The sequence below is a fragment of the Engystomops pustulosus genome, chromosome 2 (assembly GCF_040894005.1).
Source record: "Engystomops pustulosus chromosome 2, aEngPut4.maternal, whole genome shotgun sequence".
Taxonomy (NCBI): domain Eukaryota; kingdom Metazoa; phylum Chordata; class Amphibia; order Anura; family Leptodactylidae; genus Engystomops; species Engystomops pustulosus.
This window is the reverse complement of record NC_092412.1, coordinates 179,010,283-179,154,461: the sequence shown is the minus strand read 5'-3', so window position 1 is coordinate 179,154,461 and position 144,179 is coordinate 179,010,283. Positions and strand designations below refer to the sequence as shown.

Here is a 144,179-nt window from a genome sequence, read left to right as displayed (position 1 = left end):
GGTATGTATTCCAGTCAAGTAGCAAAAGCTCTGTGAATTGCCCAGAGCCTGTCATGGCACACTTAAAGGGGTATTCCCACGGAGACAAGTTTCTTAAATATACTCAGGATAACAAAATAAAACATTCTATGATTAAATGTTAAAAACAACAATACAGCATTTCACATTTCTCTGATCCGTCTCATCTTTTTTTTTTCTAGGTGTCCAATACTAGTGAATGTTCAGAAGGTAAATGAAAGTGTAGATAAACCTGGACCCTGATAAACACTATCTCACAGCATTAGAGGGATCATAATGGGGCACATTTACTTACCCGGTCCCTGCGCGATCCCCAATCCGGACTGTCAGATGAGGATGAAGTCTGCCACGATTCATGAAGATCGTGTGCCCAATAACCTGCATGTGTCACTTCCCCGCTCAGGTCCACAAGAGTTCACCTTTTTCTTCCTGGTGCATGTAAGTGCTTGGCTTGCGACACAATTTTGAAGTTAAATCCCGCGGTTTATCCAAATCTGTTGGATCATCCATAGACCCGCCCCCCGATTTGTGTTGCATGAAAGCCGACGTGATTGCGCCAAAATCGGTTTGCGTGCGCCAAAAACGCCTATTAAATCCCTGTCCCAGCGCCGCAAAACGGAAATCGTCAGGATGTCCGACGAAAGTGTGGTCCGTGGGGCCCTTAGTAAATGAGCCCCAATGTGTGGTTTGAGAGTCCCCGCTCACACCGTGGTATATTACACTGACCATCACTGAGTGATAGAAGCTAAAACAGCAATAAAACTGAGTAAAATTGTAAAGTAAGGAGTTAAAAATGATCTTTATTGTGTAAACATCACTAGGGGATTAAAATTTGAGAATTTACTTTCGTGGGCAAACCCCTTTAATCTGATCCACTAGATATTAATAATGAAAATGTCTGCATAGTATTTCACTACCCAGAAAATAAGATCTAATCACTAAAGCCAGAACAGCCAGTTACAATCACTCTATGCAAATGGGTCTTTGACACCAGCAATGATGAAACTATAGACCACTCTGTAGTGAGGGTCCTGGAAGTCAGGAAGTCAGTGGTCAACAAGACTGTGAAACAATGGGAAACTGAAAGCCTCAGAGCCATGCAAAGTATGCCTTCAAATAGCACAGGGAGGTAGATGCAAATGAATCATGAACTGGGAGTTTACTTTAGAGTCCAGTAATGGTAATATTTGTAGTAGTCATTTTAATATGCAGGCCAATGAGGAACTACCATGAAAAAAAGAAATTGGATTGGGACACTGTCTATTGTGAAACACAAGAATGCATGCTCTATATAAAGTTGTATATTGGCTTTTCTCCCTCAAGTAAATCTATTAATACTGAATTATTTTTAGTTTTTTTTTGTTCTGCTATGTGATATTTTGGTTATGTAGATTCCTCCGTTTTGAAGGGTATTAATCCTGTCCATGTTGCAATCTGAGCTAGCGAAATCATGGCATCCAATAAAGGGGCAGATGTCGTCATTTGTCTGTCTGCGCCACACTTAGGCACTTTTATGACTAGTATGCCTAAGGAGCATAACTTTGAAGCACAAAAAAGGTCAAAGCTTATGCTTACATAGCAGAATTTTGGCAAAGCTTTCTGGCAGTGGAGGTGCAAAATATCACTTGACAGTACAACACCACATTTAGAAATTTCAAATAATATATCGATAATGGTGGTTTATGTCCCAACTATAATATTGACAACTATCTCAAACAGGACATTAAAACGTAAACTTTATTTGGACAACGTTAAAAAGCGTTTGTGGGGCTGCCTACAATTCAATTTATTAAAAAGGCCAAGTGTACAAGACGGACATACATAAATTGTAGTGTAGCCTCCAACACACTAGAGATTTGTGTGCAGGGACAATGGTGCTATGTTAACTGGTTGTATCCACACCTGTCGCACCTAAACTCTCAACCAATATGATGAGCAGTGTTGGAGGCCATTCATCCACAACAAAAGAATGGTACTAGACCCTCATGGTTAGGTACCAGTATCTGTTCACACACGAGGGTCTGCACCTAGTGTGACCATACGTCAAATAAGTGCCTGACGCGTTTCCCCGCTACATAAACTGAAGTAGCGGTTCATCAGAGGAGTGTTGCGATAATGACCCCCTGACTCTCAACTGTCTATGCTAGTCTGAAGCATTGATGTCAGCTTGCTAGCTAAGCTAGACTACAGAGGGGTCGGTCACGCTAGTATGGTGACATACGCCGGCATTTGTTTGGCCGCGCGTGCTGCCGGCGTCCCGGGCTATTTAAAGACTAAGCACCGCCCACAGGAAGGAGGAGGAGGGGGACGGACCTCCAGAGTGCTCGACGTCACCGGACACTCCCCCAAACACTCGGCGGAGTCCTCCACACGTCACCACTCGAGGACCCAATCAGGAGTCAGAGTATGACAGCGAAGGCACCAATCCGATACCAGGGAGCGTGACAGCCGATGCCCTCCTGAAAATAGTGTATCCTGCCTCCTCATGAATCGCTACATCGCGATAGAGTTACTTGAGGTACTTGATCGCGGTTCTCAGGGAACCTAAACACATAGTGTATCTGTAGGCTCAGATGGGGACATAGGTATAAACTGAAGGGTAATGTACAGAGGTAACAGGATCACAGAATTATATACATAATAGGAGGTACTGGGTGTACCACCGGAATCCAACATTAACCCCATATTTACAGTAGTTGGATTATAATGATGTTATAATAACACAACTGGGTTATTAAAATAACAGGTGAACATATCAGGAAGCCTTGTAACAGAAAAAATGGTGTCGCATCCAGATGCATAGGACACCATTTATCAATGGCTCCCAAAGCATTAGAGTATGGGGATAATCTATGGTTAAATGAAGCAGGCATAAGCAATGTGCTCATTTAACCCATCAGGTTGAACTGTTCCCAGATCAAAGATCCATCGCGATTCCCGTTGGGATAACTTTCTTTCAAAGTCCCCTCCTCTGGGTGAGGGTTCAACTATCTCAATGATCTGGAAACTTAGAACTTTATGATTCCCCTGATGGTGTTCCCATATATGTCTCGAGACAGATGTATCCCTTTTGTTCTTGACATCGTTGATGTGTTCCCTAAAACGTCTTCTCGCTTCACGAGTTGTTTGCCCAACATATTGGATCTGGCATATACACGTGAGTAAATAAATCACTCCTTTCGTTGTGCAGTTGGAAAAATGTTTCATATAATAGGTTCTCCCTGTTATAGTACTTTGGAATGTGTTGCCAGTGCAGATATATTGGCATGACTTGCATCCACTGCAACGGAATGTCCCTTTGGGTTTCTCTGGAAGCCAGGTGTTATGCCCTGTAAGGGGTTTTAAGTGGCTTTGGACCACACTATCCCCTCTATTCTGGCCCCTTCTATATGTAATAGAGGGAAACACATCAATCGTGTCAACAATATCCTTATCCATCCTCAGGATGTTCCAGTTGTTACGTAGAATTTTCTTTACTTCATCCTGGCATCCATCATATGTCCCTATGATCCTAGTTTTAGACTGTCCCGTATCGGTTCTCCTTTTGGGGACCAATAGGTCATGTCTCCTCTGATTTAGAGCGTGTTGGTGAGCCTCTCTCAGGACATCGGACGGATACCCCTTGTCTAGGAATCGTTTCTGGAGATCCCTTGAGGCTTCGAGATACTGATTCATAGCAGAACAGTTTCTTCGAACCCTCAAATATTGGCCTTTTGGGATTCCCCTCTTGAGGGGTGCCGGATGCCAGCTTTGCCACCTCAAGAGGCTATTCGAGGCAGTGGGCTTTCTAAACAATTGAGTTTCCAGATTCCCAGATTCTTTAAGGAGGATTTTTATGTCCAGGAATGTTATCTCTTTGGGATTTATTTTGTATGTGAAGAACAGGCCTAAATCATTAATGTTCAAATGGGCCACAAACTCCACAAAGAGATCCACCGGTCCATTCCATAGGATCAGGACATCATCAATGAACCTCAGCCATAGGATTATGGCCGAGGTCCATTTGTCCATTTCCTCCTGGAAAACGACTTCTCTCTCCCACCAGCCCAGGTAGAGGTTTGCAAAGGTGGGAGCACATGGGCTCCCCATTGCAACCCCCCTGAGCTGGTGGAAGAACTTCCCCTTGAAGAGGAAAAAGTTCCTCGTCAATACAAAATCAAGAAGTCTCATGACAAACTCGTTATGAGCCCTGCAATGTAGCCCTCTGGTCCTAAGAAAATCATGCACCGCATTACAACCCTTCTGATGGGGAATCGAGCTGTAGAGGGCCTCGACATCTAAACTGGCCAAGTATGATCCAGAAGGGAGTGTGAGGTCCTCAATTTTCCTTAGGACATCCATGGTGTCCCTTACATAGGAAGGAAGGGACACCACAAAAGGACGCAGAACTGTATCTAGGTACATGCTAGCATTCTGCTTAAGGCTGTTAATGCCTGAGACAATAGGTCTCCCTTTTAAGGGGGAGATCCCCTTATGTATCTTAGGGAGGGAGTAGAACGTGGCCGTGCTGGATTTCTGTGAACACATGAAGTCATACTCATTCTTTGATATGAGTCTTTCATTCAGTGCCTGATCCAACATGGACATGAGCTCATGTCTAAACACATCTGTCGGATTGGCTGACAGTTTTTTTATAACATTGTTGGTCACTAAGGATCTTCATGCACATGTCCACATATTGATCTCTATCCAGCACGACCACATTCCCCCCTTTATCTGATGGCTTAATCACGATTGCAGAGTCATTTTTAAGGTGAATGAGCGCCCCTTTCTCGTCCCTTGTAAGATTATATTTAGGGGGTGATGAGTTGGCCATGTTTTTAAGTTGGTGGGTAACCACTTCCAAAAACACGTCAATGGGTGAGCAGTCCCCTAGAGGTGCTGACTTTATTGATTTAGGTTTGTGTTCAGTAAAAGGGCCCTCACCCGGGGTTCTTTCGGATTCTTGCAACAGGGCTGTCAGATTATCAAAATCTGGCATATCAGCCTCATCCAATCCCAGTTCCTCGCATCTCTTTCTGTCATGAAGTTTGAAAAACTTTTTCCATTTCAAACGACGACAGAATAGGTTGATGTCTTTAACCCATTCGAATGCATCATATCTCGGGACTGGGACAAATGACAGTCCCTTCATCAGAACCCTTTCCTCAAATTGTGATAGTTCCCTTTTTGATAGATTTATAATATGCATATCCGTAGTTGGGGGGGTTCGGGGTCCCGGCTAGTGTCCTTACTTCTAGGTTTTCTGCTGGTCCTTTTTTCCTCGTAAGAGGTATTCCGTAATTTGCGGACCCTGGGACAAAAAACCTTCCCTCTCTGAGATTGCTCCAGGAGGATTTTTGTTCCCCCTAGTACCCCTTCCGCCTCTCGTTCCTCTACCCCTAGATGTTTTGGGACTTTTCGACTGTTGTTTCCTCTTTTCCTTTGGGTCCCGAGATTGTGAACCCTCAGAATCAGATAGGTCGTATTCAGAGGACGATTGACCCGTTTCTGTCCCTCCTTGGGCAGAGCCCAAAAATTCTAGGATCCTGCCTTCTTTAAAATCAAGGGTATCCCTGCGGAACTGAAAGTGCTTTCTCTCTTTGATATGCGCAATGAATCTTTCCACTGTTTGTTGTAGTATCGATTCCTTTTTATTAAAGTCAGGATGGCTCGAGAATCTCTTGATGTTTTCTATGCCTTCATTCAAGAGTTTGGTATTTTCCAATAGGAGAACCTTTTCCTCCTCTAACAATAACCCCATCAACCTCAGAGACGACTCAATAGATTCTTCCTCCCACTTTACCATAAAGGCAGGGGATCTAATCCTCGCTGCAGGAAATAGACCAATTCTCAACCCTCGAGGCACTATTTTGTGCTGTAGGTATATTTCCAAAGTTTGGGCCTCCCAAAATGATCGTATTTGGTTCTTATAGATCTTCGTAAGATTCCTAAAGGCCGATGTAATACTAATAGTTAAATTCTGTGCCGGTAGGTCCCCCTCAGAAAATACTTCTTTGACATCATCTAACCAACAGTCTGTGTTGACTTTGTTCGAGAGAAAACCTGCCACACCTCAGAGGGAAATTATTACACCTAGAAATTTCAAATAATATATCGATAATGGTGGTTTATGTCCCAACTATAATATTGACAACTATCTCAAACAGGACATTAAAACGTAAACTTTATTTGGACAACGTTAAAAAGCGTTTGTGGGGCTGCCTACAATTCAATTTATTAAAAAGGCCAAGTGTACAAGACGGACATACATAAATTGTAGTGTAGCCTCCAACACACTAGAGATTTGTGTGCAGGGACAATGGTGCTATGTTAACTGGTTGTATCCACACCTGTCGCACCTAAACTCTCAACCAATATGATGAGCAGTGTTGGAGGCCATTCATCCACAACAAAAGAATGGTACTAGACCCTCATGGTTAGGTACCAGTATCTGTTCACACACGAGGGTCTGCACCTAGTGTGACCATACGTCAAATACGTGCCTGACGCGTTTCCCCGCTACATAAACTGAAGTAGCGGTTCATCAGAGGAGTGTTGCGATAATGACCCCCTGACTCTCAACTGTCTATGCTAGTCTGAAGCATTGATGTCAGCTTGCTAGCTAAGCTAGACTACAGAGGGGTCGGTCACGCTAGTATGGTGACATACGCCGGCATTTGTTTGGCCGCGCGTGCTGCCGGCGTCCCGGGCTATTTAAAGACTAAGCACCGCCCACAGGAAGGAGGAGGAGGGGGACGGACCTCCAGAGTGCTCGACGTCACCGGACACTCCCCCAAACACTCGGCGGAGTCCTCCACACGTCACCACTCGACACCACATTTATCATCACGAATCACACACTAACAAAGTTGGTGCAGTGTTAGACTCCAAAGTCTTATTTCAGGTAGTATATGGTAAAGGACTGCATTTACAGGTGCCCAGGCTAGACTGTGCCCCCTTTTTTGGGCAAGTTGGAAAACTGCCTGAGATTGGTCTAAAACCTTAATAAATGCGGCACACGGCATTTTTGGTGCAAATTACTCCACAATTCTGGAGTAGACAGATTGATGAATCTCCCCCATTGTGATAAACCTGGTGCATCTCGTCTAACTCTGCACTTATCTTCCAACACCTTTGATAAATCTGTCTATGTGTGTTTTGGAAATTCTTCTAATATCCTATTCTACTAATTTTCACCCTTCCATTCAACAAAATATGCTATTAGGAACTGTTTGCTGCCATCATTCAAGTAGCCATAACGCAATCTCTGGCTCCACATAGTGGTATAATGGGTGTAATGCAAAATATTTTATCAATTAATAGTCAGTAGACTGACTCTACTGGTAAGCTAAACTAAATTCCTTTGTAACCATTAAAGGTCACATTTGCAGGTGGGTGGAGGCATAAAGGTCCAGAAAGGTAATATGCAAATATGTTTTCCTGGGTGAGAAATTGTGAATTAGATTACTCACCGGTAATTCTATTTCAGTTAGTCCACCATGACGGCCCAACCTGGAGGATGCCCCTTGACCTCTGCAGGGACAGGAAGAAGAGAGGTTAAATGCTCCCCCCCTTGCATCCTCCCGCCAGTGATTACAAAATAACCATGCTGAGGAAGATGCAAGCAGATTTATTTAGTATGTTTGCTCCACATACAAAAAGAAAATTTATCTGGAAATAATAATACACAAGAAAGGAAGAAATCCAGCTGGGAGGGAAAATATATAGGCCGTCATGGTGGACTAACGGAAATAGAATTACCGGTGAGTAATCTAATTCACAATTTCCGCTTCGTCCCCCATGACGGCCCAACCTGGAGACTTACAAAATTAGTAAGCTTTTAGGGAGGGATTACAGCCTGTAACACCTTTCGTCCAAATGATAAATCTTTTGACAAGTGCAAGTCCAGCCTATAATGCTTGGAGAATGTAGTGGATGAAGACCACGTTGCAGCTCTGCAAATCTGATCTAGTGACGCTCCTCTTCTTTCCGCCCAAGATGTGGACATAGCCCTGGTCGAGTGAGCCCGGATTCCTGCTGGTATCGGACTTTTCTGTAGGTCATAACATGAGGCAATTGCCAGTCTCAGCCATCTTGCAATAGTCGCCTTCGACGCCTTCCTCCCCTTATTTTTCCCCTGAAATTGGATGAAAAGGTTAGAGTCAATACGCCAGGCCTCGGTAATCTGAAGGTATTTTAGGACAGAACGTCTTACATCCAGAGAACTCCATTCGCGTTCTCTTGCCGAAGAAGGGTTCTCACAGAAGGAGGGTAGGATAATCTCCTGATTCCTATGGAAGTCAGAAACCACCTTGGGAACAAAATTTGGGTCCAACATCAAAACAATTCTATCATCTAGAATTTTCATGTAGGGTTCCCTAATCGATATAGCCTGAAGTTCACCTAACCTTCTAGCAGAAGTGATGGCTATCAGGAAAACCGTCTTAAGTGTCAGGTTTTTTATACTGGAGGAATCAATAGGTTCAAATGGTTCCTTCATTAAGGCATTCAAAACTAGAGTTAAGTCCCATGCTGATGATTTTTTAACAGTCTGAGGCTTTAACCTAGAGGCAGCTTTAATAAATCTTTTGACCCACCTGTGCTCGATGAGAGGCTGGTCGAAGAAAGCACTAAGCGCCGACACCTGGACCTTCAGGGTGCTGGTGGACAAACCCAACTCCAAACCCTTTTGAAGAAATTCGAGCACCTGCAAGATATTAAGGTTAGCTTGGGAAGGTGGACTGTCCTTACAGAAGGAACAGAACCTCTTCCATATCTTATGATAGATGGCAAAGGTAACTGGTTTTCTACTTGCCTTCAGGGTCTTGATGACTTCAGAAGAGAGTCCTTGAGAGCTTAGGAAGCTGGATTCAGGATCCAGGCAGACAGCTGTAATTTCCCTGGGTTTGGATGATGGATTGGACCCTGATGTAGTAGGTCCTCTGATAGTGGAAGGATGACTGGATCCTCTGGTGACATTTTTTTTAAGAGTGGATACCAGCTTTTCTTCGGCCAGTTTGGGCAGATGAAGATGGCTTTGGTATTTTCCTGGAATATTTTCCTCAGGACCCTGGCGATCAGGGGAATTGGGGGGAAGGCGTAGACTAGTGGAATGTCCCAGGAATGAGAGAAGGCGTCCAGCTGTTCCCTGTTCTCCCCTTTTTCCAGAGAAAAATAACGCGGGCATTTGGTATTCTCCCTTGTTGCGAACAAGTCCACTAGAGGATAACCCCACAAAGATGTTAGCTCCTGGAAGATCTCCTCTTTGAGGCTCCACTCGTTTGGTAGGATCCTTCTTCTGCTTAGAAAGTCTGCCCTTGAATTCTCTGTGCCCTTTAGATGAGTGGCAGATATTGACAGGGTGTGTTGTTCTGCCCACAAAAATATTTTCCGAGCTAGGGTACTCAGGAGAGGAGACCTGGTTCCCCCTTGTCTTTTTATGTAGGAGACCGTAGTTGTATTGTCCGATAGAATGAGGAGGTGTTGGTGGGCAAGAAGAGGAGTGTTCGCGCTGAGGGCTTCCCACACTGCTTGCAACTCCCGGAAATTTGAGGACCTTCTTGTAATCTCCTCTGTCCAGGTACCCTGGGAAAAATGCTGAGGCATAACTGCCCCCCAGCCCTTCTGGCTCACGTCTGTCTGGATTGGGATGTAAGGGCTGTTTGACCAAAAAATCCCCTTCCTCAGATTTCCGTCTTCCAACCACCATAGCAGGTCCTCCTTGACGGCAGGTGGGATTGGGATTTTCCTGTCCAGACCCTCCTGTCTTCTGTTCCAGGATCTTAAGATCCATCCCTGGAGTGTTCTGGAATGGGCCTGACACCAGGCTACCGAGGAGATGCAGGCTGTTAGAGAGCCCAGAATCTTCATAGCTTCTCTGATAGAGATCACTGACTTTCTGCTGAACCTTGTTATCAGATCCTTGATGTGGTCTCCCTTGTCCTGTGGAAGGAACGACATTTGGTAAACTGAGTTCAGGTTTACACCCAGGAATTTCCTCACAGTAGCTGGGGAAAGTTCTGACTTCTGATAGTTTACTATTAGAGATGAGCGAACACTAAAATGCTCGGGTACTCGTTATTCGAGACGAACTTTTCCCGATGCTCGAGTGCTCGTCTCGAATAACGAACCCCATTGAAGTCAATGGGAGACTCGAGCATTTTTCAAGGGGACCAAGGCTCTGCACAGGGAAGCTTGGCCAAACACCTGGGAACCTCAGAAAAGGATGGAAACACCACGGAAATGGACAGGAAACAGCAGGGGCAGCATGCATGGATGCCTCTGAGGCTGCATAATCGCACCATTATGCCAAAATTATGGGCAACAGCATGGCCATGACAGAGTGACAGAATGAAGCTAGATAGCATCTAAAACATCCAATAATTGACCCTGACACTATAGGGGACGGCATGCAGAGGCAGCGGCAGCAGGCTAGAGAGTGTCATGGCGACATACCCTAAATGGACTCAGGCTTCAAACCAATGGGTGGCAGAGAGGAACCAAAGGAGGTGAGCAAGAAGCGCTCAAATAATATCAGTACATGATAAAAGTTTGCCAGTATATTTTGTGGATTACACAGCAGGGTGGCGACAAAGTTAACATGGAAGCCATGAAAACAACCCAAAATTCTGCCTGACACAGCTCGTTTGATAAGGGGACCATGTATGGAGGCAGTGAACTAGTAGTAGATTAAAGGTGCTGCAGTTAAAACTATGTTAGTTGGATCTTGGCATGGAGCTGGCGCTCCGCTGCCAGGCGAGCTTTCGCCAATCCAAGCCCCTGTCTATAGGCTACTCCCCAAACAGCACTTCTAAGAACCTTTTGTATAAGATCAAGTGTAGTAGCGTTCTTATAAGTTTAGGATATGGCGGGTGAGGGGAATGTAAACAGATGCGCAAGAAGCGCTGAAATAATATCCCTAAATGGTAAAAGTTTGCAAGTATATTTTGGGGATTACACAGCAGGGTGGCGACAAAGTTAACAACTTTGATGTGGAATGCCCTGTAATAGCTCTTGGGCGGTGTGCCTTTTATCGCCTAGGCTCAGCAGTTTCAGCACCGCCTGCTGTCGCTTAGCGATGGCACTGCTGCTGTGCCTAGAGCTACCGACTGATGGCGCCATGCCCACGGATGGTAATTCGGAGGAGGAGGAGGTGGAGGAGGGGTGGGAGGAGGTATAGTAGGCCTTTGAGACCTGGACCGAGGTAGGCCCCGCAATTCTCTGCGTCGGCAGTATATAACCAGCCCCAGGGTCAGACTCGGTCCCAGCCTGCACCAAGTTAAGTGTAGTAGCGTTCTTATAAGTTTGGGATATGGCGGGTGAGGGGAATGTAAACAGATGCGCAAGAAGCGCATGATGCGCATGGAGCTGGCGTTCCGCTGCCAGGCGAGCTTTCGCCAATCCAAGCCCCTGTCTCTAGGCTACTCCCCAAACAGCACTTCTAAGAACCTTTTGTATAAGATCAAGTGTAGTAGCGTTCTTATAAGTTTAGGATATGCCGGGTGAGGGGAATGTAAACAGATGCGCAAGAAGCGCTGAAATAATATCCCTAAATGGTAAAAGTTTGCCAGTATATTTTGTGGATAACACAGCAGGGTGGCGACAAAGTTAACAACTTTGATGTGGAATCCATGAAAACAACCCAAATTTCTGCCTGACACACCTCGTTTGATAAAGGGACGATGTATGGAGGCAGCTATATGGACGACTTTTGGAGGTAGCAATGGAGACAACGTGTGGAGGCTGCTATGGAGACAATTTAATTTGGATAGTGCCTGTATGTGGCAGTCCCAAACATTTTTCAAACCAGAGGAGCAGGTAGGTGGCTCTCCAGTAAAATGGGATAGATTGAGTGCCTGTATGTGGCAGTCCCAAAAATGTTTCAAACCAGAGGAGCAGGTAGGTGGCCCTCCAGTAAAATGGAATAGATTGAGTGCCTGTATGTGGCAGTCCCAAAAATTGTTCAAACCAGAGGAGCAGGTAGGTGGCCCTGCAGTAAAATGGAATAGATTGAGTGCCTGTATGTGGCAGTCCCAAAAATTGTTCAAACCAGAGGAGCAGGTAGGTGGCCCTGCAGTAAAATGGAATAGATTGAGTGCCTGTATGTGGCAGTCCCAAAAATGTTTCAAACCAGAGGAGCAGGTAGGTGGCCCTCCAGTAAAATGGAATAGATTGAGTGCCTGTATGTGGCAGTCCCAAAAATTGTTCAAACCAGAGGAGCAGGTAGGTGGCCCTGCAGTAAAATGGAATAGATTGAGTGCCTGTATGTGGCAGTCCCAAAAATTTTTTAAAACAGAGGACCGGGTAGGTGGCCCTCCAGAAAAATGGAATAGATTGAGTGCCTGTATGTGGCACTCACAAAAATTGTTTCAAACAGAGGACCGGGTAGGTGGCCCTCCAGAAAAATTAAATGCATGAAGTACTATAGCAAGAGCCAGTGGGCCCTGTCAAAAAATAGCCATTTTCCTCTGCTTTACTGTACAAAGAGGAGGAGAAGGAGGAAAATGAGGAGGAGGAGGAGGAGTGGATCAATTATTCAGGTTGAGCTTCCTTCACCTGGTGGAGATTGGAAATTCTGAGAAATCCAGCCTTTATTCATTTTAATAAGCGTCAGCCTGTCAGCGCTGTCAGTCGACAGGCGTGTACGCTTATCGGTGATGATGCCACCAGCTGCACTGAAAACCCGCTCGGACAAGACGCTAGCGGCAGGGCAGGCAAGAACCTCCAAGGCGTACAGCGCCAGTTCGTGCCACATGTCCAGCTTTGAAACCCAGTAGTTGTAGGGAGCTGTGTGATCATTTAGGACGATGGTATGGTCAGCTACGTACTCCCTCACCATCTTTCTGTAAAGATCAGCCCTACTCTGCCGAGACTGGGGACAGGTGACAGTGTCTTGCTGGGGTGACATAAAGCTGGCAAAAGCCTTGTAAAGCGTACCCTTGCCAGTGCTGGACAAGCTGCCTGCTCGCCTACTCTCCCTCGCTACTTGTCCCGCAGAACTACGCACTCTGCCGCTAGCGCTGTCAGAAGGGAAATACTGTTTCAGCTTGTGCACCAGGGCCTGCTGGTATTCATGCATTCTCACACTCCTTTCCTCTCCAGGGATGAGAGTGGGAAGATTTTGCTTGTACCGTGGGTCCAGGAGAGTGAACACCCAGTAATCGGTGCTGGAATAAATTCTTTGAACGCGAGGGTCACGGGATAGGCAGCCTAGCATGAAATCTGCCATATGCGCCAGAGTACCAACGCGTAAGAATTCACTCCCCTCACTGGCCTGACTGTCCATTTCCTCCTCCTCCAACTCCTCCAACTCCTCTTCTTCTGCCCATACACGCTGAACAGTGAAGGACTGAACAATGGTCCCCTCTTGTGTCTCGCCAACATTCTCCTCCTCTTCCTCCTCATCCTCCTCCACCTCCACCTCCTCCGATATGCGCTGAGAAACAGACCTCAGGGTGCTTTGGCTATCAACAAGGGAATATTCTTCCCCCGTCTCTTGTGACGAGCGCAAAGCTTCCGACTTCATGCTGACCAGAGAGTTTTTCAACAGGCCAAGCAGCGGGATGGTGAGGCTGATGATGGCGGCATCGCCACTGACCATCTGTGTTGACTCCTCAAAGTTACTCAGCACCTGACAGATATCAGACATCCACGTCCACTCCTCATTGTAGACTTGAGGAAGCTGACTGACCTGACTACCAGTTCTGGTGGAAGTTGACATCTGGCAGTGTACAATCGCTCTGCGCTGCTGGTAAACTCTGGATAACATGGTCAGTGTTGAATTCCACCTCGTGGGCACGTCGCACAACAGTCGGTGAGCGGGCAGTTGGAGGCGGCGCTGCGCTGCCCTGAGAGTGGCAGCATCTGGGCTGGACTTCCTGAAATGCGCACAGATGCGGCGCACCTTCGTGAGCAAATCAGACAGATTGGGGTATGTCTTGAGGAAACGCTGCACTATCAGATTTAACACATGGGCCAGGCATGGCACATGTGTCAGTCTGCCGAGTTGCAGAGCCGCCACCAGGTTACGGCCGTTGTCACACACAACCATTCCCGGCTTGAGGTTCAGCGGTGCCAGCCACAGATCAGTCTGCGCCGTGATGCCCTGTAATAGCTCTTGGGCGGTGTGCCTTTTGTCGCCTAGGCTCAGCAGTTTGAGCACCGCCTGCTGTCGCTTAGCGACGGCACTGCTGCTGTGCCTAGAGCTACCGACTGATGGCGCCGTGCCCACGGATGGTAGTTCGGAGGAGGAGGTGGAGGAGGGGTGGGAGGAGGAGGAGGCATAGTAGGCCTGAAACACCTGGACCGAGGTAGGCCCCGCAATCCTCGGCGTCGGCAGTATATGAGCAGCCCCAGGGTCAGACTCGGTCCCAGCCTCCACCAAGTTAACCCAATGTGCCGTCAGCGATATATAGTGGCCCTGCCCGGCAGCACTCGTCCACGTGTCCGTGGTCAGGTGGACCTTGTCAGAAACGGCGTTGGTCAGGGCACGGATGATGTTGTCTGACACGTGCTGGTGCAGGGCTGGGACGGCACATCGGGAAAAGTAGTGGCGGCTGGGGACCGAATACCGAGGGGCGGCCGCCGCCATGAGGTTGCGAAAGGCCTCGGTCTCTACTAGCCTATAGGGCAGCATCTCCAGGCTAAGCAATCTGGAGATGTGCACATTAAGGGCTTGGGCGTGCGGGTGGGTTGCACTATATTTGCGTTTCCGCTCCAGCGTCTGGGGTATGGAGAGCTGAACGCTGGTGGATGCTGTGGAGGATCGTGGAGGCGACGATGGGGTTTTTGTGCCAGGGTCCTGGGCAGGGGGCTGACTAGCAGCTGACACAGGGGAAGGAGCAGTGGTGTGCACGGCCGGAGGTGAACGGGCTTGTTGCCACTGAGTGGGGTGCTTAGCATTCATATGCCTGCGCATACTGGTGGTAGTTAAGCTAGTAGTGGTGGAACCCCTGCTGAGCCTGGTTTGGCAAATGTTGCACACCACAGTCCGTCGGTCATCCGGTGTTTCCTTAAAGAACCTCCACACTTCTGAAGATCTAGCCCTCGCCGCAAGAGCCCTCACCACGGGAGCTTCACTAGTTGACAGTGGCGCTGATGCACCAGCTCTGGCCCTGCCTCTCCGTCTGGCCCCACCACTGCCTCTTCCAACCTGTTCAGGTCGAGGACTCTCCTCCGTCTCAGAAGCACTGTGTTCACCCGGCCTCTCAACCCAGCTTGGGTCTGTCACCTCATCATCCTCCGATCCCTCAGTCTGCTCCCCCCTCGGACTTCCTGCCCTGACAACAACTTCCCCACTGTCTGACAACCGTGTCTCCTCATCGTCGGACACCTCTTTACACACTTCCACTACGTCAAGAAGGTCATCATCACCCACAGACTGTGACTGGTGGAAAACCTGGGCATCGGAAAATTGCTCAGCAGCAACCGGACAAGTGGTTTGTGACTGTGGGAAGGGTCCAGAAAACAGTTCCTCAGAGTATGCCGGTTCAAATGCCAAATTTTCCTGGGAGGGGGCAGACTGGGGGGGAGGAGGCTGAGGTGCAGGAGCTGGAGGAGTGGCGATTTCGGTGACATGGGTGGACTGCGTGGAAGACTGACTGGTGGTGGACAAATTGCTCGAAGCATTGTCAGCAATCCACGACATCACCTGTTCGCACTGTTCTGGCCTCAACAGTGCTCTACCACGAGTCCCAGTAACTTCAGACATGAACCTAGGGAGTGTAGCTCTGCGGCGTTCCCCTGCTCCCTCATCAGCAGGTGGTGTCTCACCCCGCCCAGGACCACGGCCTCTGACCCCTGCAGTAGTTGGACGCCCACGTCCCCGCCCTCGTCCTCTACCCCTGGCCCTCGGGTTAAACATTTTTAAAATGAGAGTTATAACTATTTTTTTTTTTACTTTTTTTTGTTTTTTTTGTGTTTTTTTGTGTTTTTTTTTTTTTTTTGTGTTTTTTGTTTTTTTTTGAGTTTTTAAAACCAAACAATCCTATCCTATTGCTATGGCTATTTTCTAGCCAAGTATCAAAGGAAGCACACTACTATGCCAGATGAGATGACACTGAGTTATTGCCTAATAGAAATCCAACCCCTACTGAATTTTGCCACTTCGGCCTTTGCTATGGATATGTGCGCCACTAAGCGCAGAACACAGCGGTCGCAAGTCTCACTACAAATTGCTCAGAATTGGCAAGTACATGCACTGCAGAAACTACAGCCACCAGCAGATCAACCAGAAATCAAATATATAGAACGCTACTGTAGGCTTCAAGAAGCTGTTTGTATTCTCCTATGGCTATTTTCTAGCCAAGTATCAAAGGAAGCACACTACTATGCCAGATGAGATGACACTGAGTTATTGCCTAATAGAAATCCAACCCCTACTGAATTTTGCCACTTCGGCCTTTGCTATGGATATGTGCGCCACTAAGCGCAGAACACAGCGGTCGCAAGTCTCACTACAAATTGCTCAGAATTGGCAAGTACATGCACTGCAGAAACTACAGCCACCAGCAGATCAACCAGAAATCAAATATATAGAACGCTACTGTAGGCTTCAAGAAGCTGTTTGTATTCTCCTATGGCTATTTTCTAGCCAAGTATCAAAGGAAGCACACTACTATGCCAGATGAGATGACACTGAGTTATTGCCTAATAGAAATCCAACCCCTACTGAATTTTGCCACTTCGGCCTTTGCTATGGATATGTGCGCCACTAAGCGCAGAACACAGCGGTCGCAAGTCTCACTACAAATTGCTCAGAATTGGCAAGTACATGCACTGCAGAAACTACAGCCACCAGCAGATCAACCAGAAATCAAATATATAGAACGCTACTGTAGGCTTCAAGAAGCTGTTTGTATTCTCCTATGGCTATTTTCTAGCCAAGTATCAAAGGAAGCACACTACTATGCCAGATGAGATGACACTGAGTTATTGCCTAATAGAAATCCAACCCCTACTGAATTTTGCCACTTCGGCCTTTGCTATGGATATGTGCGCCACTAAGCGCAGAACACAGCGGTCGCAAGTCTCACTACAAATTGCTCAGAATTGGCAAGTACATGCACTGCAGAAACTACAGCCACCAGCAGATCAACCAGAAATCAAATATATAGAACGCTACTGTAGGCTTCAAGAAGCTGTTTGTATTCTCCTATGGCTATTTTCTAGCCAAGTATCAAAGGAAGCACACTACTATGCCAGATGAGATGACACTGAGTTATTGCCTAATAGAAATCCAACCCCTACTGAATTTTCCCACTTCGGTCTTTGCTATGGATATGTGTGCCACTAAGAGCTAAACACAACGGTAGCAAGTCCCCCTGCTAATTCCTCACAAAATGGTAAAAGATGCAAATTAAAATAAAAAAAGTAGAACGTTATTGTAGCCCTAAGAAGGGCTGTTGGGTTCTTTGAGAATCACTCCTGCCTAACAGTAAGCTAATAGAACACCCTAACGCTTTCCCTGACCAGCAGCAGCTCTCTCCCTAGCGGCATCCAGAGACAGAATGATCCGAGCAGCGCGGCCAGCGGCTAGTCTATCCCAGGGTCACCTGATCTGGCCAGCCAACCACTGCTATCGACGTGTAAGGGTACCACGTCATGCTGGGTGGAGTGCAGAGTCTCCTGGCTTGTGATTGGCTCTGTTTCTGGCCGCCAAAAAGCAAAACGGCGGGAGCTGCCATTTTCTCGAGCGGGCGAAGTATTCGTCCGAGTAACGAGCAGTTTCGAGTACCCTAATGCTCGACCGAGCATCAAGCTCGGACGAGCATGTTCGCTCATCTCTATTTACTATCCATCCCAGTCTTTTTAAGGTTTCTAAGGTGAGATCTCTGGAGAAGAGTAAGCTCTCCCTGTCTTGGCCAACAATAAGCAGGTCGTCTAGGTACGGGACGATCAGTACGTCCTGTAGTCTGAGAGACGCCACCACCTCTGCCATCACCTTTGTAAAGGTCCTTGGTGCAGATGATATTCCAAAGGGGAGTGCACAGAATTGAAAGTGTAGTGTAGCACCCTCTGGAGACAAGACAGAAAACCTCAAAAACCTTTGTGAGAAATGGTGTATAGGGATGTGATAATATGCATCCTTTAAGTCTATAGTGCACATTAATGCGTCTTGGTGAATAATGTGTGTGGCTGATCTTACCGACTCCATCCTGAATTTCCGGTAGACGATAAACTCGTTGAGACCTCTCAGGTTGATGATTAGTCGATTTGTGCCATTCGGTTTCTTTACCAAAAAAAGAGAAGAGTAAAAACCGGATTTCTCTTGATCTTGTGGAACAGGTATAATTACTCCAGAAGACAAAAGAGAAGTTACTTCTTGCCATATTAAACTGTGGGATGTAAGAGACATGGAAGGTGAAGGTGGCATATATTTCGTAGGGGGAAGCCTGAGGAATTCGATGTTGTAACCATGCAGTAATATATCTAAGACCCAGGGATTTGAAGTGACTTTTGTCCATTCTCCTCTGAATCTTAGCAACCTTCCCCCTACTATGGCATCATTGTTTCTTGTTTCTATTAGGGTCTGTTGGGGTGGAGAACAGAAACCCTCTCCCTTTACCTCCTTTCGGGTAGCTCCAGCGTCCCCTTTTCCATTTATCCTTGTAGGAATCCTTTTTGAAGTCTCGAAAGGGCTGCTTCTTGGGTATCGATCTCTCAGGAAACCCCTTTTTCTTACCTGATGCTCTCTCAAGTATAGCATCCAACTCTGGCCCAAACACAAATTCCCCTGAGAAGGGAAGACTGCACAACTTCGCCTTGGATCTGATGTCCCCATTCCACTGTTTCAGCCACAGTGCCCGTCGGGTAGAATTAGTGAGTGCTCCCTCCTTTGAAGCGAAACGAATTCCCTCGGCAGCAGAATCTGCTAGGAAGGCTGTTGCCGATTTCAGCAAAGGAAAGTTCTCCAAGATTGTTGATCTCGGAGTCCCCTCCTTGATGTGGGATTCCAATTCATTCAGCCAGTACAGCAAGTTCCTTGCCACTGAGGTGGAAGCCAAATTAGTCTTCAGACTGAGCATAGAGGTCTCCCAGGCCTTTCTTAAAAGGGAGTCAGACTTCCTATCCATTGGGTCCTTTAATTGGGCCGCGTCCTCGAAAGGAAGGTCAGTCTTCTTTACTATTTTGGTAACTTGCACATCCATTTTTGGACAAGTGTCCCACACCTTAGACTCCTCGGGTTCAAAAACAAGCCTCTTCTTAAAGTTTTTGGACACGATGACCCTTTTTTCTGGCTCATGCCACTCCTCAGAAACCAGCTCCTTTAACGTGTCGTTCAGGGGAAACACCCTCTGGCGTTTTGCCTTCAATCCCCCAAATAGTTCCTCCTCCTTAGATCTAGGGGGAAGAATCTCCTCGATTTCCAAGGTCTGTCTAATTGCTTTTAAGAGACCATCGAGTTCCTCAAACTGAAACAGATGACGTGAGTCTTCTGTTTTTTGTGAGTCCGTAGGATCATCGTCTTCTACGTATGAGCAAGAGGGAGCTTCAGAATCATCCCCCCCCTCAGATATAGAAGAGTCCAGTTCCACTCTAGGTTTTTTACTCGGTGGGGGCCTGGACGTAGCAGCGGCCACTGAAGAACTTATTTTCTCCTCGATAAACCCCTTTAATTCGCCTAAGAAGGATGTCTTTTCCTCTCTCATAAAATTGTCGATGCAAGACTTGCAAATCGGCTTTTTGTATGAGTCGGACATAGAGTGGGCACACATGTTACACTTCCTAAGTCGACTTTTCTCGGGTTTTTCAGACCTGCTCGTCTTATCCCCTTTATCCTCCTTGCCTTTCACTTTAGACCCTTGGTCTTTCTCCTGAAAGGGCAAGCGGAGGATAATAAATGACACGTTATTTTTACACACAGTAAAAACCCCAAACCTGCACAAAAAACCCACTTACAGAAACCGGAGGATGCAGGAAGGTAGGGTCTGCCTCATCAGCCATCATAAAGCCGGGGAAGCACACAGGAAATATTTTAGAAATACACAGCACAGGAAACCAGCACCGCAGCGTCACACACAGATCTTAGACCTGAGATCAGCGTGACTACCTGCTCCAGGTGACTTTAAATACCTTAATGGGGAGCCCATCCCCCTGTAGGGTTCGCCCGCGCCGTGCTCCCGTTCCCAGGGATGCATTGCGGTCCTGTGAGCCACTACTTCCGGTCGCGACCGGAAGTCGTCATCGGACCTCGGGGACGCCGGGAAATGTAGTTTCTTCGGCCGCCGCGCGCTCACACGCGGATCGCGGAGCGGCGGCCAGGACAAACGGACTGGAAGGGCGGCGAAAGGGAGGACACAAGGTCGACCGAACGCCCCAGCCCGCCGGGATTTAGCCAGCCAGGACTACCCGTAAGTTTACTTCGTCCCCCCCCCCCCCCTGGAGGAGAGAGGGCACCTCTCTTGTCCTGCCTCGGCAGGGACAGGAAGAACACTGGCGGGAGGATGCAAGGGGGGGAGCATTTAACCTCTCTTCTTCCTGTCCCTGCAGAGGTCAAGGGACATCCTCCAGGTTGGGCCGTCATGGGGGACGAAGCGGAAAAGAAAATTGTACCTCTAAGCTATCTTGTAAGGCAGTCCCTTAACAGTAAAATTTAAGAAAGCTGCCTTATAAGGTAGCTTGGAGGGAAAGTTTTTCTTATTATACCATGGAAAATATATTTGTATATATTCTTCCAAGAACCCCCAAAAGAGCATCCATAACGACCTGGCCCTTTTTTGTTTTTTCATTTCCATTTTTCACTCCCCAGCCCAGTGTTGGCGAACCTATGGCACAGGTGCCAGAGGTGGCACTCAGAGCCCTATCAGTGGGCACCCAGGCCATCACCAGAGATGACTCCAGGTATCTTCCTGCAGTCCCAGACACCCCAGGACTTGCTGTGCACAGAGCTATATTAAAGTGACAGGGCTACCTGGGACTACAGGAGGAGTGGGAAGGTGTGGGCAGATCTGGATTATCATTGTAGCTCCTGCTCTGACATTTCTTCCTGTTTATGGGATCCTGGAGGGAATCTACAATGATCATCCAAATTTCTTCTATTTTCTGCTTTATTGGTGTCCTCAGGGTGCTGATATGAATGAAAGCTGTGACAGAGAAGGGAGTATATATCACAAATTACATTTCTGTGTTGGCACTTTGCGATAAATAAGTGGGTCTTGGTTGTAGTTTGGGCACTCAGTCTCTAAAAGGTTCACCATCACTGTCCCAGCCTATAACATTTTTATTTTTACACGTAAAGAGCTCTGTGACACAGCTCTGTGTTTTCTGTGTAACAAATTGCACTTCATAGTGATGGTGTTGAATATTCGATGCCGTGTACAGGCAGTCCCCAGGTTACATACAAGATAGGGTCTGTAGGTTTGTTCTTAAGTTGAATTTGTATGTAAGTCGGAACTGTATATTTTATCATTGTGATCCCAGACAGAACTTTTTTGGTCTCTGTGACAATTGGATTTTAAAAATGTTGGGTTGTCATAAGAATCAATATTAACACTAAAGCTTCATTACAGACACATTTAGCTGATCATTGTAGCCTAGGACTAAAGTATAATAAATTACCAATATCCAGAGGTCCGTTTGTAACTAGGGGTCGTATATAAGTTCAGTGTTCTTAGGTAGGGGACCGCCTGTACTGGGAAGCAGGAAAAAATTTCCAAATGCAGTGAAAATGGCGAAAAAATGTTTTCTTGTGTGGCAGTATATGGGGATTTTCCACCTCATTCATTTAAATGTGAAAATCGCACATTGTAATGAATGGGTTTAAACGAGACAGCCTCGGGTCTTCGGAAGACCCAAGGCTGTTATGACACCCGATCGCCGCTCCCTGATCACATCACAGGGTGCATCTTTTTGAAGCCGCCAGCAGCTTTGTCGGTGGTGATCGATGGGATAGCAATATGCAGCCAAGACTTAACGGCTATGGACAGGGCTCAGCCCGTGAGCCCTCTTCATGTACCCACACCCGACGCGCGTTGTACTATTACTGAGCACGTTCGGAAGGGGTTAAGTCTCCACACGCCTTCAGTGTCAGACTTTAATGTAAGTCTGCCTATGCCATATGTATTTTAGTATTCTAAGCTTTGTGGGTGCCGGACCAAATTCCGTACTGATAAGAACCTTGCAGTTTGGATCCGCTCACCACTAGTCATACTCTGAAAGTGCATCACATTTGTAATGGCGATGACGAGAATCGGTAAATATTAGCCCAAGAAACAGCCCTGCAAATCTGACTCCGCCTACAGAGTGGACACTGGTTTAGTGAAACATGAGCCTGGTAACAAGAAGAAATAACAGCTGTATACAAGGTAATAGCCTTGCTCACAGCCTAAAAATTGATCCATACACATAAATTTGTCATCTGTAAATAGAGAGGAACACGTCAACAATGTCAAAACATATCTAACTCCCTTTCTCCTTCTGAAGAGGAATTTTGGCAAACATATTTTAAACGTATATCTAGAGGGTTAGGTTTTGCCCCAAGCAAACAAATGGATTTGTTTTTCACTCTTTGTGACGTGAATAGGTTTTTCCGTCTGCTCACTGTCAAAAATCACGTCACTATGACTACCCCCATCTGATTGCTTCTTATACCCTGTAAGGACAGAAAGTGGTTTCAAAAATATAACCGGCAAAGCCCATCACCAAAGAGTAAGGAATGGATATATGGGTGCCGTCATAGTGACTAGTTGAAATCAAATTACCAGTGACAGCCCCAGCTGGAGACATACCAGATTATTCTTTTTTTAGTGGGGAGGGGGAGAAGGGTCACTGCTTGGAGAATCTTCCTGCCACACACCAATTCTCCTTGGAAAGTGATGCCTGGTTGATAATGTCTTGCGGAAATCAGAGGAATTGGCCATGTAGCAGCTCAAAAACTGATCTAGAGATGTCCCTCTTCTTTCAGCCTATGATGCTGACATGGTTCTGGTGGAATGAGCTTTAACTATTTCTGGTAAGGAAGTAGTTAAGAGCTTGTAAACTATCATCTTAAAAGATATCTACCACCAGGATGAAAGACTGTATGCAAATGAGCCTGAGGGGCTCCAAGCACCCATTTGCATATAGTCCATCATTCCATCCCTTTTTTGAGGCTTTTTATGTTTTCCCTGAAAACAGTTTTTCTGTTTCTGAGTCAGGACGAGGGTGGAATAATCTCCTGATTTTCGTGAAAATCAGAGGCTACTTTCTATCATCCAACATTCTAAGAAAGGGATCTATACATGATAATGCATGCATTTTTTCTAGTTCTACGGGCGGTGGTAATTGCTAGTAAAAATGCGTTTTTTAGATTAAGAGTTCTTATGTCCATTTCTATGGAGGTTCTGTTAAAAATTCTGTACCTACCTGGGACCTCTCCTTGGAACTATGTGAGCATCATTTCAGGAATCTCTTCATCACTCCATTGATAATCTCCAAGTGAAAAGTCTAGAAAAAAGCTTAAAGCTGACACTAGAAATATAAAAATATTAGGTTTAAGGGCTAGGGAAAAAGCTGATTGCACGTTTAGGACATAGGTTATGTTAGGATACCCCTGAATGGGAAGACAGTCTTTTCACCAGGAGACAAAGTTCTTCCATATTTTCAAATATATTGTGTTAATGACTGATTTCCTACTTGCTTTGATGATTTTAATCACCTCTCTGGATAGGGCTAAGAAAGACCTATCAGGATGCAGGTTCTCTATTTTAGTTGCACTATTCCCAGATGAATCAGAGGTTCTCAAGTTAGGAGATCCGGATTCAGAGGAAGAGGGTCGTCTATCACTAGTTCTTTCAGGAGAACCAACTCCTCTTTGGCAAAAAGGAAGTGATGAGGATTAGTTGTACTATACAGTCTTAGCTTCTGCAAAACCATGGGAATTAGGGGAAATGGAGAGATCGCATACACTAGCCCAAGAGTAGCTAAAGTCTTCCAGGCCTGTTGGTGATCCCTTTGGGTCTAGCTAAATTAAACTGTCTTTTCTTTGTTCTGATAGTATGAAAATAGGTCTACTCTTGGTGTCCCCCATTTTTGAGTCATCATCTTAAAAATGTCAGAGTCCAGTCTTCTATTAGGAAGTCCGCTATCCAATTTTCTTTCCTTTTGAGGTGAATAGCTGAAAGGGAAAGAAGATTTTCTTCTGCCTACCTAAATATTTTCTGGAATAGGGATATTAGATCTCATTCCCCCTTCTCTGTGAAGACACTCTACTGTAATCACATTGTCTGAAAGTATTCTGATGTGACGATTTTTGGTGAGCTGTGAGAAAGGTTTCTAGTACAGCTTTTAATTCTCTGAAATTTAAGGATTATACTTGTGTGCGACTGTCTCAGACACCCTTAGAGAAAACTACCACTTGGGTAGTCATGATTTAAACCATATATACTCACTGCTCCCCCAATTACAGAACAAGTTTTCATTAGGCTTTAACAGCCGGAGAGCTGGAGAAAAACAATGTTTAGAGATATGATAATTAGTGCCGGGTGCTCCTTTGCAAGTAACATGGGCTGCCCAGCGCTTATTTATCACCTAATTATGCACGCCTCCTGCTTTCTATTCACAGACACTGCCTCCCACCCCTATGCCCGGGAGCTGGATGACGTCACTGAAGTCTTGCAAAAGTAAGCCCGCTACTCAAAAGGGCTGAACGACGTGCATGCGCAAGACTTCCCGAGGGTCGGGCGACGTCATCCTCTCTTGAGTAGAGGGGTGGGAGGGAGTGTCTGTAAATGGAAAGCACAAAGGCATGCATAATTGGGAGATAAAGAAGCGCTGGACAGTCCGTGTTACTAGCACAGGAGCATCCGGCTTATTAGCATCACATCTCATATCATATAATATCATTTTCCACATCGTTTTTTTACCTTCAAATCCAGATGAAAAGGTATGTCTTTGAACCTTACGGAAATTTTTGGGGCTTAGAATGTTCTTGTACGTTTCCAGGCCACATGAAGTTGAGAGACTTAGAAGGCTCATTGATGTTTGGATGCTGCATACACTTCTTCACTAGAGTTTTTATTTAAATGTTCTGTACTTTGTCTGGGGGAAAGTATTCTCAGAAATTTTGTTTCTATCTCTGGGGTTAGGTTAGATTTCTCTATCCCAAACTTTGGAGGAACACTAAAGTCCTGTGTTGTAGGTTCCGATTTTGTTTTGACCGCTAAGAGAATAATAATAAGGTAAAGTATTATAAAATAGGTGCTGGCTGTGGTCTGGGTAACGCTAGCATAGGCAGTGCACTTTTGTTATGACGGAGCAACTTCGTCTCTGTATAAATACAGATACTGTGGGTTATGGGAGGCACATAACTGGACCAGAGCACCAGTGGGTAAGTACAACTGCTTTCTTGTTTTTACAGCCTCCCCACTCCACTGGTAAAAAAAAATATATATATATATATATATATATACACACACACACTCACTGGCCACTTTATTAGGTACACCTGTCCAACTGCTCGTTAACACTTAATTTCTAATCGGCCAATCACATGGCGGCGACTCAGTGCATTTAGGCCTGTAGACATGGTCAAGACAATCTCCTGCAGTTCAAACCGAGCATCAGTATGGGGAAGAAAGGTGATTTGAGTGCCTTTGAACGTGGCATGGTTGTTGGTGCCAGAAGGGCTGGTCTGAGTATTTCAGAAACTGCTGATCTACTGGGATTTTCACACACAACCATCTCTAGGGTTTACAGAGAATGGTCCGAAAAAGAAAAAACATCCAGTGAGCGGCAGTTCTGTGGGCGGAAATGCCTTGTTGATGCCAGAGGTCAGAGGAGAATGGGCAGACTGGTTCGAGCTGATAGAAAGGCAACAGTGACTCAAATTGCCACCCGTTACAACCAAGGTAGGCAGAAGAGCATCTCTGAACGCACAGTACGTCGAACTTTGAGGCAGATGGGCTACAGCAGCAGAAGACCACACCGGGTGCCACTCCTTTCAACTAAGAACAGGAAACTGAGGCAACAATTTGCACAAGCTCATCGAAATTGGACAATAGAAGATTGGAAAAACGTTGCCTGGTCTGATGAGTCTCGATTTCTGCTGCGACATTCGGATAGTAGGGTCAGAATTTGGCGTCAACAACATGAAAGCATGGATCCATCCTGCCTTGTATCAACGGTTCAGGCTGGTGGTGGTGGTGTCATGGTGTGGGGAATATTTTCTTGGCACTCTTTGGGCCCCTTGGTACCAATTGAGCATCGTTGCAACGCCACAGCCTACCTGAGTATTGTTGCTGACCATGTCCATCCCTTTATGACCACAATGTACCCAACATCTGATGGCTACTTTCAGCAGGATAATGCGCCATGTCATAAAGCTGGAATCATCTCAGACTGGTTCCTTGAACATGACAATGAGTTCACTGTACTCAAATGGCCTCCACAGTCACCAGATCTCAATCCAATAGAGCATCTTTGGGATGTGGTGGAACGGGAGATTCACATCATGGATGTGCAGCCGACAAATCTGCTGCAAGTGTGTGATGCCATCATGTCAATGTGGACCAAAATCTCTGAGGAATGCTTCCAGCACCTTGTTGAATCTATGCCACGAAGAATTGAGAAGTGGCCGGTGAGTGTATATATATATATATACACATACACATACATATATAGAAATACAAGGGCGGTTTTTTTTTATTATTCAACATAGTCCCCTTTTAGAAAGATATACTTCTCCCAATGTTCCTGCCATTTTTTTAAACCCTCCAAAAAAAAAGGATTTGTCAAACTCTCCAAAATACACCTCTGTCGATGACTTCCTCATTTGAGCTAAAAAAATTTTCTTGCAAGCCATTTCTTCATGTTGGGGAACAAGAAAAAGTTGCAGGGAGCCAGATCGGGTGAATACGAGGGACGCGGCAGCAATTTATTTTGCAATTCACGCAGTTTGGCGGCGACAACAACTCCGGATGAATGTGCTGGTGCGATATCGTGGTGAAACAGCACCTTCTTTTTCACCCAATGTGGCCTTGTCTCCTTCAATTTTTTTGCCGTAGCGGTCCAATAACTCACTGTAGTATTGTCCAGTGGTCGTTTTTCTTCCTTTTTCTAAAAAATCGATGAGGATGACACCGCTTGCATCTCAAAAAATTGTCGCCATGACCTTTCCGGCCGATAGGCAAAAACTCCTTGGGATCTCGCTTAAATTGCTCCAAACACTGCTTCGAAGTTAACAGCCGCATCCGCTTGTTGTCCACTGTGAGCAATCGAGGCCCCCATCTGGCCGACATTTTTCAGGCTGTAGACTTTTTGAATGATTTCCTTGGTAACCACGTCTGCCGGGCGTCTTGGTCGCTCCTCATCAAAAACGAATGTTCGCCCACGTTTAAATGCGTTGAACCAATATATAAAACTGTGGACATAGATGGCGAAGTGTCCCCATAAACAGCATCCAATTGTGCTTTTATCTCCTCACATTTTTCCCGTCAGAGAAATTTGCTTTCATCTATTTCTATCTGGAGGACAAGTTAGCTTCCTCCAGCCAGAACACAACTCGAATATTTAGCAACACCAAAAAAAGTTAAGTTCCTCATTTTATCATCTCCTCAAATTTAGTGTTCTGCTGTTCCTGTAGAAATCACAGTTAAGCCCCCCACAGTAGGCAATAGTCCCAACGCCTGCCCCACAGTAGTCATATTGTTTGCCCTCACATTAGCCAACAGTCACATTGTCTGCCCTCACTGTAGCAAACAGTCACATTGTCTTCCCTAATAGCCATTAGTCTTAGTGTCCGTCCCCAGTTGCTGATTCACTATTAGTTACTGGAGGCAAGCGCTGTGACAGTCACAGTTCTTGCCCCCAGTAGCCAGTGCTGCCCCACTACAGTAACCAATTAAAAAAAAGAGCAAACATATGCTCACCTTCAGCCTTTCTGCGCCGCAGCAGCCTTTGACCCAGAGCAGGTGGATGCACATTACACTTTGCTGGAGTCACACACACTCTGAGATGGATTGCATTGGAGTCTGGAGCAGAGAGCTCTTGTGCTCCTATGCAACAGTAGTCTGTGGTGTAGGTGTGGGGTGGATGAATGTTTAACATAGAAGCCTCCAAAAGTTTTTTAAGAAAAGCATCCAATTTACATTCGAAAGGCTATGTGCTGTGTCCCCAAAGGGGAGGTTGGTTTTTTTCACCACTAAAGTGACTTGCACATCTACTATGGATACAGCATCCCATAGGGCAGTGGTGGCAAACCTGTGGCATTCAGAGCCCTCTTTATGGGCACCCTTGCCATCACCCCAGGATAGAGTTTGCCAGACAGAACTCAAGGCCTCTTGCAGTCCCAGGTAGCCCAGGAGGAAACTACAAAGATAATCCAAACTTCTTCTCCTTCTTTCTTCTACTGTATTGGTGTCCTAGGGGGCCTATACAATTTAAACCTGTGAAAGAGCAGGCAGTAAAGTTACTGCTTAAATTGTCGCATTGACACTTTGTGAAAAATATGTGAGTTTTTGTGGTAGTTTGGGCACTCAGTGCCTAAAAGGTTTGCAATCACTGCCATAGGGCTTGATCTTCAAAAAGTAACCAATTACGAAATTCCTTTGTACGAAAATCCTTTATTCAGAATCTTGCAATTCCTCAAGGATTAGTTCCATTATTGTGTCAACTACTAAAAAAAACATGTTTTTTTTCTTTCAAATCTGATTTTCAACTTCCAAACAATTCGCTCTGAATAAAAATAATCTCGACAATATCCTCAATGTTTAATGTACCCTTAAAGGGGTTATGCCACGAAACAATTGACTGCAAAAAGCTGTCAAAAAGGTTAAAATATTAAAAAAAAAAAATCGATTTGTAATGGTTACCTGGAATTAAAGATACATTTCTATTTGTTATTATGATGCTTGTTCAGCCTCTATTCTGCTCCACACAGAAGCAGATGTGGGAGGGGCCTGGCCAGGCACATGCACAGCACTGACAGTGGCAGTTATTGCACAACTCAGCACTACAGAGCGCTCAGCCTTCAGAGTCTCCTTCACCTGCTGTGCTCAAATAGTCCCTGCATTTACTGATCCAATAGAAGTCCAATAGAAATGTGTCACACGCCCTATGTTAAAAGTGCACCAAAAAAAGTCGGTGCAGACTGTCAAAGCAGTGCAGGGGGCACCAGATTCATGAAGAACGTGCGCTAGAAATCCTGAATCTGGCGCCCCCTGCACACTACACAGGACACTGCACATAGTACACATGTACTATGTATTCTCACAGCATCATGGTCGGTCAGGCTCACATGCATGGTGGAAGTCTAGATGGGTGAAGGGGAGGCAAACCCCACGTGTATCGTCACTCCAAAGTGACACTTACCCCTGAAGAAGTCACTTCGAAGTGAGGATACGCATGGAGTTTGCCGTCCCTGCATTTTTCTAGACCTCCGACATATTTACACTTTACTGTCCGCGTGACCTAACATGATGCTGTGAGAATACATTGTTTTGCTCTTCTTGTATGCATTGATTGTACAAAATTAGGTGCATTAACATGGACCTTTTCAGTGGTTTTTATGACTTTTACTAATAAACTTTTGTATTTTTGTATGTTACTTTGGGGCCGTTAATTGCATCTCTTTCTGTGTATTTTGTAAGGAATTGCAACTAAATCACTAGATAGATGGATGGCTGGATGGATAGACATGAGATAGATAGATATGGGATAGATATGAGATAGATATGAGATAGATATGCAACATCTCTCACCGGGGCCTAGCCTTTTCTTGGGGCCTGGAGTCAGCCGGGGCCCGCAGTACCTGAGTGGCTGGCGGTTGCGGCCTAGGCACGCTAATGTCACGGTGCTTGGTATGGGGAACTGGAGGGCTGTCCTACAGCCTGGCAGGTCTCCAGCAAGGTGGTGTTGGCAAGAAATGATGAGGGAGAGGCTGCTATAGCGGTTCTCCCTGGGGCAACCCTTTGGTGTCTAGAGTATGAGTCTCTGTGTGGTGGACAGGGTGCCTGTGATGGTGACAGCCATAGTAGCAGGGACCGGACGGAGGCAGACGTTGAACAAAAATAACTTACAGTTCTTTATTGGAACCGACAGAAACATTAGCAACGTGCCTTAGCAGGATGGTGGAATGCTGGCGATGTAGTTGGAGGGAGCCACAGGATGTAGATCACCAGCCTGGATGCAAAGGGCAGGCTGGAAGATAGCTGTGTCCTGGAAGGATGCTTCAGCTTTATCCTGGATTGCTTCAGGTATCACCCTTAAAAGGTAGGATGATACCCCTTTCCTCTCGCTAACTAGCTATTAGCTCCATGCTTCAGGCAGGGAGCTGAGCTCACCTGCTCTCGTCTGGTCTGGTCTGCTCTCCTCAGAGTCTGTACTGGATTAACTCCAGTCTGCTTCTGAGCTACTGCTCAGCTAACTGCCCTCTAGAACTTTCCTGACCAGGGGTTTTGTTACTCCCACTGGTCAGGTGGTGGCTGCTCCTCCAATTACATCTCAGCTCACAGAAACAGAGTGTAACACATGTGATTGGCTGACACATATGACATCACACAAAACACTTAACTCCTGCCTTACCAGGCAGGTTCTACCACTGCAGTGTTCCCCTGTGTTATCTAGGGACTATGTAGTGACATGCTGTAGGGCCGATCAGACCCTACACAGGCTTCAAGTTACATGGTGGGACGTATTCGCAAACACAGCTCTGCCTTGCATCGGCGAGGGTGTTGCATGCCCCCGGGGCAATTGAAAGAGCCGCCCTCGGCTCGACTACGGACTGATTGGGGCACAGAGGTAGATAGGGGCACTTCTGTGAAGTGCAGGCTACATGATCTGTAGGGACAAACCGCCCATGGTCCTGGAGACAGGCACCTGGGTTGGTGTCGGACTAAGACAAGGACATGTGTGACAGTTGGTTGCTAATGCCATTAAACCAAACTGTACAGTAGGAAAGGTGTGGTATCATGTACTGTAATCCACTCCTTGCACCAAGGCCAGTATATTTGTTATATAAACACTTCTTCCCTGGCGACAAATATATAGTGTATATATGCATTACATTGGCATATGTGACATAATGAGACATTATACAAATGTATAAGTACCTGCCGACTGACATTCTTACCCTTGTATGAGTGGCATCCAGGTGCTAACTCTGTAACACCCCCGGTCCCCTAAGGACCCGCAGTTTACGGACTACCCCCACTTGCAAACTTCGGTTTGAGGCATAAGATAGCGGTCAGGGTTTACATATTGGACGGTCCGACACAGCCACACTACAATCTGAAAAGCCTATAAAAGGTTAGTGCAAACTACTGGCATAAATTGACAATGTGCAAACATTTTGGTAAACTCTCATTGGCTTAGGAGCCCAATGGGTACACATCTTGAACGTTACAAACGTTGCATAGGTAGGCTACTCAGGGTAGCAGAATAAAATGTCTCTTTACCTGGAAAGGAAAAGGCATAGTAGTGCATGCAGAATGTCCGTACCTAAAAAGGAAGGCATTAAGTGCGATATAAAAATAAATCAATAGCAACTTTTCCTTGGAGTCGGCAAAAGTCTCACAGAAGGTCTTTAATAGCAAAGTCCATCTTCTGGATACAGCCCTTGATGTGGGAAAAAGTGCAATAAAAGAAGCAAAGGGTCTCCTCTATGTGTAGAGGGACAGAGTCCTTTGTAGGAATCTCTGCCGTGGACAGAAAGGGGTGCTATCATAGCACATGACAGTGGGCAGTTCAAGGAGAGTCTCTTGACTGAGATAAATGAGGGTGAGAGTCCCAGGAAAGTCTCTGGCCCTATAGGGTTAGCGGGCGCTCAGCCCAAATGGGAGTAGCAGAATTAAATATACATATATACAATAAGCACAGTACCTGGTAAGGCTTTCAGCCCATCAGGGGTTACTCAGTATCTTCTTCGGTGGTAAGTACTTTGGTGTCAGAAAAGCATACCTGCCTCCTCCTTCTGTGTGACACCAGTTGATACTCCTGCAGGTACGCAGGAGCTTTACCTTTTGTCTCCCTTTGAGACCTCTGAAGTTCCGGCTGGGAGAAGATAACAACCTCCTCATCGTCCTCCTCTGAGTCAGGCGCTGGAGTCGGAGTCTCAGCTGCCTCTGATGCTGCAGGGACTGCAGACTCTGGAGCCGGATCATCCTCCACAGGTAGCAGTATTGGAGACTGCGGTGGGGATGATGGTCTCTCCGGGGTACCTCTTACTGGGGTGGAAACAACAAAACAGAGTTGAGGCACAGTCACGAGTTCTAAGAAACTGGGGGTAGGTGAACACAAGGAGGTCTGTAAGTTGGGGGTCGAGGTGAGAGGTGTGGACATAGGGGCAAAAGGACGAAGACATCTCTTCAGCCGGTTCCTATGTACCCGGAGTAGTGGACGGTCTCCTCTTGAAATCTCGTTGACTTCAGGGGAGAGACTGTCCCTAACTAGGTATGGCTCACGCTCCCAACGCCCATCTAGCTTACTGGTGGGATGGTTGTTGCGCAGCCACACTCGATCTCCTGGGGCAAGAGGCTCAGCACAGGTATTACGATCAAAGTCCCTTTTTTGTTTCTCTCGGGCCTCTTCCAACCGCAGATCCACAACTTCTCTGGCATCCGCCAAGCGCCTCTGGTGTTCGTGAACCCAGTCAGTCTGGGGGAGTAAAGACTGGGAATCAGGGGACTCCATGTCCCAGGTCATATCAGCAGGGAGATGGCCGTGTCTCCCGAACATCAGATAATACGGGGTGTATCCTGTGGAGCAATGAGTGGTATAGTTGTACAGGTACACTAATTCGGGCAACAGTTTTGGCCAGTCAGCCCTTTTTGCAGGGGTCAGAGTCCTCAGCATGTTGATTAGAGTCGGATTCATTTTTTAGCAAAGCTTGTTGCCTTGGGGATGATAGGCTGTGGTCCTCAGCTTTTTACAGCCATATAGAGTGCACAGCTCCTGGAAGACTTGGGACTCAAATGCTGTTCCTTGGTCCGTAAGGATCTGGTCCGGACAGCCATAGGGGAGGATGAAGGGTATAGTGGTCGATGGTATTTGGTATAGTGGTTTATGATTGTGAGAGCATAAGTGTGACCAGATCTGCTGGGCTCCAACTTCACATGATCCAATGCCAGGATCTCTAAGGGACGTTGGCTCACAATGGGATGTAGAGGGGCCCTTTGATTGTGTCGCTCTCCTCGAGCGATGGCGCAGGCTGGGCACTCTTGACACCAGGCTTCGATGTCAGGCTTCATGTTGACCCAGTAGAAGCGCCTTCGGAGGGTGGCTTCAGTCTTCTGAGCGCCAAAGTGTCCGGACTGGTCATGGTACATATCCAGTACTATCCTGGCATCCCTCCTGGGAATCACAATTTGATACAGCCGGTCATAAGTAATAGGGTCCAGTGTTCTTCTCTTTAGCAGACCCTGATGCATGTTCAGAGTCTTTCTGAATTGAGACAGTTCTCCATCAGCTCTTCTGCGGTGGATTCTTTCAGGCACTCGCCCACTAGAGAGATAGTCCATTACTTCTCCTATGGCGCGGCTATCAGCCTGAAGACTTATCCAGAGGTCCTTTTCCGCAGGGGGCTCTGACTCTTCTTGAGGAGCAGCTGGCACTGACTTTGATGGTAAGGAGTAAACTCTCTGGGCATCTTGATGCACAAACCGGGCATAGAACGCTGGCATCTCCACATCTTCCCACTGAGCATCCGTGGAGGGTCCCTCCCACTGCTCAGGGAGACGGGACAGAGCGTCGGCGTTGTCATTGGTCTTACTAGCCCGGTACTTGATGGTAAAGTTGAAGTTGGCAAGTCTGGAGGCCCACCGTTGTTCCAGTGCTCCAAGACGAGCGGTGTTCAGATGCGCCAAGGGATTATTGTCTGTGAAGACAGTGAAGGATGCAGCCAGGTAGTCCTTGAACTTTTCGGTCATGGCCCAGACTAACACCAGAAACTCCAATTTGACGGAACTGTAGTTCTGGTCGTTTTGCTCCGGTTCTCGGAGGGAACGGCTGGCGTAGGCTGTGACCCTTTCAGTTGCGTTTTGGAGCTGGGATATTGCAGCCCCTAGGCCTTGCTTGCTGGCATCGGTGTATAGGGTGAAAGGCAGATTGTAGTCTGGATATCCCAACACCGGAGGCTCAGTCAACGGTTGCTTGAGCATCTGGAAGGCAGCTTCTCGTTCAGCTGTCCACTCAATGGATACTCGGGAACGTTGGCTCTCCTTTGGCAGGCCCCTTAGGAGTTCTTGCAGGGGAGCCGCCATTTGGGCAAACTTCGGGATAAAACGCCTGTAATAACTGGCAATTCCCAGGAAGCTTTTGATGTCCCGTATGGTTGATGGGGTAGGCCAGTCGTGGACAGCTGCAATCTTCTCTGGATCTGGCTCAATTCCATGAGCGCTCACCACATGTCCCAGGTACTTGACGCTAAGTTGTAGCAGGTGGCACTTGGATGGCTTGACCTTCAACCCATGTTGGATTTCTGTTCCTCTGTGAACGGGTACAGGGCGAAGGTGGCTAACAACTTGTCTCTGAATTCAGGGAGAGTGTGTGATTCTCCCTCATAGTGGGGTAACCAGGGGGCCCCCAGATAGTAGGGCATAGTCAGAGGCATCATGGTGGGGGTCCCAGGGACCCTGGCTGTAGCAGGGGTGAAAGGACTCTCTGGAGGGCTTAACATGCTCCGGTACCCTGAGGAGGGACCAGGGGACGGAACCTGCTCCAGTCCCGTATCTTCGTCCTGGGCGGACATGACTGGCCTAGCTGAGGGAAGTCTGTAGGGTTACACACTGTCCGTTGCTATGGGCGATGGCTAGAATGGGACGTGGGCACTGTAAGACAAAGTCACTATTCCCTGGGAGGCGAGCCAATAACCTAGCGTCGGAAACAATCTCTACCCCCCTTTAACTTCCCCAGCGGTACTCACTCAGGATCAGCCGCGGTGACAGGATAGCTCCGGTGCATGAAGGACTCCATTCTCGATGTCCGGCAGGCAGCAGGGGCTTGGTGATGCTCAGCGGTGTTCTCCTCCAGTCGCAGGTCACGTGCGCCGGAACTCCGGATGAGGTGCACGCCGCTGGCAGGTTTCAGGCGCGGCCTGCGCCGAAATCCAAGATGGCCGATTAACCCCCTTCGTTGCCGGCTGCACACGCTCCAGCTCCTCCTTCACGGTACTTCGTGCCACTCGCGCAGGGGGCGGAGCCGAGTGAAGACTCTGGAGTTCCCGCCAGTGAGGATTTGGCGGGCTGGAAATACTTGCAGCGCCACACGCCTCTGAGGTAAATGCTTCAGGCGCAGCAGCGCCGGATGTACAGAGCTGACAAAGTTCTTTGCAGGGGTTAACCTCTTGAGTGCTGGAGCAGAGCTCGATAGCACGTGGCAGCAGTATAACACAGTTCAAAGTAGTAATGCACACAATCACTTGGGCCTAAACCCGGATGGCAGCACAGTCTTTGTAATAAAGTACAGTCTATAGTGCCAGAATAAGGCACAGAAGTATAAATCCTGTGGTTCGTGACGCCACTTGCAACATCCTCCACCGGGGCCTAGCCTTTTCTTGGGGCCTGGAGTCAGCCGGGGCCCGCAGTACCTGAGTGGCTGGCGGTTGCGGCCTAGGCACGCAAGTGTCACAGTGCTAGGTATGGGGAACCGGAGGGCTGTCCTATAGCCTGGCAGGTCTCCAGCAAGGTCGTGTTGGCAAGAAATGATGAGGGAGAGGCTGCTATAGCGGTTCTCCCTGGGGCAACCCTTTGGTGTCTAGAGTATGAGTCTCTGTGTGGTGGACAGGGTGCCTGTGATGGTGACAGCCGTAGTAGCAGGGACCAGACTGAGGCAGACGTTGAACAAAAATAACTTACAGTTCTTCATTGGAACCGACTGGAACATTAGCAACGTGCGCAAGCAACCAGGACAAAAGGAGTTCTCAGTAAGCCTGCAGATTTTGTAATAAGTGTAAATGGTGAAAGTACTTGTCACAATGAATTGGGCTCAATTACAGCCATTTGCTATGGTGACACAACCCCTTTAAAGCTTTGAGCAAGTTACCGAGGTCATCAGAAGAAAATACTTGACATGATCAGTATCTTTAGTTAGATTAATAGATGATTCTCCATTAAAGGAATCATTAATAGTATAGGAGGTTCAAAAGAAGAAAACTGGACCTGTATGGGCTTTTCCCTTGGTGAGGGGAGGGATCTGAAATACACTCAGTGATAGAGATTAAACATTGCTCTTAATAGCTGATCTCAAGTCATCAAATCAATAACAATCAATAAAAATCCTTCATTAAAACAATCAGGACACAACACTTTCTTATAATCCTCAGCAACTTTGAAAAAAATTAGACCACATGCTTCGTTTGACCTGAGGCTACATGGCTTCTGCAGATTCGTTACAATGAGCCAGTGGCTCATTGTAATGAATGACCTGAAAAGATGCCATATATTGCAATACAGAAGTGTTGCAGTATATGGTAGGAACGATCTGGCCATCTAGGGTTAATGTACCCTAGATGGTCTAAGAAATAGTGAAAAAAAAAAAAAAAAAAAAAGAAAAAAAGTTAAGAAAAAAATTAATAAAATATTTAAAATTCAAATCACCCCCCTTTCCCTAGAACTGATATAAAACATAATAAACAGTAAAAATCACAAACAATAGGTATCGCCACCTCCCAAAATGCCCGATCAAAATATAAAAACGGTTATGGCCGACTGTGACCTCCGAGACGGGAAATGGCGCCCAAATGTCCGAAATGTGACTGTTACACCTTTTTACATCACATAAAAAAATGGAATAAAAAGTGATCAAAATGTCGCACAGACCTCAAAATGATAGCAATGAAAAAGTCGGCTCATTTCACAAAAAATGACACCTCATACATCTCCGTGCACCAAAGTATGAAAGTTATTAGCATCAGAAGATGGCAAAAAATTTTTTTCTTTTTTGTACACATTTGTTTAATTTTTGAAAATGTATTAAAGGGCACCTACCACCCCAATTCTACCTATAAAAGATAGAAGGGGTGGTAGGTGGATGAATGGGACGTAAGGATAGCACTTTTTGGGCTAATCCTCACGTCCCGGCTATCTTTTAGAAAACTTTATTGCAGGCATATGCAAATTTATTTATGCGGCTACTGGGGTGTGGAGTAACCAGACATGAGGCTACTAGTCACGGCTACTCCACGCCCCAGTAGCCACGTTACTCCGCCTACCATTTAATCTTCGGCGTGCACAAGAATGTTTTTTTCTTTTTCAAATTTTATCATATTTGGAATTTTTTTCCAGCTTCACAGTACACGGCATGTTAAAATAAATAGAATCACAGGAAAGTAAAAATAGTGGAAAAAACCCTGCGTCCTTAAGGGGTCAAAAAAAAAAAAAAAAAATTGGGTTCCCAGCATTAATCTCACTGAATGGTAACTGAAGTGGGGAGACTACTTTCAAGAGCCAGTGAGGAAGCAAAAAGTAAAAAAAAAAAAAAAAAAAAAAAGGCACTGACTCATTATTAAAGAGACTTGGGTCAAGCCGCTACTCATTTGTCTGGGAACATTAGAGTTAGTAAAGACATTTGGGCTCCTCACTATACTTGGCTGTCATGTGATGTCACAGCCATGTCCACCTACATACCTAATCAACTTACATGCAGCGCCATGGCACACCATCTAAGTACAGTACTTATTCTCCAGCACTCCAAGATTACATTATCTATTCTTTTGGCTAACAAATTTATTTTAAATTTGTATTTACATTAAGTAGGTTGACGAGTGGGGCTTGTTTTTCCCCTTTATTTAACATTTATGTTGCAGTATGGGATGAAATATTTCTGTTCAATGTGGACAATCCGTTTACTACAAGTATTGCATGTTATGGTAGACAAATTCTAGACTGCCTTCTTGTGTGGTCTGAAGACTAGGAGGCGGCCATCAATTTCATCTCCTTAAGTAAACCACAAATTGAAATTGTACTTATTAATGTAGAACAGAGATTTGTCTATAGCTTTCTTGGATGTGTTTCTTTCTGGAAATAATAATTCAAATACTGTTCACACACGATTGTTCTTTAAGTACACCAGTGTTAAAACACCCTCGGCAGGCCAGTTGCCACCCCCCACACCATGCTCAATCTCCCCATTGGGGAATTTGTTAGAGCCAGTCAAGCCTCCTCTACTGAAGGCCTTAAGCTACAAAATGGCTGCGTCCTTAAGGAGTTAAAGGTTATGGTTATAACTTTTAAACACTGTTACTTATCAAGGCGATTATGAGAATGTTTTTTCCTCACATGTCGTACTTCATTTTCAATATTTGCTCATAAGTTTTGCGTTTATTTAAAAAAAAAAAAAAAAAAAAGTGATTTTTTTTTAAAAATTAGTCATTTTCAAAATTCTAAATCATCTTGCTTTCAGGCAGATAGATTTAAGTGCCGAATATTTCCCATATGTCTGCTTCACATTTTCATAATTTTGAAATGTCTGGATAATTTATTTTGATTTTATACAGCTAACAAATCAAACATTGGCTTTCTGTATTTTCACAATTGACTATTTTGGGGATAATTCGTTTTTTTTAATGACAGTTTAAATATAAAACATTAGAATCTGGCTAAGGTTACAAAGGAATTTCTGCAGCACTCAAGGTTCCTAAGAGCACAGTGGCCTCCATTATCTCGAAACAGAAGAATTTGGGGAAAAACCACAACTCTTCCTCGACCTGAGGGTCAAGCTAAACTAAGAAATTGTGGAAGAATAATCTTGGAGAGATAGGTATAGATCGATACTATAGTAGTGTTCCAATTTATGGACACTCACGGTGTGCACCACCTATAGATTTGATAACCACAGCAGGGAAAAGGGGGGGGGAAGTTTGGGGGAAAGGAAAAAGGGATAAAGGTGTGAGTGTAATTTTAAAATTTCACTTTTATTAATTTATTTAAAATACTTGAGTACATGCTCATTCTGGTCTAATACCTTCTATTATAACAGTATTATAAACTGCCTTGTTTATATCCACGTCACAAGGGTGATATGTGTACACCCCGGGTCTTGAAAACAGGTATGGGTGCCCTTATAATTTATTTAAACCTCCCGAGTTTTAATCTTTATCCCGTTTGTCCCTTGTGTGGGGATCAGGGAATAGGGACAGGAGTTTAGAATTAAGCAGCTCCAGTGTTAGCTCGCAGTCTGTTATGCTGCGGTGATAACATCTGTTTTCAAAAGAGCGATCGTGATATTATAAGAATGTGTCACTCCCTGACTAGCGGTACTGTGTCGCTCCAGCAGTAGATAGTGATCGGATCGCGGCTATGTTGTATATGTGCCGCGTCTCCTTCACTGCTGCAGCGTCGTCTCAGCTGGCGTGTGCTCACGCCGTTGAGGCTGACAGCTCTGTGGTACACTGGTAGCTGATCTCTATTATTTTTGATTTGCTACTGTCCCTAATGGAATCTGTCCCTAAGCTGTGATCGTGGATAAATTAGTAGCGTCCCGACACGTGTTTCGCCGGGTCTCCCCGGCTTCTTCTAAGGGGAGACGGGGAGACCCGGCGAAACACGTGTCGGGACGCTACTAATTTATCCACGATCACAGCTTAGGGACAGATTCCATTAGGGACAGTAGCAAATCAAAAATAATAGAGATCAGCTACCAGTGTACCACAGAGCTGTCAGCCTCAAAGGCGTGAGCACACGCCAGCTGAGACGACGCTGCAGCAGTGAAGGAGACGCGGCACATATACAACATAGCCGCGATCCGATCACTATCTACTGCTGGCGCGACACAGTACCGCTAGTCAGGGAGCGACACATTCTTATAATATCACGATCGCTCTTTTGAAAACAGATGTTATCACCGCAGCATAACAGACTGCGAGCTAACACTGGAGCTGCTTAATTCTAAACTCCTGTCCCTATTCCCTGAACCCCACACAAGGGACAAACGGGATAAAGATTAAAACTCGGGAGGTTTAAATAAATTATAAGGGCACCCATACCTGTTTTCAAGACCCGGGGTGTACACATATCACCCTTGTGACGTGGATATAAACAAGGCAGTTTATAATACTGTTATAATAGAAGGTATTAGACCAGAATGAGCATGTACTCAAGTATTTTAAATAAATTAATAAAAGTGAAATTTTAAAATTACACTCACACCTTTATCCCTTTTTCCTTTCCCCCAAACTTCCCCCCCCCCCCTTTTCCCTGCTGTGGTTGAGAGATAGGTATAGAAGAGCCACAATATCACTGTGGCTGAGCTCCAGAGATGCAGTAGGGAGATGGGAGAAAGCTCCACAAAGTCAACTATCACTGCAGCCCTCCACCTGTCAGTGCTTTATGGCAGAAAAGGAAGCTTCTCCTCAGTGCAAGACATATGAAAGCCTACATACAGTTTGCAAAAACACAACACATGAAGTACTCACAGACTCTGTGTGGAGAAAACCAGGCACTACTCATCACCCGACAAATACAATCCCTACAGTGACACATGGTGGGGGCAGCCTCATACTAAGGGGTTGTTTTTCCTCTGCAGGACAACTGTTTGGAATTGAAGGAAAGATTAATGTGGCTGTATACAGAGATAACCTTGTCCAGAGTGCTCTGGACTTGACTGGGGCGAAGTTTCACTTTCCGACAATGACATTAGTACAGCCACGAGTCTTGGAAATGATGCAACAAACTCAAAAGGGGCTTCTACTCAATACTAAAGGGGCAGAATACTTATGACCAGGTCATACTTCAGTTTTCTTGTTTAAGCAAAAATATCTACAATTCAGTTTTTTCTGTCAAGATGTGGTGCAGTTCATGTTAATCAGCAAAAAAAAAAAAATAAAAAATAGACACTCACTGCCTCCTAGGTTTTATACTGCTTTGTTTAGCTATATACATTTTTTTCTTTTATCTCCAGTCCTGTGGCTCCAGAAACGTCACTAACCTTACCTCACATGATTAATCAGTTACTACTTCATTATTTCAGCATGGTTGCCATTAGGACAAGAGGAGCAGTGCGCCAAAGATGTCAGGGTAGGAGGAACAAAGGGGCTACTGGGGCATGGAGTAGCCGCGACATGTAGCTTCTTTAGAAAATTTACATATTAGGGCAATAAAGATTTTTTTTTAAAATAGTGGGGGACGTGAGGATTAGCTCCAAAAAGGGCTATCCTCATGTCCAATACATGCACCTACCACCCATTCTACCTTTATAGGTAGATTTGTGGAGGTAAGTTCCCTTTAATGTTCTGCAATTAGGCATGTGTAATCTTCATATGAATTATTCAGTAACTGAAAATCTTGATACAGCAATTGGGAATGTGTTGCAATCAGACCCGAACGCAAAATGTGCTAGCAGTTTTAGTACTTTATGTTCTCCAAGTGCTTGCATAGGATTTTTTTTCTGAGGCACTCCAGTTCCCACAATCCAAAATAAAACAGATACATGTAGTGTCATTGGCAGTAAAAATCTTATCCAAGATGTAGAGAGTGGAAACCAGATACAAATTGATTTAAGTGATGCCACAGTGTGTTGGTATGTAGGGTTATGCATTACAGAATAACATTTTTTTGCACAGAGAAAGACTTATAAATTACCATATAATATACACCAATCTGGACAAAGCACTTTACAGCCAGGTTTTCCAAATATTAAAATTGTTTAGTAAAACAATTTGATCATACAAAATTATAATTTTACAACAATTTCAAAAATTGATATTGCTTCCAAGAGAACAGGGAGATCACACAGCAGAGATTGAAAATAATTTGCTTAATAGCAGGGAGAGATGGATTTACAAAAAAAAAAAAAAAAAAAAAAAAAAAAAAAAAGGCTAACCTACCTATATTCCCCAAATAAAATATGCATAAACTGTCCCATCGTAACTCCAGGGTGCAGATGGAAACCAAATATTTTCATTTTGCAGAGCACATAGTATTTCATTGTGGTTACGTTCATTTTAGGCTTACTGGACGGATTTTATCAGGTAAATCATGGGAAACCCATTTTTGAATGGCGTGTTTTATTTGCCCAGTATACTTCCTTAACTTATTACTGAAATATCACTGATATTATGAAGGCATCATCTATCCACTGGATATATAGAATAACTCCTGGGACCCCCACAGATCATTTAAGGGAAAAAGTGTCCTATTTTTGTTGTGCATACACACTGCCACTAGATTAATTTTTAAAACTGTTGAAAATAGGCCATGTACATGCTCATTTATCTCAGACTGTACCACAAAATCAAATGGAGAAACAGCATAGATGCTCCACTGGAATGGGGGGGACCTGGGACCCTTGTTCTCATGATCACTACTGATCTAGCAGATAGAACCTATCCAGAGGTGATTATCAGCAGAACACCCCTTTCATGTAGCTATAAATTCTTTGGTGAAATTGATGAATGGATTAATCAGTTCAGGCCAAACACACCTAACCACTGTCGGGGTGCAATGGCACCTCAGTGTAAGGAATTGCAAATAACCAAGGCAAACATATAGGGTCATAACCGATGGTTACAGAATTTAAAAAAAAAAAAAAAAAAAAAAACACACCACACACATGACCTCTTTAGGTCTCTGTATGAGTTTAAGGCATTGTGATAAAAATGCAGGCACTGAACATAGAAGTGAATGAAACATTTAGAGACATCTTACAGTTATACAAATGTGTTAATTTGAAAAAAAAAAAAAAAAACTGATGAATTAGAACACTAAAATTTTCTGTACTGTATTTACAATCATATGAAGCAATGATGAGGTGACACTCCATTATAAATCCAAGTGACAATTTAAAAAAAAAAACAAAAAAAAACACATGCACACAGTCCTCTATAAGAGAGACTGAGCAGGGGGTGGTATTAGATGCCATCTATCTGTCATAGTTAAAAAGAAGCAGCTCTGCCAAACACCTTGCTAGATGACAGTACTTATGAAGTCACACTACAGTGCTCAATGACCCTGGTACCAATGCCAACGAACTAAAAAAAAAATTAAAAAAAAAAAAAAGGTAATTGTGAACATCTCTTCTTAATATGAGGCACAAAGTACATATTACTTCTTATTGTTAAGGCCAAAAGATTCTGCACTTTTGCCAAAGGGCCATCTAACACTTTCTCCATTTAAAAATACTTATATTTATATATATATAAAATATATTGTGAATATTCTCTAAAAACAGATTAAAAGAACAAAAAAAAATAAAATAAAAATTTAAAATTCCAGGCTAAAAATGGAGTTGCAAGACGAAAAACCATAAGGTTTCCCACGAAGGGCGTCAGTAACCCTTCTCCCCTATTATTACAGTGGCACTTATAAACCACATTTACAGCTAACACTGAGCTGGTGTAAGTGGCACCAACAGTTCAAGAGCAGAGTAAAACGGGGCGTTCGCTCAATTAATGGCAACATGAGGGGTGATCTTCTTCCGCCGTTTCTGGAGAAGTGGGTTGGACGCATCTTCAATCTTCTTTATTTTAATCTGTTCATAGTCAACCCTCATTGTGGCCAAGGCACTGGTCATTTCCTCCTGCAATGACAATAGTAAAATGGATATTTGTATATAGTTCTTACAGTTTTGGGGTCATTTATTTAATTACTAGGCAACAGGTATGTGTCCAGATTACGGTTGCACAATGTATCGAAACCCTGGTACTTGCTTGATACTTTTGGGTTTGTCATTTTCGGTACTGATTGACTTGTGCGGTTCTACAGACTCCTAGTAGCTGTCTGCAGGGGAATCCTCAGAGGAGACATTGGGCATGGAATCCTCTGAATAGAGGTGTCCTGTAAGCGGCAGAGCAGGGACCATATCGGGGAAATATCATGAACTGTCCATATATGGTGTATCTACATCTCTCAGGGCTTCCCTTGACATATTATTCATTTACGGTAAATATTTTTTTGCTCTCATTAGAGCTTCCAAAAAGTTAGACACACAAAAAACAAACATAATACAGTTAAAATAAAATTATTTTGTGTCATACATTTTTAAATTGTTATTTTAACATTAAAAAACTAAAGTTTTCCTTGCAAAAACGCTGCTTAAGCATTACAGATTGTATGTATTTAATTGGAAATGCATATGCGACTGGGCTGAGACGAACCCTTAACCCCTGAGACGAACCCGTCATGCAAAATAACCCCCCTAAACTAAATATATTTTCATAAACTGCCATTAGAGAGCATTGCCTCTATCCCTTCATTGTCCCTCTATATGCCTGTAAACTTAAGCAATGAGGTCCTAAAGATGTATGCAAATGACCTGTGAAATGTCCAATGAAGCATTAGCATATTCAAGCTGTCCACTCTATTCATGAGTGGGAGGCACAGCCACACCCCCAGTGCATGACTCACAGCCTGTATAATGATGTGAGGCTGTATAATGATGTGCTTCCTGGTGCTGGTGGCCACACCCCCAGTGCATGACTGACAGCCTGTATAATGATGTGCTTCCTGGTGCTGGTGGTCACGCCCCCTGCAGCCTGTGTGTGCATGTGTGTGTGTATAGGAGAGATACAACAGCTCCAGGCAGCCATGTTACAGCAGAACATGTCAGCTTCATGTGTAGCTGATGTCTGTGTCTCTCACCTGTATATTAGGAGGATGCAGCATGTCAGCAGGTACAGCACTCACACTAGCCATGCTTTACTATACATCACACACAGACATGAGCAGGGGGAGGAGAGGGGAGGGGTAACAGGGGTAACATCACTGCCTCTGACCATGTGACCAGCCTCATTTACATAATAAAGAATAGATTATTTTACAATGATTAATGTATGAAATAACTAGATAAAGGCTGGGATGGGATCCTTGTGAGTTGCTCCAACAGGTAGTAGTGACAGGGCAAGTGACACAGACCTGATGACAGGTGTCCTTTAAGGACGCAGGGTTTTTCGGCTGATTGCTCGCTCTCCAACTTCAAAAATCCATAACTTTTTCATTTTTACGTGTACAGACCTGTGTGAGGGCTTATTTTGTGCGTAACAAATTTTACTTTCCCGTAATGTTATTTATTTTAACATGCCGTGTACTGCGAAGCTGAAAAAAAAATTCCAAATGGGCTTAGTTTTTACGACTTTCACTCTTCGCTCCAAATAACACGCCTACTTTATTCTTTGGTTCGGTGCGATCGCGGTGATACCAAATTTATACAGGTTTTATTGTGTTTTAATACATTTTCAAAAATTAAACGAATGTGTACAAAAAAGAAAAACATTTTTTTGCCATCTTCTGACGCTAATAACTTTTTCATACTTTGGCGCACGGAGATGTGTGAGGGGTAATTTTTTGCGAAATGAGCCGACGTTTTCATTGCTACCATTTTGAGGTCTGTGCGACATTTTGATCATTTTTATTTCATTTTTTATGTTATGTAAAAAGGTGTAAAAGTCGCATTTCGGACATTTGGGCGCCATTTCTCGCCTCGGAGGTCACCGCCGGCCGTAACCGTTTTTATATTTTGATAGATCGGGCATTTTGGGACGCGGCGATACCTAATATGTCTGTGATTTTTACTGTTTGTTATGTTTTATATCCGTTCTAGGGAAAGGGGGGTGATTTGAACTTTTAATATTTTATAAATTTTTTTTATTTTTTAAACTTTTTTTTTTTCTCTTTTTTTTCACTATTTTTTAGACCATCTAGGGTACATTAACCCTAGATGGTCAGATCGCTCCTACCATATACTGCCGTCTTTTAAACGCCGCTGGCGACTTTGCCGGCGGCGTTTAGAGGGTTAATAGCAAAAACCCCCACCTCTGTTTGAAGAGGACTCAGCCCGTGAGACCTCTTCATACATCCCTTATACCTCTGCGCCGTAGAGCTACGGCGCAGAGCGTTAAGGGGTTAAAGGAAATCTACCATTTGTTTTTGTGCATTTTGAACTAAACATACCTTCAGAATGATGTAGCTACACTGATGCAGAAACATCTTGTTTAATCATGATTCAAGTGGTTTTAATAATAAAAAAAAAAAATTATAAAATGCAAGACCTTGGGAAAACTGGGTGTATATGCCATGTTGCCATGTTTCACAGAGATTCCTAAACTGTCCAAGACTAATCAGCCCGAGCTGGATGACGCAGATACTCAGCAGCTGGGGAATGGTGCAGTGACTGATTACTTATCCCTGTCAGGGACAACACAGTTAATACAGCATTCTCTGAAGCAGTGCAAAAATAGGGTAAGAGGAGAGTGCCGAGGGCAGCCACAGGAGCAAAAGAGACTCATTATCATAATTTTATAATTGTTTTTTCAGAAAACCACTCAGTTCAGGGATTAAACAAGATAGGTTTCTGCGTCAGTGTAGCTACAGCATTCTCAAGGTATATTTTGTTCATAATGCACAAAAGCAAGGTAGGTTTCCTTTAACATTGAATTCAGATAATAAGGTGGGGGGGGGGGATATCGTACAGGTATGGTATCACACTAAATTCTAGTATTGGAGCAATCCTAGTTCAGATGTGACATCATTCATATACTCCTTTGCCCAAAAGCATATGTTCTTACCTTGACATCTTCCCACAAATCCTTCTCTTCCTTCAAGACACGGCTAGTGTGGAGAGGAGTTTGAGGTACCTGCGTAGATTGCTGGAAGTAAAAGAAACAACAAGAAAACATGACAAACTTGCAGCAATGACTGCATGGGTTTTGCAATTGTGTTGATTTGTTAAATGTGGTGGATTTGGCTACAAATTGGGTTCTCAAAATGAGTTTTAACCCCTTGCCATTTTGAGTTTCCATTTTTCACAATAAAAAGGGTTCGGGATTATTGATGTAGAGAGCTGTATGGGAGTTTGTTTTCTGTGTAACAAATTGTACTTCCTAGTGGTAGTATTTTATATTCCACGCTTGGAATTCTTGAGGGCTTTGTTTGTATGCTTTTTACTTTGGTCTCCAAATAACACCTTTACCTTATTATTTGGCTGGCTATGACCACAGGGATCCAAATTTATATAGGTTGTATTAGGTTTTAAAATGAAAGCAGTTTGTAGGGAAAACATTCTGCGTTTCACCATATTTTGACAGTCTGACAGTTTTTTTTGGAACAAGCCAACTTTCATTTCTACCATTATGTGGTAGATTTTTTAAATCAATTTTTTTAATGTGAAAAAAAGGTGAAAAAGTGGCAAATCGAACATTTGGACACTATATTCTGTTACAGGGCTCACTGCCTGGAATAGACCTTCTTATATATCGATAAAAGATGATGTTCTGGGACACAATGACATCCAACAGATTTAGATTGCAAATAAAAATACAAATTTTTGTGAAAGGGGATTGATTAGAACTTTTAGGGGATTTTTAAAAAAAATTATACTATATTTCTATACCCCTAGATTACGTGAACCCTAGGGGTCTGATCACTTGATATTTTACAGATCCAGTGATTTTACAATACACCAATACTGCAGTATATTATACAACAGCAACCATGGAACACTCGATTAGGTACAGGCAACTGGCGAGAGCTCTCTGATGATGTCACAGGGGGGCGCTGGCTGGATCCAAAATAGCAGCACCCATGCAGCACTGTTACTTAGGTGCTGCCATTGCATTTGATTGCGGCACTTAAGCAGTTAACATCCCCCAGTTCGCTGCCAGCACCGTCGGCAGGTATTAGCTGCATAACCGCTCTGTATGGAGCCTACTCTATACATCCTTAACGACTCCCATGTTTTTTTCATTTTCACTCCCCACATTCATCATTACTTGTAAAAATAAAAAAAAGTCGAAAGCTGTGTGACAGCATGTTATCTGCGTAACAAATTGCACTTCATAGTGATGGTATTGACTATTCCATGCCATGTACTAGGAAGCGGTAAAAAAATCCAAATGCAGTGAAAATGGTAAAAAAAACAGCATTTGCGCCGTTTTCTTGTGGGCTTGGATTTTTACAGCTTTGACTGTGCATCCCAAATGACTTGTCTACTTTATTCTTTAGGTGGGTACGATCACAGGGATAACAAGGTCCTGTACAATTTATTTAAATTTTATCTTCTAGCACGATAACTTTTTTTATACTTTGGTGTAGGAGTTGTGGGTGTTGTAATTTTTTGCGTCTTTTGATGACGTACTGTCCTAAAAATGCTAGCATTGGAAACCTTTTGATCACTTCTTACTGAATTTTTAATATTTTTCAAAATGGCAGAAAATCGCTAATTTTCCGTTACGGGGTCAAACCCTGTGAAAAACCGTTATTATATTTTGATAGATCGGGCATTTTCATACACAGCGATAAGTTTACGATTTTTTTTTCTGTTTATTTATGACTTCTAGGAAATGGGGGCGATTTTAAAGTTTAATATATATTTTATTTTACTAATTTTCAGACCCCTGAGGGTACTTTAACCCGAGGTTGTCCCCATATCCCATATGGCGATTTTCCTTCTCATTCATTAAAATGTGCAAATCACACATGGTAATGAAATTGTTAAAACGAGATAGCCTAGGGTCTTCGTAACACCCGAGGCGGTCATAGTAGAGGATCGTTGCTATCATCACATCATGGGGAGCTACGATCCACAGCAAGATGGCGGCGCCCATCTTTTTTAAGCCGCCAACAATCGCAGGCGTTACCGGTAAGTCTTTGCTGCGATATGTCCGAGAGCCCTCTCCATGCACCTGCACCCAACGCGCACTGTCATTACAGCACAGTGGGTTAAGAGATATGTGACATATCTGTACAAGTGGTAAAAAAGACCAGATATAATCTTCAGCATGCACTTGAGGTTAGTATTTATTGTGCATTTGCAATGTAAAGGGTTAAAAATGGACAAGTGACGCCATGATCAGTAAGGTGAGGTGCACATACCATTATCCAGGGGTGATTCATAAACTCTGTAATTGTCATCCTCTGAGTTGGTTCAGTCTTCAAAAGGTTTCGGATTAACTGTTTCACTAAAAATGACAAATTCTGTTATTTAGACATTTAGTTTCCAGTTTGGGGAATGCCTGAAGGATACATAAGCCTGCGGTCTCTGAGGTCACTTCTCTATTTAGACTGCTATGACCACACAGCTGGAATCACTTCTCTATCTGGAAGACCTACAAATAACCTTCTCTCACCTTCATCGGATACCTCCGACCACTCAGGATTGGGGAACTCGTACTGCCCCATACGGATTCTTTTCTTCATTCCCGGAGATATAGCCAGACCATGGTTGGAATAAAATGGAGGATAACCACACAATCTGTAAGAAACAACACATTTAATCAGATATCAAATATATCAGTGAAACAGGGGAGGAACTCCGTTTCTATCAACCATTTTATATCTTTCTGGAACATTTTATAAACCCTGTTCTCCTGGCACTGCCACACATCCATGGACACAAACTCAGACTGCTGCTGTGAAAAGTAAGAGCCCCATAGTGATTGTGTAATGGAAGGGATTGGCTATCAAGTAGTCTACTTAAGCTTTGGATCTTTGATCACAAATCTTCCAGAGTCAACTACATACAACATTGTGGACCCGTCTTGGCACGGAGACTGCATTAATAGTTTTATGAATTCATTAGATCAGTGGTTTGCAAAGTGCATATATGCTGCACAGAACATAGACCCCAATCACAGAGGTTATAAAAAAAGCATCCTTTTAACCTCTTTCCAGCAGAGCCCTTTTCTGCTTCTTCCTTTTAGAGAGCTGTACAAGGGCTTGTTTTCTGCTGAACAAAATTGTACTTCCCAACGACACCAAGTACGCCATAATGCCGTTAAGAATGATCCCTCTTCACAGACTGTGGGTGTTGGCTGCATTATGCAGATGACACCTGCACAGGTGTTAACCACTTACTTTTGGCCAGTGGAAGGTAAACACAGGCGGCATGGGTGCGCCGCTATCTTGCATTAGTCCCTCCTTGTAAAGTCATCAGGGAGCGGCAATCTGTTCCCATGACAGCCTGGAGTTTGTATTAGACTTAAGGACCTGTCATTGTGCAGGATGTAAAACAGTGTGCTGGAGGGACATAGTTATATATTCCTGGCAAATTCTACATATGCTGCAATTTTGTAGTATTGAAGTACAAACTGTCCCCTACTTAAGGAAACCAGACTTACAGAAGACCCCTAGTTGCAGACCAATCTCTCTACCCTACTGTGACCTCTGGTGAAGCTCTCTGGATGCTTTAGGCTGCATTGATGAGTTGTAAGGTGTATGTAATGAAGTTTCATTGATAATACATTGATGTTTTTACATCAATCACAGTGAGGTCCAAATGACATGTCATATATTGTTTAGGGCTAGTACAATCATGGAGACATCATTTTTATAGTTCGGTTTAACAAAAAAAAAAAAACATTGCAATAAAGAATTTTTTTTAGTGTTATGTGTAGGTCCTCCTGCACATGTGGAGTGCAACCTGTGGAAATGGGACCACACACACACACACACCTTGTACAGAAGGGGAGTCCTTGCATTACACCGAAATACAATGAAGGTCTTCCACATCTGTGGCTCAGGAACAGTGCTGTCACTGAAGTCCGACAGGAAGTCCTTGCATTGTATTTCGGTATAATGCAAGGACTTCCCTTCTCTATAAGCTGTGCAGTCCATTCTAGTTCCACGTAGAATACTAGGAGTAGGTTTTTTTCTCTTTTTATTTAGTAAATAAAGCAGTGTGCAATAACCATCATAGTTGCAAGAGAACTAGGTAATTATATATGCGGCGTGATGATACTCACAAAATATACATAATGACACCAAGCGACCACATATCACAAGACTTGTCATATTTCTCTGGGCCCAGAACCTCAGGTGCTTAAAAAACAAAAAAAAAAAAATACGATTGAAAATTAACAAAGTTCAATGTTCTTTCACAATGGTGCACACACTGATTGTAATTCTACATTTTGTTATCATTGCAGCTATCACTGCAATATTTGCTCAACCCCAGTTGTCCCCAATAACCATCATTAGGAAATAGTTGCACTGTACTTGGGAGTTTCTGGTATCTTAAGTATTTGAAAGTAAAAATGGGTCCCACCCAGATGTTCTCATTATACCTTTTCTCTTGGTTTTGGTTAATAAAGACTGAACTAAAACTGTAACCAACGGTAACCAAGAAATTGCCATGTGAAACTGTTCCATTTCCCAAGAAAATATGCGCGCAAGATTTTTATTTTCCAACTCCATTTTCTTTTGATAAATGTTCATGTGATCATTTAAGTAAAAAGTATGACCTAATTTTCTGTTTTTTCATTTAGGATTATGTATGAGAAACATCAAAAACTGATGTATGTGGAATAAACTTGTCTGTAAAAATGGACATTTGTGATTTTACCCACAAGAATGTAAGACTTAGATTCAATGCCAAAAACTTGCATCTGTAAATCTACATCTTTTTGCAGTGAAGTCCACACAACATGATTTTTTTTTATATATAGGGAGATCAGGACCAACACCTGCCCTATAAAGTCCATCTACAGCTCTACTCAATGCAATGTACATTAAATAAGTCTGCGGAAACAAATGTACTAACACACACAAGGTATCAGCTATGTAGTGCCATTCGCATAGATCAGTGATTTTCAACCTTTGAGCCGCAGCACACTTGTTATACTTCGAAAATCCTGGGGCACACCACCAACCAAAATAGCACAAAATAACACTAAAATAGTCACAAGCGGCCCCCCCCCCCCCGACTAATCAAAAAGGCCCTCAGCGCCCCCCCCCCCCCGACTAATCAAAAAGGCCCTCAGCGCCCCCCCCCCCGACTAATCAAAAAGGCCCTCAGCGCCCCCCCCCCCCGACTAATCAAAAAGGCCCTCAGCGGCCCCCCCCTGACTAATCAAAAAGGCCCTCAGCGGCCCCCCCCTGACTAATCAAAAAGGCCCTCAGCGGCCCCCCCCGACTAATCAAAAAGGCCCTCAGCGCCCCCCCCCCCGACTAATCAAAAAGGCCCTCAGCGCCCCCCCCCCCGACTAATCAAAAAGGCCCTCAGCGCCCCCCCCCCCACTCATCAAAAAGGCCCTCAGCGCCCCCCCCCACTAATCAAAAAGGCCCTCAGCGCCCCCCCCCCCCGACTAATCAAAAAGGCCCTCAGCGCCCCCCCCCTGACTAATCAAAAAGGCCCTCAGCGCCCCCCCCCTGACTAATCAAAAAGGCCCTCAGCGGCCCCCCCCTGACTAATCAAAAAGGCCCTCAGCGGCCCCCCCCCCGACTAATCAAAAAGGCCCTAGAGGCCCCCCCCTTAACTAATCAAAAAGGCCCTAGAGGCCCCCCCCCTTAACTAATAAAAATCCCCAGACTCCCTTTACTAATTAAAAAAAAAAAAAAAAAAAGACCCTAGCTTCCTTCCTTATACAAATAACCTTATATACTTACCCTTGGTGTCTTCTTCCGCGTAACTTCTCTCCTAATGGCGATCCACCCATCTTCTGTAGCGCACGGCCCATGTCACGTGACTTACGCGACCTGACGTCAGGTCGCATCAGTCACGTGACATGGGCCGCGCGGTGCAGGAGCTACAGAAGATGGGCGGATCGCCGACGCGGGGCTTGTTGATAAGTATGGGGGCAGAAACACGGGGGCGCGGCAGCAGCGCTACACAGGGGCTCCCCGCGGCACACAGGTTGAAAATCACTGGCATAGATGGCAGCAATTTCGTCACAGACCAAAAATAGGAGCCAACTAAATCATATAAAAAGGTATAATTTCACCAGTTCTACAAGCCCAAAAATAGTACTCACCCACATAATATGGCGTGTAACAAGGAGTTGCTAGTGAGTTATGAGATGTTGTTTCTTTAGCAAAGCCAAAATCAGTGAGCTTCAGCACAGAGTTTGGCCTCTTTGATGTGTAGAGAAGATTTTCTGGCTGGATAGGGAATCAGACAATGGAGAGGAGTTAAAAAGAACCCGTCATGCAAAATAACCCTAATGCTAAATATATTTTCATAAACTGCCATTAGAGAGCATTGCCTCTATCCCTTAATTGTCCCTCTACATGCCTGTAAACCTAAGCAATAAGGTCCAATAAGGTGTATGCAAATGACCTGTGAAATGTCCAATGAGTCATTAGCATATTCAAGCTGTCCAGCTTATTCATGAGTGGGAGGCACAGCTACACCCCCAGTGCATGACTGACAGCCTGTGTAATGATGTGAGGCTGTATAATGATGCAAGGCTGTATAATGATGGGCTTCCTGGTGCTGGTGGCCATGCCCCCTGTAGCCTGTGTGTATAGGAGAGATACAACAGCTCCAGGCAGCCATGTTATAGCAGAACATGTCAGGTACTTGTGTAGCTGATGTCTGTGTCTATCATATATGTGTATTAGGAGGATGCAGCATGTCAGCAGATGCAGCACACACACACACTAGCAATGCTTTACTATACATCAGGGGTCCCAAACTTTTGACATAGGGGGCCGTTCACCTTTCCCTCTCAGAGCGTTGGAGGGCCGGACTGAAGTTTAAAAATAAAAAAAAAATATAAGAAATTCCTTGAAAACACAGCGCCAGCGGTACATGTGAACGCATCCGTAATACACTGGGACCCCCTCAATTAATGAATTAATTGGGTCGATTTCCTATGCTGCCCCCCATAACTAATCATTTCCTATGCTTCCCCTTATGAGGGGCAGTATATGAAACACTTATGAGGGGGAGCATAGGAAATAATTAATTATGAGGGGGGAGCATAGGAAATAATTTCATAATTATTTCCTATCCTGCCCCTCATAATTATTCCCTATGCGGCCCCTCATAATTATTTTCTATAATGGCCCCATAATCCATTTTTTCATATATTAGGGCAGCCACTTTCTACTGCGTTTTAAAAAAAAAATAAATAAAAACCCAGTACTTACCTCTGGCTCCCGCGCCGTCTTTCTTATGTCTGCTGCCGGACAGGAAGGGGTGCTGACGTAAGGTGATGACGTAATCACGCGGCCGCGCATCCAGGTTCAAGGAGCGATGTGCTTCCGGCCGCATCGAGCACTATTCAGTGACAAGCAGGAGCTTCCTGCCCGACTTTCGAAGGCCACAGCCTAATCATTGATGCTATTGGAGTGCCAGCCGGTTGGCCCCCCAAATAGCAAATCCGGCGCTGGATGGGACGGGGGCCGGATAGAAACGGTGCTATACAGGAACCCCTGCTATACATTATACACAGACATGAGCAGGGGGAGGAGAGGGGAGGGGTAACGGGGGTGACATCACTGCCTCTGACCATGTGACCAGCCTCATTTACATAATGAAAAGATGATTTTATAATGATTAATGTATGAAATAACTAGATAAAGGCTGTAATGGATCCTTGTGAGCTGCTCCAACAGGTAGTAGTGACAGGACTAGTGACACAGACCTGATGACAGGTGTCCTTTAACCACAAGTGTATATCGTATAAGCACACTAGTGATCCACACACTTGCAAGTTGAACAAAACAGATTTTTTACTTCTGTGAATCTAACAGCATTATAAGATGATTTTTAGGAGGTGTTGAATGCCTACAAGGCCACAAATCCACCAAACTCCAAAGTTGGAAATATATAATGTTTGCACTGGGATTTTATGCAGGAAGCTTGTAGAAAAATTAGGCACCCAAGAGATGTACATTTAACTAAAATGACCAAAGAAACACGTTGAGGAATCTTGGAGCTGGAATTCTACATTACACCAGCAGCAATTTATAATATTTCTAAAGTAAATATTTAATTCAGTACGTCAAGAGTGGAGAGCGCAAAGATTACATAGACATGAAGAATACCAACTTCACTGTTGGCCAAGCCTGATGCGCTCATTACCTTCCTCCAAGAATAATATTGAGCCTGTTCCTGGATAACTTGTACTATTTCTAATAGGTTTAATCTATCCTAGAGGATCAATCTCAAAGACATTTAAAAAAAAAAAAAAAAAAAGACCAAAGCTAGCAGATAATTAGTGACAGATACCTTAACGTCTCTGTGGGCAATATTAATTGAGTGCAAATACTGAATTGCCTCTCCAATGCTTTTCATGATGTCTGAAGCCTCTGCGCCATAGGAAGAAAAAAAAAAGTTAACATACATAAGACTTGTGAGCTAGAAATCAAAGAGAAAGCACAGATCTGAATGATGCATCTCGGCCAATGCTGGGATGAATTGGGGGTAAACTTTCTAGCAATTGTGAAGTTAGTCCCACCAGATTCAGCCTGAAACAAAACCACATCCTTTTGCTGTCCTAGATCATGAAGGCAACACAAAGGTCTCTACTAAGACTACACATCTAAGAGTTCAAACACATTCAGATTTTCATTTCTGAAGGAAGTTGCATACCTCTTTCCGTGAATGCTTGATCACCTCGGTCTTGAATACGACTGAAGAGCTCACCACCGTCCAAACTAAATAGGGAGGGGAAAAAAAAAGGCTGCATGAAAACCTCTAGATATATCTACACTAATAGACAAATGGATCACAGACTGCAACCAGACATTACCTCTACAAGTGTTACAGATGCTTTTAGCCACGGCTTAAAACCTACGCAAAACTACATTTGAAATCCACTACTTTTTTGGGGACAGATATTTGAAGATTTTTGTTAACAAATGAGACCAGCTGGAGTTTTTATACAATTACTCTTTTTAGCTGCATTTTTCATCATTGCAGCTGTATGGTTTCAGGAAGGACAAGATCAACAATTTTTGGAACAATTTCAAGATGTATATGATTTATTATTTTTCAATAGAAGGACTGGGGAGAAAAATAAATGCTAATCAATATCTTGTGCTTTGCATACCATACAATGATTATAAAAGATTTATATAGTTCCATCATATTTTGCAGCACTTTATAGGGTAGATATACATATAAAACATGTCATGAAAGTAATAACAAATCAGGCAAAACAGATGGGGACTTATAAAATATTTATACATTTCTTATATTTTATCATATCATTTGTAAAATGGTCCACCCATTCTTTACTTTTTACTGTCCTACTAGGGGGCACATGATAAGCATTACGGTAACTCTTTGTTAACTTAATTTGTACATGGTCTTATACAGGCAGCTTTTGTGCAGTCTTCAGCCACCATGGATACCCATGGCATTACCAAGCAACATTGACCTTAAACATGTGTCAAAAATACCACCAGAGTAAATACTCCTGACATGGGATTTGGGTAGTTGAACAGTTTAAATCATTGAGACCATTGTCTCTGCTGAACATACATTTTATTTTGGCAACACCACCACAGTTACATGTATAACCCAGTAAAATGGCCATTGCTGGAAAGAGGTTCTGGTAGCAGATTTTGAGCTCCCGCTGATTTTAGATTTTCTTCCATGCAGTTTTAGCCTGAAAATAGGCCATAGAAAGATATGTCAAGCAGAAAGATTACAATTTAAATTAATGACCAATAAAAATGGACACATTAGGCCAGTTCTTCTCGTGTGTATTGTGTTATTTTAGTTTTATCTGTAGTTCGCAATACTTATTAAACCACATGTGCTTTTGATTCAAACTTCTTATTCGCACGGCACACAACTGCCGGCCAGCTACACTTAACATTTCACTTCCAAGTTTGATTAGAAAACAAAGCAACTGGTTAGGGAAGGGTTAACAAAAACCCTACAATATAAATATAAAACACACCTTTTTTTTAAATTTCCATGGTTAAAAACTTTCCTCAATCTCAAGTTTGTTAGCAAGCCCCCTTAAGTCCATGAATATTGACGCACATTTCAGTACTAAAACTTTCTACATTTAAATCCGTCACAAAAAGGGTATACCGATGAATACGCTAATACACACTTACCACTCCATAATAATAAGTAGACATTTTCGAGACTGGTAGAGATTTTCATATACATCAATAATTTTTACAATGTGAGAACACTGAGACGCCCTCCAGTGCAGTTCCACTTCTCTGCGAGCCTTAGGACAATCCTGCAGCATCTACAGTGCAAAGAAGAAATGTTAATAGGAAAAATGGAGATAAAAGAAAAGCATTCAAGATAAAAGACCAAAAGGGCAGAACTCACTCATCTCATAGCAATCTAACAGAAAACCCATGAAAGTACTGGCCTAAAAGTTTCAGGCACAGCAAAAAAAAAAAAAAAAAAATTATAGGAATACGTAGTTATAAACAACGGGAGGCGTTACCAGAAAATTATCTATTTTGTTGTAATGTTAAAAATATATTTGCTTTTCTGTCCCCATGTATAGTTAATAAAAAGAAATAGACATTGTGGAGAGATAATTGCCATTTCTGTTGGGCTCGTCTATGTAGAAGTCACCTCAGTTACATCACAGACAAAACAGACAGGATCACAATAGAAGATCACTTCTCCTAACAGTTGATGTCAGAGTATATTTACACCCCTTCCCTGCCCGTCGCCATGAGACTACTTCACTAAATGCCGTTACTAGAGCAAAGAGCAACCACAATTATGCATATAAAGTCTAAGGGGAGAAAAAAAAAAAAAAAACAGAAAATAGAAGTGTATACTTTAATCACATAATGCAAGTCAAAACAAAAATTGGAGAGGCTGGATTCAATACTTTATGATCATAGTTATTTTTGTATTGGTGCATTGATGTCTCTTGAGATATAGACTGTCTAACAAGGCATCTTTCCACCAGTTGATCTACATCTACATCTTAGCACACAAGGCAAGGAAATAGAATACACATGGTATTACCAATCAAAAAAGCCACTTCTGTCGGCACTCCAACCAGTGAGCTGAAATCGCTGCTTAAAAAAAAAAAAAAAAAAAAAAAAAAAAGTATTGTGTATAAATGTGCAACTAAGTGTACAAATATATATATTTTTAAGAGAACAGGAGCCCCATTCGGAAGTCTGTCCATTTCAATGCTTATTTATATATGCAATCAATATTTTTTCAATGTGTTTTGGCAAGTCTAGCACCTCTTCTGTAAGCCAGTGGCTCTATCAGATGACTGGGCAGTCTGCAGTGGCCAGACTTCACAGAACAGGCATGTCCCATGGACAGTACTCCATAAATGATTTATGATGCTTCCCAGGGAAACCGCAGTGCAGAAGACCGAAGCGGGGAAGAAATGAATCGGTAACAGGGGTGCAACTACAGCAGTAGCAGCTGCTATGGGGACTGCAGTGTCTGCAGTGCCCCGACATCTAGTGTATTGGGTGTATATACTGTTTGGGGAAGATTTATTACTGTTTCAATGACAGTTTTCTGGAGTAGAAGCAGTAAAATAGAGAATTCTTGTGCAAGAATTTGTGATTACAAATGGCAATACGCCACCTCCTCCCAATATGGGTGTGGAGGTGGCGTGGCGGCCGGTGAAGGAAGAGTTACGTCCTTTACTTGCGTTCTTTTGGGAAACCAGCAAACTATTGTTAGCTGTTTTTTAAGCAAAACTGCACCTGGTCTGATCTGGCGTAATTTTGCCCGTTTTCGTACCACCTGTCAGATACATCAAGTGCCCTAAACCTCATAATGTATCCGACACAACAAGGGGCAGCAGGGGGAAGAGATGTGGCCCCTTTCATACGACGACGCGGGAGTGCTGGCGTATGAGAAATCTATGTGTGTAGGCTATATGTCAGTATATGTTATTGTACATGTGTATTTGTGATGTGAATATGCTGTATTTCTTTAAAAGTTGCATGGTTATATATGGTACATACTGCAAGTATGTTTATGCTGTACGTGTACAGTGAACCTATATATCAGTATATAAATATGCATAAATGTGTGCAATTGTAGCTGTACAAATATGTATATTTTTAAGGGAGCAATGGAGACCCATTTGGAAGTCTGCTTGGGGGCCGAGCCTCTCCATACTGATATTTGATTCAAGGAGCCCCACCACAGCCCTCTGTTTTAGTCCTCAAGTTTATTTAAATGTAGAACAATTGGAAAACCTGAACATTTTGCCTTAGGCTACATTCACACGATGTATGCCCGCCGTACCGTAGTACGGCGGGCATACAATCGGCGCTGCGGAGAGGAGCAGGGGATGAGCGCTGCTCACCCCCGCCCCTCTCCATAGGAAGATACAGCGCACGGCGCCGTAATATGGGAAAAGAGCCCGTACAGGGCCGTGAGCCAATAGGAGTGTATGTGGGACGTATATCGGCCGTATATACGTCCCCCATACATGTGTGTGAATGTAGCCTTATACATGCTTCTACCCTGATCACTTTATAAACTGAGAAATTAATCTCTAGTTCTACTTTTGTAGTTACCCCAAAGCTTGAATGACCATTTTATAGCCACTTGCCCTCTTAGCCGAAAATGTAATGGTTAATGCTAATGAATAAATCTGACAGAGGTTTTCTTTTAGTCTGCATTTACAGAGCAGGAAAAGAAAAGATCTCACGTCATGGAAAAATCAAAGAGTAACATATTAAAATGAAATATGGAAGAAAACCCCCACAGAGTTCAGAATGACCAATGCTTGGTTAATCATTTAAGGGAATTAGAAGCAGGAAATGTTGAATGAACTAAAGGCACCGTCATAGCTGTGCCAACGTCAGGGTTATACACAGGACACCATTCAGATAAACATTGGATGCTCAGGAGAGATCATGGTCTAGTGAAAGAGTGCACAACCCTCAAAACCTACAGTTGCGACCTGCACCCTGGCTCTGGGTGCTGTCTTCAGGGAGCATGGAAGAAACTCTAGTATGGCAGCAGAGAGAAGGCAGGGGAGAATCATTTTTGTCTGCCCAGAGAGTCTTTTTTTTACTTCTTGCCTAAATGTAGTAAATTTGTTTGTAGGTTAGGCATTTATCACTTTACAGACAGTACCTGGGTTACAAGATTGGGTTTGTTCTTAAAAGGAAACCAAGAACCTGTCAGGGCTATTTGGAACACCAAGCCACCAAGCCATGTCCAGGTCCTGTGGGTGGTTTAGTATCCCAAATCGTCCTGACAGATTCTGGATCACGGGCAGAGGCGGCGGTGTGAGATATTCTGCTGCGAATCCAAAGTGTCTCATAGGACTCAAATCCAGGTAACTTAAGGATTTTAAAAAGGTTGATTTGGGACCCTAAACCACAGGTCCATAAATTTTTGTCCCAGTGAAAATGTAAAATTTTGTGCAGTCATGGGAACCTGTAATATGAACATTGCAGCCTGGAACAAAAGGAAACCATCCAGAGAGCTTCACCAGAGGTCACAGTAGGCAGAGAAGTCTAGTCTGTAACTAGGGGTGTCTGTATTCGGGTGTTCTTAAGTCCGGGATGATTGTACGGCTGTATTAACCAAGTGCACCTGGTAACTGGTTGCTAGCAGGCCCCTTTAAAGTGGAGTGGTAGGAGAATGCAACCAAGTGGATCTGAGGTCATGGCGTGCCACAATACTTTGTAATTTTCTATAAAAATGCCAGGCCCCCACTCTCAGAAAACAGACACTCCCCATAACAGACAAGGTCTTTTGGGCATCAGTCACCGCTTTGCTACTCGAGAGAGAATGCATCCACAAATAACACTAAGGGTTTAATAAATTCCTTAAATAGAAAATCAGCAACCCTTTTTATAATCCAGAAGAACTCCCATTTTGTGTATGTATATTCAGAGCGAATAAAAGAACATTCCTGGGAAAAGGAAATAACTTCTGCTTAGAAAAGAGGAATACAAAGCATAGAAAATATTAGACATTCCGAATGGCTAAAAATTTCCAAGGAAAAGAATGTTCCTACAAAACAGTCACCACCACAAATGATAAGCCAGAGTGCTGGTTACAGTCTGGTGTGCTAATAATATTGGCCAAGATCCCATTTGTGTGAAGATAAAACTAGATGCATACATACCCAGTTTCCCTGAAAATAAGAGACCCCCCTGAAAATAAGATCTGGCGGCTGCCACTGCTGTAGCTCCCTCCATGCCAATGCTTAGTAAAAGTAGATAATTTAGAGAGGTTGCGACATAGGTGAAGAATTCATTGGATAAAATCACTGACAGCGCCCTGGGCAATACGAGCCAATTATTCTGAATGAAACGGAGTTGCAAAAATTCTGCTATCCAAATATTAATAACAGATCACACATAGTTACTGCCAAGATCCAGGGAACAGAGCGGTTTGACATTGAGAACTGCTCATCTGTGGGGGGTGCTGGATGAAAGATCTAGAAAGCTACCGTACTTTGAATGGGGATTTGTTACCAATTACAGAACAGTGTCATTGGAGAGAAACCAGATGCAGAAAAAGTGTGCACCCAATCTAAAATGCCCTCTTCTTTTCTGTAACACCCCTTTATAGTAACCCCATGCCATTACTGTAGCCCCCTTTATGGTATTCCCTTTTATGCAGCAAAACCCCCCCACTCCCCCCGATAAAGCTCCTTTTTCTATAACCCCTTTTTATGCCACATATACCCAAGTAGGAGTCAACCTGAGTAGAAGCCTAATTTTACCTCAAAATAAATTGGAAATCTTATTACAAGTCTAGGATGGGAAATGCAGCGCTACGGATTAACAAAATGTCCACAGGAGAGCACCCCTCAAAAAACGCCCAGCGCCCATAGTGAAGTCCCCTAATCAGCCCAGCGCCCATAATGATGTGCTCCTGTGATTAAAATGGACAGACACCACACTTATAAAAAAACAATCATACTGCATTGATCAAACTGTACCAATTTCTTATATAAGAATTTGGGAGAGTGACCAGAAAAACAGGACTGTGGAGTCCAAGCCCTGGAGTCCGTGACCATTTTGTTGCAGCCGAAGTCGAGTTAGATAACCGAGCCAGATACTCGGCCCTACATATAAGAAAGTTGAGCAGTAACCAGTAAAGACAGACAACAACAAGGTGGCAATAAATAAGATGAGCCCCCATCCAGGCAGCAGCCAATCTAAGAATACAAACGGCCGCACTGAACTCTGACACGAATGCGGTCATAGGTGTCCCCTTACACTAAGAAATCAGATAGGCAGCCCAGAGATTCCTGTCATGTATGAGCTGAGGTGGAAGGAATCCCAAAGCCTCCTCCCATGGGGTTACATCAGCACTGGCCACCGACAAGGTACAAATGTGATGAGACACTGAGGTCATCCACCTGAAGACTCACAGATCTAATCTATTAGTGTGTGTCAGAACGCTCCGTTATCCGAATCATATCCACTATAAAATCAGGTTACAATATTTTGTATAAGGTAAAAGTTAGATACAAGAATTTCAGGACTCCTTGACTCAGCAAATAAGATTACATCATAATTGCTACAAGTGCTGGTCAGATGGCAGTAACAGGAAGCAAGAAAGCAAACAACCTCCATTACATGTGGGGCCTTTCCACAGAGAATATTCCCAAATATGATACTCCATCAGAAATTACCATTTCACTGCAGCGGGTGCCTATTTAGTAGTTTAGCAAGACCATATTTAGGAATTTAGTAAGACCATGTTCACACACTGCATAAAATTGGGTCCAGCAAAACCATTCAAGTGCATCCTGCGAGGATCTTCTGGCAAAAAAACGTTTGTGATCAAGAATGAGCAACACAGGCATTGCGGGTAAAATATGCAAAACATATTTAGCTCAATCCAAACAGCAAGTATTTAGGTGTAAATACATATACAATCAGGTGGAACGCCTCAATGCTGCACTTGAATTGTGTTTCTTAATGCCATTCAACCACAGTGGGGGAGATTTATTATTCCGTCCAAGACAGTTTTCTGGCACTCTTCTGACTAGTCAGTGCGCCAGAAATAATTGCTTACCTGGCAGGGTTTTGTGCTAGGTTTCTGCCACAAAATAATTACCGTATATACTCGTGTATAAGCTGAGTTTTTCAGCACAAAAAATGTGCTGAAAAACGTCCCCTCGGCTTATACACGAGTCAATACTACCAAAAATTAATTAAAAATGGACTAAAAAAAAATAAACGTACTCACCCTCCGGTGGCCCCGATGCGCAGCGCTGCTCCCCCGATGTCATCGCGGCTCCTCTTCTGGCTTCCCGGCTGCTCTTCTTGCTTCAGCGTGTGAGGTCCCTTTCACCCAGCAGTTGTCTATATACCTGATCTACATCCTCATGACCACCCCCTGCACTCTGCACTCACCTCTGGTAACCATGGGGTGTCCTTGTGTATTTTATTAATCACCCCATTATAGGTAAATCAGATGGACACAAAACTACAGCAAAGTAGTGGTTTCAGGTAAATGAGGCATAAGGTTTATCTGCACAGTGTGGCGCAGGGCATGGTGTGTACCAAGAGTCTTATCATTTATGGTCCTCAGGATGTCCAACTTCAGCACACCTAACCATGCAGCCCCTTTTGTCATCCAATGGAACCGGACCCATCTCTGTGCACGCCTCCTACACAGACAGCAGCAAAGAGTGGAGACTGAACAGGAGCTAGGACCCTGCATGTCACTGCACCACTAGCAAGGGTCATTATTCTTCAAAAATATTAAAATTACAAAAATATAATATAAATATATATATATAATATATATATGTCAGCAACAGTTCCGTATCACTGCATATCAAAGGGACCAGACCAGTAGCGAATTGCAGCATTTGCATATGATTTATAGGTGATCCCTTAAGAGCATACGACCCCTAGTTACAGACAGACCCCTCTGCCCACTGACCTCTGGTGAAGTTCTCTGCATGCTTTAGTCTCAGTTTGCAATGATCAGCTGTAAGGCATTTGTAATATAGCTGTATTGATAATACTTGTTCACATTACAATAAAAAGCATACAAATTTGAAAATCTTATTGACACAGGACCGAAAAAAAAAAAAAAAAAAAAAAAAAATTTTTTTGTCTGGTACTACAGTTACTAAATATACCAGGTCCAACTTGCATACAAATTTAACTTCATTTTGTTCTCATCTTGTACACAACCCCGGGTTTCACTTAACTTGACCTCTTCACCACAGGGTCTGGAATAAACAAAACCAAAATAGAGAGGGCACGGTGACAACCTTATATTTGTTATCCATGACCTCAAAATAAACTCCTAAAACTATGCTAATAAGCCTGAAGAGCTCCTGGGGACATTACCAGAGCAGCCCATTGGTGCAGCTTTACAGCCTGTTACAGTGTCTCCCCCTAAGCACTTCACCCTTTCCCTCTGGGAGGAGGCCATGGATAACATAAAAAAAAAAAACCCAGATATTACGAGTGTCACGGTGCCTGGATATATGAGTAAGTGTCCCTGGTTTATCTTTATAGATTTTTTTTCCTTTAAGAAATCCAGGGAAAGAAAGCCCTTTAGCTGGTCCTAAAGCAAACATGCATGTTCATGGTGGAGAAATGCAAGATGGCAGCTGGGTAAAGGAGCACAGAGCTGAATGCATGAACAACTTTCCAAAATTATTTGCAAGGAGGAAATGAATGCATCTCAACCAGACAGTTTTTGACCTCATTTGTATCAGACTCTGCTCACTGTCCCATACAACTAAGCGGGTGTTCAAGAATGTCACACGCTAGGAAAGACCCTGGTCAAGTCAGACAGAAGGATAAATTGCTGGGGACCTTCAGCTATTTTTGGAATCCAGCAGCCAAGAAAAAAATTCCACTAGTATCAGATATTAGGCGCCTGTCCTATACTCCCCATCCCCAAGTGTCCCAAAATAGCATCTTCACTGAAGGAAGACACATTTGTTGTAATGAAAAGGAACTGAGATTGATTATATAAATGCCAGCACTAACTAGGACCAATGACAAGGAGGTCATTTTGTGGCAAAACAGAGTGGGGGGCACAATTCCTGCTGCGGCCACTCCATTAAAGCTGCTGTTTGTCAGGAACCATGGGTGACATGGGTCTTCTCCCCAAATTCCTCCTTTCCATGGCTGCAATGTTCATGTACATGCAGAGAAGCGGCACTGACATGGGGAGGTGTAAATAGTAAGGGCTGGCCGACACCCTTCCTCCTATGCCAGGTAATAAATCTACATAAAATGAACTTTATCTTGTAAGGAAATAGTTTAAGTAATATTCAGAGGAATTTTATATATCATATTCAATTACATTGCCACATCTAAACCTGAATTACAGAGGCAATTTAGAAACCTCCAGACCATTACTGATGAGGAATTCTACACCATGCAATACCATTTATTAAATAAAATACAAGCATGTAAAACTACAAGCCTTGTGCATCAAAACACATGGAGGAAAGCACACTGATTATTTTGCTTATGTAAGGTATATTAATAGCATCTTCTATGCATGGATAAAGGGATGCCTAGACCTCTATCCTGTCCATAGCACAGAACCCAACTTACAAGCCTGCAGTCACAATAGGACCACAAACAAATCTATGAGCAAATAACATACATTTACCATTACTACTAAACTTTATAGTGGGAGAAACATGGCGCAGCAAAAAAGAAGAATGAACATTAAAACGATTGGGAAAAAGGAATTAGATTACCATACTTTTTACATGGTGAAAAAACAACCTGTAAGTGTAAATACTTTAATGGACACATACAACACATATTTAGATGTTTAGACAATTCCTTGAGCATCCTAGATGGAGAGTGAACATGTCATATTATATATAGTGGAATCAACATACACTGCTCAAAAAAAATAAAGGGAACACAGACACCTGAATAAATAAAATATTATTATTGAATACATTGATATGTACAAAAGTTGGGGGGGGAGGGAGGCCTGGATTTGGAAGTGGAAAAAACACACTAAAGAATGATCCAACTTTGATGCAATGACCTTTGTACAAGTCAAAATGAGGCTTAGTATTGTTGTGTGGCCTCCACATGCCTGTATGACGTCCCTACACCTCAGCATTCTCCTGGTGAGGTTGTGGAAGGTCTCCTGAGGGATCTCCTGAGTGAGACGATGTCCCAGATTCAGATCTAGGAAACAAACAGGCCAGTCCATAGCGTCAATGCCTTCATCTTGCTGGAACTGCTGACACACTCCAGCCACATGAGGTCTAGCATTGTCCTGCATTAGGAGGAACCCAGGGCCAACCGCATCAGCATATGGTCTCACAAGGGGTCTGAGGATCTCATCTCAGTATCTAGTATTGGCCATCCAGCTACCTGTGGCAAACACATGGAGGGCTGTGTGCATGCCACCCCACACCATTACTGCCCCATTGCCAAACTGGTCATGCTGAAGGATGTTGCAGATAGCAAATCGCTCTACACAGCATCTCCAGACTCACATGTGCTCAGCTTGTACCTGCTTTTATCTGTGAAGAGCACAAGGCCCATTGGCCAATCTTGTTTTTTTCTGGCAAACGCCAAACGTTCTGCATAGTGTTGGGTTGTGAGTACAACCCTCATGAGGATGGTACCAGTTTATGCAGACATGCACGTTTGTGGCCTGCTGGGAGGTCATCTGACAGTGCTCTGCCTGTTCCTCAATGCAAAGGCTGAGGTAGTGGTCCTGCTGCTGGGTTGTTGCCCTCCTATGACACCACCACTTCTCCTGGTGTATTGGCCCGTCTCCTGGCAGTGCCTACAGCCTCTGGAAACAACGCAGTCAGACACAGCAAACATTAATGTGCCATCCTGGATAAGATGCCACTTGTGTGTGTGTTGTAGAGTCCGTGTCATGCACAAGTGTGAAAGCACCAACATTCAAAATTCACCAAATTATCCGCCAGAAAGCATAGGTATTGGGAAGTGGTCTGTGGTCCCCACCTGCAGAACCACTCCTTTGTTGATAGTGTCTTGTTAATGCCAATCAGCGTTTCCCAAGTGGACAGTTTGATTTTACAGAAGTCTGACTTACATTGTGTTTAACTGCTCCCTTTAATTTTTTGAGCAGTGTATTTAGCTGTGTACAGAATTCCCTGATCATCCTTGATAGGGAATAAACAGGTTGTATGTGTAGGTTATAGTAGAATATCCTGTGAATCCTATAACAGGTTGTAGGTGAAATTTGCTTATTCCAATATAAATCACAAATATGACCCGTTCATCCCTTATCTCATGGAATAGTCAACGTAGCTGAATGTGTAAAATGTGTTCATTCCCCATGTATGATGTTCAGGGAATTTTGTTCACAGCTGCATGTGTGCTACATATGTTCATTTACACTATAATCTTCACATTTAACCTGTTCATTCCCCATCCAGGATGCTCACAAACATCTCTACACAGTCATATATGTGGCATATACTGTAATGTTCTTTCCACTATAATCTTTAAATACAACCTGTTTATTCTTCATCTAGGACGCTCAGGGAATTATGTTCACAGCTGTGTTATTCGTGTTCATTCCACTATAATCTATATAGGAAACCTCACTCATTGCTCCTCTAGAATGCTCAGGGAAATCTGTACACAGCCAAAATATGTGCAATATTCTTCACAAAAAATGTGTTCATTCCTCATGAAAGTACAGGCAGTCCCCGGGTTACATACAAGATAGGGTCTGTAGGTTTGTTCTTAAGTTGAGTTTGTATGCAAGTCGGAACTGTATATTTTATCATTGTAATCTCAGCCAGAACTTTTTGGTCTCTGTGACAATTAGATTTTAAAAATGTAGTGTTGTCATAAGAATCAATATTAACACTAAATCTTCATTACAGACACCTGTGATAACTGTTACAATTGATGATTGTAGCCTAGGACTAAAGTACAATAAATTCCCAATATCCAGAGGTCCGTTTGTAACTAGGGGTCGTATGCAAGTTGGGTGTTCTTAAGTAGGGGACCGCCTGTAGTAAGGGAATCTCATTGTACACATCTTCAAATCATTTTAATGTTCATTCTTTTTCTTAATTTGTTTTAGTATGCCCTGGAGCAAACTGCACACAATAATAAGAGAGCAAAAGTTAAGTTGCTTCAAGTGTGTCTCCTTCACCATGTCAAATGTAACAATACTTCATTCTGAGGCCACAAGTATGTCAGTAATCCTCAGCTGGCATCCATTTTCAATACCACACACATCATGGACATCAGAACTACACATTCATTATATGGTTTGTGGTATTCATTCCTTGCCATATAAGTGCTAGGACAGAAGCTTGTTGGCACATTCAGTACATACTGAGGCACTGCCAAGTTCTTTATGGAGCAGGCCCTACTCGTGCCGGAAGGAGCTAATGCTCACCAGCAACCGGCCTATCCAGATTCCACTCAACATGCCGAGATTTCATTATAGATTTTTCACTCAAGATTGGTAAAATGCACAAGCTCCAAAAACCCTTTTGGGTAAATTAATAAAACCTGAAAACAATGAACCCAAAACTTCTCAAAGGAGGGTTTGAGGAATTCTGGATTTATGGAAACTGAATTATCAAGGCCAATTCCCTTTTTTCCCCCTATTGCACCCCAAATGACAGCTCCACCTGGAGATTTACCAATTTACTTAGGAAGGGACTAGCACCTGGAAGAGTCTTCCTTCCGAAGGCCAATTGAAGACATGAGATGTAATGAGTATGATCTCTTGGCTCTTATGAAATGCTGAAACAAGACAATCATTTAAGATATGAAAAAAGTTATTTACATGAGGCCTGAAGTACCCAATTAAGTATTACTGTAGAAATTTTATATGAACTCCATTTCTTGTATAGGGTAAAAAGGAGTTAAAGGAAACCTACCACCACAAATCTACCTATAAAGGTAGATCGGGTGGTAGGTGAATCAATGGGACGTGAGGATAGCCCTTTTAAGGGCTAATCCTCACGTCCCCGCACTGTTTTATAAACTTTTATTACTTATATATGTTAATTTACTTATGCGGCTACCGGGGCGTGGAGTAGCCGCATCTGAGGTTACACGAGGCGGCTACTCCACGCCCCGGTAGCCACATTACCCCTCCTACTCACCATGTTCGGCGCGCAGCTGCTCGTAGCTGCGCGCCCCGTCCGCCGATCCTGCCGTCTGCGCATGCGCAGAACAGCAGGCCCGCGCCTGCGCAGCCCCGGCTTCAGAGCAGTGACCGCGCAGGCGCGGGCCTGCTGTTCTGCGCATGCGCAGACGGCAGGATCGGCGGACGAGGGCGCGCAGCTACGAGCAGCTGCGCGCCGAACATGGTGAGTAGGAGGGGTAATGTGGCTACCGGGGCGTGGAGTAGCCGCCTCGTGTAACCTCAGATGCGGCTACTCCACGCCCCGGTAGCCGCATAAGTAAATTAACATATATAAGTAATAAAAGTTTATAAAACAGTGCGGGGACGTGAGGATTAGCCCTTAAAAGGGCTATCCTCACGTCCCATTGATGCACCTACCACCCAATCTACCTTTATAGGTAGATTTGTGGTGGTAGGTGCCCTTTAATGCATTTGTTACCAGGGATAAATCCCAAGGAGGAACAACATCCTTAACAGTAGATCTCAATCTAATTTATCCTCTACCTGTGCATCCTTGGATTAAAATATTTATTAAAGTAGAATCAAAAGAAGATACTTAGCGCTGATACCTGGACCTTAAGAGTATTTGTTCTTAACCCCTCAGAGAAAGTCATTGACATGTTTGAAGCCAGTAAAAATTGGGCTCTTCAGAAAGTCCTTTATTTTTTAGCAAGACCCTCCCAGGATCCAAGCAACCAAATTCAGGTATTTTATTTCCCAGTGATTAATGGGACCTAGGTTTCAAAGATCAATGTAACAAACACTGGGTTTATCAAGGCTAATTCTCCCCTCACTGAAAACAAACTTATTTTAGGCCAAAAGAGAGCAATCAGTATCGATCTGGTGGGTTCTTTGAGAAGGTTCTGCGGGACTTCGGGTAACACCAGAATTGGGGGGTTGTTCCAGTGTTCCCGTTGGATGATCCCCAGGGTTTAGAGAACAGAAAAGAGTAGTTTTCTTGTTTTTCAGCGAAGCAAAGAAATCCGTTAGTGGAATCCCCATTTTTCTGTCAATTTTACAAACATTTCTATGTTTAATAAACAGTCATTGGGATCTATCCCTGCTCAACTTGAGGGGAAAAAAAGAAAAACACACACACAACACTCTTTTACTCTCTCAGATACAAGGCAAAGAAAGTTCTTCTCGGTGAAGATCTTCCTGGATAGTAGACAAAGATCTTGTGACTTTGTGCCTTCATGATGTCGGAGATATGCCACCACAATAGTGTCGTCTGACATTTTAATCTTGTAACCTTCTGAGAAGACTCTTTCAAACAGCCATTAGTTCCCTGTAATTTGGAGGACACTGCTTTTGTTTCGTTGTTCCAAAGACTTGACACGTTCTGCGCATGCCGGGGGACTCGGACGAGGGCGCGCAGCTACCAGGAGCTGCGCGCCGAAGATTCCCTGGCGTGGAGTAGCCGCGACTAGTAGCCTCATGTCCGGCTACTCCACGCCCCAGTAGCCGCATAAAAAAAAAAAAAATTTGCATATACATGTAATAAAGTTTTGTAAAAGACACCCGGGACGTGAGGATTAGCCCAAAAAAAAAGGGCTATCCTCACGTCCCACCCATCCACCTACCGCCCTTTAACCCCTTCCCGACGCGCGCCGTACTAGTACGGCGCGTGCCGGGTCCCGGTGCATGGAGAGGGCTCGCAGGCATATTGCAGCTTTCACGGCCATCGCCGCCGGCAATGCTGCCGGAGGCTCCAAAAAGGTGACGCCGCCATCTTGCCGCGGATCGCCGCTACCCGATGACGTCACGGGGCCATGACAGCTTCGGGTCTCACGAAGGCCCGAAGCTGTCTCGTTTTAACCCATTCATTACAATGTGCTATCAGCACATTGTAATGAATGAGGAGTAAAATCCCCATATACTGCCATATTGCAGTATATGGTAGGATCGATCAGACAACCTAGGGTTAAAGTACCCTAGGGAGTCTGAAAAATAGTAAAAGTAAAAAAAAAAGGTTTTTTTTTTAAAAATTATAATAAAAAACCTAAAAATTCAAATCACCCCCCTTTCCCTAGAACTGATATTAATATTAATAAACAGTAAAAATCATAAACACATTAGGTATCACCGCATCCGAAAATGTCCGAACTATCAAAATATAACAACAGTTTTTCACTGCGTTTAACCCCATAACGGAAAATAGCGTCCAAAGTCAAAAATGAAATTTTTTTTGCCATTTTGGAAAATATAAAAAAAAATAATAAAAAGCGATCAAAAGGTCGCACAGTCCTAAAAATGATAGCAATGAAAACGCCATCAAAATTCGCAAAAAATGACACCACCCACAGCTCCGTACACCAAAGTATGAAAAAGTTATTGCCGCCAGAAGATGGCAAAATAAATTTAAAAAAATTTTGTACAGGAGGTTTTAATTTTTTTAAATGTATGAAAACATAAAACCTATACAAATTTGGTATCCACGTAATCGTAGCAACCCAAAGAATAAAGTAGACATGTCATTTGGGGCGCACAGTGAAAGCTGTAAAATCCAAGCCCACAAGAAAATGGCGCAAATGTGTTTTTTCACCATTTTCACTGCATTTGGAATTTTTTTTCCGCTTCCCAGTACGCACCATGGAATATTAAATACCGTCACTACGAAGTGCAATTTGTTACGCAGAAAATAAGCCATAACAGAGCTCTTTATGTGGAAAAATAAAAAAGTTATAGATTTTTGAAGGTGGGGAGTGAAAAATGGAAGTGAAAAAAAAAACTAATAAAGGCCAAGTCGTTAAAGGGTTAATAATAATTTATAACACACGACACTGCTAACTCACCAATAACACACACCGTCACCCATAGTAAATCTATATCTAAATCTCAGCTATAACAGAGCAAGTCTGTGCACACTGCTGCTTGCCAACAGTAAGGCTAAATTCACACAAACGTGTGCCTGCCATACACCAACACTGATAGAGATAGGTTGGAATTAGAGCATTTCACAGATCTATTTTTGTTAATAACCGCACAGGAACCAAGCGGAACGAGGGACAAGGTGAATACAATCTCCCCCCTCCCCCCCCCCCCTAACGTGCCCACATTAAAATTCATCAGGGCACACAATATATACAACAATCAAGCAAGATGAAGAAACGGTAGGCTTTTGGTAACAGATGTTAATGACATCTTGCTAAATCATTCTAAGTCACAACTGTTCCAGAACCCCCTGCTACCAGGGTTCCTCGCTGACCTTTGTATCCTGGCTATCAATGGCGATGTTTGAACATGTGCTAGCAGCAACAAGTATTTGGTCAGCAGCTCTTGACTGCACATGGGCACCTTCAGACTGCAGCTACGTTCTTTTTATGCTTGCATTATAAAAACAAGCAATATGAAAGCTCCAGAAAACTGCAGACATACTACCATTATCATAAAGGTAGATACCAACGTCATTTACATAAGGAATGGCAATTATTTTACGTTCCTGACAACCAAATTGCTGAGAGGGGTGGGGAGGAGGTGTGAGGTTCATGATATATGACCAAGGAACTTCCTCTAGAAAAACCCTTTCACATTCTCTCAGAGGAAACTCCACACCACATGATAGAAAAGTACAATCATGTTTATTGTAGAATACTGAAATCGGAATAAAAGTATCAGTGTACCAAAATAAAATGATAGGATATGGTGATTGAGCCCATAAACATACAAAAAGAGCACAGTAAAATCCAAGGAATTTACAGCAATGGCTTTGCATGTGTCCCATGGACATAACAGCAGGAGCTGCGCTAGGGGATTGATGTCACCAATACGCACAGAGTACTGGCAGGCAAGGTTGTCACCTGACCTCAGGTCATTCCAGCTCACTCATCACGGAGCAAGCACAGAATATATGTAACTGAAGACCTTCCCTATGAGAAGCCTTGACTGAGCATGGAGAACAAAATAACCAACGAAAAGAACACATACAATGTCAAAGCCACGCACAATTCCAGAAGGCAAATAAAAGACAAGGGGTTTCACTAAAGTCCTTCAATGCAATAAAGATAAAGGTATAACATATAAGATTTGTAGCTAACCATAAAGTTTTAACATCTGCAGAATTCTCAATAATTAACATGTACAAGTTGACTTAGACATGCCCCTTAGTAAGAAACTTGAAGCGACTTTGAGGTAGAGCGAAAATAACTGAAAGCCTTATCCGTTTCAAAGCCGGCTACCTGAGGGTCAGCCATCACTGCTGAGGACAACCATGACCCTTCCTTAGTTTGCACATCACAGCTACTGGAGAACACCTTAAAAAGGACACCCGTCATCAGGTCTGTGTCACTATTCCTGTCACTACTACCTGTTGGATCAGCTCACAAGGATCCATCCCAGCCATTACCTAGTTATTTCATACAATTATAAAATCATGTATTCTTTATTATGTAAATGAGGCTGGTCACATGGTCAGAGGCAGTGATGTCACCCCCGTTACCCCTCCTCTCCCTGCTCATGTCTTTGTGTAATGTATAGTAAAGCATGGCTAGTGTGTGTGCTGCATCTCCTGACATGCTGCATCCTCCTAATACACATGTGTGGGACACAGACATCAGTTACACATGAATCTGACATGGCTGCACCCTGAAGCTGTTGTATCTCTCCTATACACACACAGGCTGCAGGGGGCGACAGCACCAGGAAGCACACGGAGCAGCCATTAGACCATTATACAGGCTGTCAGTCAAGCACTGGGGGTGTGGCTGTGCCGCCCACTCATGAATAAACTGGACAGCTTGAATATGCTAATGACAATGGACATTTCACAGGTCATTTGCATACAGCTTTAGGGCCTCATTGCTTAGGTTTACAGGCATGTAGAGGGACAATGAAGGGATAGAGGCAATGCACTCTAATGGCAGTTTAGATTATTTAGATGAGGGGGGTTATTTTGCATGACGGGTTCTCTTTAATATGGTCACTACAATGTACATCAACTGCCAGGTGATAACTCAGATACCAAAGTCTATGTAATGTGTCATCTATGGGGTTATATTTTCTGGATCAGCCAACACCATTCTGTCATTATATGCCAACCATTTCTGGGCCCTTACCCAGTGGTGCTCCAATTTTTACTCCAATTGAAGGAATATGCCATGATTTGTACAGTGAATGTTAGATCTATATTTTTGTACACAGTCACACCGACTGATGTTTAACGCCTCACGTGGCAGCAGTAATCTTCATTGCATGTTCCTGGCAACAATTAATCACAAGTTGCCCTGAACTGGTTTCATAGAACAAAGGCGCAATTTGGGCTCAGGCCAGTTTAATGCTCTGGCAACCAGAGAGCACAAGTTAACCCTCTTGCCGCCTCCTCATCTATGACAACACAGACTTAAAGGTTATGTAACAGAATCCAGCAAATACTTTTCATGGGAAAAGGGCGGGACTTTAATTACCTGCTCTGTCTAGATCAGTCATAGGATAATGCACTGTGGATGTATTAGATAATTAGAAAGTTAATCCACAATGAGCAAGCTACTATACACCCCACATGGCAGAATAGCTTTTGTCAGTACACCCATTATTTAACCTCTTAACTATGTATTTACGGCTTTTACTACACAGTCCAAATTATATCTCCTTTATTCTTTGGGCCAGTATGATCTGGAATATATTATATATTTTTACACATTGTTTGTGTTATGTTTTAATGAAGTGGGGAAAAAAAAAAAAAAAAAAAAAAATAATGAAAACAAACATTACACTGTTTCACCATATTTGGAGGCCAGCATCTTTGGTGTATGCACCGATTGCATCCAAGAATATTGTGCCCACAAGTCTTCGCTACGGTCACATTTGACCCTATAATTTAGCTGCTGACACCGATCATGAGCATTAGCAGCCTATATGTGGATAGGGCTAAACCGCAAGTCCTCTCCATACCTGCTTAACAATGCCAAGGCATACTTCCCTTAGTAGTTCTAACCCTTTAAAATTGTTGAATGTAGAACAGGACAGTGCCCATATACTTGTGTGTAGGAGAAGGGAGGAATTAGGGATAGTTTAGAGCAGAGAACTTGGGGCACTGCACATGAGGGGACCTCACAATCCTAGCCCCAGAGGTAATAAACAGGTTTTTTGTACACACAACAATTCTGCCAAGACAAAAAACATTTATATATCCCATATATGATTTTTTTCTAAACATATTTTAGAGGTTAAAACACATGGGAGAGGAAATAGCTGAAACCACCTTAGGCATCACAAGGACAAAAAATAAAAACCTCACTATAAAGTCAAATAAATAATGTTGGGATAGATGAACCTGTAGGGGGCATAAACTTGTGCCACAACATTATTTGACTTTATAGTGAGGTTTTTATTTTTTATTTTTTGTCCTTGTGATGCCCAAGGTGGTTTCAGCTATTTCCTCTCCCATGACAACACTGGTATATAGCAGGATGCATGCAAAAGCATCTTTTCACATATACAGGCAGTCCCCGGGTTACGTACAAGATAGGGTCTGGAGGTTTGTTCTCAAGTTGAATTTGTATGCAAGTCGAAACTGTATATTTTATAATTGTAGATCCAGACAAAAAAAATTTGGGCCCAGTGACAATTGGAGTTTAAACATTTTTTGCTGTAATGGGACCAAGGATTATCAATAAAGCTTCATTACAGACACCTTATAGCTGATCATTACAGTCTGGGACTATAGTAAAGCATCCAGAAAGGTCACCAGAGGTCAGAGGGGCCTGTCTGTAACTATGAGTTGTCTGTCGGGTGTCCTTAAGTAGGGGACCACCTGTACACTGATAAAGTTCTAACATTACACATTATGGTTTTAACAAAAACAGTAAACAATGTTCTACCAATACCAAAATTATAATCTGGGCTTCTAACTGGACAAATCAAATAAAATTCAACGCATTCGCAGAGAATGCCGTCTCACTTTCATGCATGCGCACCAAGACCAAGATGAACTAAAGGAGAGGCTGTCTGGCTTCAGCCCATAGCAATCCACTGGCGCACCACAAGATTTAGGAAGCAGGACATATGTAATATGTTGTTACAGAAAGGTAGGCAATGTTAAAAACAACTTGTATTAAACTTTACCTACCTTTCTCCATCAGACACATGTATGAGATATCAACTAGTGCACAACATTTTTTTGACCTCATGATCCTTTACAATAAAAACCTGTTTCCTACATAAAAGTAGTTGCACAGGGGAATAGACACCCATAATAAAACCAAAGTCCGTTTAATTTTAAATGCAAAGAAGGAATAAATCAAAAGTTGTTTGGAAATGTGACCGGTTCATATACTCTGGACAGAAACAAAACGAAAAGAGTAAGAATATCCAACTCCACAGCTATAGTCTGCAATACTTCATAGAGATTACAAAGATGATAGGTACAGATTTTAAGAAGCACGTGTCACCCCATGTGAGTGAAATAAGCTCTCCCTATAGCAGTATATGTACAAAGTACTGCCTTTGCCTCTCCTAGGAGTCCCGTCAGACATAATTTGGGTACTCTGGGTAAATAGGTCCATGACATGGCCGAGGCTCACTACATTATAGGGACAGCAGACCCCAGTGTCAGGCTACAACTCAGTAGCATAGATAAATATACTGCAGGTAGTTCACGTCAACCGCACTAAAGCAAGTCCTGGAAATGTGGCTAGCACATGGATATGGTTATTGAGCCAATAGATTGCCTGAAAAAGTCCTTAAAACGCTTTTGACTTAAACTCTGCTCCATATTATAAAGTCTATCACAGATATGTAGATTGTCAGCTTCTCTCCATTATGCCCTGCTCTATAATAGAGCTTCTCAGGTTCCATGGCGTTGCTGACAAAAGATTACGTCTTGGATTTTCCAAACAGGTTAAAAGCCATTATAATCCACGTCCACCCTGAAAGTGATATGTTACATCTTTCCTAACCAATAGACTTTCAGAAATGAAAAAAAAATGTATACAGGGAAGAATGAAAAGAAAACCCGACTTACAGAATATTCTTCTTAATCGGTTTAACCCCTTCCCGCCGCGGCCCTTTTTCGATTTCGCGTACTCTAATTAGCTGCAGCTGTTTAGCATCTAGTAGAGGCCTTACTTTGCACCGCCCCCCCCATCCCCAGGTTAATCTCCATTTGTCATGCTTCCTGGTAATCATGGGAAACTGTTCAGAACAACTAGAGATGACAAGAAGCTTGTTGGGAGTGTCAATAGTAGAGGAAGGCAAAAAGGACCTTGAGTGACATCACAAGCATGTGACTCATCACATGCTTCAGGCTGTCCATTTACAAACATGCTGTCCTGTTCTTGCTTCAGTGTCCTAAGCCGATGTGTCAACTAGGAACTGCCCACCAACTTTAGGAATAGCCGGATCGATTTTAATTAAGAAAAAATGTAAAAAATTCCAGAATTGTTGTCAAAAACTCTCCCCAGTTTGACCAAAAAAACTTTTTTTTTTGGTCAATAACTTTACAGTTAGGCTTTAATTTCAAATATTCATATCCACTTTCCCACAAACATAGATAATGGGGTAAACAAATTCTCCTTTTTCTTGGGTTGTTGGAGTTTTCTTTACCATTTTAATTTCATGTCAAAGCTGTAGTAATGTAATTCCATGTCAAAGCCTCTCAGCAGACTACAACTATGCGTTACTCATCAATGTCTACAAGTCAAAGCCCAAAAATGCACATTAAGACATATGACATAAAACAGGCTAAAATATCACAGGGAAATGAGGTAGAAATCCAGAATGGTGACTGCAGCATAGTATCAAGCCATTACAGGTGGTTCCGGACTAAACACCTCTCATACATACAACTCCTACTTACAAGCCCTCTGAATGCCAATAAATTACCGTACTGTAGCCCCAGGCTGATCTGTAGGCCCCGACATGATATCACTGTGGGACATGACTGAGTGTCTGAGTCTACCACCACAATGACATTTCACCAGGACTCACCTACAGATCACTGCAGCTTGGGACTAATGTGAATTACAGTAACTGCATCCGGAGATCTTTACTGAAGGGTCACAATTATAAGGACATATGTACACAGGAATTACTGCTAGCGTCAGAAAGAAGCCATAATCAGTTGGCTTTGGTGAACGGCACAGTGCTGAATGAGAGCATGAACTGGTGATATTTTTTTTTGTTTGTTTTTTATAGCCTCATCAGCCATATATAACTTTTTATTCCTGGACAACCCGCAAGTTCAATCTAAAATCCTTATTTACCAAAAACAGTTCTCCCTTTGGAGCCAGTCAGAACCCACAGATGAGTTAGTATCAGTACCACACAGAAGCATGGTTAGTTACAACAATAAGTCTCACACAATGGATAAAGTATTGCTGATCTGGAAGAACTCGCATTTATAACAGTGAGATGAAGACATTTACAGCTTTATGACCCCTAAAGCAAACTTGAGAGGATATAATGGAGAGAGAAAAACAGCGATTGGTTATACATAGACATAAATCATCTGGAATAAGAACCTTCACCCAAGTCGACCTGCCCCTTGTGTTTGCTTTCACAGGCTGCAAACAATGGATCAACAGACCATTTGTGGCCCACATGTCATTGCGTGCGGTTTACCCTCTCAAAAGACAGTAGAAGAGACTGTGCAAGCCGCAAACACTGGCAGAAGCAGGATCTGTACCAAAATTTGGGGCTCAGGGGCCACGAAAACTGCCCATATCCAGTGTTCTAGCTGTGGAAACAGGAGGGACTCCTAGGAAAGAATGGGAATCCCCCTTCCTATGCCCAGATCTGATCCTGAGACTGTAGATACATAGATATAGAGATATATATCATATACACACCCCTGTATGGCTCATAGTTCAATGGCATTCTGAAGGTCATTAATTTCAGTTGTTTTTTTTTTTGGGGGGGGGGTTACACTTGGCCCTTGGTTAAAGGGTCAAAAATCTTCTGTGGTGGCCCTTTCCAAGTAAGCTCCTTCTACAGGATTCATCTACACCGTAGCAATGGCGCACTTTAGGAATCACATAACTACGGACAGATTTCTACCCCCCAAGTGGAGAATGAAATTTCCAATAGAATGACAGCAAACAGATCTAGAAAACCATGAGGAAGAGGTAAAGGAAATATACTGAAAAATGTTATAACTTCATTATACATTTACAGTATTTGTAGAAAATGGACAACCCGTTTAAATTACATTTGTTAGACTAAAAGTGGTTGTCCCAAAAATATAAAATATCCCTCATAGAACAGGGGAAAACAAGGCAATTGTTGCAAGTCAAATTTCTTGGACTCCCATGATCACAAGAATCAGGTGAGGGGGATCCCCTTATTATGGGTGGAGTAGCAGGACGAGCATACTCCCTGCTGCTCTATTCTATGGGAGAGTTGTGGTCAGCCATCTCCACCACTCACACAATCAGGGCACATGCTCAACAAACAACTCCATAAATTAGGAAGAATGGGATCCCTATTATTGAATAATGGGGGTACAGTTCTCAAGATAGATAGAGGTTTCATTAGTCAGACACGCATTGATTACCTTGTTATCTTTTATCCTATGATTTGGGGATAATTTATAAATCGCTTTTAGTATTTACATATTCTACACTGTGTATTTTGCTTGTGAAGGGTAATTTGTAGCTTCTCCTTCAATCTCTCCTCCTGAAGAGCCCCCTGAATAGGCACAATTGGTCTGTCCCTGGAAAATCCCACCAAGGTCTTTCCCTGCAAGTGAATAGATAACCTCGCCTTTTCAGCAGGCAAAGCTCCCCTTCATAAATTCCAAGAATTACTAACAATATAAATTATCTACAGCGAAACCCATGGTGACCACTCATGTTATGACCCTCTGCTGGATGAGGGGTAGTCCATCCATTTTCTCTGTGTACATACACAAATCTATACACAAGATGATGCCATGGGCAACGTATGACTAGAGACGCCTCTCCCATCTTATCTTCCTACTACTGTCTAAATAAGGAAACAGTCCACCAGTAGAAGTTCTCAATGCAGGCTTCACGTGCTCCAATATCCGTGACAGGTGTCCCTGGGACTGCCTCCATCCGTACACAATAGTGATTGGGCCCAGCAGCTGTCAAGCACCTGTCAGTCATACACTTCTACACATCATGTCACAGAGCGATCACAAGCTTACGCAGATTGTCTGTGACAGGACATGTAATATCAGCTTCCTTCTTCCAGCAACATTACAACATGTACAAGGAAATCCACTCGTTTATTTCTCCACGTCCCCTCCATTGTATCACACATGGTAACCAAAAGCAGGAACCACGACCCCAAACATACGGGTAGGGATCAGGTACTAATACATAGCTCAAAGGACACAAGTCACCAGGTTATTCCCCACAATTCTCAGTACACCACTTTTTACCCCTTCATTACCTTTCCAACCTGCTATGTGCCTTCTGTCACCATCCATCACTTTATACTTATTTTCACCTCACGATTCATATGCAAATTAGGTAGGCAACGTCACTCTGCAGAGGACGGCGGTCCAGTGAATTCATGAAGCTGCGGTCCGGCCACTTCCCTCTGCTACCCCTGAGAGGCGCCCCTTCAGGGCTCCACAGATCTCAAATTTTGCACACGTGAATTTGAAGACCCTTGCTCAGTAAAGTGATAGTCTCTCCATCTCCCACACATGCGCAGGATTTGAGGCGCCTCCAGAAGTAGGAGAGGTGGGTGTGGGTGCGCATAGAGGGGCTGGGTTACCAGCCGCCTAATTGGCATGCGAATACCAGGGCAAAAATAACAATTTATACGGTGTCGGGACAGTGACAAAAGAATACAAACAACATGTTGGAAAGATAACGAAGAGGTATAAAAGTGGTGTGCCAAGAATTAGATGGTATAACCTGCTGACAGGTATCCTTTAAGGATAAGTGATCAAAGATTTGTGGGGGTCTGTCTCCTTAAAAGGGAGTCTACAACTAGGATGAAGGACTGTATGCAAATGAGCCTGGAGCCCCTCAGGCTCATATGCATACAGTCCTTCATCCTGGTGGTAGATGCCCTTTAAGACATTGCAGCACGTCAGTGATAAGTCGTATGTGCATTACGTGTGTACTCCAGTTCCATTCAGGTGAATGTGTTTGGAATCCAATAATGGCCCATGTATGGCAGACCTTTGTATGAATAGCTTCTACCGGACCTGAGCCATGCAGTGCATTTAATCAAGAAATTCCATACATTCAAAATACTGAATTTTTCAGCAGAGATACCAGTCCAGGCACCTGTGCCAAGATGTCTTCTAGCCTCCATGGCCCAACAAAATCCTGCCACCACAAATGCCAGCTATGCAGGACCTGCAGTGACACGACAACAAGACAAGGTCCATGGAATCTTTAGTCCTGTTGTTATGACCAAGGAGGCACAAGTACCAGTCAGTATCTAGTCTACTATGACACCATATGTATACCGCCCCAATGCAAAGCACCCCAACCTACTACGAATCTGGATCTCTTACAAAAACCAGTTTATGTCAACTGCGAGTAAGGAAGCAATTCTGCTGACAATTACACACACAGCCGCCAAAGACACACACACAGCGCAGGCACGGGGGATGTCACGCAGCAGGGCAGGGGGATGTCACACAGCCGCCAAATATATACACACAAAGCAGGACAAGGGGGGTATGTCACAAAGCAGCCAAATATATATACACACACAGCAGGACAAGGGGGGTGATGTCACACAGCCGACACACACACACACACACACAGCAGGACAAGGGGGGGGGGGATGTCACACAGCCGCCAAATATATACACACACAGCAGGACAAGGGGGGTATGTCACACAGCAGCCAAATATATACACACACACACACACACAGCAGGACAAGGGGGGAGGGGGGGTATGTCACACAGCCGCCAAATATATACACACACACACACACACACAGCAGGACAAGGGGGGGTATGTCACACAGCCGCCAAATATATACACACACACAGCAGGACAAGGGGGGGGTATGTCACACAGCCGCCAAATATATATATATACACACACACACACAGCAGGACAAGGGGGGGGGGGGGGGGTATGTCACACAGCCGCCAAATATATACACACAAACACACACAGCAGGACAAGGGGGCGAATGTCACACAGCCGCCAAATATACACACACACACAGCAGGACAAGGGGGGGAATGTCACACAGCCGCCAAATATATATACACACACTAACACACAGCAGGACAGGGGGATGTCACACAACCGCCAAATATATATACACACACAGCAGGACAAGGGGGGGGGGGGTATGTCACACAGCCGCCAAATATATATACACACACTAACACACACACACAGCAGGACAAGGGGGGTGATGTCACACAGCCGACACACACACACACAGCAGGACAAGGGGGGGGGGGGATGTCACACAGCCGCCAAATATATACACACACAGCAGGACAAGGGGGGTATGTCACACAGCCGCCAAATATATACACACACACACACACAGCAGGACAAGGGGGGAGGGGGGGTATGTCACACAGCCGCCAAATATATACACACACACAGCAGGACAAGGGGGGGTATGTCACACAGCCGCCAAATATATACACACACACAGCAGGACAAGGGGGGGGTATGTCACACAGCCGCCAAATATATATATATACACACACACACAGCAGGACAAGGGGGGGGGGGGTATGTCACACAGCCGCCAAATATATACACACAAACAGCAGGACAAGGGGGGGAATGTCACACAGCCGCCAAATATACACACAAACACACACACAGCAGGACAAGGGGGGAATGTCACACAGCAGCCAAATATATATACACACACTAACACACAGCAGGACAGGGGGATGTCACACAGCCGCCAAATGTATATACACACACACAGGACAAGGGGGGGGGGGGTGTATGTCACACAGCCGCCAAATATATACACACACACACACAGCAGGACATAGGGGGATGTCACACAGCCGCCAAATATATACACACCCACACACAGCAGGACATAGGGGGATGTCACACAGCCGCCAAATATATACACACCAAATATATATATATATATATATATATATATATATATATATATATATATATATATATATATATATATATATATATATATATATATATATATATATATATATATATATACACACACACAGCAGAACAGGGGGATGTCACACAGCCACCAAATATATACACACACACACACAGCAGGACAGGGGGATGTCACACAGCCGCCAAATATATACACACACACACACAGCAGGACAGGGGGATGTCACACAGCCACCAAATATATACACACACACACACAGCAGGACAGGGGGATGTCACACAGCCGCCAAATATATACACACACACACACACAGCAGGACAGGGGGATGTCACACAGCCACCAAATATATACACACACACACACAGCAGGACAGGGGGATGTCACACAGCCGCCAAATATATACACACACACACACAGCAGGACAGGGGGATGTCACACAGCCGCCAAATATATACACACACAGAGCACCGGCCTGGGGATGCCACACAGCCAAACACACACAGCAGGCCCAGGAACTACACACAGACATCTCAAAAAGGAACCGGCTGGTCATATAAGATCCTAGTTCAACAACAGTTCCAGAAATAACTGGCACCAATGGCTGCCCTCTCTTGAGATCACATAGATGACATGACTGACCACTGAGGGCCATCTGCTCCCTATTGTCAGAGCCCCACCTCCACCATTTACCTTAAGAGCAAATTTCTCCCCAGTCTTTTTGCTGAAAATCTCCAGGACTTTGCCGTTGATGCCCAGTCCCAGCACCTGGTTGGTGACCTTGTAGTCATCGGTGATGGCATTCTTCTTTATGGGCAGGGCAGACTTGTACTGAGGTGGTGGCGGCGGCTGCTGGGGCTGCTGAGGGGGGTTAAGGAAGGGGTGTCCGGGGTTCATCATCTTGGCTTCTAGCACACAAAGCTGAATATGGTACCTATACTATCCTTCCAAGTGCTGCCGGGAGTGCACGTCCCAGCCACCGGCCCGAGTCTAAGCGATCAGAACAATCAGCACATAGATGAGTACGCGAGGGGCCCTATAGCCGAGTGGGGATGTGAGAGCCGGACGGAAGAGACTCGAAGACTCCTGCGCCGCTCCACACCGACTTCTCCCAGGAACGTTGAGCACAGATACAAAACGTTCCAACGCCGGATCACTTCCACTGTGACGTCACAGCCTCGACTTCGACTTCTGCCGCCGCACTTAAAAGGGCAACAATAAAGCGCGCGTCTTAAAGCGGCAGCATGATAAATAGTAGCGCTAATAACTGCGAACAAAAGCTGCATTACAGGTTTAATTGATTAAAGTGTAGAACAACGGTGTGGCTGAGAATTTATGGAAAATGGAGGAAGCAGCCCTCATGTCGAGTTGTGTTGTAATTTGTTGTCATGGATCACAAATTCAGTCTTTCTTTTAATCCCATAAGGACCCAGCCAGATTATAGCTTTAGTGCGCGTTCACACATTGCGTTTTGGTTGTGTTTTCATTGAGTTTGAAACGCATTACAACAGCTGATGAGAGGTAATTTGCCTAATTACATTACCGGTTAAATTTGCTAACGCGATGTTAACACATTTGTTCACAAAACGCATGCATTAACAAGTTTACTATACGTTTTGTTACCGGGAATGTTAACATTAGGTAAATCACCTCAGCTTATTTATTGCGTTTGAAATAAAACGTGTGAACGCCCCCTCAGGGGTTAAAGGGGTTTTCAAGACATCCTGACAGGTGTAAAGCCTATGTAGCCTGATCTTGTCCAGAGCTTCAGCTGCGGTCAGAGATGTCCCAGTAGCAGCACGTGACCCCTCTTCTGGTTCAGACCACATTCACACGGTGCACTTTTTAATTCTTTTTTACTTTATTTTTCACAAAACAACTGGTGCTCATTCCTGAAACGCTCATGCATACTGACAAAGTTTCTGATGCAGTCAAAAACGCAACATGTTAACACAGCCTCAACCTGGAAGCCCACATTGATAATAGACACAACTATGTCCTGACCACCAGGGTTGGTTCTCACGATTCCAGGAAAACTCATTTAAATGAATGTTCCTGGATGTGAAAAAAACATGGCACTCACATCTGACTACCACTTATTTTGGCATTGCAGCTCACCTCTATAAAAATGAATTAACCTTAAAGGGAACCTGTCACCACATTTTCACAAATACATCTAGTAACAGGTTCCTATAAATTCCTACTAACTAACTGACAATCTTCTTTAAAGAGGACCTGTCACCCACAAAAAGACCCCCACCAAATATGCCCCCCATAATCCTCTCCCCAGCCTCTTTCTATATATGCCATTTTTTTTTTAAATTTAAGTTGGGAAAGTTGATTTTAACAGATCCGACTTCTTACCAAATAAGGGTGAAGACACACATGGCGTTTTTGGGCCGTTTTTGGTCCGTTTTTACTAAGTGCGTTTTCAGATCGTTAAAAACGCATGCGTTTTTTGAAAACACATGCGTTTTTGTCAGTTTTTCATTGCGCAATTTCGGAAAAAGGACAAAAACGGATGCGTTTTTTAACGCATGCGTTTTTAACGATCTGAAAACGCACTTAGTAAAAACGGCCCAAAAACGCCATGTGTGTCTTCACCCTAAGAGGTCAGATCCTTGTATTCCCTGTGCTGGAAGTCGGCTTTATTCATGAGGGGGCCAGCCGACACTCCCCCACCACGCCCCTGTCAGCGGGGACCTACAGGGCGCATTCACACGTTGCGCATTGGTTGCGTTTTCATTGCGTTTAAAACGCATTACAACAGCTGAGGAGAGGTGATTTGCCTAATTACATTACTATTTAGATTAGCTAACGCTATGTTAACGCATGCGTTTTGTAAATGCAAACGTTAACAGTAATGTAATTAGGCAAATCACCTCATCTCAGCTGTTGTAATGCGTTTTTAAACGCAATGAAAACGCAAATAAAAGCGCAACATGTGAACGCGCCCTAAAAGTATTAGATTGGTTAAAAGAGAGTAGTAGGTGGGGCCAAAGTGTGAAGAAAAGTGGGAGACCCCCTGAGACCTCCACAGATTGCGAAAACGAGGGGTCCGTCGCTCCGGCAGATTAATGGAGCAGACTGCCATGCATGACCGTTAATCCATTAATCTCTATGGAGCTGACGGAAATTGCCGAGTGCCATGCTCGGTGATCTCTGTCAGCTCCAAACAGATTAATGGAGAGGAACGGTCATACGCAGTCAACTGCTCCATTAATCTGACGGAGCGACGAGGTGGACCCCTCATTTTCGTGATCTGCGGGGGTCTCAGCACTGAGACCCCCACTGATCAGTAAGTTACGTTGTATTCTGTGGAAAGGGCCTAACTTTTCTTTGTGGGAAAACCCCTTTAAGCAAGAATTTAGATCGGACCTTGGAAGAAACTAGTGTCCTTCTCTTTGTCCAATCACAACTGGTGTAAGAGTGTCCCTTTTCCTTTGGCCGAGCTGGAAAAGTCGGGGTCCTAACAGCCTTGAAGGTCTTATCTTTTTAGACGTTGACCTGTACTCTACGGCCATATAGTACGTACCTAAATAAAGATTACGGTAAGTGATTTACATAGTGGGGAGAGAAAAAATAATTACATACCATATTTATGTTGGTTGCAATGTACTAGCACACCCAACGTGTGTTCTCAGGGCAGTAAGAACTGCAGACCACTGCCTGTATAATATTGTCCCTCTATGTTTGTTTAATGATGTCTCTGTGGAGACTGATTCCAGCAGCCAGCATCTAAATATAGAAAGAAAGCATGTTGCCAAAGTGGCAATTATAGATATGCCCAGATCTCACGTGTCAGAAAAGGAAAATCATGAACTCTTTAATTCTAGTCATTATTTTGTCTCACACAGGAGTGAGACACGAGACACATCAGTTACATGATTCCCAATTGTCCAAATGTCTTTACCCTTGTGAACTCGGTAAAGGCCAAGTAATAAATATATTATCAACTTATATAACTTATCAACTATATGACAATATCATTGTGCTCCATAAGGGGTGCTATCGTAAAAAAAAATGTTACTATTTTAGTTCATACTGTTTTCTTTCAATAAATACATTTCTATTCCTTGTATCATATCTCTAGTTTAAAAAAAATCTGTTTGCATTAAACTACAGTGGAAGGCACTGCTGCCATACATCCTGGGTATTAATCTGAAAAAGGGGCCTTTGTTAAATGAAATGATCTTTATTACAATCAGTCGTTGCCAGTTCTAGCGTAAGAATAAGAATACAATATACAATGTAAGAAAACAATATATCCCACCCCATACATTTAAAGCATATTGCCCACGAGCGATTGTGATGCGATTTTTTATTTCTAGGTCTAACTCCAATCCTGGGCATAAACCCCTCAGAGAATGGTGTACACAGTGGATTGGCAATTGTACAATTATATAATATGTCAAGAGTTATGAAGTTATAAAAACACTTGCAAAAAGGCACCACACTGAGTAGAGATACTAGTAGCGTAATCCCAATGGAAACTTAATGTCTTTAAACCTACTAGAAGAGATGGATGGGCAGTTAGATAGATAGATATGGAATCAGAAAAAAAGATTATAAAAAAAGTTGCAAAGTATATACAGGCAGTGCCCGGGTTACATACAATATAGGGTCTGTAGGTTTGTTCTTAAGTTGAATTTGTATGTAAGTCGGAACTGTATATTTTATCATTGTAATCCCAGACAGAACTTTTTTTGTCTCTGTGATAATTGGATTTTAAAAAAGTTGGGTTGTCATAAGAATCAATATTAACACTAAAGCTTCATTACAGACACCTGTGATAACTGTTACAGCTGTTTATTATAGCCTAGGACTAAAGTACAATAAATTACCAATATCCAGAGGTTCGTTTGTAACTAGGGGTCATATGTAAGTCGAGTGTTCTTAAGTAGGGGACCGCCTGTACACCCAACACTGATACAAACAGTTAAAAAAGGGTAAAATGAATAGTCTTACTAATGAAGAGTAGAAAGGTACTCTTGGACCTTGTGTATTGGTATATTTGTTAGTACATCTAGTGACTGTTCCTATACAATTTGATATATAACTGTATGTTGACGTTTATGCAATGTTTTGATATATCTGATGTATTTATCTTGTATGTATGGGATCCTTGAGATATTACCATGTGAAGGGGAACCCCTGAATAGCAGAAAGGCCAGAAACTTTTTAATTGCATATACTTGAGTATAAGCCGATGCGAGTATAAGCCGAGATGCCAAATTTTAACACAAAAAACTAGGAAAACCTATTGACTCAAGTATAAGCCTAGGGTTGGAAATGCAATGGTCACAGCCTCCAGTCAGTATAAAGCTGACCAGCCCATATCCCCCAGTATATAGTCTGCCAGCCCCTGCCCCCATAGTATATAGCAGGGGTCAGGAACCTTTGTGGCTGAGAGAGCCATGAGCGCCACATATTTTAAAACGTTATTCCGTAAGAGCCGTACCATATGCATATGTCCCCCAGTAGATAGATAGTCCCAGTGTCACAGGTGCCCCTCCAATCTAGGTCTCAGATCCCCTCTCCGAGCTCACTCAACTCTCCGCGCGCACCGGCATTTGAGGATTTAAAGGGCCAGTGCGCCGCTGATTGCCGCTGCCCACTTCCCGGGTTCCTATAAAGACCGGTGGCTCCCAGCATTCCCCATCGGATCTTAATGCTTCATGCTTATAAGGAAGCTTTTCACAGTGTTTCCTTCCCATTGTGATCCCAGTTTTGCCCTAATATTGTGACCCCAGACCTCCTTCGCTGGCAGCCATGATCTCTTGCTCCGTCCCCGACCTCGCATCATTGCCGTCTGACTTGACGGTCTGCCTGTTCCTGACCACGAGACTGCCTAGTGATTCTGTACCTCGACCTTGGAAGCAATCACACATTCACACATTGTCCGCGGTGGTCCTGGGGGTTCACTAGTCCAAATCCTGACACCCACCACATGCCTCCCAGTAGATAGGTAGTCCCAGCACATGCCCCCAAGTAAATAGGAAGCCACAGCACATGCCTCCCAGCAGATGGGTAGTCCCAGCACATGCCCCCAAGTAAATAGGAAGCCACAGCACATGCCTCCCAGCAGATGGGTAGCCGCAGCACATGCCTCCCAGCAGATGGGTAGCCGCAGCACATGCCTCCCAGCAGATGGGTAGCCGCAGCACATGCCTCCCAGCAGATGGGTAGCCGCAGCACATGCCTCCCAGCAGATGGGTAGCCGCAGCACATGCCTCCCAGCAGATGGGTAGCCGCAGCACATGCCTCCCAGCAGATGGGTAGCCGCAGCACATGCCTCCCAGCAGATGGGTAGCCGCAGCACATGCCTCCCAGCAGATGGGTAGCCGCAGCACATGCCTCCTAGCAGATGGGTATCCGCAGCACATGCCTCCCAGCAGATGGGTAGCCGCAGCACATGCCTCCCAGCAGATGGGTAGCCGCAGCACATGCCTCCCAGCAGATGGGTATCCGCAGCACATGCCTCCCAGCAGATGGGTAGCCGCAGCACATGCCTCCCAGCAGATGGGTATCCGCAGCACATGCCTCCCAGCAGATGGGTAGCCGCAGCACATGCCTCCCAGCAGATGGGTAGCCGCAGCACATGCCTCCCAGCAGATGGGTAGCCGCAGCACATGCCTCCCAGCAGATGGGTAGCCGCAGCACATGCCTCCCAGCAGATGGGTAGTCCTCATTTCTACCACGCTCTTCTCTTTGACCCAGGCTTAGACGATGGCTGCGATGGCGCCTGGGTCATACAAAGGACGTAGGCAGCGGTGACATCGCTGCCTGTGTCCAGTGATCAGTCTAAGAGACACACACAGGAGCCATCACTATTTATTAAAGATCAGTCTGAGAGCCAGATGCAGCCAACAAAAGAGCCATATCTGGCTCCCGAGCCATAGGTTCCCTACCCCTGGTATATAGCCTGCCAACCTCTGTAGTATATAGCCTGCCAGCCCCTGCCCCCCTAGTATATAGCCTGCCAGCCTCTGTAGTATATAGCCTGCCAGCCCCTGCAGTATAGAGCCAGCCCATGCCCCTGCCCTGAGTACGCCAAGCCTTTAATACATTTCTGCAGGTACTTTTCTTGCTTCGCATGCTCTGATGCCTTTTCAGGTCCTTCGGCTACTCTTCGGCTCCTGTCTGGGTCGTTCAGCTCCTCTTCGGGTTAACCACCGGCATCACAAGGGTACTCGAAGAGGAACTGAACGACCGAGAGAGGAGCCAAAGAGTAGCTGAAGGACCCGAAGAGGCACCAGAGCATCCAAAGTATGAAGAGGACCTCTGGGGGGCGTCAGAAAAGTGAATACAATGTTATACTTGAGTATATACAGTATGTATTTTAATGTGATTGTTGTGTGGCTATGAACTAATAAATGTGATTTAAGTCTATTGGGTGTGCAGAGGGCTAATGTGTCCTTGTTTTTGTTGTTCATGTGGCTAAATTGTAGGACTACTTTGAACCCCTGCTGTGTGTTCACTTTCTTAATTTTGTGTAGTAGAAGTTACTCGTCCCGTGATGCACATCAGAAGATTATCTGGACAATCCTTCTAAGTGATATGGAATCCCCAAAAGCTGACGATGTGGGTTATTCTGATTCTGACTTAATTTAGCGCAGTGGGTTTTTTCTTCCAACCCATGGCTTGCGAGGTCCCTGACCGTGCCTTGTAGTGAGATGGAGGTAGTTTGAAGACAACAATTATGTATGATATAGAGTGCACAATAGATTATTTATTTAAACTGAGCACCTGCTGGGGGAAGATGCACTGTGTGCAATTGATTATTTATATAAACTGAGCACCTGCAGGGGGAAGATGCACTGTGTGCAATTGATTATTTATATAAACTGAGCACCTGCAGGGGGAAGATGCACTGTGTGTGTGAACATAAAAGCAGAGTGTAGACTGGACAGAGAAGACATGATGGAGCTGCTTCCTGTAATCACTGAGCAGAGACGTAGAAGCACACTGCATAGCCTCATCCCCACAGTTTCCTGACCCTCCAGTTCGTAAAGTTTCACTCTACAGACTGTACTTACAAACCAGAATGCTTGACAAAAGGTAGAGAGGCTGAGGGGGGCAGAAAACAGTGAATTAGCACATACATGGCTGCATCAAGGTAAAAAATGTGTATTTTAAAAAATGATAGTTTTCAGTTATTGCAGCTATAGTAAAAACTTTATAAAATTCACAGTTACACTTTAATTCCTCTCCCACTTTTCAAATAATCAAATCTCCAACAGTGTCACGATTTTTAGGGCACTTACTCTAAAACCAAAAGAGTATCATAGGGTTTTTAGTGGTGGCTCATGATCCGTTGCCACATGGGCCATGTCATAAAGGAAATCCTACAAGACATATTTGCCTAAACAGGATTAATTAAAATACTATGTTTAATGCCTATGAAATGTATATTTGGTAGCTTTGTACCTAATATATATGTTAATAAATCATCATGGCGGTTTTAGACTTGTCATAAAAGTAAATATTTTAATAGAACTAAATGAACAAACTGATGTCCAATTGATATGAGCATTAAAACATTATGTTCTTATTCAACATGACAGATTTCATTTGAGTCATCAAATTACACCTGGCATCCGTCACATTCATTTCATCCTTACCATTCTGTATCAAGGAGAGAGGAACGTGACTAGTGTTCCAAACATTCTCCTCTGACATCCGTGGCATCTGTGGCTTTCTCCTTGATATCATACTTACTGGCAGAGGAAACTAGTATCACAAGTGATTTGTATGAACTCAAGACAGTAAACTATTACAAAAAAAACCTGGCTTGATGTAGTCAGTGTAATATGTCCAGTAACAGGTGATTTCAACACAATTTTAAAACATTATTCTTCTTTAATACAAATAAAAAACACATGTTGCCGATTTTCTTTTTCATACTTTGTTCTTTTGCCTTCCCCCTGTATATTTTTCAAAATATGTCCAGTATTGTCTTTTGTTCAGAAGACACTTCCAGATACTTGCTCATTCTTCCTGATCACTTTAGGAGTTGTAGTGATTCAGGAATCATTCCTCTTTGCATCCATTGTTTTAACTCTTCTTACATTTCTTAGGACTCGCTCACTTTGAATAGTATATTATGTTCTCTTCTTCATAACATTCAGTAAAACACAACATGTTTTTGTCACTAAGAAGTTTATCCATGTGATCCTTTTAGTAAGTTGTTTATGACATACAATGTTATTATGCTACATCTTGTTTTCTGCGCATGACTTTATGAAACGCTGACATTATCCCTGCAAAAAACTATGCTTGTAGTGTTGTTACATAAAGAGAGATGGCTTGTTCAACCCTGGTTCTGTTCTGAGGCTTGTTAAGAGTTGAACATTAATTTAAAGTTGGCTACCTCCACCACACTGTGTACACTGTCCATAAGGCAGATAGAAATTTTGTAAAAGAAATATTTCCTTAAGAAGAGCGAATATACACTCACCGGCCACTTTATTAGGTACACCATGCTAGTAACGGGTTGGACCCCCTTTTGCCTTCAGAACTGCCTCAATTCTTCATGGCATAGATTCAACAAGGTGCTGGAAGCATTCCTCAGAGATTTTGGTCCATATTGACATGATGGCTTCACACAGTTGCCGCAGATTTGTCGGCTGCACATCCATGATGCGAATCTCCCGTTCCACCACATCCCAAAGATGCTCTATTGGATTGACATCTGGTGACTGTGGAGGCCATTTGAGTACAGTGAACTCATTGTCATGTTCAAGAAACCAGTCTGAGATGATTCCAGCTTTATGACATGGCGCATTATCCTGCTGAAAGTGGCCATCAGATGTTGGGTACATTGTGGTCATAAAGGGATGGACATGGTCAGCAACAATACTCAGGTAGGCTGTGGCATTGCAACGATGCTCAATTGGTACCAAGGGGCCTAAAGAGTGCCAAGAAAATAATTCCCACACCATGACACCACCACCACCAGCCTGAACCGTTGATACAAGGCAGGATGGATCCATGCTTTCATGTTGTTGACGCCAAATTCTGACCCTACCATCCGAATGTCGCAGCAGAAATCGAGACTCATCAGACCAGGCAACATTTTTCCAATCTTCTACTGTCCAATCTCGATGAGCTTGTGCAAATTGTAGCCTCAGTTTCCTGTTCTTAGCTGAAAGGAGTGGCACCCGGTGTGGTCTTCTGCTGCTGTAGCCCATCTGCCTCAAAGTTCGACGTACTGTGCGTTCAGAGATGCTCTTCTGCCTACCTTGGTTGTAACGGGTGGCGATTTGAGTCACTGTTGCCTTTCTATCAGCTCAAACCAGTCTGCCCATTCTCCTCTGACCTCTGGCATCAACAAGGCATTTCCACCCACAGAACTGCCGCTCACTGGATGTTTTTTCTTTTTCGGACCATTCTCTGTAAACCCTAGAGATGGTTGTGCGTGAAAATCCCAGTAGATCAGCAGTTTCTGAAATACTCAGACCAGCCCTTCTGGCACTAACAACCATGCCACGTTCAAAGACCATGTCTACATGCCTAAATGCACTGAGTTGCCGCCATGTGATTGGCTGATTAGAAATTAAGTGTTAACGAGCAGTTGGACAGGTGTGCCTAATAAAGTGGCCGGTGAGTGTACCTCTCCTAAAGCAACAGACAACCATTGCTTTGGAAATGTTAAAACTTATGTTACGTTGGTAAATCTGAGCTTTAAAGGGGTTGTCCAACAATATAAAAAAATATTGTGGTGACCGGCAGGGCTGGACAAAAAAAATAAACTGGTACTTACCTTTTCTGGCACTCCTGGTGTCCTGCATTGCCGTCTCTTTGGTGCCATGCTCCTGTTTCTGGCCAGCCTGGCACGTCCACCCGTTCCCTGTACAACCGTTGGATTAGGCCCTGGTATAGGGGATGGGTGGCCATGCCAGGCGGACAACCTATTTAGACAACCACTTTAATTAGACTTGTCAATTGTGTAATAATTGGCTGTCTTTATATATAGACTACAGGCAGTCAGACCTCTGTGTCCACTGTGACTTTTGGAAAAGCTCTCTGGATGCTTTACTTTAGTCCCAGGCTGCAATGATCAGCTGTAAAGTGTCTGCAATGTAGTTTTATTGGTAATCCTTGTTCCCAGGAAAGCACAAAATCCAATTGTCACTTGGACAAAAAAAAATTTTATATACCCGTTTTGACATACAAATTCAACTTAAGAACATACCTAAGGAATCTATCTTGTATGTAACCGCCTGTAATACAGAATTCATGAAAAGGGATGTACAAGACTGGGAAAAAAAGTTAAGTAAGTTTGTAAGACAGACTTGTGTGTATTCATGTATTGTACACCTCATTCTGAAAAGCTATGGAAAGGCACCCAGAGATAACTACATACATTACCTGTAAATTACAGTAAGTTCTCTACAAGAAGTACAAGTGCTACTTGAATGAATGATGTAATGTAATTAGGTAGTAGGATATAGGAGTAATGTATAAAAAAAATTAACGATCACAATGATTAACTGCTATGCTTCCATTTTAAAAAGCAAAGTGCTAGATAGGAACACAATAATTTGGATGTTAGGGAGGGTATTTATGATGCTTATGCAACACCCCTGCCAATGCAAGGGATAGGTAAGTGTTGCGAAAGTGTCCCTCTCCATGCCAGTAGCTAACTGGTGAGAATGATTACCTCACTAGGTCTATAACTTAAAAACTTGCTCATGATTGCAGCTTTAAGACTCTGCCTAAAAGGTCAGGAGTTAATTTTTCTAACCAATGATATGCTCTGTAATTGCTTTGAAGGTGCTGGTTAGACAAGTGCCTGCCACCTCATAAGGGGGAGTTGATAAAATCCCTTGTGGGTGGGAGCACATGGTGTGATCCCTGGATCAGGCTGTTCACTAGCAAGGGCTCTCCATCCTCCATCACCTCGGGATCCCTATTTATACATCGTAGTTGCTCCAGGGAGAAACCTATTCCATCAGCCTCTCCCTCCATTTTCTTGCACACACCACCTGCTGGAGACCTGTCAGGCTCTGGACAGGGCCTTCTCTCCCGTATACCAAGCACTGTAACCATAGTGTGCCGAAGGCCACAACAGTCAGCCACTCTGGTATTCGGAGTTCCAGCTTCATCCAGGCCACAAGAAAGGTTAGCCCCTGGTGGGGGATGTTGCACTCACTAAGCATCATTTTGTGACAAAATGCAATAAACATACCATATATATTCTGGTATAAGCCAACCCTAGTATGAGCCGAGACCCCTAATTTTAACACAAAAAACTTGGAAAACCTATTGACTCAAGTATAAGCCTAGTATATAGCAAAGCAACTCATTCCCCCAGTATAGAGCCAGCCCTTTGCCCCAAGGATACAGCCAGCCCTCTGCCTACAGTATACAACCAACCCTTTGCCCCAAGTATACAACCAGTCCTTTGCCCCCAGTATACAGCCAGTCATTTGTCCCCAGTATATAGCCAGTCCTTTGCCGCAGTATACAGCCATCCCTTTGCCCAAGTATACATCCAGCCTCAGTATATAGCCTGATGCCCCGTACCCCCAGTATATAGCCTGCAGCCACTGACACCCCAGTATATAGCCTGCAGCCATTGACACCCCAGTTTAAAGCCTGCAGCAACTGCCCCCCCAGATTATAGCCTGCAATCCTAGCCCTTGCCAGATTATAGCCTGCAGCCCTGCCCCCCCCCCCCCATCCACCAGTATAAAACTTGTAGGAAAAAAAAAATGTGTACTCACCTTTCGACGCCCCACCAGCAGGTCCTCTTCTTTTCATCATTGTCCGGCATCGGCTCTGTGTCGGCACTGGTCTGTCGCACGCACCATGACGTCAGCCGCTTGCTGACATCATAGTGTGTGCCGATCGTGGCACACACACTAGAATGTCAGCGAACAACTGACATCATGATGCGTGAGAAGTGCACCGATAAGGAGCCGATATACTCGAGTATATATATGGTATTTCACAACCAAAAACATCTTAAGGACACAGCTCATTTTCACCTCTAGGACAAGCCCTGATTTATCACATATGCAGGTATAACTTTGGATTGCATTATCTTACTGAGTTTATTTTCAGATTGTTTTTTCATGCTTCACATTAAAGCTATATTTTAATTGAAATTGAAAATGTGGTGAACATTTTGAAAATGAAGTGATTTTCTATTTTTTTATATGATATAATATAAAGTTAGTCTAACCAACCAAATTGGTTTCTAACTAACATTAGCCGTATGTCTGCTTTCCAAAATTTTTAAGTAAATTTCAGATTCAATTATTTTACAGGACAATTCATCTTAATAAGGGTTTTAAAAGTCCTATTTATTAGAAACTCACCGCAAATTACCCCATTTTTAAAACTGCACCCCTTAAACTATTCAAAACAGCCTTTGAAAAGTTCCTGAGGAACCAGAAGAGTGAACCCCATACAAATGATTCTCTTTTGGAAACTACACCACTTAAAGAATTTATCAAGAGATATATTTAGCTTTTTACCACCACAGATGTATTATAGAGAGCATAAGCACTGGCTCGTATACCGTATTTTCCGGACTATAAGGCGCACTTAAAAGCCTTGGATTTCCTTGGAAATCCAAAGTGCGCCTTATAGTCCGGTGCGCCCTATGTATGGCGCTGGGCAGCGGACCATACTTACATAGGTCCCCGCTACCGGAGACCGGAGACAGCAGATCTCCAGCGGGAACTGCAGACCACGCGGCACGAACAACTTCTGCCGCGTGGTCTGCAGTTCTCGCTGGAGATCTGCTGTCTCCGGTAGCGGGGACCTATGTAAGTATGGTCCCCTGCCATCCTCCACCTCCCCCTCACCTTCCTCACTCACCTTCCCCGCGTCGCCGCATCTCTTCTCCGCGTCGCGTCCCGTCGCGTCCCGTCGGGTCTCCGCTCCGCCCCCGGACCTCCGCCACGCCCCCGGACCCCGCGCCTTATAGTCCGATGCGCCTTATATATGGAATTATTACATATATAAGGCGCATCGGACTAATGCGCCTTATATTCCGGTGCGCCTAATGGCCTGGAAAATACGGTAAGTGAAAATCTAATTCCAAAAACCTTGCTCTGGCCCCTAAATTTGTATTTTTAGTAAAGGTTAAAGAAGTAAAAGCACAACATAGTTTGTTAGCTTTTGTAAAATGCAGTAATATCCCAAACACGGTCACAAACTGCTGTAGGGGAGAACAAGGCTTGGAAGTGAAGGAGCGTCTATTGGCTTTTAGAGGGATTTTGCTGAAATACATTTTAGGTACTGTGTGGCTAAGATAGTAAAAATCACCTGATCACTTGTTCAAATTAATATACTGCCATACTGATGGCAATGTATTATACCACTCAGCGTATGCACGTGCATAGGCTGACACCTGCACTGCTCGGTCCTGCCCACGCCTGAGGTTTGGTAACGTCAGTACACGAAGTACGAGCTCACTATGACGTTCCCCAATGTCATGGAGTGGTAGGGGGTTAAGCATGTTTTGCAATGTTTAAGGACTATATTTCATGAGAAAAGTTGTAAGTGACATTTGACTTCACACATTTCTACATCTTGTTCTGTCTACATAAAATGTTTTGTGCATCAATGCTTCAGTAACAGACACATCGGGGCACATTTACTTACCCGGTCCAGAGGAGATCCCGAAAGTGCATTGTCCGACAATAATGTAAGTGCATGGCTTTCGACACAAGTTTTAAGTTAAAACCTGCGGTTTGTCTGAAGCTGTTGAATCGTCCGATGACCCGCCCCCGATTTGTCCACATGTAAGCCGGCGCGATTGCGACTAAATCCGATCACGTGTGACACAATCGCCTACTAAATAGCTATCCCAGTGGTGCGAACCCCGAAAACGGTGGAAAACCCCATGGAAATACAGCCGCTGGACCCTTAGTAAATAATCCCCATCAAGTTGTAGTTGAAATGTTATGGCAAACAGTTTACTTACGCGGTGGCTGGAGTTCACCAAAAAAGCATTGTCGGACAATAATGCACTGGACCGCGATTCACTAAGATTGTGCGCCCGATATCCTACATGTGTCGCTTCCTTGATCTGGTCAGATGGAGTTCACCTTCTTCTTCGTGGTGCACGTAAGTGCATTGTCTTGCAACACAATTTGAAAGTTAAATCCCACGCTCTGTCCGAATCAGTCGGATTGATGCGCTCCAATTTGTGTCGCATGGAAGCCAGACACAATCCCAGTGCAGACACCTGTTAAATAGCTGCCCAAGCCGTGTAATCCCCACAATGGGGCTCATTTACTAAGGGCCCGAATCGCTTTTTTTCGTCGGGTTTCCCGAATTTTTCGCATCGGCACCAGCATGCACGCGACGGAAATCGGGGCGTGGCCGTCGGAAAACGACAGATTCGGAAAACCCGTGGAATTTTTTTTTAAAAATGTGTCGCTTACCTGCACCCAGCAACGGATGATGAACTCCAGTGAACTCCGTCGAACTTCAGCGCAGTAGCGACACCTGGTGGACATCGGGCGCACTACCTTCGCCAGAAGACCCGAATTCTCGAGTGAGAACGCGCTGCTGGATCGCGACAGGACCGGGTAAGTAAATCTGCCTCTATGTGTCTATGTGTCCTAGAATAACCAATGTGAATTTCACATCTCTCACTGTATACAGCATATACATTGGGATTCTAGTTTTGCGGAATTGCGATTATAGGGAAAATGTCATCCAGTTTTCCAATATCAACCTAATGACCTGTTCCTGTAGCTTTTTGCATACAGAACCTCAACCTATTTTTCTTCAAAAAGTCCTCAGTACTGTTCACTGAAAAAAAAAGTTAAAAAATATAACCTAGCTCCTTGACAAAGGAGCCTCCAGAGTCATGGGGCCAGCTCACAGAGCTGTCCGAAGAGGAACACTCCCCTGCTCTCCCTCTATGACCCTTTCTTATAGACTCTCTCTTATAGACCCTATCTTATAGGCTTAGGCCCCTTTCACACGAGTTTTATGCGCATGCTTTTGACGCACAGAAATTGCATTGCACTCTGAACCATTGTAATCAATGGGCTTTTTCAGACTTGCATTTTTTTTCACGCGCACACACACGGTTTTTTTTAACGCACGTTGAAATCTTGAAGTGCTCTACGTTTGCAAGTCACGCGTGTGAAAAACGCACCATACAAGTCTCTGGAGATGCATCAAAAACGCATTGCACTCTGAGACACATGCAAGTGCAATGCAAGTGCAATGCGGTTTTCACGCACCAATTGCCATTGAAAAGATAGACCTCAGTCCTGAGTCCATTTCACGCACATTATCTGCGCGTGAAAAACGCATTGAAATTGTATAGAAAATGCGCATGAAAAACTGAGACACTGAACAAACTCTGACTGAAAACTGATTGCACTCTGATGCAAAATGCGCGTTTTTCACTGACCAAACCCTGATCGCACCGCATCAAACTCTGACGGGATCTGCAACGCAAGTGTGGAAGGGGCCTTATAAATCATTTATGTCACATTTATGTGTGTGAGCAGTGGAGTGTTACCATGCATGCGCTTTGAGATATCTGTGGGATTTCCCCATGCAGTATGCTTCCCAAATAAGATGCATTGAATCTGAAATAAAGACTCCAATGCTCATTGAGCATGTCTGAAACCAGGGGAAGATTGTGCTTATGTGCATGCTTGATCAGCAATGCAGGCTATGGCCCAGATATATTATTGTGTCCGCGCCAGTATTTTGTCCACGTTTGCATGAAAAAGGGGATTTTGACTTGCACATGTATTTGTTATGTTTGTGCATTACATTTTGTGTGGTTGTTGCAATTTGTCCAACATTTCTTAATACTGTGCATCTAGTGTGTGTTCCTAGTTTGTGCCACATTTTTACTGATATGCGACACAATTCTGTGGCAACCAAGAAAAAATAGGTGCAATCGTTTGCACATCCTAAACTAAAACTAAGCACATTGCAACAGTTTTTATATATCTGGGGCTATGTATCTACAAGGAAGAGCGAGAGGAGAGATGAGAATAGCAGTCTTCCCAAGGAGTACAGCTGCAAGAATCTCTCAATGATTTTCAAACACCACTGAGGATTTATTTTTAAGAAAAATACTTTCCTTAAGTGTATATGTCAAAACCTGATGGAATGCTGCTAAATGGGGGAATTTCTCAGTGATTACTTCCCTGAGGTGTGGCAACAATGAGTGGTCATACATGGATAGGGTTAGACAGGCTCACCGCTGTACCAGTGAAACCACTGGCATATCCCCTTGCCTGCCGCTGACTTCGCCCTTGGGACTTTAACTCTAATTGCTCTCACTGAAGAAGGGGGCCAGAGTGAGGTGGACATGAGAGGGCATAAGAAGAGGGGGAGAGAAGGGGGCCAGAACAGGATGGGGAGGGTCACAATTTGAGGGGGAGTGAGGGGCTACAAAAAGAGGGAGTGGTGAGGGGGACACAATGGGGCAGATTTACTTACCCGTCCCTCCGCGATCCCTGAGGTGCGTTCCCCGACTCCAATGCACAGCTGCTGCGATTCACTAAGATCATGCGTCCGATATCCTGCATCAGTCGCTTCCCCCATCAGGTCTGCCGGAGTTCACCTTCTTCTTCCCGGTGCATGTAAGTTCTTGTGACACAAATTCAAAGTTAAATCCCGTGGCTTGTCCGAATCCGTCAGATCGTCTGACGGCCCACCCTCCGATTTCTGTCGCATGAAAGCCGCCGCATAAAAATCCAATCGTGTGCAACACAATGTAAATAAGCCCCAATGTGAGGTACAGATATGAGCAGGAGATAAGGGACCACAATATGAGAGAGAGATGACAGGGCCATAGTACAAGGGGGAGATGAGGGACCACAATATGTGGGGAAGATGAGGGGGCCACATTATGTGGGGAAGATAAAATGGCCACAATATGAGGGGGGATGATTAGGCCACAGTATAAGGGGAAGATATGGGGGCCACAACATGAGGGGAAGATGAGAAGCCACAATATAAGGAGATGAGAGGCCACAGCATAACATGGTCATGATATTAGGGGCAAATGATAGGGCAACAATATTAGGGGGAGATTACATGGGACCACAATATGAGGTAGGTATGACAGACGGCCGAAATATAAGGGAGAGATGACAGGGGGCCACAATATGAGGGAGAGATCACAGGGCAATGCAATGTGAAGGAAGATGAGGATGGCTACAATATCAGGTGGAGATGAGGGGCCACAATATGGTGGGAGGTGGGGGGCCACAATATGAGGTGGAGATGAGAGTGACCACAATATGAGGGGGAGATGATGTGGCCACAATATGAGGGGGAATGATAGGGCCACAGTATGAGGGATAGATATGGGGCCACAATATGAGGGGGAGATGAGAGGCCACAATATAAGGAGGAGATGAAGGGGACCACAATTTAAAGGAGAGATGACAGGCACCACAATATCATGGGGAGATGAGAGGGGCTACAATATGAGGTGCAGATGAGGGGCCACAATATGAGGTCGAGATGAATGGGATCACAATATGAGGGGTGGTGAGGGTCCACAAAATGATGGGAAGATAAGATAAGGTAATCGTTTATTAGTCCCACAGTGGGGAAATTCACAGTGTTACAGCAGCAGAGAGCGTACAGTATAAGCAGAAAAATAATATTACAGATAAATGAACAAAACTGGTGGTTATCCATGGGACAGACATTGAGGCAGTGAAGTCCTATAAGTACTTGGGTGTCCTCCTCAACAATAAACTGGAGTGGGCAGAGAACATAAACGCACTTCACAGGAGGGGTCAGAGCCGGCTACACCTGCTGAGGAGGCTGAGGGCTTTCGGAGTGCGGGGGGCTCTTCTTAAGACCTTCTTCAACTCTGTAGTGGCACCAGCCATCTTCTTTGGCATAGTCTGTTGGGGAAGCAGCATCTCAGCTAGGGAAAGGAGCAGACTGGGCAAACTGATTAGGAAAGCCAGTTCTGTCCTGGGGGGTCCTCTTGACACAGTGCAGGTGGTAGCTGAGAGGAGGACACTGTGTAAGTTGAAGTCTATTCTGGAGAATAGCTCCCATCCCTTGCATGAGACTGTGGTGGCATTGGGGAGCACATTCAGTGACCGACTGCTTCACCCCAAGTGTGAGAGGGAGCGTTATCGTAAGTCATTCCTCCCCGCTGCCATCAGGCTGTTCAACAAACAAGGCCCAAACAGAAGTAACCTGCGCCCCCCACCTAACCAGTCCCTGCAGGTCCCATCCACAGACTAAACATCAAACTGCCGATCATTGCTTGTCTCTTTTTTGTCTTTTTATCCCCCTTTTCTTTTTGTTCATTTATCCCTAATATTATTGTTGTCATAGTTTGTACTTCACTCTCTGTACCCTCTCTGCTGCTGTAACGCTGTGAATTTCCCCACTGTGGGACTAATAAAGGATTATCTTATCTTAAAAGAAAAAATTATAAAAAGACAAAAAATAAGACAAGTAATGTCTTGGTATTCAGTCTGTGGATGGGACCTGCAGGGATTGGTTAGTTTGGGCCTTGTTGGTTAAACAGCCTGATGGTAGCGGGGAGGAATTATTTCTGAAAACACTCCCTTTCACCCTTGGGGTGAAGCAGTCTGTCACTGAAGCCTCCCCCCACCCCCCCAATGCCACCACAGTCTAAGGCATGGGATAAGAGCTATTCTCAAGAATGGATTTCAATTTACACAGTATTCTCCTCTCAGCTACCACATGCGCTGTGTCAAGAGGACCCCCCAGTAAAGAGCTCGATTTCCTTATTAGTTTGTCCAGTTGGCTCATCTCCCTAGCTGAGATTCTGCAACAATATGAGGAGGACTGGAGGAGAAGGGCCACAATATGACTGAAAACTGAGGGGCCACAATATGGGGGGTAGAAGAGAGCGGAATATGAGGGGAAGCTGTGGGAAGTGTGGAAGTTTCCTCTCCTCCACACTTATGCAGCTCCCTCATCTTTCCCGACTTCCTGTCATGTGCATTAGGCAGACAAGGAAGGAAGGGGGATGGTGTACAGCAGTGATTTTCAACCTGTGTTTCAACATGGTTGAGTGTGCCGCGGGGAAAGATCCCCGAACTATGGTGCCCGGCGCCAGCACCCGGCAAACCCGGGCAAGTGCTGCTGGGAGGGCCCACTCGTGGCCAGATCTCACTCCCCTGCAGCCGGCCCATGCTGGGTGCTGGCACCGCTTGCCGAAAGACGCTGCCATCCCCAGCAGCCTGGCTGTGCCGTAAAGTGGCGCGCGGTATGCTGTAGGATGCTGCCGGCTGCCGGCAGGAGGAGGAAGACGACGAATTGGAAGCTCCGGATCTGAGTAGAAGACTGAGGTGAGTACTATTCTTTTATTTTAAATGTCACAATTAGTAGTCCATGGGGATGAGAAGGAGCTGTATATAATGAATGGGGGGGCGTGAGGAGGTGGCCACATATAATGAACAGGGGGAGGTGTTTGAGGAGGTGGCCACATATAATAAACGGGGGGGGGGCGTGAGGAGCGGGCCACATATAATGAATGGGGGGGCTATGAGGAGGGGACTATATAATGAATGGGGGCATGAGGAGGGGGCTGTATATGATGAATGGGGGATGAAGAGTGGACTGTATATAATAAATGGGGGGTGCATGTAATGTTTGGGAGAAAAGGAGGGGGCTGCATATAATCCATGTGGGGCTGCATATAATTAAACTGTGGGTGGTGAGAGGGGCCTGGGCTGTATATAATTAATTCATGGGGGGCTGCATATAATTAATTTATGAGGGTGAAGAGGCAGTATAAAATGGGCCTCTAGGGCCTTTTAATTAGTAAAGGGAGGCCTCTAGGGCCTTTTAATTAGTAAAGGGAGGCAGCTAGGGGCTTTTTATTAGTAAAGGTAGGCCCTATGGGCTTTTTATTAGTAAAGGGGGGTCGCTAGGGGCTTTTTATCAGGAAAGGAAGGCCGCTAGGGGCTTTTTATTAGTAAAGGGAGGATATCCCTTTTGTGTTCATCAAAACAGGCCCAGGTTTCACACTGAGTAAGTAAAATAAATTTAGAATCTATATTATTAACTATATGTATAATATGACTGTTTAGTGTCATTTTGTGCTATTTTGGTTGGTGGTGTGCCCCAGGATTTTCTAAGTAGAAAAAGTGTGCCGCGGCTCTAAAAAGGTTGAAAATCACTGGTGTAGAGGACAGGAGAAATATGACATAGGCACAGACAGGCTACAGAAGCCCCTCCTGGGAGTCACCACACACTGCTGCCAGGGAGCCAGGTAATGTAAATCAAATTTATATAAAGTATTGAATGCTGACAAATGCATTTTGTCAGTATAGCATAGACTATTGGACATCCCTCATTGCCCCCTTCCCCCTCACCCCAGGTCTCACCACACGCTTCTGCCAGGGAAATGTAAATCAAACTATTAAAAATTTTAGAAATAATTCAGAATGCTGACAAAGGCATTTTTAAAAGCAGCATAACATAAGTGATCATGTCAGGCTTACGGGATGTGGATCCTCTGGACCACTGCAGACGATGACTCAAGCCACTACCTGGGATCGGAGTCTAAGTGGTACCCGGTTTTCACCAGAGCCCGCCGCAAAGCGGGTTAGACAAGCTGCGGCGTGGTACCACCAGGTCGTTCCTCAGGCGTGACTTGTCTGCAGTGGCGGCCAAGGTTGAGGTACAGAAACAGCAGTCAAACTCGAGGTCACAGTCCAGGCACAAGGTCAGGACAGGCTGCAGAGATGCAGCAACAGGGGGTCCAAGCAAAAGGGTACGGGAACACAGCACACACGACAGCAGAACGGAGGAACACTGGTACACGGGAACATGGAGGAGGTCAGGTACCACAAGAACACGGAGGGAGTCAGGAACGCAGGAGACACTGGAACGCAGGAGACACTGGAACGCAGGAGACACTGGAATGCGGGAGACACTGGAACGCGGGAGACACTGGAACGAAGGCAAATCGCAACAGAGCTTTCTCTAAGGCTGTGAGGCACAAAGATCCGGCAGGGTTAGATGGGAGAGGCAGGTATAAATAGCCTCATGGGAAATGGCCAGCGCCAATTAATGACGCACTGGCCCTTTAAATTTTCCGAAGCTGCCGCGCGCACGCCCTAAGGCACGGCGACTCGCGCACACGGACCGAGGCCGGGACTCGGAAGCGGGGAGAGGTATGGCGAGCTGGTGCTGCGCCTGCGGGGAGCGAGAGGCACGGGTGAGCCCGCGACCCGTGATATGGGTTGTGGGACCACCCGTGACAGATCAGAACCTGTCACCAGCTACAAATTTCTGGTGACAGGTTTGCTTAAGCTAACATGTTTTTATACAGTGATCTCAGAAATGACTGCAGGGCAAGAGGAATTTGCCAACGTATAGGCAAGGTGGTAGTTGCGAACAGCGTGCTCTCCCTGTCAGGATCTATCTAGTGAGCCAGCGCAACTTACCCAGAGGGTAACACCAGGAGAACTTAGGTAAATTGCAGCTATAGCCTCTGCCTGGGAAGGCAACAATGAAATGGGTGTAAGTAATTATCCAATTACCTGTGCAGTGGGAGCACAGTGGGAGCGCAGTGGGAGCACATGGTTAGTCTGTCTCGGGAGTCAGTGAGGGAAGAGAGTGACAGTGTGTGCAGCACACCTGCAGTGCTGCCAGATACCAATCCCAGGAACTCAGGATACTCTAACCCAGCGCTGCAGCTTCCACAGTTTGGACACAGCTCCACCTCAACTATCCCAGCCTGCATCTACTATCAGGCTGGTGTACTATTCCTATCAGGCTGGTGTACTAGGGGACCTCTTTCCATGACCACTCCTGGATACGGCTGTTTACCACCATGGGCTTCCCCATACATTACCCAGGGACTCATTTTACATACACTCAGGGGTTTCCCCAGGAAAAAAACAGTACCTCAGCCTCTCCCTCATTATTTTTTGCACAAACGACCTGCTAGAGACCTGCCAGGCTGTAGGTCAACACTCCGGTCCCCATACCCAGCACCATGACAACAGTGTTCCCTAGGCCCTGGGAGTGCTATTCAAAACTTCCAGGCTTCCTTTCTTGAGTTCAAGGAGATTGCCATCAACATCCTATGAGAACACCTGCCTGCTGAACCTCAGGAGGAGTTAGAGCCTGTGGATCTGGAAGATGCTGCTCTAGCCTTTCCCCCAGTGCAACTGACGACCCTGCCTCCGGTGTCCGGAGAAGTCGCTGTCCTGGCAGAGCAGGTCACCATCCTGGCAGACAAAAAGAGCAAAATGCTCGAGTGACTGGCGTAGTTTGAAGTAGCTGCACCACCAAGGAGGGAAAAGCCATATGATAGTTCCTTACAGCCAGCCGCTCTCCGTGACTCTCAGGCCAAACAGCCTTCAACTACGGCAAAATCCCTGAACACCTGGAGTCGAAGAGAACCATGACTTCAGTGTAGCTACTGCCGTAGATACGGGCATGAAGAGAATGAATATCGCCGGTTGAAACGACAAACCCTTGAAGCTGCAGGACGACCTCCAAGGGAAGAGTCTCTAAGTCCCTAAGATTCCACCTGGATGCCAAGGTTTGTGGGGATTAGCACCATGGTTCCTGTGACCATAAATGGAGTAACCCTACCAGCCTTAATTGATACCGGCTCTCAAGTGACCACCATCCGCATTGCTACCTTTGGGAAATGCCGAAGAGGAGCACCCCTGTTACAGCCTCCAAAGGCCTATTATTGCTACTAATGGGAAAACTGCACCCATCAGTGGCTGCTGAGAACCCACACTAATCATCGGGGATATTGAATTAACCAGACAGGGCGTAGTGGTAACACAAGTGCCTGAAGACTAAATTCTCCCTGGTTTTGGGTACCAATGCCCTCCGCTGCTGCTATCCTGCAGCGCTGAAGGCACAACAGAAGTTTGCCGGCCCGACAGAGAAATTTATCCTGATCAAAGATCCTCATCCTGTCTGCCTTCAATCTGGGACTGAGATGTTAGTATGGTGCCGAGCTTGCATGGGTGTTCAAGGTTAAGACTACCAGGCCCTGGTAGAACCTCTACCAGCTGATAATGAGCTACCAATTTTGGCACCCAGGAGTCTAGTCACGTCTTGGATCTCAGAAGATACCCTCTCTTCAGCATCCACCCTGAAGACCTAGCGGAAACCTCCCTGTCTGCCTCCCAAAGTTGGAGGTTAACCAAAGTACTGAAGGTGAGCCTGCCAAGCAATCCTGATGGCTTCAGGACGACGATATCACTCCTGCGGACCAAGTAGAAGGGGCCCTGGAAGTTGTCATGCAGCACCACCAGGCCTTCAGCGAACACCCACTGGACTTTGGGCCGACTACCCTGATCCATCCTGACTATAGGAATAGAGGAATCCCTTGCAGCCTTACGGTCGGCTGCTTTCTTCTCCACCCTTGATCTGACCAGTTGCTACTGGCAAGTGGACATGGCACCTGAAGATAGGAAGAAGACGGCCTTTACCACCCCAATGGGCCTGTTCAAGTTCAACAACATGCCCTTCGGCGTATGCAATGCCCCGGACACATTCCAGCGGTTAATGGAGAGATGTTTTGGACATCAAAACTCCAAGACCATCCTACTATACTTGAAAGATATCATCATCCACTCCAAGACCTATGACGATCACCTCCAACATCTGGCTGAAATCTTCCAAATCCTGACCCAGCATGGGCTGAAGGTTAAGCCGTCCAAGTGACATCTGTTACAGCCTAGTGTAAAGTACCTAGACAGTGGTGGCAAACCTATGGCATGGGTTCTGTGGGCACCCAGGCCTTCGCCCAAGCACAGTTGGAGTTCCTGTGACTAACCAACTTTAACTTCACCATGACGTACCGGGCCAGCAAAATCAACGACAATGCTGATGCTTTATCTGGTCTCCCTGACCAGTGGACTGGACCCTCCAAGGATGCTCAGTGGGAAAACGTTGAGATGCCTGCGTTCTATGCTTGCTTCGTGCGTCAAGACCAGGGCTGAATTAAGGTTGGTGGGGTCCCCTAAGCGCAAAAAACTGTGTAGCATGCATATACATCCTCCTGCTCACTATCCACTATCCCAACAGTAACACAGCTACATACAGCCGCCTCGCCCTCAGTAATACAGCTATATAAAGCCGCCTCTCCTCCAGTAACACAGCTACATACAGCCGCCTCATCTCCAGTAGCACAGCTACATAAAGCCGCCTCATCACCAGTAATACATCTACATATAGCCGCCTTGCCCCCAGTAACACAGCTACATACAGCCGCCTGGCCCCCAGTAACACAGCTACATAAAGCCGCCTCATCCTCAGTCACACAGCTACATTCAGCCGTCTTGCCCCCAGTCACACAGCTACATACAGCCACCTTGCCCCCAGTCACACAGCTACATACAGCCGCATCACCCCCAGTAACACAGCTACATACAGCCGCCTTGCCCCCAACAGCTGCCTGCCCCCAGTAACACAGCTACATACAGCCGCCTCGTCTCCAGTAACACAGCTACATACAGCCTCCTCCTCCCAAGTAACACAGCTTCATACAGCCACCTTGCCCCCAGTAACACAGCTACATACAGCTGCCTCATCCCCAGTAACACATCTACATACAGCCGCTTCATCCCCAGTAACACATCTACATACAGCCGCTTCATCCCCAGTAACACTGCTACATACAGCCGTCTCATACCCAGTAACACTGCTACATACAGCCGCCTTGCCCCCAGTTACACTGCTACTCCTTGCCTTCTGAAGCAACACCTGCTCCGCAACAGTCGGCACCACCCGCAGAGAAGGACCTCTGGTTCAGTCTTCAAGCTGGTAGCCACGTCATAGGAGAATTGATGGACTCTCTCTCTAGTTGGCAAGTGCCTGAAAGAATCCGTCGGCGCAGGGCTGACGGGGAATTTTCCCAACTGTGGCACCAGAGGAAGACTCTAAGTATGCATTAGGGCTCGCTAAAGAGGAGAACTGTGGATCCCATCACCTTTGACCAACTGTAGCTGATCGTTTTCCCCAGGAGGGATACCAAATTAGGGCTGGATATGTACCACAACCAGTCCGGACACTTTGGCGCTCAGCAGACTGAATCTACCCTCCTGAAGCGGTTCTACTGGGTGAACATGAAACCCGACATAATCAAAGGGCCCCTCTACACCCCATTGTGAGCCAATGCCTTCTTGAGATTGTGGCTCTAGACCACGTGAAGTTGGAGCCCAGCAGGTCCTGTCACACAATGCAATGACCAGAACCACCGTGGCAGCCCTGTGGAAGAGCTTCATCCTCCCATACGGCTGTCCAAATAAAATCCTAATGGACCGGTGGACGGCATTTAAATCCCAAGTGTTCCAAGAGCTTTGTACCCTCTATGGCTTTAAGAAATTGAGGACAAGCACAGCCTGAGCACAAGCACAGCCTACCACCCGCAGGGTAACAGACTTTACGAGAAAATGAATCAGACCCTCATCAAAATGCTGTGGAATCTGGACCGGGAGATGATATCAAAGACAAACAACTCCCTTCGGCAGTGATCGCTGGAGCCTTGACTTGCTGAAACGGATGTTGCTGCGGCAGCAGGATGGACCTCCACATCTGTTCCACGTTTCTCGCAGGCCATGGGATGGTGACGCTGCATGTGTTGACATAGGGCCGTGGTGCTAACGTTAGCTCCCTGGCCACGCTACACTTTCTGCCCACAGATTCTACATATACACACGCTCACCACCTGCCGTACCGCCGAGGTGGTGATTTTTCTGCCAACACTCTGCACTGAGTGACTACTAATGCCGCTGCCTCACTTCCCCCCTGTACCACTGCTTACTTGGCTCCTGTCCTTGCACTGCTGCCACCCTGCTGACTCACGGCCACAGTAGCGATTTGCTGCCTGCAACGCTGCCACTCTCTTCGCCCGTCAATTTGCTTTTCCCTGTCACTGCTATTCTCCTCAATGGTGTCAGTATGCACAGCCTGCCTACTGCACGAAGCAGCGGATGTCTGCCCCACCTCTTCACCTCTGCAGTTCTGGCCTCACAGAGTCACATCCCCTTATTGTGCTGCGACCTCTGCCTGCTCCATCTACCGCCTTTCTGTCTGACAAAGTGGTTTATCAACTAGGTAAATTTGGCACGTATTTCCTGCTCTCAACTTTAGCAACACAAAAAGTATTGGAATTTGTGTTATACAGATACCCCACAACGGACACCCTGTAATCTGAGCGAAAATCACTCTGTAAACTACGTGGATTTGACACGTATTTCTTGCTCTCAACTTTAGCAACACAAAAGTATGGGAATTTGCGTTATACAGATACCACAAAACGGACGCCCTGGGAGAGGAGCAGAAAGCAGCTGCTGAGCTGAGTGGAAGATTTCTTCCTAGTGGCTCCAGTAATAGAAAAAACTGCTATTCGGGGTATACAGATCCCGCTAAACGCACACCCTGGGAGAGGGGCAGAAATCACTAGAGTAGTTGTGTGGATATGAAACAGACTTCTTCCTAGTGGCTTCAGTAACAAAAAAATAACTGCTATTTGGGGTATAAAGATCCTCCTGAATGCACATCCTGGGAGAGAGGCAGAAATCCCTACAGCAGCTGTGTGTATATTAAACAGTTTTCTTCCTAGTGGGTTCAGTAACAAAAAAGAACTGCTATTTGGGGTATACAGATCCCCATAAATGGGCACCCTGGGAGAGGAGCATAAATCACTACAGCAGCTGTGTGGATATGAAACAGATTTCTTCCATGTGGCTTCAGTAACAATAAAGAACTGCTATTTGGGGTATACAGATCCCCCTAAATGCATACCCTAAGATTGGAGCAGAAATTGATACAGCACAGTGCAGTAGAAGCAGCTGGACGCTACAGACAGCACATGCAGTGTGAAATGCCGAGATTGCAAATGGCTGACAGTTTTTATATGGCTGTGTGACATCACATACGCCTGCCGGTCGCTGATTGGCTTACAGGTCAGCAGATGTCATGGAGGGTGTTCCTTTCTCTTTGCTAGAGTTCTCTGCCCCATGTAACATGTTGTGTTCGTGGTCATTTAGCTAAAAAAGCAGGGGGAAAATACTTTGTTCCCACAAATCAGCGTAAACTTCGGATTTGTGACTAATCAAATTTTCTGTGAAATTCGTATCGAATTCCACTTTGTTCAATTGGATTAGTTAATCTCTACTCTTGATACATTCCATAATTATATTTGCTTTTATATTACCCTAACATCCATGCGCAGTAGCTCCGGCTTCTGAGCCGAGGCTGTGCAGCCAGCGGCCTGTGTTCTGCACGTGCGCAGAACCCAGCTTTGCAGACCCAAACCATTTGCCAACCCAAATACACAGATTTTCTTCTAGTCCCAGCAGTGTCATTTTATGTACCAACCTTTTATGCGGCACTGTATCAAATGCCTTGGGAAAGTCCAGATACATATTGATATTGATCGCCTCCCCCAGGCGCAGTTTAGAACTTATCTCCTCATAGAAGCCAAACGGATTAGTCTGACAGGACAGGTCCCTCATAAACCTATGCTTATGCTGGGTTGTAAGGTTACGCACAGTGAGATACTCCAGGATTAGATTTTCTATTTCTAGATAGAATTTCTATTAAATCCTTAAATATTTTCCACACAACCAATGTTAGACTCCCAGATCTGTATTTTTCAGGATCCCTTTTTGAACCTTTTTTAAATATTGGCATCACATTTGATATGTGCCAGTCCTGTGGAACAGAACTTGTCCTTAGTGCATCTTCAAATAATAAAAATAATGGTCAATCAATCACATAATTCATACAGTACACTGGGGTGTATGCTTTCTGGGCCCTGGGATTTGTCTAATTTAGTGGTGTTGAGGTGACGCTGTACCTCCTCCTGGGTTAAGCAGCTGACATTTAATGGCGGATCTACATTATTCCCCATCATGTAATTTACATGTAAAGACAGTTGATAAGACAACATTCAAAAGATTAGCCCTTTCCTCATCCCTTTTCACCATGACCCCCAAGTTATTCCTGAAGAGCCCCCAGGTGGACTTTTTTGTTACAATCAGAGACAGTGTCAGAATCAGTGGATCCTCTGGACCACAACGGGAGATGGAACTGGTTTTCACCAAAGCCCGCCGCAAAGCGGGTTGGACTTGCTGCGGCAGGATACCACCAGGTCATTCCACAGGTGCGACTAGCCCGCGGTGGCAGCCAAGGTCGAGGTACCTTAGCGGAAGACAGTCTCGGGGTCAGGTCCAGGCTCAGGGTCAGGGCAGGCGGCATAGATGCAAGGTCAAGTCCAAATCCGGGGTCAGCAACAGGAGGTCCAGGCAGGTGGGAACGGGAACACAGGCAAATGGAACACAGCAACACGGAGGAACTTGGGAACACAAGCAACACAGGACTCAGGAGCGGAGACACACAGGAACGCAGGAATACACAGGAACGCAGGAATAATCACCAGGAAGCTTTCTCTTAGGCTGCACTCACACTACAGTATGGGGGACGTATATACGGCCGACGTATATACGGCTGATATACGTCCCCCATACACTTCTATGGGCTCGCGGCGCCCTACGGGAGCGGTACGGTGCAGCACACGTGCGGCACTGTACCGCTCCGTAGCCCAGGAAAAGATAGGACATGTCCTATCTTTTCCCGTATTACGGCGCCTCGGCCACACATCGCTATGGAGAGGGCCGGGGGTGAGCTGGGCTCACCTCCTCCTCCTCTCCCGGCGCTGCTGTGTGCCCGCCGTGCTACGGTGCGGCGGGCTCACGGCAGACGGGAATGTAGCCTTAGGCTGTGAGGCATAAAGATCCGGCAGGGGACACAGGAAGAGGCAAGATTCTTAAAGGTAATGCGTTAAGCCAGCGCACCAATTTTTGTCAGGAGCCGCGCGCATCCCTGCCTCACTGCACAGCAGTCCGGGGCAGAGCAGTATCCGGAAAAGGTGAGTAAGCTGGCCGGGCTGCAGCGGGGGCACACGGAGGAGCACGGATGCGCCCGCGATCCGAGACAGACAGCATTTTCTCCAATCCATGCTGGGGCCCTTCGGAATTATTTTCCTGCCCCTCAGCTATGGAATTGGTATCAGGTATCAGGATCAGGATTCGGGATCAGTTTATACTCTGGACCACCGCGGGAAGTGGTACTAGCCGACACCCTGGACTGGTGTCTTCACCAGAGCCCGCCCCAAAGCGGGATGATTTGCTGTGGCGAGGTACAATTTTATTTGTTCTGTTTTATTCCGCAATTAAACCTTTCTTGAAGTTAAACACCAAAACAAATGATTCAAGTTCTTCTTTGCAGCAAGATTGAAATGTAAAGTTGAAATGTTTCTGAACACGTGGCTTAAGTGATATTTAGTCATTACTCAGCACATTAATGACTGTACCATATGTGACACTGTTATGTACCTGTTGTGGAGATGTTTTACAAAGTATTTCAGAGGTATGTAAACAATATAGGTGTGTAACCAAGTGAATAATTTTATGGACATTCACTTTACATTGGATGTACGGATGTACTGTATATACTCAAGTATATACTGAGTTTTTCAGTACAAAAAATTTGCTGAAAAAAATAAACTCAGCTTATACCCAAATCTATGAAAAATAAACTGAATATGTGCTGGCTATATAATGGGGGGTCAGGGGAAATTCTAGCCTTTTTCCTGCCTGAGCCAAAAATTTAAATGCTGCCCCCATCAGCTTACTACTTATCACCTGCTACATTGGTTCACTGAATTTATGGACAAGTTTTTATAAAGAGTCTACAACCTGATCTAAAAATTTTGGCAAAATTTACTAGCAATTGATTACATCCTCACACAGTGGCATAGGCTCACAATTAGAAGGCAATGACTCCCTGGCCCCCTGTGACTGACACTACACAGGCTGATTCTGTCATCAACTTAGTGGGATTTAGTACCTTACAGGCAATGATCTGCTCCATCAGGAAGAGGACATTATAAAGATTTCTCCCGGCCAGCTCCATGCAGCACATCTTCACCCTACGCCCCTAAAAATACTACAGTCACTTACAGTATATCGATAAAATTAGTTATTGTATATCATATACACTCACCGGCCACTTTATTAGGTACACCATGCTAGTAACGGGTTGGACCCCCTTTTTCCTTCAGAACTGCCTCAATTCTTCGTGGCATAGATTCAACAAGGTGCTGGAATCTTGAGCTTGTGCAAATTGTAGCCTCAGTTTCCTGTTCTTAGCTGAAAGGAGTGGCACCCGGTGTGGTCTTCTGCTGCTGTAGCCCATCTGCCTCAAAGTTCGACGTACTGTGCGTTCAGAGATGCTCTTCTGCCTACCTTGGTTGTAACAGGTGGCGATTTGAGTCACTGTTGCCTTTCTATCAGCTCGAACCAGTCTGCCCATTCTCCTCTGACCTCTGGCATCAACAAGGCATTTCCGCCCACAGAACTGCCGCTCACTGGATGTTTTTTTCTTTTTCGGACCATTCTCTGTAAACCCTAGAGATGGTTGTGCGTGAAAATCCCAGTAGATCAGCAGTTTCTGAAATACTCAGACCAGCCCTTCTGGCACCAACAACCATGCCACGTTCAAAGGCACTCAAATCACCTTTCTTCCCCATACTGATGCTGCATCAGTTTGAACTGCAGGAGATTGTCTTGACCATGTCTACATGCCTAAATGCACTGAGTTGCCGCCATGTGATTGGCTGATTAGAAATTAAGTGTTAACGAGCAGTTGGACAGGTGTACCTAATAAAGTGGCCGGTGAGTGTATAGTGTGTGTGATTGTAACTCACATGTGTGAGTATGTGAACATGTATATTTTTTAAGGGGGGAAAAATCTTGTACTCCTGCTTTCAGAGGTAGAAAGGTCCTTTAACCCCTTAACGCTCTGCGCCGTTGCTCTATGGCGCAGAGGTATAAGGGATGTATGAAGAGGGCTCACGGGCTGAGTCCTCTTCATACAGAGGTGGGGGTTTTTGCATTTTGCACAAAACCCCCACCGCTAATAACCGCGGTCGGTGCCTGCACCGATCGCGGCTATTAACCCTCTAAACGCCGCCGGCAAAGTCGCCGGCGGCGTTTAAAAGACGGCGGCGCGCGGGCGCCGCCATCTTATTTCCGATCGCCACGCCCCCGAACGTCATCGGGGAGCGGCGATCGGTTACCATGGTAGCCTCGGGTCTTCTTTTGACACAAGGCTACATGGCTTATGCAGGTTCGTTACAATGAGCCAGTGGCTCATTGTAATGTATGACCTGCAAAAATGCCATATATTGCAATACTGTAGTATTGCAGTATATGGTAGCAGCGATCTGACCATCTAGGGTTAATGTACCCTAGATGGTCTAAAAAAAATAGTGAAAAAAAAAAGAAAAAAAAAAGTTTAAAAAATAAAAAAAATTAATAAAATATTAAAAGTTCAAATCACCCCCCTTTCCCTAGAACGGATATAAAACATAACAAACAGTAAAAATCACAGACATATTAGGTATTGCCGCGTCCCAAAATCCCCGCTCTATCAAAATATAAAAAACGGTTGCGTCCGGCGGTGACCTCCGAGGCGGGAAATGGCGCCCAAATGTCCGAAATGCGACTTTTACACCTTTTTACATAACATAAAAAATGAAATAAAAAATGATCAAAATGTCGCACAGACCTCAAAATGGTAGCAATGAAAAAGTCGCCTCATTTTGCAAAAAATGACCCCTCACACATCTCCGTGCGCCAAAGTATGAAAAAGTTATTAGTGTCAGAAGATGGCAAAAAAATTTTTTTCTTTTTTGTACACATTCGTTTAATTTTTGAAAATGTATTAAAACACAATAAAACCTATATAAATTTGGTATCACCGCGATCGCACCGAACCAAAGAATAAAGCTGAGCTGTTATTTTGAGTGCACAGTCAAAGTCGTAAAAACTGAGCCCACAAGAACGTGACGTGACGTGCGGTTTTTTTTCAATTTTTCCACATTTGGAATTTTTTTTCAGCTTCGCAGTACACGGCATGTTAAAATAAATAACATCACGGGAAAGTAAAATTTGTTATGCACAAAATAAGCCCCCACACAGGTCTGTACACGTAAAAATGAAAAAGTTATGGATTTTTGAATTTGGAGAGCGAGAAATCAGCTGAAAAACCCTGCGTCCTTAAGGGGTTAACAAGCAAAAATCGTCTGTGTTTTGTTTGGTTAATTGAGACAGTACAAAGATGATGCTCCCTCTAGTGACCAAAATGGTAAAAGAAAAATAAATTTTTCACAGAACATGTGAAAAAAGTCCTAAACATTCCCAGATTAAAAGGTATTAAATTACTTTTAAATATTTAGATTTTTTTGGTACTCCATAACAAAATATTTAAACATTAGACCATCGACCATCTATTCTTAAATTGTTTAATAAGTTTGCTCCTTAAAGAATCAAAGCTGTCTTGACATTTAATCAATAAAATGGAGCTACTGGACACTGTTCTTCTGTGCCAAGTAAGGGCCCATACCCATGACACCGTGGCAGAGTGCCACAGATAGCACATGGCTGCACTATATGCAAAACTGTTTCAAGGAACATTGAACCACCATTATTTTTGGACCATGTGTCCGTTCCGTTAAAAAGTACAGCAAGCAGGCTGTAACTACAGTGGTAGCAGCCGCTATGGGGTAGCAGCCCCACAGTGTCAGGGGGCCCCATCATCCAAGCTAATACTAAAGAATGGAGGGTGTGCACCATTATATACATATTTTGCAGGACATTGTACAGCATAATATATATATAACATATATGTGATGTATACAGGCAGTCCCCGGGTTACATACAAGATAGTATTGTAACCGTTTGTAACTAGGGGTCGTATGTAAGTCGAGTGTTCTTAAGTAGGGGACCGCCTGTATATGCTGTGTGTATGGGGTGTATATATGCTGTATGTCTGTATATGGCACTATATGTGGGTGTATATGTGATGTGTATATGCTCTATACTGTATGTTGTGTGTAAAAGTGTATAAATGTGTGTATGAGTGAAGAACTGTATGTTTATGTATATAAATGTATATATATATATATATATATATATATATATATATATATATATATATATATATGGGTGTGAGTGTAATATGCACATTTTAAAGTGGCAAGGGGGGCCCCATTCAGAAGTCTGCTATGGGGTCCTGTCTTTCCTAGTTACGCCCCTAGTGCTAGTCTAAACAATTTTTCAAAGATAATTCATAGATTATTGGATTCATTACTATATCAGGAACTACCTTCAGTCTATAATCTTCACTGCACCAGTAAAGTAGGCCTGCTACACATTGGCTGGATGCTGCGCCTCCTGGTATATCAGAGGTTAAGAAAATGATGAATGTCACGATTCGTATGGAAATGGGGGTTTACCTCAAACGTAATGCATTGAGGAAGTTTGAAAAGCAGTGGAGCAAATGGTTGGATTGCCCAAGACTTGGGTCAGAGGAGCTGCTCAGAAGGTGGAGGCAGGTGTGCCCAGAGGGACTGTTAGGGGGAAGGCAGGAAGCGATATAACACAGGGGCGGGTTGTGTGGTGCAGCAAAAAGGGAGTTTAATCCTGGACTAGAAGGGACTGGACCGCTGGGTGGGGGGGGGGGGTTGGTTTGTTAAGAAAGGGAGGGGAGGGGTTGGTTTATGGTTTTGGTCATGTGATGTAATTTATACATTGGAATTTGTACTAATACAAATGTCTGTTCTTCAAAATGGATGTAAATTTATATGCTTTAAGAAAGACCATCTGATTTTGAAAAAAAAAAAAGTAGGCCTGGATTTTGTCTATAAAGTTAGTGTTTTCAGAAATGATAGGGTATACAAATATTTTAGATAAATACGGTTCTCATCTCAAATGTTTTATGTATGAAAAGTCCTTGTTATACAAGTCATTTGTCAGGTTGTAAAAGTGACTGTGAGAGGAAAGAGTTAATGTAGACCAAACAGTAATTTCCCTTCTGCTGGTTGGGTTTTAAGGAGATGAGTAATTTGGCTCTCAGATTCCTGCATGATGTAATATGTCTTCCCATCACAAACCGCGCCGGAGTGCAACTGTTTGGACAAACTGCAGTAAATGATACTGAGCCAGTATTGCATAAGCGCCTTTCCTGGTAAATTTTATCTATGTAATTTAAGAAACAGACATTTATGCAATAGATCTGCCAGATATTCCGGTTCTATTAAAGCAGTAACCACAGCGCTTAGGATTTGTCAATGTTTCTACAACAAATGCCTCTCTTGTGAAGCTACAACTGTCAAATGGAATGCAAGTCTTTCAAATTCTATATAAATGCATTATGTTTTATAACATAATAGTAATATCTAAAAGGCTCTTAGGCCTATGACACAAATCTAAAACAGCAAGCAGTCAGTACATGCACCCTTAACCAGCTCTCTGATATAACTCCTAGTCACCCACCCAGTACATGCGTTTTAACATCATAGATACACCCAGTGGCAAGACTCCAGTGGGCCCTGATGCAAACTTACACCTACACCCTCACTGCAACCCCATATATACATGTTCCACAGACATATGCACACATACACTATACTTTCACTAAACATGCATCACATCTTTACATATATCTATATGTAAACACATCACATGTATATATAAAAACATACTCTACACACAATGGGGCTCATTTACTAAGGGTCCAAATTGCGCATTTTGTCGGGTTTGCCAAATATTTCCGATTAGCGCCGAATTGCCCCGGGATTTTGGCGCATGTGATCGGATTGTGGCTCATTGGCGCCGGCTTTCTTGCGACAGAAATTGGGGGGCGTGGCTGTCGGAAAACCCGACGGATTTGGAAAAACCACAGAATTTAAAGAAAAAATTAGTGTCACAAGAATAGCACTCACAGACACCGGGACGAAGAAGGTGAACTCCAGCGGTCTTCAGCGCAGCAGCAACACCTAGTGGATATTGGGCGCACGACCTTAGTGAATTCCGGCAAGCTCCGAATCAATGTCGGACAATGCACCACGGGATCGCGAATGGACCGGGTAAGTAAATGTGCCCCAATATGTATACAGTACAAATACAGATACAACAACAGCATATATAATACACACTAAATTACAGATGCACATAAATATATATACATCCCCACATCAATACCCACATACCTGTACAATACTAATCACAGAGCAGTAATATAGTATTGTAATTTAGACATCACTATAAGTCTATAAATCTTTCATAGCTCCGGCTTTCTACCTCTGATCCGTCCTGGTCTTCATCTTGGTGGCTCCTCACAGATGACTATACTTCTCCATCAGTTACAGAACATTGATAGCTTCTCCAGCCGCAAAATGTCTTCAGCTCCATGCAGCACATCACATAACCGCGCAACTAAATATACTACAGTTACTTACAGTATAATGTCACATAGAAAAAACTCTCTCTTAATACAGCAACGACATACTCTTATTAATTTGAGTTTACTCCCATTCATTAATTAATGATAGGATGCAGGGTTACATTTAAATTAATGGGGTACTGCTTTACTAAATATTAAAGTAGCAAGGCAGCCAACCCCTAGTATGATGTACAGGAGCCATTACTCCCCCATACCCTCCATTATTATATACAATGGGCATTATTCCCCACCTCTTTTTTATGTACAGGAGCCATTATTCCCCCCACCCCACATTACATACAGGAGCCATTATTCCCCCACCCCCACATTATATACAAGAGCCATTATCCCCCCCCCCTTATTAAATACAGGAGCCATTATTCCCCCCTCACACACACACACATTATATACAGGAGCCATTATTCCTCCCACACCCTCCATTATTATATACAATAGCCATTATTCCCTTCCAGACCCCCACATTATATACAGGAGCATTATTCCATTATCCCCCCCCCCCCCAACCCTTTATTATATACAGGTGCCATGACCCCACAGCCTTCCCACCCCCCATCCTTACTATATACCAGTACAAATTAACAAATATATATACTCACCTCAGCTTCTCCTTTTGGTGCCGGCTGTGGTCTTCAGTTCAGGGAGTCACGTGGCTGCCATCCTACGCACTCCCGCTGCAAAGACTGACAGAGCAGGAAGTGTTAGTGTGCATCACTTCCTGCTCCTTCTCCGATCTCAGCTCTATTGGAGGAACACGGCTTAATCTGATCTTAATCTGTGACAGCTGCAAGCATTGTGCCCCCTGCAGCTATCGCCGCTGCCAAACCCCCCTCCCCTCCACAGCTATCCCCCTACTGCTGCTATCACCGGACCCACTGGACAACTGTGGATGATGATGTAAGCCAACACCTGAGAGTGGAGTCTAAGTGGTATCTGGTTTTTACGAGAGCCTGCCACAAAATGGGTTGGGCTTGCTGCAGCGTGGTACCACCACGTCGCTCGGCAGGCGCAACTTTGTCCACGGTGACGGCCAAAGTAAAGAGTCGTAGAGCAGAAATGTAGTCAGGGACAGGCAGGAGATCAGGAGAGGCAGCACGGGATTGAAGTCAGTAGCAGAGAAGAAGGTCAGGGCTGGCAGCAGAGGGGCGGAGTCAGGAACGGAATCGGGGTGTAGGACAGCGGCTGGAAAGGTAATAGATGGTGTATATATTCCTTTCAGGTTACTTCCTTACCCTGGGGTAAAGGGTTAATGCACTGACCAGAGACTGCACAGCCCTAATTACCAAGTGCAGCTGGGAGAAGGGGTTTTATCCCAGAGCTGCCTACTGGGCTGGAGCTCTGTGTGAGAGACATTGCTCTGGAAGGCTTGCCAGCCGTGTGTCACTAGCCGCTGTGAGTACGCTGTTTTGCTAGAGAGGGACTTACCGATGTACAGGTAGTGCTCAGACGAGCCCATTTTTGTTTCCCCGCTTTGTTTTATTTTACTTGCCTGTAAAGCTGCATTGTTTTGGCTGCCAATAAAAGCCGCAAGGAAACCGCATTTCTGCTGTCAAGCCTGTCTGTGTCTCTGGACTTTGTCACATTAAATCTGACCCCGCTACATCTTGGTGGAGGATGCGGGCAATTTCTTAAAGAGACAGTACTCTTAAAGGGACGGTTGCAACAGACAAAGGCCTGACTAAACATGGAGGAGCTTATAAAGCAGCTGGTGCAGTCCAACATCAACCTCCAACAAGCAAACGCTCTGCAGCGACAAGTGCATGAGGAAGCGGTAAAGATGCACCAGACATCGGTGAGAGAGCAACAGCAGCTGAACCAGTCCCTCCAGCAGCAGTTACAAGTCTTGGCTGGGAGACAAGTGACAGCTCCAGCATTGCAGTCTATGCCACGCCATTTGGTGCAAAAGACGCTAAGAAAGATGACTCCGGAAGATGACATTAAGGCATATCTGGGTACCTTTGAAAGGATTGCCAAGAGAGAGAGTCTACCCCAGGACCAGTGGGCGGATGTGTTGGCCCCATTTTTGTCAGGAGAACCCCAAAAAGCCTACTTTGACCTGCGAGTGCAGGATGCAAAAGTTTATGCAAAGCTGAAAGGGGAAATCCTGGCTAGGCTAGGGGTTACCTTGGCTATCCGAGCCCAGCGTGTCTACAACTGGGAATATGATCCTGACAAGCCTGTACGGTCTCAGATGTATGACCTCTACAATCTCACCAACAAGTGGCTGCAGCCGGAAGCCCTCTCCACAGACCAGATTGTGGACCGTGTGGTCTCTGATCGTTTCATCCGCGCCCAACCAGTGAGAATGCAGCGCGGCCTTGGATATACGAATCCTAAAAGCATTGATGATTTGGTTTCTGCAGTTGAGAGGTTCACAGCTACAGAAGAGTACCTGCAGGATGTGCGTAACCCTGGGAACAAAAACCATCCAGTGGTAAGACTGTTCCTATTGTTAAAGGGATGAGACTGTCTGTTAAAGAGGGTGGTGTCCCCTCAGAGGGCCAAGCCAAAAGACTATCAAATCCCCGAAGGGACACGGTGCCTGGTGCTCGGGCACAGATAGTTTGCTGGCGTTGCGGTGGTTTAGGACATGTTGCTGCAAGTTGTCCAGAACTAACTGAACCCATGGACTGCGATTTGGGCAGGCGCAGGTCTTATTTTGCAAGGCCCTCATATGCTGCCCAAAAAGACATTGTAAGTGAGCGGCAAGTGTGCCAGGTCAAGATTGGAGGGCGTCATGTGATGGCCCTGCTGGACTCGGGAAGTCTAGTGACTTTGTTGCATGCCAGCCTGGTCGACCCTGACCAAGTTCAGACCCGCTGGATGGGGGTGGTGTGTATACATGGTGATTCAAAAGACTATCCAACAGCCTTGGTGAAACTGGAGACTCCATGTGGGTCAGTGAGGCATGAAGTGGGCGTGGTTAAAGACTTGATGCACCAAGTCATACTGGGGTGTGATTTTCCTCTGTTTTGGAACCTGTGGGAAAATAAGCAAGCTAAGGTGTGTAGGTCAAATCAAAATGTGAAAAATCTGTGTAAACTTTCAAACACGGTGACAGAAGCATCAAGGGAAATGGAGAACTTTCCTTTAGAGGTCCTCGCTGGAGACTCAGAATAAACTTCGCCTGAGACTGAGTTCTCTGCCCTACAAATTGCAAAGGGAAACTTTGGTTCAGAACAGTTGAGGGACCCCAACCTAGCTAATGCCTGGAAGAATGTAAAGGTGATCAATGGTGTTTCCCAAGAACCAGGTAGAGAGTTGGTGTATCCACATTTTATGGTAAATAATGATTTGCTGTATAGAGTTAAGAAAACCGACTCTGAGGTTGTGGAGCAACTTGTGGTACCACAGTCCCACATACGCTTGGTATTGGAGCTGGGCCATTCACATGTACTGGGTGGGCACCTGGGGACAGAAAAGACCAGGGAACGTATAGAGCGGAGGTTCTTTTGGCCCGGTATCTTTAAGGCAATAGAGGACTTCTGTCAGTCTTGCCCAGAGTGTCAAATACACACCCCTAGACCACACTTCCGTAGTCCACTGATTCCGCTACCCATAATTGAAATACCCTTTGAGCGCATAGCTATGGATTTGGTTGGGCCCCTTCCTAAGTCTGCCAGGGGGCACCAGCATATTTTGGTCGTACTTGACTATGCCACACGTTATCCCGAGGCCATCCCTCTCAGAAACACCTCTTCAAAAGCAATAGCAAGGGAACTGTTCCAAATGTTCACTCGAACGGGGATCCCTAAAGAGATACTAACCGACCAAGGGACACCGTTTATGTCAAAAGTCACCAAAGAGCTGTGTCATCTCCTAAATATTGCCCAATTACGTACGTCTGTATATCACCGACAGACGGACGGTCTGGTTGAAAGGTTTAATAGAACCTTAAAGGGGATGCTCCGGAAGGTAATTGACAAAGATGGGAAAAACTGGGACCGCCTTTTGCCCTACTTGATGTTCTCTATAAGGGAGGTGCCACAGGCATCCACAGGGTTTTCCCCGTTTGAATTGTTATACGGTAGACACCCCAGGGGGCTATTGGATATAGCCAAGGATACCTGGGAACAGGAACGCACACCACACCGTAGCCTTATTGAGTGAAATGCAGGAAATGATGGCCGCCATAATGCCCATTGTGAAAGAGCACATTTTGCAGGCTCAAGAAGCTCAAGCTAGGTTGTACAATAAGTCTGCAAAAGTCAGGTCCTTTCAACCCGGTGACCGTGTGTTAGTGCTTGTGCCGACAGTTGAAAGCAAATTTTTGGCAAAGTGGCAAGGCCCCTATGAGATTCGGGAAAAACTAAGTGAGGTAAACTATAGGGTGCATCAACCAGGGAAAAGAAAGCCACTACAAATTTACCATGTGAACTTGCTTAAGCCTTGGAAAGACAGAGAGGTGCTGACTGCTGGAAGTTGGCCTAGAGATTCACCTAGTCATGAACTACCAGCAGTCCACATATCAGAAGCCTTGTCTGCAGTACAGGTACAGGAGGTCAAGGAGTGCCTACAGAGACTATTTCAGAGGAGGTGGGAAAAATGTTGTCTTTGGGGGTTTTAGAGAAGTCCAAAAGTGGTTGGTCAAGCCCCATAGTTCTGATTCCCAAACCTGATGGCAGTCTTAGGTTCTGCAATGACTTTAGAAAGTTAAATGAAGTTTCAAAATTTGACGCCTACCCTATGCCACGAGTAGACGAACTGATTGAAAGATTAGGCCCGGCAAGATATATTACTACTTTGGATCTGACCAAAGGCTATTGGCAAGTGCCACTTACTGAAGCAACGAAGGAGAAAACAGCATTTTCCACGCCTGATGGTCATTTCCAATATGTAGTTCCCCCCTTTGGCCTGCATGGTGCACCGGCTACATTTCAAAGATTGATGGACCTTATTTTACAGCCTCACAAGGAGTATGCGTCTGCATATTTGGACGATGTGGTTATTTTTAGCCCAGACTGGGAGTCGCATTTAAAAAAGGTCCAAAGGGTGTTAAACTCCATTCGAGAGGCGGGCTTGACAGCTAACCCAAAAAAATGTGCCAAAAAAATGTGCCAGTGTTGATAGCCCCAAATTTCAGAGAAGAAATTGTGGTCCAGGCAGATGCCTCTAATGTCGGCTTGGGAGCTGTCCTCTCACAGATAGTCAATGGAGAAGAACATCCTGTTGTTTATCTGAGTTGGAAATTGTCTTCTGCAGAAAAGAATTATGCCATCATAGAGAGGGAATGTCTTGCACTTAAGTGGGCCATTTAGTCCCTAAGATACCGTGTTTCCCCGATAGTAAGACACCCCCGATAGTAAGACATAGTGGGTGTTTTAGGGGGGTAGGCTAATGTAAGACGTACCCCGAAAGTAAGACATAGTTAGAGCTGAGGGGAGCCGGGTGCTGCAGCCTCTTCTTGTCACTACTGTAGCTCCTGGCCGATAGAAGACTGTGACCGGAGCTCAGCTACTCCGTGCAGGCTCCGATCACATGGCAGAGGAGACAGGGGAGGCAGCGCTGCACAGTGTGGAGTCTGCAGCATGGAGCCAGGGAGAAGCTTCCTTCTGTGTGCTGCTGCCGTCTGTGTTACTGGAGCAGCTCCTCCCCCTCCTGTGTAGCTGCTAAACTCTGCTACATCAGTCGGACCTGGAGGGGGGGGGGGTGCAGGGGAGCACATGTCAGCCTGGAGCAGCCTCTACTCAGCCCTGCAGTCAGTGACACTGAAAAGTATGTATGTTTATGTGTTTATGTGTAGTGTGTATGTAGGTGTGATGCCTGATCTATATGTGAACATTGTGTGCATGTTTATTTACATGTATAATGTATGCATGTAGTGTGTGACAGTGTGTTTGCTTGCACAGTTCTATGGTTTGTGTTAAAACACCCATCCCCCCTGCACTGTATAATGCCCCTACTCACAATGTATAACCTCCCACACTGTATGATGCCCCCCTTACACTGTATAATGCCCCCCTTACACTGTATAATGCCCCCCCTTACACTGTATAACCTCCCACACTGTATAATGCCCTTACACTGTATAATGCCCCTTACACTGTATAATGCCCCTTACACTGTGTAATTCTTGGCACTTGCTTTTATAAAACTGTTTTGTGGTGAATACCATACTGTTCAGGTTGTTAATAAATGTTAATTTTATGGTTAAAACAAAAATCGTAATTTTTCCGCCAATATAAGACATACCCCGAAAGTAAGACATAGTGGGACTTTTGGGGGTAAAAAGAATGTAAGACACTGTCTTACTTTCGGGGAAACACGGTATTACCTGCTAGGGAGACAGTTCAGGTTGGTGACGGATCATTCTCCCTTAAAATGGATGGCTCAGAATAAAGGGAAAAATGCCAGGGTAACCAGGTGGTTTTTAGCCTTGCAGGACTATAAGTTCTATGTGGAACACCGCCCAGGGTCTAAGCAAGGTAATGCTGATGTGTTGTCCCGTGTCCACTCTCTAGGGGCACAAAGTGCTCCTCCCCACAGGTCTGAGCAGAGGGGGAGGGTATGTAGGACAGCGGCTGGAAAGGTAATAGATGGTGTATATATTCCTTTCAGGTTACTTCCATACCTGGGGTAAAGGGTTAATGCACTGACCAGAGACTGCACAGCCCTAATTACCAAGTGCAGCTGGGAGAAGGGGTTTTATCCCAGAGCTGCCTACTGGGCTGGAGCTCTGTGTGAGAGACATTGCTCTGGAAGGCTTGCCAGCCGTGTGTCACTAGCCGCTGTGAGTACGCTGTTTTGCTAGAGAGGGACTTACCGATGTACAGGTAGTGCTCAGACAAGCCCGTTTTTGTTTCCCCGCTTTGTTTTATTTTACTTGCCTGTAAAGCTGCATTGTTTTGGCTGCCAATAAAAGCCGCAAGGAAACCGCATTTCGGCTGTCAAGCCTGTCTGTGTCTCTGGACTTTGTCACATTAAATCTGACCCCGCTACAGGGGTCACAATGGGAATTCTCAACACAAGCGCGCGACATAAAGAACAGCTTTCTCTATGGCTTGAAGCACAAAGATCCGGCAGGGGACACAGAAAAGGGCCGGGAATTTAACAGGAAGGGCAGCCGGCCAGCGGCAATTATCAGCGTGCTGGCCCTTTAAATATCAGAACATCGGCTCGTACACACCCTGGGAGGCAGCGACGCGTGCACTGGAGCAATTATCGCGGAAAGGTGCATGAGACTGCTGCAGGAAAGAGGAGGCACAGGGAGGCCCACTGGTGCGCTTGCGACCCGGGAGAGAGGTAGCAAGAGCACCCATGACACATGCTACATAAAGTCACATGCAACAAAAAAACAAAGAAACATGTAATTTAATAGATATTGGGGCACGTCGAGGATTCGGATCTTTCGGCGATTCACTAAGGCAGTGATGGCAAACCTTTTAGAGACCGAGTGCCCAAACTACAACAAATAAACTTATTTATTGCAAAGTGCCAACACAGAAATGTAATGTGTGATTTATACTCCCTTCTCTGTCACAGTTTTCATTGATACCAGCACCCTGAGGACACCAATAAAGCAGAAAATAGTCCCAGATAGAGCTGTCAGTTTAAAATAGCTCTGTGCACAGCAAGTCCTGGGCTGTCTGGGACTGCAGGAAGATACCTGGAGTCATCTCTGGTGATGGCCTGAGTGCCCACAGAAAGGGCTCCGAGTGCCACCTCTGGCACCAGTGCCATAGGTTAGCCATCACTGCACTAAGGTGTTGCGCCCCAAGGTCCACCAGCTGTTCACTATCCTATTCCTGGTGCAGGTAAGCGCGTGTCAAGTGACACATTTTTTAAAAAATTATGCGTTTTTTCAGAATCCGCCGGGTTTTCCAACGGCCACGACCCCCGATTTCCGTTGCATGCATGCCGCGCCGATGTGACACAATCCGATGGCGTGCGCCAAAAACTTTCAGAAAATTTTGGGAAATCAGAAATATTTGGGAAACCCGACAAAAAATTGTGATTTGGGCCCTTAGTAAATGACCCCCATTCTCTTTATTCATTATCAATATAAAAAGACTGCAGACAAGATAAATAAAATCTATTAAAAAGGTGAAAACTAACCAAAATGACATATTTAGGGAAAGCACAACATGGATAGTGCGTGCAGACTCAGCAGTCCAGATCCCCCACCTGGACAATGACCATAAAAACAGTAGATAAATAAGCAATTGTGTATATTTTGTCATTTATTTTGTCTTATTCTGTGATTACGTCTGATCAGTACTGTGTCCTTCTGTATAGTCTGCAGGATGATAATATACTACCCCTGTGTAGACCGTGAATCTCACCGCTATGTACTCAATGTAAGCCACTATGGGCATTTTTTAATAGCCCCCTCTAGCTTTGTTCTCAGGTCCACCTCTCATTTTCATAGGTTATTGGATACACAACCCCCGTACTCCCTGCCTATGGTTTGCAGTGAAGTCACTGGCCAACATTTAGTAAAGTGTTTGTGACAGTTTTCTGACTTTGCACTGAAAAGAATGTGCAAGTCAGAACTGTATATTTTATAATTGTAACTCCAGACAAATTTTTTTTATGGTCTCTGTGACAATTGGATTTTAAAAATGTTGGATTGTCATAAGAACCAGGATTAACAATAAAGCTTAATTGCAGACACCTTTACTAACTGTTATAGCTGATTATTGGGCTAAAGTACAGTATATTACCAATTACCAGAGATCCGTTTGTAACTAGAGGCCATCTGTAAGTCGGGTGTTCTTAAGTAGGGGACCGCAAATGAGATTTATCTTTTCAAATCGTCTAAAATTTCCAAAATTTTTTAGTGCAAAATAATCCAGACAAAACCATACTTAAAGAAAAAGTAAAGAAGTAACTTGTAACATTTGTGCAACATTTATGAAAGATTGGTAACAAGTGTTGCAAAAAGAGATTTGAAAAAAAAACCCATTTAATACAAGAAAAAAGTAGCATATGGAAAAAAAAATAGCCAAAACAAACAGAGATTATATAAATGACCCCCTATGTGTCTACAGAGCTGAAGTGTACTGAACTTGTCAGTACTCTTTTTAGGCACTTTGGTGACTGTTATTGAAATAGAGTCTTTCCCTAAGTTGCTTCAAAAATGCCCCAAAATCTGGGCATGGATACAAATGAATCCAATTAGGTGATCAGACGCTGTGATAAATCTGTGTCATGTTAGAGGCCTCAACGTGTTTAATACTGTGCAATTCTATTTGCATGTTTTACACGTCAAGAAGGAGTAGTCTGTTATTCTTTCTAGTAACATAAAGGGTGGGACCCAAAATTTATTTCGTCTGATTGGCCCAAGGTACTCCAACTCCAGTCCAAGGCTGGTCAAGTGCCATGGATTTTGGAGCAAGGAAGCCAAATAAATATGTATTAGACAACCAACATTTCATAATGGTGTTTGGCATTGTTTAATTTGTAAATTCACACTGGGAAAAGTTCTGGAAATAGCTTCTCTTCCAGGGGATCCCTGGAAGAAGATGGCATTACTAGGAAATATGTCCTCAAGCCCACACCTTATTACAGGTGTAGCCATGCCCCGCTCACATGACAAAGGAATTAGGTAGATATTTCAAAATGCGCATGCCAGCATCTACTGTTTGTCAGTCTTCATCCATTCATGCATCACATGGCTAGGCTGCCCAGAGAAACAACTTATATTTTAAACCCCACGGCTGCTATTCCTTTTCATTGCCTTTTTATTTAAAAACTGTTTGTGGATGTATCATTTGTATATTGTTTTGTAACCTTTTTATCTGACAATTGTATGTTTTTATGTGTGCATTGCACTTAGTGTATTAAAATTTTAAAGCTCAATAAGTCTCTGCTTGTAGTCTTGCAGCACAAAGTGGTTCCAGGAATCATCCTGCTAGCTTTTCAGGATCACCCCGATAGCCTTCCAGGAAGCTGTGGATAACATGTTTAAGAAGATTACCACAATCACAGTGCCTGGATCTATGCGTAAGTGTCCCTCCCTGGTTTATTGTGTTTGATTTTGATGGTAGATTTCCTTTAAGAATGGTCTTGTTACAAGGACCACAGAGAGGAACTTTTTAAGTGTTGTGGCATTCTATTATAGAACCAAAGTAATTTATATTGCCTGTCACCCTTGAATTAGATCACTCAGTTATTGATAGAAAACTGACAGGCAGTTTCACAATGGATGCAGTTTCTGAGAAACTATATCAAGAGTGATAACTTCCCTTTGTCAGTTATGCAAAAATCAACTGCCGCAATTAAACTGTAAAATACCAATATAATAATCATCAAACTTTTAGTTTCTAACTTCTGATTCACTGTCAAATGGTAATTTTTACATCTTTGCTGGAAAATATTTTAATGCTGCATAGTTCACAATCTAAATATTGTATTGAGTTGTTCCCTTAGCTTACTAAGCTACAGGACAACCAGGTACTAGGCACTTTGCCAAAGGTTTACAAAACACCTCTAGTCACTATAATAGTTGACTTATGTAAACCCTAATAGTTTATGAAAGCTACAAAGAACATCTCGGGACCCCAGATGTTTCCAGTCTCTCATCTTTTATCTCAGACATTTCACCCCCCTTTTCATGGAATTTAAAGAGAAAGTCAATTAAATCATCATCATGTCAAGATAGCTTTTAGGATGATTGACATACAATATTTGGGTGAACTTGTAATTGTTGACCTTTAACTCTTTGACACTACAGCCATCCAGATTATTTTTGTGAAACATTGGGAGGAATTCATTATTGCTCCTGCGCCAGAAAATGAGAGATTTGCACCAAAAAAATAGTCCAAGATGCCTTCTGACACATTTATGAAGGCTTTTAGAATATTTTGGGGGTCTTTTCAGTGTTGTCCAACAAAAGGAGTGTGGCCTTGTTAAAAGGGTGTGATGTTTTTGGCACAGTTACTGATATTGATACTTATTTATGCCGACATTTTATACTTAATGAGTACCTTTTAGTGCTGTATTGTTTCCGTATATATCAATGTTTATCATGATTTTGATTGTATAAATAAAGATGTAACCATTTGTTGTCCTTTTTGGTGCTAATCTTCATTGTTTGCACTTTTTGGTATAGTCATATGGAAATTAGTCCGTGTGCCAAAAAATTAAGGAGGGTGCATCAAAATTGGCTAAAAGCAGCTCTAAAAGTAGAACTCGACTGCAACAGATCACAATGATGAATCTGGTGCAGCACAAGACTAGTGGTGACCAGCTCTGTAGTGTTGGAGTCCGAGACACATTAAAGAATTACAGCCATTGTACTTTAATAATAATAATAATAATTTATTGTCCCCGAAAGGGGGGAAAGAAGATGTCACAACCTGTTTAACCAACACAGACAGTACATAAAATAAAATATAACAAGAAGACATTAAAATATAAAATTTAAAAAAAACAAAACGCTAATTTCCCAATCCTGTACAAGACCTTTTACTGTTCTACCATCTGTAACTGTAGACTTTGGTCAATACGTTCTGTGTTTATTAATGAAAAACATGATAAATTTATGGTAGACAGATATTTCTAATGGCAAGTGTACAGGAGCCCTAGTACTTCACAGGCCCTGACTACAATAGCTAATAAATAATAGATACTGTCAGATAGTAATGGACCAAACTGACAGAGGTAACTACACTATATATAAATGTCCCTCTCTAAGTCTACTTCTAGTGGATAGAAGTTTGTCCATGGATATGTGATGTCACACAGGTGCACAGCTTGTTTTATCATAGAGAGTAATCAGAGCTGTGTGTAATAATGAGCCCTGCACCTGTGTGACACATGACCATGGACAGATTTCTATCTTGTATATCTAATATATAAAACTGAGTGTGTCTTTCTGTCCGCTAAAGAAATCTGTATCGTTGCATTTAAAATTACCAGCCGCTCTCTGTGAGAGAATGTCAGAGACTAGCTTTAACATCATTTTCACCCCATTCCAAAATACACTTATTAACCACTGTATACTGGACCCATTGGGGCACATTTACTTACCCGGCCCATTCGCGATCCAGCGGCGCATTCTCTGCACAGGATTCGGGTCCGACCGGGATTTGTGAAGGTAGTTCCTCCGCCGTCCACCAGGTGGCGCTGCTGTGCTGAAAATCATCTCAACGCGCCGGAATGCACCACCTCGGACCAGGTGAAGGTAAGCGCTTCCCGAGCGACACTTTTTCGGTTTTTAAATGCGGCGTTTTTTCCGAATACGTCGGGTTTTCGTTCGGCCATGCCCCCCGATTTCCGTCGCGCGCATGGCGGCGCCGATGCGCCACAATCCGATCGCGTGCGCCAAAAACCCGGGGCAATTCAGGTACAATCGGCGCAAATCGGAAATATTCGGGTAACACATCGGGAAAACGCGAATCGGGCCCTTAGTAAATGACCCCCAGTGTCTTCTGGCTGCTGTGATTGCTTGCCATTTTGCCACAGGTCATTAACATGAGCTCTGAGCTTTGATGGTGAGTGACAGAGAGACAGGCAGGGAGAGTGAGTGTCAGACAGAGAGACAGAGATAGTGAGGGAGAGTGTGTGAGAGTCAGGGAGAGTGAGTGAGAGAGAGGCAGGGAGAGTGGGTGAATGACAGAAAGACAAGCAGAGAGAGAGAGAGTGACTGAGTGAGATGCTGGCAGGCAGAGTGAGTGAGAGACAGAGAGTCAGGCAGGGAGAGTGAGTGAGTGAGAGACAGAGAAATAGACCGGCAAAGTGAGTGAGTGACAGAGATGGACAGGGAGATTGAGTGAGTGACATAGAGACACGCAGGGAGAGTGAGTGAGAAACAGGCAGGAAGAGTGAGTGAGAGACGGACAGAAAAGGAGAGATAGATTGATACAGGGGCGGACTGGGAATTTAAAGTGGCCCAGGTAAAAAACTTTAAAAATGGCCCAATTCTGTGGACGGAGTCAACACGTTAGGTGTGGCCATGTTATGTGGGTGGAGTTACTAAACTTCACACAAACTCTTGATAGATGGTCTAAATCGACATGTACAGCGCAGAGAAAGAGACTCATGCTGCCTCCCTTATACAGGAATAAACACAACTTAATACTGAGTTATATATAGATACACTGCCCCTATGTACAAAAATATACTACTATAATACTGCCCCCTATGTACAAGATTATAACTACTATAATAATACCCCTATGTACAAGAATATAACTACTATAATCATGCCTCCTATGTACAAATATATAACTACTATAATCCTGCCCCCTATGTACAGGAATATAACTACGTTAATCCTGCCTCCTACGTACAAGAATATAACTACTATAATACTGCCCCTATGTACAATATAACTACTTTAATCCTGCCCCTATGTACAAGAATATAACTACTATAATCCTGTCTCCTATGTACAAAAATACAACTACTATAATACCGCCTCCTATGTACAAGAATATAACTACTGTAATACCGCCTCCTATGTACAAGAATATAACTACTATACTACTACCCCCTATGTACAGGAATATAACTACTTTAATACTGCCCCCTATGTACAAGAATATAACTAATATAATACTGCCCCCTATGTACAAGAATATAACTACTATAATACTGCCTCCTATGTACAGGAATATAGCTACTATAATACTGCCCCATTGTACAAGAATATAACTACTATAATACTGCCCCCTATGTACAAGAATATGACTACTATAATACTGCCCCCTATGTACAGGAATATAACTACTATAATACTGCCCCCTATGTGCAAGAAAATAACTACTAGAATACTGCCCCCTATGTACGTGAATATAACTACTAGAATACTGCCCTTATGTACAAGAATATAACTACTAGAATACTGCCCCCTATGTACAGGAATATGATTACTATTACTACATTACTACTACTACTATGCCATATAACATAGCCAGTTAGCCCCCTGTATATAGCCAGTCCCCCCAATACATAGCCAGACAGTCTCCCCCCAGTATACAGCCATCCCCCCAGTATAGAGCCAGCCTACCCCCCCCCCATCCCCGTATAAAGCCAGCAAGTCCCTCCAGAATACAGCCAGCTAGTCCGCCCAGTATACAGCCAACCTGCCCCCCCCCTCAGTATACAGGCAGCCAGTCCCCCTCAGTATACAGACAACCTGCCCCACCTCAGAATACAGCCAGCCTCCCCCCTCAGTATACAGCCAGCCCCCCTTCAGTATACAGAAAGCCATCCCCACCTCTGTATAGAGGCCCGCCTGCCCGCCCCCCCTCAGTTTACAGCCCACCTGCCCGACCCCCCTCAGTACACAGCCAGCCAGCCCCCCCTCAGTATACAGCCAGCCACCCTCAGTATAAAGCCTGCCCCCCCAGTATACAGGCAGCCACCCTCAGAATACAGCCAGCTAGCTCCCCCTCCTCAGTGTACAGCCTGCCCTCTCCCTCGGTATACAGCCTGCCCTCCCCCTAGGTATATAGCCAGCCAGCCCTCCCCCTCAGTATACAGCCTGCCCTCCCCCTCGGTATACAGCCTTCCCCCTGCCCGACACATACAAATAATAAATGCTGTATCCGCTGCTTTATCCAGTCCGGCCAATAATGACAGCTACGTGTGCTCCGGCAGGAGCACAGACTATGACATAAGCCTCTTGCTCACGTGATATTCTGCGCGGCCGGCACACAGAATTGTCACTCCTGGCCAGACTGGTTAAAGTAGCAGCCTCCTCCTCCAGCCTCCTGTCCTCCAGCCTTCTCCTTCAGCATCCTCCACCTGTCCTCCAGTCCCACAGTCCCCTCCAGAATCCTCCTGTCCTCCGACCACCCCCTCAAGCATCCTCCTGTCCTTCAGCCTCCTCCTCCTGTCCTCCAGCCTCCTCCTCCTGTCGCCCCCTGTCCTCCAGCCTCCTCCTCCTGTAGCCCCCTGTCCTCCAGCCTCCTCCTGTAGCCCCCTGTCCTCCAGCCTCCTCCTGTAGCCCCATGTCCTCCAGCCTCCTCCTGTAGCCCCCTGTCCCCCAGCCTCCTCCTCCTGTCCCCCAGCAGTCTCCACTTGTCCTCCTGTCCCCCAGCCTCCTCAAGCATCCTCCTGTCCCCCAGCCTCCTCCTGTAGCCTCCTGTCCTCCAGCCTCCTCCTGTAGCCTCCTGTCCTCCAGCCTTCTCCTTCAGCATCCTCCACCTGTCCTCCAGTCCCACAGTCCCCTTCAGAATCCTGCTGTCCTCCGACCTCCCCCTCAAGCATCCTCCTGTCCTCCAGCCTCCTCTTCCTGTCCCCCAGCCTCCTCCTGTAGCCCCCTGTCCTCCAGCCTCCTCCTGTAGCCTCCTATCCTCCAGCCTTCTCCTCCTGACCCCCAGCCTCCTCCTCCTGTTCCCCAGCCTCCATCTGTCCCCCAGCAGCCTCCTCCTCCTATCCCCCAGCCTCGTCCTCCTGTAGCCTCCTCCTCCTGTCCTCCTGCAGCCTCCTTCCTCCTCCTCCTGTCATCCAGCCTCCACCTGTCCCCCAGCAGCCTCCAACTGTCCCCAGCCTCCAACTGTCCCCAGCCTCCTCCTCCTGCCCTCCAGCCTCCTTCTGTCCCCCAGCCTACTCAAGCATCCTCCTGTCCTCAGCCTCCACCTGTCCTCCAGCATCCTACTCCTGTCCCCAGCCTCCACCTGTCCTCCGGCATCCTCCTCCTGTCCCCAGCCTCCACCTGTCCCACAGCAGCCTCCTCCTGTCCCCCAGCAGCCTCCTCCTGTCTCCCTGCAGCCTCCTCCTGCCCACCTGCAGCCTCGTCCTCCTCCTGTAGCCTCCAGCCCCCACTGTAGCCTCCAGCCCCCCTGTCCTCCTCCTGTATCCTCCAGCCCCCCTGTCCTCCTCCTGTAGCCTCCAGCCCCCCTGTCCTTCTCCTGTAGCCTCCAGCCCCCACTTTCCTCCTCCTGTGCCCCAGCCCCCACTGTAGCCTCCAGCCCCCCTGTCCTCCTCCTGTAGCCTCCAGCCCCCCTGTCCTCCTCCTGTAGCCTCCAGCCCCCCTGTCCTTCTCCTGTAGCCTCCAGCCCCTCCTTTTCTCCTCCTGTGCCCCAGACTCCACTGTAGCCTCCAGCCCCCCCTGTCCTCCTCCTGTAGCCTCCAGCCCCCTGTCCTTCTCCTGTAGCCTCCAGCAACCCCTTTCCTCCTCCTGTGCCCCAGCCCCCACTGTAGCCTCCAGCCCCCCCCCCTGTCCTCCTCCTGTAGCCTCCAGCCCCCCCCTGTCCTCCTCCTGTAGCCTCCAGCCCCCCCCCCCCGTCCTGGCTCCTGTGCCCCAGCCCCCCTGTCCTCCTTTTGTAGCCTCCAGCACCCCCCCTGTCCTCTTCCTGTGCCCCAGCCCCCCCTTTCCTCCTCCAGTAGCCTCCAGCCCCCCCTTTCCTCCTCCAGTAGCCTCCAGTCCCCCTGTTCTCCTCCTGTAGCCTCCAGCACCCCCCCCCGTCCTCTTTCTGTGCCCAAACCCCCTTTCTTCCTCCAGTAGCCTCCAGCCCCCCTGTCCTCTTCCTGTGCCCCAGACCCCCTTTCCTCCTCCAGTAGCCTCCAGCCCCCCTGTCATCTTCCTGTGCCCCAGACCCCCTTTCCTCCTCCAATAGCCTCCAGCCCCCCTGTAGCCTCCAGCACCCCCCCCCCTGTCCTGCTCCTGTGCCCCAGCCCCCCTGAGCCTCCAGCCCCCCTGTCCTCCTGTAGCTTCCAGCACCCCCTGTCCTCCTCCTGTGCCCCAGCCCCCCTGTCCTCCTCCTGTAGCCTCCAGCCCCCCCTGTCCTCCTCCTGTAGCCTCCGGCCCCCCTGTCCTCCTCCTGTAGCCTCCAGCCCCCCCTGTCCTCCTCCTGTAGCCTCCGGCCCCTCTGTCCTCCTCCTGTAGCCTCCAGCCCCCCCTTTCCTCCTCCTGTCCCCCAGCCCCCACTGTAGCCTCCAGCCCCTCCTGTCCTCCTCCTGTAGCCTCCAGCCCCCCCTGTCCTCCTCCTGTAGCCTCCAGCCCCCCCTGTCCTCCTCCTGTAGCCTCCACCCCCCTGTCCTCCTCCTGTAGCCTCCACCCCCCTGTCCTCCTCCTGTAGCCTCCAGCCCCCCTTTCCTCCTCCTGTGCCCCAGCTCCCACTGTAGCCTCCAGCCCCCCCTGTCCTCCTCCTGTAGCCTCAAGCCCCAATTGTCCTCCTCCTGTAGCCTCCAGCCCCCCCCCCCGTCCTGGCTCCTGTGCCCCAGCCCCCCTGTCCTCCTCCTGTAGCCTCCAGCACCCCCCCCTGTCCTCTTCCTGTGCCCCAGCCCCCCCTTTCCTCCTCCTCCAGTAGCCTCCAGCCCCCCTGTTCTCCTCCTGTAACGTCCAGCCCCCCCTGTTCTCCTCCTGTAGCCTCCACCCCCCCTGTTCTCCTCCTGTAGCCTCTAGCCCCTCCTGTCCTCCTCCTGTAGCCTCCAGTCCCCCCTGTCCCCTCAGGTTCTTACCTGCTGTCATTTTATCTTCTCCCCTGGAGTCCGACTGACTTGCGGAGGCGGCGTGGCCACCTGGGGGCGGAGCTCGCTCCTCACATGATTGGTGGAGACATCATGTGAGGAGGTAGCAGGGGCTGGTCCCGCCTCCTCCAGACCCCCAGCTCTAAACTACGGGGGCTGGAGGAGGCGGGACAAAGCGGGGAAAGTGGGCGGGGGCCGGGACATTCTCTCCCCCTTCCGTGGCAGCGTGCAGAGCCCAAAAACCGGGACTGTCACGCTGAAAGCGGGACGGTTGGGAGGTATGCAGTTCTTTATTGAACAACATGTAGCAGGCAACGGGCCAGAACGGTCAAATAGCAGATTCGGAATTCCGCTACTAGAATGGACGTGGAGTGTGGTCTGCAGGAATAATGCACCAGCCTGATGGTATATGCAGGCTCGAATAATTTAGCCTCCTGACTCATTTTCTGGGACTGGTTTCTGTTACAGCACTGAAGGTGTGCTGCACACACTGTCTCTCTGTTCACTCTGACACTGCAGACTGTACTGGCTCCAAGATGGAGTCTCTCACTCTTACAGGAGGTCTGACCATGTTCTTCCACTGCACAGGGGTTTTATACTCCCTCTGGTCAGGTGGTAGCACATCTCCAATCACACTCCAGCTTACATTACAGCCATCTTACACCCATTTAACTATTGCCTTTCCAGGCAGAGGCTACAGCTGCAGATTTACCTAAATTCTCAATGCATAATCCTCTGGGTCACCAGATGGATCATGAGATTATTTTTCCGGCAAGACCACCGTGAGGCCATGTGGCGGGGCTGACGGCATAGTGCGCAGGTGAGGGACATTCCTGCCCCGTGCCTGCACAATTTCTAGGCACTAGTACACAGGTCAGACCTGGCAATGCTTTGCCAGTCTCTTTTTTGGGTACCACTCCGAGGGGAGAGACCTGCAAATTAGGAAAGGGCAGCAGTTGAAAACGACCCACCATTCTCTCCAGCTCAACTTCCGACATTACCTTGCTTCGGGCCACTTCTGGAAACTCCAAAACAGATTTTTTGCAAAAACAGGGAAGTCGCTGGGGATGAATGGGATAAAGAAGCCAAAAGCGAAACCTGTCCAAAGTAGCATGGCCTCCGTCCTCTTAGGGTACAGGGCAAGCCATGGCAGAATTTTTTATATGCACACTGGTGTTTTCTGGCCTACCATCACCCTGCGGACGGGAGAGGGTAGCCGCCAGACGGGAACATCGGATGGAGGCATGTGCTCCCACACAGTTGGAGTATTCATGGTTGAATTTACAAGTCCCCGTCCTACGGACCACCCCCGCACCAAGGGAACTCGCTGGGGCTGGGAATGAGGAGGAGGAGGCCGCTGGAAAGGGTTTTGGGTTCATCATGATAGGAAGCCACACATCTGTGCTTTTGGTATCCCAGCCGACCTCCGGCCTCCTGAAATCCTTATCATACCTCCACCAGGCCGTACCCCTGTGGGACCAGAAAGAGTTAAAGATAACATTCAAATAAACAAATAGCTGCAGAGCCTTGCCAGGTGACTTCTGCGTCAAGACACAGCCCAACACAGAAAACGCCTGAATCAAATTATGAAAGGTTTTCACCACTTTCGGCTTACTTTCCACACCACGCCGTTCCCTATCCACTGTCACCGAATCTACGAACACCAAAGACCAGATATCCACATATCCACATCTTGTCCTTCGTGTCCTCAGAAAGATGAGAGCCGAGAGGTGAAACCCTGCAAAAATAGGTATCCCTAAAAGCGGGCACCGGGGAGTGAACATGGATGTGGAAGCTTCCGCCGTGGGCTTTTTGTGAAAAGTCAACAGCTGAGCAGCCAGAACCGGCCCCGCTGTTGACACCAACATGGATCAAATGGATGTTTAAAGGGCAGCATCTGACCCTAACCCACCCCAGGCCTGCAAGCAGGCAGACTCACCGACCGCCGGAGAATGCTGAGAAATCGTCATCTCAGGTGCTGTCGCCGATCTTGTTGCCGGAGTCGATTCTCTGCGGGATCAGTCCAAGCCAGAGGAGCCCCGGCGAGACCTGTTCCCACCATGTTGCAGCTGATGGAGTTCTGGACGAGTCTGAAGAGGCGTGACGTGATGACCTGGACGACACCGAGCGGGAGCTGGAGCCGGCCCTGGACAACACAGAGGAGGCCCGACGGGGACCCTGGGCCAGCACATACTCAGGACCAAGATCCCCCGCCATCATCTGGGCCACCAGGGCGGCCGGAACCACCAACGTACTTGGATCAAGCAGAGTGAGGTCACTTCCCAGGAGGTCTTCATCTGAGGCGGCATCATCCAGGTCATCAGCCCCTAAGATGGAGGAAGGAAGGGGATTAATATCTAAGGCAGCAGGTTGCATGGAAGGGAGGTTAAAGGCCATGGCTGGGGACTGGGAAGGCAGAGGTAAACCAGCTGCCACCAACCTGGCGTGGCAACTAGGGACGGGATGGAGAAGGAAGCGGGGCTATGTATAACAATATCCCTAGCTGCAGTGCTTGAGGTGACGCAGTTGGAGCCCGTGCGGGAAGGAGAGGAGTTAACCCCTTGCTTCCCGGCACCAGTGCTCACTATAGGCCAGCCAGCATAAGAAGCAGCCGGCACTGGATTAGGGGGAACGAAGTCAGGAGACTCTCCTCTTACCACCACGACCACCGGCCATGGCGCTAACTGGGACTTGCATTGACCCCCTAGGTGTGGCTACCATTCAACCTGCCCCCAGTCACGTACCACTGGGTACATTGCTGCATTTAGCGCCGTAACAGAAAATGGCACCCAAAGTTGAAAATGCCACTTTTTTGCCATTTTAAAAATATTAAAAATTCTATAAAAGTGATCAAAAGGTCGTACAGTCCTTAAATTGGTAGCATTAAAAACATCATCAAAAAAGTTTTAAGTTTTGTAAATGTATAAAAACATTATAAATGTTATACAAATGTGTTATCCCCGTGATTGCATTAACCCAAAGAATAAAATAGACATGTCATTTGAGGAGTACAGTGAAAGATGTAAAATCCAAGCCCACAAGAAAATGGCGCAAATGCACTTTTTCACCAATTTCATTGCATTTGGAATTTTTTTCCTACTTCCCAATACACGGCATGGAATATTAAATACCATCATTTTGAAGTGCAATTTGTTACGTAGAAAACAAACCATCATACAGCCCTGTACATGGAAAAATAAAAAGGTCAGGAGTGAAAAATGAAAAAACAAAAAAGGGCTGGGACGGGAAGGGGTTAAAGTTTTTCTGGATGATGCCACCACACTGGGCCATGAAAGAAACAAGATCTGGTGGGTGTATGCACATGCATACACAATGCATTATTGGTGGTGAAACAATGGCACGGATTCTTACATATTGGGGCACATTTACTAAAGAACAGTGCAAACTGCAATGTGTAGTGTGTAGTGTGCAGAAGGCTTTCAGGATTTCTGGCGCCCATTCTTCATTAATCTTCATTAATTCTTCATTAATCTGTCGCCCTCTGCACTTCTCCACCTATTTTTGGTGCGACACAATTCTGTCAGACTTTGCTTGTTATATCTGGTGCACGGTCCGACTGAGCACTGTAACATCCCCTTCAGTGCAGAAATTTGAAAAATAGTGCATCCACGACACCAAACAGTTGTGTGCGGCACGTGTGTGTTGGACACTTCTTTAATACATTGGCAAAGAGTTTGCACTAGAAAGAACGTACAAAGTCCGGCGGAAAACTGGTGCAAGGACCTTAGAAGTACCCAATTATTTTACTGGTCTGCAGTTTCATGTTAAGCCACCAGATGTCAGCACATGTAAGAACAACAATAACTATATAATAATATAATATAGTTTTTATTTTGAAGAAAATGTATAAATCCTTTTCCATTGTATTAAAATAATTAATGGATTAAAGAATAGGCAAATAAATTGTAATTATTAATTTTATTAATATATATAGTTAATTAAAATGAAAGTCAATTGCATAGAAAAAGATAACAATCACATATTGAAATAAAAGCAAAGGGACAGAAAAGAAATGTGTTTTTATCTAATGTTCTGTCCCCACATGAGGTAAATGAAGATGTCCTGCCTTTGTATCCAGAATGTGGAACAGAGAGGACTCAGCTTCAGTAGATTCAGATACAGTAACATAATGGTCCTCATTTACTAAAGGTCACGGTGCGCCATTTAGCCGGACTATGCACATTCTTCATGGCTTAGACAGCTTGCATAGGTAGTTAATCAGTGTGTGCGCTGTGATTGTGGCGCACGCGACCCTTTTGTGGCGCAGCTGTGCTAGCTTCCATGAGACACAAGTTAGTGGGGGCGTTCAGTCGGACGGTCCGACTATTTCGGACTGAGCGCAGGATTTAACATTCAAATTTGGTACACGCCCTAAGTTGAAGATGCACCACAAAAAAGATGGTGAACTCTGTCGGACCTGAGCCGGGAAGCGACATATTCATGATTTCAGTCGCACGATCTTGGTGAATAGGCGCGTGCTGCATGATAGACAGACAAAGCACTTAAAGGAAACCTACCACCACGATTCTACCTATAAAGGTGGTAGGTGGATATAAGGGACGTGAGGATAGCTTTTTTTTAGAGCTAATCCTCACGTCCCTGCTAACTTTTAATAAACTTTATTCCCTTAATATGTAAATTTACTTATGCGGCTACTGGGGCGTGGAGTAGCCGGGCACGAGGCTACACAGCGCGGCTACTCCACGCCCCAGTAGCCACGTTACTCCTGCTACCCTGTTGTGTGCGGCGCGCAGCTCCTCGTAGCTGCGCGCACTCGTTTGGCATGCTGGCAGTCTGCACATGCGCAGGCCGGAGCTACTGCGCATGCGCAGAACTCCGGCTTGTCGGACGCTGCGCCGCCGCACACAACAGGGTAGGAGGAGTATCGTGGCTACTGGGGCACGGAGTAGCCGCGCCGTGTAGCCTCATGCCCGGCTACTCCATGCCCCAGTAGCCACATAAGTAAATTTACATATTAAGGGAATAAAATTTACTAAAAGTTAGCGGGGACGTGAGGATTAGCTCTAAAAAGAGCTATCCTCACGTCCCTTACATCCACCTACCACCCGATCTACCTTTATAGGTAGAATCGTGGTGGTAGGTGCCCTTTAAGTAAATGTGCTCTAATGATGTGAATTGGTTTATTCACCTTGGATACAGCTATAGTAACTGATACAGTATTGTGCTGATCCTGCTGTTAGTGCTGTAAATACTAGTGAGAAATTATAGCTTCAGTAGCTCAAAATCACGTGTCCCAGTCACAAATAATCTAAAATAGCTTCCACAGGAAGTAACCAGGGAACAAGGCTCCAAATGACATCCACTTAGAAAAAACTTTATGAACATGAGCAGAGGGAGCACATGTAATCCTGGCCAGTAGATGGCAGCATAGCAACAATAGATGGAATATATAACAAGAATGGATGCAGAACAGAATGCAGTAATATGAACAGATGAATAATAATTTATATAATGAAGGAGAATAGCATACTCCCTTAGGGGATTTCACTATGGACTATAACATATAGTCCAAACCTACAACAAAACATGTTAGAATGCAATATTAACCGGTTCGCGACCGCCCGCCGTGTATTCACGGCGGCGGTCGCGTCGCGCTGCATGGAGAGGGCTCACGGGCATATTGCTAGCACCGATCGCGGGTGTTTTTACAGCGTGGGCTGCCAGCAAAGCTGCTGGCAGCCTCAATCAGATAGCGGCGCGTCTCCATGGCGCGTCTCCAGATATCCGTCTCCATGGTAGCCTCGGGTCTTCCAAAGACCCGAGGCTATTTCGTTTTAACCCCTTCATTACAATGTGCTGATAGCACATTGTAATGAATGAGGAAGAAAATCCCCATATACTGCCATACTGTAGTATGGCAGTATATGATAGGATCGATCAGACAACCTAGGGTTAAAGTACCCTAGGGAGTCTGAAAAATAGTAAAAAGAAAAATTAAAAAAAGTTTAAAAAAAAAAATTATAATAAAAAAACCTAAAATTTCAAATCACCCCCCTTTCCCTAGAACTGATATAAATAAACAGTAAAAATCATAAACACATCAGGTATCGACGCGTCCGAAAATGCCCGATCTATCAAAATCTGATAACGGTTTTTCAATGCGTTTAACCCCGTAACGGAAAATAGCGCCCAAAGTCGAAAATGGCCCTTTTTTGCCATTTTGAAAAATCTAAAAAAATCTATAAAAAGTGATCAAAAGGTCGTACAGTCCTAAAAATGATATCATTGAAAATATTATCAAATTTCGCAAAAAATGACACCACCCACAGCTCCGTACACCAAAGTATAAAAAAGTTATTAGCGCCAGAATCTGGAAAAATCAAAAAAATTATTTTTGTACAGGAGGTTTTAATTTTTGTAAATGTATGAAAACATTATAAAACCTATAAAAAATTTGGTATCCCCTTAATCGTACCGACCCAAAGAATAAAGTAGACATGTCATTTGGGGTACTCAGTGAAAGACGTAAAATCCAAGCCCACAAGAAAATGGCGCAAATGCGATTTTTCACCATTTTCATTGCATTTGGAATTTTTTTCCCGCTTCCGAGTACATGCCATGGAATATTTAATACTATCATTATGAAGTGCAATTTGTTACGCAGAAAACAAGCCATCACACAGCTCTTTATGTGTAAAAATAAAAAAGTTATAGATTTTTGAAGGTGGGGAGTGAAAAATGGACATGAAAAAACAGGAAAGGGCCCAGTCCTTAACCGGTTAAACGCAAAAGATAGTCCTGTTTCTAAACTCAGGAACAGGATCTATGGAATAAAGTTCAGTCCTGTTAATCTTGCAGGGACATTCTCAATTGGCTCAATAATAGTAGGGCTCTATAAATAAACTAAGAATATCTAAATCTGACTTTCCAGTTTAGGCACTACGACTTCATGTCTCTCTGACACTAAGGAGATATTACACTGGGGATTAAGGATGATCATGACCGATTTCTAACTGTGTAGTTATCCAGTCCTGGTTTGGGCTAAACATAGCTGGAAGAGCCTTAAATGGGAATTCCAGGAATATGAACGACTGATACAAAAACCCATAATGCTATAAATAAATGAATATAACAAAACTCAATGTCATTAATCACAAAATGGAGCTTAAAGGGGTATTCCAGGAATCAGCATAATTCATATAAAAATGGGTCCTTAAAATATAAGCTAATATGTTATTATTTGTTGTTTAAAATTTTGCTCCCCTTAGCACAAAAATACTGTTGACATAGACTGTAATGAAGAATTAAAATGCTACTGGTCCTTTAATCAGTCCGTTAATTTCCTCTGTGCAGCAAAAACACAGGACAGAAGATGGCCGCTGGTCACATGTCCACATCACATGTCCTGCACCTGACTGGGTTTGCAGCCAGATCTTGTGCAGTGATCTCTGCAGATTTTTGTGGCAGATAACTTTAAAAAAAGCATTAGCAAAGCGAGTGTGTGAGCTTGGCGGCGAGTGTGCACTGATCCCAAGTGTGTGCAGTGTCTTAAGTGTGACTTAGGTTTAAGGGACTTAAGTTTGAGGGGCCTTAGCAGGTAACTTCTGTGTTTTGTGTTACTTTGACTGTAAATTCTTCTTTCTGTGCATAGTTCTATTGTAATCCCCATTAGAATAATGGACTCCATAAGTGGCATTGCTACACGGTGTACATCCTGTGCCATGTATGCTTTCCTTGAACAGCCGTTCGAGGGGGAATACTGCTGTGTGGGGTGTGTGAAAATTGCTCATCTGGAAGCCCAGATTCTGGATCTAAATGAGCAAGTTTCAAGGCTGCGGGCAATTGATAATATGGAACGAAGTTTGCTGCTCCTGGAGCACAAACTCTCTGGGGAAGATGGCTGTGGGGAGGGAAGTATGGAGGTG

At 44.9% G+C, this 144,179-nt stretch overlaps 1 protein-coding gene across 1 annotated transcript; it reads right to left on the bottom strand.

The window, feature by feature from the left end:
* Positions 1-41,529: 41,529 nt before the first annotated feature.
* Positions 41,530-83,788, bottom strand: MAPKAPK2 (MAPK activated protein kinase 2). Its single transcript, XM_072137437.1, has 10 exons — positions 83,299-83,788; positions 56,634-56,773; positions 55,153-55,217; positions 54,790-54,869; positions 52,586-52,712; positions 50,579-50,654; positions 48,965-49,089; positions 48,711-48,796; positions 46,406-46,486; positions 41,530-43,422 (listed from the first exon to the last, which is right to left on the bottom strand). Exons 1-10 carry the CDS (start codon positions 83,503-83,505, stop codon positions 43,288-43,290), a joined length of 1,122 nt encoding a protein of 373 aa, XP_071993538.1. The 5' UTR covers positions 83,506-83,788; the 3' UTR covers positions 41,530-43,287.
* Between the last annotated feature and the right edge of the window lie 60,391 nt (positions 83,789-144,179).

Coding starts and splice junctions, on each gene's coding strand:
- MAPKAPK2 (XM_072137437.1), bottom strand. CDS start 83,505: ATGATGAACCCCGGACACCCCTTCCTTAACCCCCCTCAGCAGCCCCAG. Junction 48,797..48,964: donor GTCGGAGGTATCCGATGAAG/GTGAGAGAAGGT, acceptor TGTCATTTTTAG/TGAAACAGTTAATCCGAAAC. Junction 46,487..48,710: donor TGAATCACCCCTGGATAATG/GTATGTGCACCT, acceptor TTTTACTTCCAG/CAATCTACGCAGGTACCTCA.